Source organism: Lissotriton helveticus, assembly GCF_964261635.1.
Source record: "Lissotriton helveticus chromosome 1_1 unlocalized genomic scaffold, aLisHel1.1 SUPER_1_unloc_9, whole genome shotgun sequence".
Taxonomy (NCBI): domain Eukaryota; kingdom Metazoa; phylum Chordata; class Amphibia; order Caudata; family Salamandridae; genus Lissotriton; species Lissotriton helveticus.
Genome location: NW_027611736.1, coordinates 1,225,899 through 1,370,077, shown reverse-complemented (window position 1 = coordinate 1,370,077; position 144,179 = coordinate 1,225,899). Strand labels below are relative to the sequence as shown.

At 46.6% G+C, this 144,179-nt stretch overlaps 1 protein-coding gene and 1 long non-coding RNA gene across 2 annotated transcripts; both read left to right on the top strand.

Annotated features, from left to right (window-relative positions):
- Positions 1-33,179: 33,179 nt before the first annotated feature.
- On the top strand, positions 33,180-112,830 carry LOC144806592 (uncharacterized). Its single transcript, XR_013605839.1, has 5 exons — positions 33,180-33,378; positions 75,919-75,988; positions 89,441-89,510; positions 111,276-111,437; positions 111,533-112,830. It is a non-coding gene; the product is annotated as an uncharacterized LOC144806592 (long non-coding RNA).
- Positions 112,831-112,903: 73 nt separating this feature from the next.
- Positions 112,904-114,355, top strand: LOC144806606 (uncharacterized). The gene is made up of 3 exons (XM_078672935.1): positions 112,904-113,381; positions 113,469-113,717; positions 113,805-114,355. Exons 1-3 carry the CDS (start codon positions 112,904-112,906, stop codon positions 114,353-114,355), a joined length of 1,278 nt encoding a protein of 425 aa, XP_078529061.1.
- The last annotated feature ends 29,824 nt before the right edge of the window (positions 114,356-144,179 follow it).

The following is a 144,179-nucleotide window of genomic DNA, read 5'->3' as shown; positions in this document are numbered from 1 at the left end:
TCTCAATCCCCGGTGTACAGCTTCGAGGGTCACTCGTGGGCTGCACGGTCAGCGTCTCGTGGTCAATTCAAGATGGCGTGCCCCACGCTTCCGGTCGCCTCCACGGGTCTCAGCTTTGCAGGGACTGTGGATCGGGCTGTTGGAAGGCAGGCAGGCTTGATCTCGTTGATCTCAGTCGCTCGAGTTCCGGCGGGAACTGCAACTAAGTAGACGTCGAGGGCTGGATGGTGCCTGCTGCTGCAGGGTGGTCACTCCTTGACCACAAGGGAGATTCTTCGGGCTTCCACGTTGAGATGGAGGGCGAAGGGTCCAGAATTTCGTTTCAAATGTTTCTTCCAGGAAATCTGAGGTGCATTGGCACTGCTCCCACTCTTATTCGAATCTGGGGGGCGTGATTACCTGCTAGGTCCCCCCCTATGGGTGGGACCCAGGAAGTGGGTGGATACACCCCCTTCCTTTGATCCAGGCCGCCCTGGCACGAGGGCTGGAGTGCCCCAGAACCGGTTTGGCCGGATTATGCAAGGGGCAGCCTTGTGCGCCCCAAGCAGTGTCTGGTTTCTTTCAAACCTCCCTGCTACAATCCACTATCTCCTGTCTGGAGGGCGGTGACACCCTCCTGTGACAGGAAACCCTTTGTCCAGGACCCCTTTGGCTGAGTTTCGGTCAGCTGCAGGGGTCCAGACATTTGTCTGTGGCAGAGGCATCCATTTTGTGGATCTAAGGTCTTTGGAGAAATCAACCGCATTTAGGCAAAGTAACATGTCTTACCCCTTCTAGAGGGGTGGAATGCTATCCCCGTCGCCAGAACTGGCGAGGGGATAGTATTCCAAATCGTATGACACCTTACACGACATGTTTTGATAAAGCCAAACCAAAGTTGCTATATAACCGCGAGGATTATAAGGCACTTAAGAGTATATGGTATGGCATTATCCTGAAACAGCTTAGGGAGTTGTTCCCGACAGCTGCAGACAGGCTCAGCTCATGCTAGAGCTCCATCTCACATGAAACCACGCACTCTGCCTCCAGGATTGATGAGGCCTTCCATAGGAGTGGCTCACAGGTTAATATGTGTCCAGATATAGGTTTAGATATAGATATACTATATCTAAGCAAGGGGTGATTACACCACCTTACCCCAGCTGAGTGATCAGCCAGTTGTGTCAATTTAAGAACCAGCCAGGGGTGGCAAAAGATATGCTGCAGCCCCTGGTAGGCCTTGGTGGCCCCTATGCCCTGGGCACCTATAGTGCATTATACAGGGGCTGACAAGGAGTCCATTTCCAATTGTGGTATGTACCTAGGGTACATGGAATCCATTTTACAGAGAGAGCAGATGGCCTGGGGCCCTGATTAGCAGGGAACCAGGTCAACTAAGTCAAAAACCAGCTAAACACAGGCAAAAAATCCGGGGTAACCATAGTCAGGTAGCCACCTTCCTACACCTGTCCAGGGGGCAGAGGAGGAGATGCCTGTCCAGGGGTCAGAGGAGGAGAGGCCTGTCCAGGGGGCAGAGGAGATAAGGCCTGTCCAGGAGTGCAGAGGAGGAGAGGCCTGTACAGGGAGCAGAGGAAGAGAGGCCTGTCCAGGGGTGCAGAGGAAGAGAGGCCTGTCCAGGTGACAGAGGAGGCGAGGCATGTCCAGGGGGCAGAGGAGGTGAGGCCTTTTCAGGGGCAGAGGAGGTGAGGCCTGTCCAGGGGGGCAGAGGAGGTGAGGCCTGTCCAGGGAGCAGAAGAGAGGAGGCCTGTCCAGGGGCAGAGGAGGTGAGGCTTGTCCAGGGGGTGAAGAGGAGGTGAGGCCTGTCCAGGGGTGCAGAGGAGGGGAGGCCTGTCCAGGGGTGCATAGGAGGTGAGGCCTGTCCAGGGGGCAGTGGAGGTGAAGCATGTCCAGGGGTGCAGAGGAGGTGAGTGTGACAAGTTGGCCTGGCATATGCTGTCCACTGGTTATAGTGGGAACTATGCACCAGTCCAAACAACCCTTATTGATGATAGATTAAAGAAAACCTTTATTGAAAGCTGTCCTAGTGGTAGCTATGGAAAGCAGCCTTCAGGCTAAGTCTTGAAGGAATATAAAGCAGCTTGTTTTACCAGTCTATAATCTCTTGAATGACCAAATGAGAACTACACCAGGTATATATATAAAATACATGTATTTATTCTAAAACACATATGTATAGTGTACTTCCCCACGGACCTTTATCCCAGCATAATACTTCCCAGACCTGGCTTGCATCGCCAGTGCCTCAATTGCCAATGCAAACAGAAGCAGAGATAGCAGGCGGCCCGTCGCGTCCCTCGTCCCATTGAACAGGGCACTGTTACCGTGCCCCCTGTCAAAACCCGGGCCGTCGCTGAATCATACAAGATTCGGGTCCACCTCACAAACGTTCGCCCAATCCCACTTTGCGCATTACCTGAAAAAGTAATGGCCATTCCAGGCTATCAAATGCCTTCTCTATATCCACCGATAAAATCAAGGCCTTCATTGTCGGCTCCTGGCAGTCTTCCATGATTCACAATAAGCGCCTGACATTGATAGCCGTGCTGCGTTTAGGGATAAACCCTGATTCATCCCGGTGCACTAATTGCGTCATGTTCGGGAGTAGGCGTGTCGCCAGGATCCTACTCAGGATTTTGTAGTCGGTCGCCAACATTTTTTTTTTTTTTTTTTTTTTATTCCTCATATACCAATAGTGGGTATTCTAGATGGGGAACCTCCTCCTCTCCTTTTAAACTCAACGTCATGATGTTCCAGCGTCGAGAATTTGGTCCCAAATGAGAGAGGAGAAGGGAAACCCCTCTAGGCTTAGCTGTTTGCTTTATCCACTCCAAACCTTTTAAACTGGGAAGCCCTTGGTTAGGTTGGAGACAAGCACCAACAGTACCCAGGTGAAATCATCGGAATACTCTCCTCTGTTCCGCCAGGCCACAAGGGCAGCCCAGATCTTGGCTAGAGCTATCACAAGCTATATCAGACTCACTAGTGTATATAATATATATCAGGCAATCAAGGAATGTAGGGGCATTTTCTGGCTTCCAGGCCTTGCATATTTCCCGCCTAGCTAAGATCATTACGTAAAAATGAATTTGGTCCTCATATCATTGAGATGATACTCTACATCTAAGCCAAAAAGAATCATCCTCGGTGTAATCACAAGATGTATGCCCAAAACTTCTACTATAAATTCTTCAATTTTAGACCAAAAGGGTATAAGTCTTGGGCACTCTACAAACATGTGCAAATCATCGGCGGCGGGAGATTTGCACCGTGGACAACAATATTCAAGGCTTGTGATCTTTACCAGTTTTTTCGGAGACAAATAATCTCTATACAGAGTGAATAGGTGGTTCCGTTTTAGGGGAGCGGACTTCACTACTGTATTTAGCATACTAAAGGAATCCCCCCATAGGACCGATAAGTTATTGCATTGCAGACCTTCTGCTCCCCCCACACAGCTTATTGAGTTCTAGTTCTGTAACTTTATCTTTCTCAATTAAGGCCTCATACCAAAAGGAGATCTCTTTTTTCCATCTCCCCTTTCTATTTACCAAGTCAAACTTAGGGTTAGATGTAAAATCCCATGATGTGGTAGCCCACCAGCCAGATAGCTGGTAGTATTTAAACCTGGTAAGAGTTCCATCTGTCAGCCTGGAAAGGGAATCCCACCCCAATAGCTGTGAGTTATCAAGTAAATCCTGCTACTGCATAATACCAGCTGCTTTGAGGGGAAGCGAGAGTTGGTCCTTGAGACATTCTATGGACGCTAACATTGAAAGTGGACGGTAGGCCTTCGCATCCGCTGCTTCCCTACCCGGCTTCAGGAGGGAAATGATAATCGCCTCCCTAGTGGTCCCAGGCAGCCTCCTCACTGCGAGTGCCTCCTTATAGACTACTTGCAGTCGCAGGAACAGAGAGTCCAAGTATTTGGAATAAAAGTCAATAAGCAGGCCATCCACCCCAGGTGTCTTATTGCGGGCCATATGCCTGATCGCGCATCTGATCTCGCCCACCGTGATCTCACCACCCCGCGAATCTCACTGCTCAAACTCGGCATCGCAAGCCCTTCAAGATAATTCCCTCTGCATACACGGCCAGCTGAGTGCGGTATAAATCGGCATGATACTCTAGGAACCACCCATTAATCCCTACCTGCGTGTGCATCAACTCCCCTGAGGCCGCCCTCAAGCCTAAGATCGGTTCACCCCTTGGTAGTGGGTTGGCCGCCCACGCCAGTAGAGCGCCCGATTTGTCCCCCTCTGCGTGTATCCATGTCCTAATTTCTTGTAATCGAATGAGCGTAACCTCTTCATCTGCACCGCAACACCTTCTTCGGCTTTCTCGCACCTCAGTGCCTGCCCCGGGTCTCCCCGGTCTGTCCCTCGCCGCTCCCCTCAGTCTGCCTTCCGCTGATTCCAGGTCTGCCAGTAACGTTTTCCTGACCCCTGCCACCTTGTTAATGCAAACGCCCCTATCCACAACCTTAAATGCATCCCATTCTATTACCGCCGATGTCGCCGTCCCCTCGTTCTCCTCAAAATATCGGGCAATGCCCACCACCAACTCTTCACTAAAGACTGGATCTTCCAGCGCCTCCGGGCGGAGCTCCCAGGTCTGTATACGTGATCTCTCTCGGCTCCATCGTATCCGCACTAACAACGGATTATGGTCAGAGATTGTTCTCGCTAAGTACTCACTATCTGTCACCTTAACATGGACGCCAGGGGTGCACAATATGGCGTCCAGTCGCACATGCATGTCATGGATGCTAGAGTAATAAGAGTATTTTAGAGGAACAGTGGTCCTTAGATAGGAAGTGCCAAAGAGACAAGACCATATAGACCTTAATAGGTCCTATAGTTGCAATTGGTCAGTAATAGTTCACATAAGGAACAACACAACACAATGTAAAAAAGGAACGCAATCCTGCATCCAATGTAGGAGAAAGCAAGACAAAACGCATACAACACGAAGGGTTTCAGGCAACAAAAGAGCAATGGCTGCTTGGAATAATCATAGATTCAAGCAAGCTAGCCAAAACAGTGACCACATTCTTCATATAAATTGCTAAACAATGGTACTGTTTTTAAAAATGTCGCCGACGTTTCGATCCCTATCTCTTAACAAACAAGGATCATCATCAGGACTAAAGAAATTATTGCCTGGTATTTTTACACAATGCCTTGTAAAAGCGGAGATGCCATCCATAGGGTGAAGGATGACAATCCTGCCGTGATGGATATACTGGGGTAGTCAATAAGGCATTTAGAGTGGAGGAAAGGCTGTAACGGCTTTACTTTGGGATTCGAATCATGTATTGGGCCGTGGTATTGGCAAAGTTGGAGCGATCGCGAGGAGTTCACGCATCAGCTGCTACGATGAGCGTGGCACATTGACGCCTCTCAGCCATTGAGCGATAAGGATTTTGCCCATCGTAGCAGCTGACGCATGAACTCCTCGCGATCGCTCCAACTATGGCAATAGTGCAGGATCAATAATGAAGGTCATGGAGCTGCAGCTGTGGGATAGCCAGGTTGCGTACCTCACTTGAGAATAGTTCAGGATCAATAATGAAGGCCACGGAGCTGCAGCCATGTGATTGCCAGGCCGAGCACAAGGTGTCTGTTCAGCAGATACAAATGAATAATGAAAAGTCTCCGACCCACATGCTGTTTGATAGCCAGGTTGAGCACGCGGCTTCACTCCAGGAGCGTGAAGAATCATTTATAAATGTCAATGAGCCGCATGTTGTGTGATATTCAGGTTGAGCACAACAGTACGGACTCATTAACAAAAGTCACAGAGCCTCACACTGTTTGATAGCCAGGCAAAATCACCATTTTACATTCTTGGACAACAATTCCTAGATGGCTAATGGAGACAAATTTTGAAATGATTGTTCTACAAAAGAAATGAAAAACAAAAAGATTGATTGCACAAAAATAATATATAGCTAGAACCAATCACGATGCTATAAAATGTACACAATAATTACTAGCTTTTACATGTTAAAAAGAAATGCATGTTTTTTGATATGTAATAGAATTAAAAAAAATGATTTGGATTTTGGCATTTGACTGCTGATTGTAAAGAAATGAGATTGCTCCCCTAAACTCAAGATAATTTGTGCTGTCAGCAGGGAGTCTGATAGAAGAGGTAATAGCAGGGGGTTCTGTCTCGACAGTGTGACTGCTGTCAGCAAGGAATCTGGCAGAGGTGGCATTAGAAGGGGGTCCCGTCTCGACAGTGTAACTGCTGTCAGCAGAGAGTCTGGTGGCAGTAGAAGGGGGTCCCGTCTCGACAGTGTGACTGCTGTCAGCAAGGAATCTGGCAGAGGTGGCATTAGAAGGGGGTCCCGTCTCGACAGTGTGACTTCTGTCAGCAGGGAGTCTGGCACAATGAAGAGACAACGCTTGAAATGAATGTCTAGAGTCTTCCTCATCGCGAGTTGTGAGGGGCTCGATGTGACAAAGTCAAATCTTCAAGGGGAGGTCACAGATACTCAAAGCCAATGGATTTCAATGTTGAGCCTGTTTATCGCCACTTAATCATCCACACTGATCGTAATAAGTGATTGGATCAGGCCCTCTCCTACCAAATTGTATTAGTATTGTTTTTATCTATGATTTTCTACTGTACCATTCTGCACAGTGATGTTAACTACGATCCCATTGCACTTGTTACTTTGTTATATGACTAGTTGATGTTTGTCCTTCCGTATATATCCTTGTATGTCTTTCTATGTTTTACTGCATGTAATTTTGTCTGGAAACAACCAATAAAAACTTGTTTGAAATCATAAACCACTAGGACAGCAGCTGATGTCAAACTCTTGAAGGGGGTAGAGTCGCGTTCCCTAAACCGCTGCAGTTGGAGCTGACCCTAGGAAACCACCCAAACTTCAGACAACTTGGCCTCCACTGGTTCTTTTGGTCGGGCACCGCCAGAACCTCCTTTAGGCTTACTTCAGGAAGTAGTGGGTTTGAAACTCTGTAACTTGGATTACAGCCCGTCTTTGCGTAAGTAGCCATAAAGTTGTGGGGTGCTTCATAGGGTTAGCATTAGAGTTGGAATAGGAATGTCCCCTGCCTTTTTTTCGGATCTTTTTTTGCTTTACAGATGGACAAATTCATTTTTGTTAGGCACAGGGATATTGAATGTTTTGCCCAGAATCACAGGATGTCTCACGTGACGGATCTGAGTGCCATGTATGAAAGTATAGAACTGGGAATTTTCAAGATTATTACGTCGCCAACAGATAGTTGGAACGGTGCACTAATATACCGTCCCCCAGAAACTAAGACCAATTTCACGGACCAACTGATAGATCTAATTGCTATACATGTGCTCTCCTCAAATAAATTTCTTTTGTTGGAGGTTTTTAATTTTCATGGTGAAAATCATACGAACCCTGAGGTTAATAAACTCCTCTCTACTCTTGACATGATTGAACTCACCCAAAGAGTTACGGGCCCAACTCATCCTGCTGGCCACTCGCTAGACCTAATCTTTTCTAATATTGATCATCTAACCTGTAACCTCCCAGACTCTCTCACGTGGACCGATCATTCAATGATTAGGTTCTCTATCCAACAGCCATGCCCTAAGAGCTCAGACTTAAGTGCAGGGAAAAAACAAGTGGCGCAAGACCTTGGCGAAATCTTTCTGTAGAAGCCTTTAATGAGGATGTTCTCCTGGAATCACCAAAGAAGGATAAGGATGCTCCTACGACGTTGGAAGAACTTAATACCGCCTTTGTGACAGTTTTGGATTCTCCCCAATGTCTACCATCAGCCCCCTGGTGCACTTCGGAGCTAAAGATTGAAAAATCCAAATGCAAGAGATTGGAGAGACTTTGGCGAGTTAGTAAAGACCCACAAAACAAACTACGGTTTAAACAATTCTTGTCTAGCTGTAATCTGAATTTAAAATCAGCCAGACGTCTATTTATTATTAACCAAATTGAACGTGCCAGTAACGTCCCAAAGGCCCTTTTTAATATAGTAAAAGACTTCGTATCTCTTCATGTCTGTAGACAATTGCCTATGGAAACAGAAGCTTTTTGTAATTCGTTAGCAATCTATTTTCAAGAAAAGATAATTGATATTTATGCTAACTTTTCATCGATCACCTCTCAAGACCTTGAAGCCTCTACTAGAACAGAGGGCTTAGAAAAAATGGCAGCTAGCACCTTAGATTGTTTCGAGTTAACCACGCTTGAGGTTTCCAATGCTCTCTCCTTCTCAAAATGTGGCTCACCCCAAGATCTTTGTCCTCCAAAGACAATGGCCCTATTAGCCACTCGTTGCGTGCCAGCAATTCTAAATATCAATAATTATTCAATACAATCAGGTACCATTCCAATAACATGGAAGGAAGCATTCGTGCGTCCAATATTGCAGAAACCGACTGCGGATCCCCAAGAACTAAGCAACTACCACCCTATTTCTTTGCTACCCTTATTCGGCAAGCTGCTGGAAAGTATAATTAACAAGCAACTAAGTCTATGCCTGGCGTCCAAGGAAATTCTGGATCAATCACAATCCGGGTTTCAACCGGGCTTCAGTACCGAGACTGCCATGCTCGCTGTAACTTCCTCGCTCAGACAGAAAATAGACATTGGAGGTTCGGTAGTACTGATCCTTCTAGATCTCTCTGCGGCTCTTGATACCATCTCACATTTAGTGCTCGCGGAGAGACTAGCTTCCTGTGGCATTCAAGGGGCAGCCTTGAAGTGGTTGCAGAACTTTGTCAGACAGAACACAAACTATTATGCTAGGGCCATATCTGTTAGAAAAATTTGTAGAACAGTTAGGTTTTGAGATAATTTCATATGCTGATGATACTCAGCTTATATTTACTATTGGCCCAAAGATAGAAGCAGAGAAATTGCGGTTCTCCAGCAGAATGCTTGTAATCTCTAGCTGTATGACACAGAACTGCCTCCAGTTGAATCCTGGAAAAACCGAGGTCATGCTAACGGGGAAAGCCTCAGCTAGCTGGTCTGATGAATGGTGGCCCTCACAATTGGGACCAGCTCCTGTTCCTAAACAATGTGTTAAAAATCTAGGCCTAAAATGAGATCAGTCATTAACCATGAAAGACCACATTGATGCCACTACTAGCTCCTGCTACAATAGTATGTGATTTCACAAGATGCCGAGCGAGGAGAGTTACAGGTTGCCCCTACTGCAGGGACCTGAGGATCTAGGCGGAAGGATTGGTTCCGCATTTTCGTAATTTCTCTAATATATGGATAGAATCGGAGCAATGTCAATGTACGAGATGAGTAATTAAACCTTGGGAGACAAACTGGAGAAATATTTTAAGCGGACTGTTTGATTTAATCAGCGGATTTACATGGTGAAAAATCGGATATTCAAAAAAGTTTTTAAAGTAGGAAAGGGACTCTTACCCTGGGAAAGACAACCTACTTCTTGCAACTGCGAGGGACAGTAATCTGGAGTTTACAGGATACATAAGCCCTGAGGAAGTCATGCGTACACACCCAATGACTACGAAACGCGTTGGCATAAGGGAGTGGAAGACTTTGATCAAGTGAAAAGAAATAAAAACACAAGACAAGCACAATAATTTGGAGATCAATCTGTATATTCTTTTGTATTGTCAATTTATATGTTATTTGGCTTGTGCTTCGGAAAACTGTTAAAATTGCATTCAATCTTCTGATTGATTTAATAGGAGGGATTGGGTGTACACTCTCCTTTTCTGAAGGCACAGCGATACATAGCAAATGTCAGGATACTATGGGCTCATAACAAATTGTGTGTAAATTTTACATGTATGTAAATGTAAATGTAAATGTATTGTGATTTATATAGCGCACGTATCACCCGAAGGCATCAAGGCGCTTGCCTTGGGAACCCGTCCTGGCTTTTTCCCTGTGGGATAACCCATACTGGGCATCCCCAAGGTGAAAGCCAGGCATCCCGCAGCGGGGTGGGCCCCCGTAGTGGAGATTAAGCAAGCTATTGCCCAGAGTTGCAGCGTGGGACCCCATGATTAGAATAGACACCGAGACGAGAATTGTCGAGTCCGTGGACATTTTTGGGCTCAGGACCCTGCCGCGTCGGGAATTGAACCCTGGTCCCGGGCCAGACCTCTGCATCAGGGTCTGCCTCCTCTAATCAGTGAGCCACACTCCTCCACTTCAAGGCTGTCCCTTGAATGCCACAGGAAGCTAGTCTCTCCGCGAGCACTAAATGTGAGATGGTATCAAAAGCCGCGGAGAGATCTAGAAGGATCAGTATCCTCCAATGTCTATTTTCTGTCTGAGCGAGGAAGTTAGAGCAAGCATGGCAGTCTCGGTATTGAAGCCCGGTTGAAACCTGGATTGTGATTGATCCAGAATTTAGTTGTCTCCAGGCATAGACTTAGTTGCTTGTTAATTATACTTTCCAGCAGCTTGCCCAATAAGGGTAGTAAAGAAATAGGGTGGTAGTTGCTGAGTTCTTGGGGATCCGCAGTTGGTTTCTTCAATATTGGACGTACGAATGCTTCCTTCCATGTTATTGGAATGGTAGAAACTGAAAATTGGGTGTCTAAAGAGATTCGGGGCGCCCCGAATATTCAATACGGAGACTGCCATGCTCGCTGTAACTTCCTCGCTCAGACAGAAAATAGACATTGGAGGATACTGATCCTTCTAGATCTCTCCGCGGCTTTTGATACCATCTCACATTTAATGCTCGCGGAGAGACTAGCTTCCTGTGGCATTCAAGGGACAGCCTTGAAGTGGTTGCAGAACTTTGTCAGACAGAACGCAAACTATCAAGCTAGGGCCATATCTGTTATAAAAATTTGTAGAACAGCTAGGTTTTGACATATTTTCATATGCTGATGATACTCAGCTTATGTTTACTATTGGCCCAAAGATAGAAGCAGAGAAATTGCGGTTCTCCAGCAGAATGCTTGTAATCTCTAGCTGGATGACACAGAACTGCCTCCAGTTGAATCCTGGAAAATCTGAGGTCATGCTAACGGGGAAAGCCTCAGCTAGCTGGTCTGATGAATGGTGGCCCTCACAATTGGGACCAGCTCCTGTTCCTAAAAAATTTGTTAAAAATCTAGGCCTAAAATTAGATCAGTCATTCACCATGAAAGACCACATTGCTGCCACTACTAGCTCCTGCTACTATAGTATGCGTTTACTCTGAAAAATTCTTCCCTACTTGCCCACTAATCACAGCAGAACCTTAGTTCATGCCATGGTCATCAGCCGATTAGACTATGGTAATGCTCTGTTGGCGGAAGTGGGAGAGACCCTGCTTACTAAATTACAAGTGATTCAGAACACAGCGGCAAGAATGTTACTGAACTGCCCTGCTGGCTCCCCTTCTGCTCCCTTGCTGAGAGAGCTGCATTGGTTACCTGTAAGGAAGAGATCCTTTTTCAAAATCTGTTGTCTCACTTACAATGCGCTGAATGGCAGAGGCCCTTACTATCTACAGAAGAAACTCACCTGACATATACCGAACAGAAATCTCAGATCCAGTACTCTAGGCCTTCTACAGGTTCCTCGTATACGTTTCAGTCAGACTGGTGGAAAAGCTTTTTCGTATCTGGCCCCAAGATACTGGAATAAACTACTGCTGTCCCGAAACAAAATTTCCATATACAGCACCTTTAGGAAACAACTAAAAGCATTCCTGTTCTAACTCTGTTCTGACTTTCAGTCCTCGGGCCAAATTTCTAGGTGAGCGCTGAGGTGCCCCCGGGTGAGTCATGCGCTATAGAAATTAACTTAACATAACAACATACATAACATGCCTGAATGTAGCTAAACCAGAACCCCTAAATGTGCGCAGCCAGCTTTGCTCAGTTTGACTTCTAAATATTATATCCGCGCTCCAGCACTTGACAGCTCAGGAAGCCATTAAAATGTGTGTCTTTGCATTTCAATACGGTGATGCGGACCACCACATTGAAATGTGTTACTCTAACCCCTGATGCATGGTACTAGGCAGGCCTGCTCCCCTCAATGCAGGCCCCCTTGCAGTATGGTGCAAGGCTGCCTGCATTGGCGCTAGGCAGCTAAATTCAGCACCAGCACAGGGAGAAATGCAGGGCTGCACCGTATTTTTGTAAATACGGTGTAGTCCTGCATTTCAGAAGTGGAGAGAGTGACGTTAAGCCAAGGAGGCCAACGCCGTGCTCCACCACTTCCTTGTAAATATGCCCCTTAATGTCAACAGCCTGGCCTATTTTATCAAGAGCTTAATTACAAATAGAGACAGGTCTCTTTTTAATGTTGTCAAAACATTTCATTTTTTAGATCAGAATAATAAAGCCCTGAGGAGAGTTTGGCGATTCATTTTCCGGACTCGAAACGCGTCGGCACAAGCCTCGTAGTAAAACAAGGCGTATTGATTTGTTTCCATTTCAAATTGACAAACTGGTCTTTTTGTTTAAAACAACTTTATTGTTCATAATGTACTAAATGGTACAAAAGTGATATATGCATTGTTGGATTCATCATTTTGCATATTGTTTTGACAAGCACTATTATTTTCACTGTATATAAATTACACATTGTTTAATTTTTCACTGTATGAAAATCACTTGTCTTCTTATAGACATAATTTATTAATTGTGGTATGTGAGTAGAAGTTGAAAAGCCAATTGTTATCTTTTTTCACATACAAATATGCTTAAAAATGAAAATCATGAATGGAATGATAAATAAATTTCTATGATAAATAGAAGAAACGTGTTTATCATTGTTGCTTAAGTAACTGAAAAACTTAAATTATATGAAGGGTAGGCAAATCTCTTGTGTTTAGCTATTTTATCAAGAGGCAGAAAATCCTCTCATTTCAGAAGATGCACGGCCTTGATGTAGCATTGCTCCAGGAAACACACCTGTCACCTAGTGAACATGATACATTCAGAAGGGATTGGATGAGTACGGTACTACATGCCAGCAGGATCCTGACTACCCTTACACAGCCATCTACTCCTTTGGAACATAGGCAGAGTGGGTTGGATATCTTATTCCACAAACTCCTGGAGGTTTCCATACTGCAGACATGGCGGGACCCCACTGGTCAGATATATTTTTTCCAAGGTTCAGATTCTCAATGAGTCTTTGTGTTTGGGCTCTAGCTATGCCCCGGCGGCTGACCAAACTCCTGCTCTCCTTTGGACAGCCAGGGTATTCATGAGGGGGGTGCTGGAATATGGCACATTGACAAGTCCAGAAACCAAACGACCAGGCAGCCCCGAGACCGGTTCATCTTCTCTGACATTATTGATGATCATGCCTTGATGGATCCATGGTGGTTGACGCACCTGAGGGACGCAGACTATACTTTCCCCTCCTGCGTCCATTGTAAACATTTACGCCTTGATCATCCCAAACAGTACCTCTGATCATGATCTTCTGCAACTCGACCATAATCTTCGACTGTTGTAAACCCTTCAGGTCCATTGGAGAATGTATACAGCATGGTATAAAGCCCCTGAAAACAAACACAGACAGTTCCAATATCTGAGCCAGTATTTGGAGGAGAACGCCGGGTCCATCTCCTCTGCACAGGTGCTGTGAGCGGGCAGGAAGGCCGATGAAAGATTTGGCTGCCTATAAGTGCCACTGTGAGGCACAACAGCGTTGGTTGACTGACCTCGAGTTTCACTTGGCTCAGACGTATAACACATTGCTGACCCCTGCTCTTCTCAAGGAGCTGCTTGGGGCCAAGTATGATCTGAAGTCCCATTACACCATGGAGGACCAAAGGGATACGCTCTGTGGACGATATAGTAGGGGACGGTGAGTTGGCCCCCTTTGCTACACTCATGCGTGATTATGGGCTGCCACAGTCGCATCACGGACGGTACCGACAGCTCATGCAGAGCCTGCGACACATGCTGGGTGCTCCCCCTTATGATATAGAGACTGACCTAATGCTGAAATATATCCTGATGTGGAAAGGATTCAAGGACACTATGGTGGGATTGTATGTTACCACTATGGACAGCCTTTTTTCAAGCACCACTGCCCACACTTTCTGCTGTGTGTTGGAGCAGAGGCTGTGCCTCTCACTCTCTGAGCAGGACGGGCACGACCTTTGGAAAGACCATGGCAGTTTCTTCCAGGAGGTCAGGTTGAAATTCAGTCATTTCAAGTTCCTACACCACTGGCACTGGACGCCGGAGTGGATCTATAAAGCACATACGGCAGACGATTCCAAGTGCTGGAGGTGCTGAAGGTGTGGTGCACTCGCCTGTGACATTTTACATTTCCTGGGGACTGTACAGTGCTTTGTGCTACTGGGCCTTCGTTTGGGATACCTTGATGACCAACCTAGGGGTGGCACCGCAATTGATGGCCCGTCTGACTTTGCTTCACAAAATGTCAGCCTTCCAGGATTTAACCCACCACTGTAAGAGTTAGCTGGCTATGGCCTTCATAGTGGGAGTTGGCTTTTTGGGGGCGACCATGGGGCTTGGCACCCTGACATTTTTTTTTCCTGTTCCCATGTCCCTTCCCCTCGTGTTCTCCCTCATCCTCCTTCCCTGATCATCTGGGGGATTTTCTGAGCCACATCACCTCTATCTAGAGGGGTTATTTCATTTATTGTTTTTCCTGTTTTCAATATCTTCTCACAAGTTCTAGTTTACACAGTATCTTGGACTCTGCTGGATCGATAAACTTCCATCCCTGTAATATGCTCATTGTTTATGAAAAATCAATAGAGAATTGAGGTATTTAAAAAAGACACAGGGAGTGGTGTCATTTAACATTTGACTTTGACAATTCCAAAGGAAGAGACATTACTGAGTTTATAGACATAATCAGCACACATGTAAAGTGATAATATTGACAACCAAGTCTCACTAAAATAGACATTCAATTTAACATTCTACTGAACTGTGTGCAGTACTCATGGTGAAATATGAGTAAAGTTTTGCCACCAAAATGTGGGACAGACGGTCTACTCTGTGCCGAACAGTCATGTGTGAAGTTCTAGATAATCCCCATAGTTTGGAAGAATGAGCCAGGTTTGAGTCAGACCTCAGCACGACCACCAAATGTGTTAGTGTCACTCGTGATGAGTGAGGCTTGAGGGCTCCGATATATGCACGTCCAAACTAATGTCGTTGTCGAGGCACTCAAGGTTGCTTGCATGACAATGCTACAAAGAGATGATGCACTCACTAATCAGCGGTGTATTGATGACGAGCGTACTTTGATATAGGGGCCTATGTGAAGGAGTACAATATTTTAGAGTATTGAAATGCCCCTTCCCTGTTCCTCAGACCAGTAACACCCACTCATTTGTATGATACAATGCAAACTGTGTGAGGAATTTCTGGTTCATACTTGGTTGCCCTATCTTAGGAATTAATTGTTTCAAAGATAAATTGCTTCAATTTTTGTCAGTGAATCTTTGTTGAGAGAGGATGGTGGTTACTGTAAACAAAACAACAAAGCCTGGAAGCGGCCGCTATCTTAATATTTTAGGAGACAGTTGTGCTCTTAAACCAGAAACTCAAATTCTAATTAGAACCTACAATTCAGTCTTGTTTGAGGATATAAAACAAAATTCAATATAAGGAATAAGCCACAGACACAGGAAAATTATAAATAAGCTGTTCCTTCAATTGTCGCTTTGACACATGACCTATGGGAGAGGTGTGGCGCCGCGGCCAGGGCGACTGACGTTGGAATCTGGGGACCACGGTTCGATCCCCGGCTCCGGCGGCAGGTTAGCCCAGCACCATGTGACTCTGGGCAATAGCTCGCTTAATCTTCCCGACAGCCCCCAGCGCCTAGAGACCCTTACGGGTGATTATGCGCTTTACAAAATGTGGACTTTATGCCTCATTGTCACTTATCTGGTGTTTAAAACTCCATGGTATTTACCTCTGTTTACTTTGCTATCTAGGACGTTGTGGATTTGAAAAACTGCTAATAAATTATTTAAAAGAATAAATAAGCTGCCCAGTTTAATTGGAAAACTGACTGATATTCTGATATATTAATTGAAATACAGATATATTCATTGAAATACAGACCGTCACTTCCAGTTGTCACCTTTCTGAAAATACTCTTTAGTCCTTTACGTCAGTGTTTGGAAGATGCTCATCTGAAGAGAAGCTATAAATACTTTTCTACAGGAGCAAAGTGTGAGGCCCTGCACTTGAACTGTCTGACCCTTAAAAACATTCACATCTGTGACATCTGAAATCCCAGGTCTTTACAGGCACCAATGCTTGTTTGTGTGAGCCTGGAGGCAGTGGTTCCGTCAGCGGCCACCAGAGGGCGATCCTCGCCTGCTGATGAAACCCACTGAACTGCATGTTGTATGAAAGGGAGAAGGGTTTCCTCTTCCGGGTCAGCGACGGCAGAGACAGCACCAGCAGCGTTGGTGACATCACTTCCTGTCTCTCCTCATGTTCAGCCTGCTGCAGAGGAGAAGGGAGCCCTGTCTGGTGGGCAGATACCTTCATCTTCAGACCCTCACAGACCCCAGATCTGCCCCTCCAGGAGGAGGAGAGAGCCTGGACAGTTTTCTGCTCAGGTAGGGGAGCTGCTGACTCACTTGGTTGCAATTTATTAATACATGGATCAGATTACTCCCCCCACCCCTGCTGATGAGCCTGAGTGGGGTGCAGAGGAGGAGAGGCGTGTCCAGGGGTGCAGAGGAGAAGAGGCCTGTCCAGGGGTGCAGAGGAGGTGAGGCCTATCCAGGGGTGCAGAGGAACAGTGGCCTGTCCAGGGGTGCAGAGGAGGTGAGGCCTATCCAGGGGTGCAGAGGAGGAGAGGCCTGTCCAGGAGGTGCAGAGGAGGCGAGGCCTGTCCAGGGGTATAGAGTAGGTGAGGCCTGTCCAGGGGCAGAAGAGGTGAGGCCTGTCCAGGGGTGCAGAGGAGGTGGGGCCTGTCCAGGGGTGCAGAGGAAGTGAGGCCTGTCCAGGGGTGCAGAGGAGGGGAGGCCTGTCCAGGGGTGCAGAGGAGGAGAGGCCTGTCCATAGGAGGGGCAGAGGAGGAGAGGCCTGTCCAGAGGTACAGAGGAGTCGAGGCCTGTCCAGGGGGTGCAGAGGAGTGAGGCCTGTCCAGGGGTGCAGAGGAGGTGAGGCCTGTCCAGGGGCGCAGAGGAGGTGAGGCCTGTCCAGTGGTGCAGAGGAGGTGAGGCCTGTCCAGAGGTGCAGAGGAGGCGAGGCCTGTCCAGGGGAGCAGAGTAGGTGAGGCCTGTCCAGGGGTGCAGTGGAGGAGAGGCCTGTCCAGGGGTGCAGAGGAGGCGAGGCCTGTCCAGGGGTGCAGAGGAGGTGAGGCCTGTCCAGGGGTATAGAGGAGGTGAGTCCTGTCCAGGGGTGCAGAGGAGGTGAGGCCTGTCCAGGGGTATAGAGGAGGTGAGGCCTGTCCAGGGGTGCAGAGGAGGTGAGGCCTGTCCAGGGGTGCAGAGGAGGAGAGGCCTGTCCAGGGGTGCAGAGCAGGCGAGGCCTGTCCAGAGGTGCAGAGGAGGTGAGGCCTGTCCAGGGTGCAGAGGAGGTGAGGCCTGTCCAGGGGTGCAGAGGAGGCGAGGCCTGTCCAGGGGTGCAGAGGAGGTGAGACCTGTCCAGGGGTATAGAGGAGGTGATGCCTGTCCAGGGGAGCAGAGGGGGTGAGGCCTGTCCACGGGGCGAAGAGGAGGAGAGGCCTGTCCAGGGGTGCAGAGGAGGTGAGGCCTGTCCAGGGGCGCAGAGGAGTTGAGGCCTGTCCAGGGGTGCAGAGGAGGTGAGGCCTGTCCAGGGGGTGAAGAGGAGGAGAGGCCTGTCCAGGGGTGCAGAAGAGGAGAGGCCTGTCCAAGGGGGGGGGCAGAGGAGGAGAGGCATGTCCAGGGGTGCAGAGGAGGAGAGGCCTGTCCAGGGGTGCAGAGGAGGCGAGGCCTGTCCAGGGGTGCAGAGGAGGTGAGGCCTGTCCAGGGTGCAGAGGAGGTGAGGCCTGTCCAGGGGTGCAGAGGTGGCGAGGCCTGTCCAGGGGTGCAGAGGAGGTGATGCCTGTCCAGGGGAGCAGAGGGGGTGAGGCCTGTCCAGGGGTGCAGCAGAGGAGATGCCTGTCTAGGGGTGTAGAGGATGCGAGGCCTGTCCAGGGGTGCAGAAGAGGTGAGGTCTGTCCAGAGGAGGAGAGGAGGAGAGGCCTGACCAGAGAAGCAGAGGAGGTGAGGCCTGTCCAGGAGTGCGGAGGAGGTGAGACCTGTCCAGAGGGTGCAGAGAAGAGGCCTGTCCAGGGGTGCAGAGGATGTGAGACCTGTCCAGTGGTGCAGAGGAGGCGAGGCCTGTCAAGGGGTGCAGAGGAGGTGAGACCTGTCCAGTGGTATAGAGGAGGTGATGCCTGTCCAGGGGTGCAGAGGAGGTGAGGCCTGTCCCAGGGCATGCAGAGGAGGTGAGGCCTGTCCCGGGGTGCAGAGGAGGTGAGGCTTGTCCTGAGGGGTGCAGGGGAGATGCTTGTGCAGGGGGAGGAGAGGAGGTGAGGCCTGTCCATGTGTTCAGAGGTGATGAGGCCTGCGAAGCGGGTGCAGAAGAGTTGAGGCCTGTTCCGTTGGGGTGCAGAGGAGGTGTGCCCTGTCCAGGGGTGCAGAGGAAGTGATGCCTGTCTTGAGGGGTGCAGAGGAGATGCCTGTCCAGGGGGAGCAGAAGAGGTGATGCCTGTCCTGAGGGGTGCAGAGGAGAGGCCTGTCCAGGGGTGCAGAGAAGGTGAGGCCAGTCCCGGGGTGTGCAGATGAGGTGAGGCCTGTCCAGGGGTGCAGAGGAGGTGAGGCCTGTCCAGGGGTGCAGAGGAGGTGAGGTCTATCCAGGGGTGCAGAGGAAGAGTGGTCTGTCCAGGGGTGCAGAGGAGGCGAGGCCTGTCCAGGGGTGCAGAGGAGGTGAGACCTGTCCAGGGGTATAGAGGAGGTGATGCCTGTCCAGGGTACAGAGGAGGTGAAGCTTGTCCAAAGGGTGCAAAGGAGGTGAGGCATGTCCTTTTCAGAGGGGGGTTGCAAAGAAGGTAACACCTGTCAAGAGGTGCAGAGGAGGTGATGCCTCCCCAGGGGGAGGAGAGGAGGTGAGGCCTGTCCATGGGTGCAGAGGTGATGAGGCCTGCGAAGCTGGTACAGAAGAGGTGAGGCCTGTTCCGTGGGGGTACAGAGGAGGAGAGGCCTGTCCACGGGTGCAGAGGAGGAGAGGCCTATCCAGAGGTGCAGAGTAGGAGAGGTATGTCCAGGGGAGGTGAAGCCTGTCCAGGGGTGCAGAGGAGGGGAGGCCTGTCCTGAGGGGTGCAGAGGAGATGCCTGTCCAGGGGGAGCAGAGGAGGCGAGGCCTGTCCAGGGTGCAGAGGAGGTGAAGCATGTCCTGTCCTTGGAGTTAGGTGCAGATGAGGCCTGTCCAGGAGTGCAGAGGAGGTGAGGCCCGTCCAGAGATGCAGAGGATGAGAGGCCTGTCCAGGGGTGCAGAGGAGGAGAGGTCTGTCCAGGGGTGCAGGGGAGGTGAAGCCTGTCCAGGGGTGCAGAAGAGGTGAGGCCTGTCCTGAGGGGTGCAGGGGAGATGCCTGTACAGGGGGAGCCGAGGAGGCGAGGCCTGTCCGGGGTGCAGAGGAGGTGAAGCATGTCCTGTTAAATCTGGTAGTAAATATTTGGCACACTCCGAGATGCAAGTAACGCTGAATGGCAAGTCCCACACGAAATACTGACTGGGCACGGAGTTTGCACCGCGTGGAATGGGATCGTCCACTTGTAAAATCGATATGTAACAAGGATTTTGACTTCAGCGTGTAAATATAGCTCCCTGGAATTCTGTGCTACATGTACACGCATGCAGTGGGTGGTGACAGGACTTGTGAAAAGATATTATACCCATTGAATAATTTGTTAAAAACGTAAGTGCCAGGGATCTCGTCAGGAGGCATGTTAAGTACAGCACATACCAACATTATAATTAAAACAAGAAGCGCGAGCAACAAGCGGGAGTTGTGATGCCTGTCCAGGGGAGCAGAGGGGGTGAGGCCTGTCCAGGGGTGCAGAGGAGGAGAGACCTTCCAGGAGGGTATAGAGGAGGTGAGGCTTGTCCAAAGGGTGCAAAGGAGGTGAGGCATGTCCTTTTCAGGGGGGGGGGGGGTTGCAAAGAAGGTAATACCTGTCAAGAGGTGCAGAGGAGGTGATGCCTCCCCAGGGGGCGGAGAGGAGGTGAGGCCTGTCCATGGGTGCAGAGGTGATGAGGCCTGCAAAGCTGGTGCAGAAGAGTTAAGGCCTGTTCCGTGGGGGTACAGAGGAGGAGAGGCCTGTCCACGGGTGCAGAGGAGGAGAGGCCTATCCAGAGGTGAAGAGTAGGAGAGGTATGTCCAGGGGAGGTGAAGCCTGTCCAGGGGTGCAGAGAAGGTGAGGCCTGTCCTGAGGGGTGCAGGGGAGATGCCTGTCCAGGGGGAGCAGAGGAGGCGAGGCCTGTCCAGGGTGCAGAGGAGGTGAAGCATGTCCTGTCCTTGGAGTTAGGTGCAGATGAGGCCTGTCCAGGAGTGCAGAGGAGGTGAGGCCCATCCAGAGATCCAGAGGATGAGAGGCCTGTCCAGGGGTGCAGAGGAGGAGAGGTCTGTCCAGGGGTACAGGGGAGGTGAAGCCTGTCCAGGGGTGCAGAAGAGGTGAGGCCTGCCCTGAGGGGTGCAGGGGAGATGCCTGTCCAGGGGGAGCCAAAGAGGCGAGGCCTGTCCGGGGTGCAGAGGAGGTGAAGCATGTCCTGTTAAATCTGGTAGTAAATATTTGGCACACTCCGAGATGCAAGTAACGCTGAATGGCAAGTCCCACACGAAATACTGACTGGGCACGGAGTTTGCACCGCGTGGAACGGGATCGTCCACTTGTAAAACCGATATGTAACACGGATTTTGACTTCAGCGTGTAAATATAGCTCCCTGGAATTCTGTGCTACATGTACACGCATGCAGTGGGTGGTGACAGGACTTGTGAAAAGATATTATACCCATTGAATAATTTGTTAAAAACGTAAGTGCCAGGGATCTCGTCAGGAGGCATGTTAAGTACAGCACATACCAACATTATAATTAAAACAAGAAGCGCGAGCAACAAGCCGGGAGTTGTGCTCGCACACGTGCAAAAAAAACACACGAGTGGTGCGCGCGAAAGAAGGAGAGGCCAGGGCGCTGAAAGCTGGTGGCTGCGCGCGTGATCGCAAGCGCTAGGCCGTGTGGCAGCACTTTTAAAAGCCGTAACAAAATGTCTCGCAGAGCAGCGCATGCGCTGGCTCATGCAAGACCTAAAAAGGGAAAGTTAACTAATGGCATGCGGGGAGAAATTATCCCGCAATAGGCGGAGTATCCCCAAGCATATAGATTACTAGATGTCTTGGAGAGACAGCGCATGCACGAGGCCTAGGCGAGACCTAAAAATCACCAACTGAAACAAATGAAAATGATGATGAGACACCAACAAACAGCCTAATTATTCTAGTAAAAAAAATTACATTTCATTTTTACGTCGAGCCTTGGTTGACTAATAGTAAAGGGCATCTCGAAAGGGCTACCCAGGATTTCATGGCTTCCTACAAGCTTGAGTGCACGTGCGTGTGCACGCGCAGAACAGCCATCTGTCTCCTCCGTCACGGGTCATTAATTGCTGTCCTCTGCCTCCGTCCGATCACTTTAACTTTCGCTTTCCTGGCTTGGCTTGTTTATACTGGTGGGGTGATGCAAAGCTCCTTATTTGTGTCCTTTGAAAAGCTTGCTATGTCCTTGTTTCCCTTGCCTTGGCAAAGTTTGTTTGCATTTTGAAATAACTGTTATTTTATTGCGAAATAATGTCCCCTCAGCCAAACTTTCGTCCCCTTTTCCCCTCTTTTTTGAAAGGAAAAATAGCTGCCATGTCCACCACCACCCCCACATCCACCACTAGCACGTCCACCACCACCACATCCACCACCACCATGTCCACCACCACGTCCACCACCACCACCACGTCCACCACCACATCCACCACCACGTCCACCACCACATCCACCACCACATCCACCACCACCACCACCACATCCACCACCACCCCCACCACGTCCACCACTAGCATGTCCACCACCACCACCACCACATCCACCACCACCACCATGTCCACCACCACGTCGACCACCACCACCAGATCCACCAATACCACATCCACTACCACTACCACCACCACCACTACCACCACAAATACTACCACCACCACATCCACCACATCCATCACCACCACATCCACCAGCACCCCCACCACCACCATGTCCACCAGCACCCCCACCACCACCATGTCCACCTCTAACACATCACCCACCACCATGTCCACCACCACCATGTTCACCAACACCACATCCACCACCACATCCCCCACCACCACCACATCCACCAACACAACGTCCACCACCACCACCACATCCACCACCACCATGTCCACCACCACCATGTCCACCACATCCACCACCATGTCCACCACCATCACCACGTCCACCACCACCACATCCACCACCACCATGTCTATAACCACCACGTCCATCCCCACCATGTCCACAACCACCACGTCCACCATGTCCACCACCACGTCCACCACCACCACACCCACCACCACATCCACCACCACAACGTCCACCACCACCATGTCCACCACCACCGCATCCACCACCACCAGCATCTACCTCCACCACCACTACGTCCACCACCATCACCACTACCACCACCACCACCACCAGGTCCACCACCACCCCATCCACCACCACCACCTCCACCACTGCGTCCACCACCACTGCTTCCATTCCCACCGCATCCAACACCACCGTGTCCATCACCACCACATCCACCACCACCATATCCACCACCATGTCCACCACCGCCATGTCCACCACCTCCTCCACCACCACCACATCCAACACCACTACATCCACCACCTCCATGTCTACCACATCCACCACCACCATGTCCACCATCACCACGTCCACCACCACATCTACCACCACTACGTCCACCACCACCATGTCTACCACCACCACGCCCACCACCACCACCCTCCACCACCACCATGTCCACCAACATCACGTCCACCACCACCATATCCATGTCCTCCACCACTACATCCACCACTACCATGTCCACCACCAACACCACCCCATCCACCACCATATCCACCACCACCACATCTACCACCACCACCACGTCCACCACCACGTCCACCACCACCATGTCCACCACCACCACATCCAGCACCACCACGTCCACCACCACGTCCATCACTACCACATCTACCACCACCCCGTCCACCACCACCACCGCTTCCACCACCACCTTCACATCCACCACCACCATGTCCACCACCACCACCACATGCACCACCACCACATCCACCACATTCACCACCACCATGTCCACCAACACCACACCCACCTCCACCACCACCACGTACACCACCACCACACCCTCCACCACCACGTCCACCACCACTACGTCCACCACCATCATATCCACTACCACCACCACGTCCACCACCATGTCCAGCACCACCATGTCTACTACTACCACGTCCACCACCACCACGTCCACCACCATCACGTCCACCACCACCACGTCCACCACTACCACGTCCACCACCACCATGTCCACCACCACATCCACCACCACTAGGTCCACCATCATTGCTTCCACCACGTCCACCACCACCGCGTCCACCACCATAATCACATCTACCACTACCACGTCCACCACCACCATGTCCACCACATCCACCACCACCATGTCCACCACCACCACCATGTCCGCCACCACCACGTCCACCACCACCATGTCCACCACAACCACATCCACTAACATCATGTCCACCACCATGTCCACCACCACGTCCACCACTACATCCACCACTACATCCACCACCACCACATCCACCACCACGTCCACCACCACCACCACGTCCACCACCACCACATCCCCCACCACTATGTCCACCACCACCACACCCACCACCACATCCACCACCACAACGTCCACCACCACCATGTCCACCACCACCGCATCCACCACCACCAGCATCTACCTCCACCACCACTACGTCCACCACCATCACCACTACCACCACCACCACCACCAGGTCCACCACCACCCCATCCACCACCACCACGTCCACCACTGCGTCCACCACCACTGCTTCCATTCCCACCGCATCCAACACCACTGTGTCCATCACCACCACCATATCCACCACCACCATGTCCACCACCTCCTCCACCACCACCACATCCACCACCACTACATCCACCACCTCCATGTCTACCACATCCACCACCACCATGTCCACCACCACCACGTCCACCACCACATCTACCACCACTACGTCCACCACCACCATGTCTACCACCACCACGCCCACCACCACCACCCTCCACCACCACCATGTCCAACAACATCACGTCCACCACCACCACATCCATGTCCTCCACCACTACATCCACCACTACCATGTCCACCACCAACACCACCCCATCCACCACCATATCCACCACCACCACATCTACCACCACCACCACGTCCACCACCACGTCCACCACCACCACATCCACCACCACCACGTCCACCACCACGTCCATCACTACCACATCTACCACCACCCCGTCCACCACCACCACCGCTTCCACCACCACCTTCACATCCACCACCAGCATGTCCACCACCACCACCACATGCACCACCACCACATCCACCACATTCACCACCACCATGTCCACCAACACCACACCCACCTCCACCACCACCACGTACACCACCACCACACCCTCCACCACCACGTCCACCACCACTACGTCCACCACCATCATATCCACTACCACCACCACGTCCACCACCATGTCCACCACCACCATGTCCACTACTACCACGTCCACCACCACCACGTCCACCACCATCATGTCCACCACCACCAAGTCCACCACTACCACGTCCACCACCACCATGTCCACCACCACGTCCACCACCACTAGGTCCACCATCATTGCTTCCACCACGTCCACCACCACCGCGTCCACCACCATAATCACATCTACCACTACCACGTCCACCACCACCATGTCCACCACATCCACCACCACCATGTCCACCACCACCACCATGTCCGCCACCACCACGTCCACCACCACCACGTCCACCACTACCACGTCCACCACCACCATGTCCACCACCACATCCACCACCACTAGGTCCACCATCATTGCTTCCACCACGTCCACCACCACCGCGTCCACCACCATAATCACATCTACCACTACCACGTCCACCACCACCATGTCCACCACATCCACCACCACCATGTCCACCACCACCACCATGTCCGCCACCACCACGTCCACCACCACCATGTCCACCACAACCACATCCACTAACATCATGTCCACCACCACGTCCACCACCACATCCACCACTACATCCACCACTACATCCACCACCACCACATCCACCACCACGTCCACCACCACCACCACGTCCACCACCACCACATCCCCCACCACTACGTCCACCACCACCACACCCACCACCACATCCACCACCACAACGTCCACCACCACCATGTCCACCACCACCGCATCCACCACCACCAGCATCTACCTCCACCACCACTACGTCCACCACCATCACCACTACCACCACCACCACCACCAGGTCCACCACCACCCCATCCACCACCACCACGTCCACCACTGCGTCCACCACCACTGCTTCCATTCCCACCGCATCCAACACCACTGTGTCCATCACCACCACATCCACCACCACCATATCCACCACCATGTCCACCACCACCATGTCCACCACCTCCTCCACCACCACCACATCCACCACCACTACATCCACCACCTCCATGTCTACCACATCCACCACCACCATGTCCACCACCACCACGTCCACCACCACATCTACCACCACTACGTCCACCACCACCATGTCTACCACCACCACGCCCACCACCACCACCCTCCACCACCACCATGTCCACCAACATCACGTCCACCACCACCACATCCATGTCCTCCACCACTACATCCACCACTACCATGTCCACCACCAACACCACCCCATCCACCACCATATCCACCACCACCACATCTACCACCACCACCACGTCCACCACCACGTCCACCACCACCATGTCCACCACCACCACATCCACCACCACCACGTCCACCACCACGTCCATCACTACCACATCTACCACCACCCCGTCCACCACCACCACCGCTTCCACCACCACCTTCACATCCACCACCACCATGTCCACCACCACCACCACATGCACCACCACCACATCCACCACATTCACCACCACCATGTCCACCAACACCACACCCACCTCCACCACCACCACGTACACCACCACCACACCCTCCACCACCACGTCCACCACCACTACGTCCACCACCATCATATCCACTACCACCACCACGTCCACCACCATGTCCACCACCACCATGTCCACTACTACCACGTCCACCACCACCACGTCCACCACCATCACGTCCACCACCACCACGTCCACCACTACCACGTCCACCACCACCATGTCCACCACCACGTCCACCACCACTAGGTCCACCATCATTGCTTCCACCACGTCCACCACCACCGCGTCCACCACCATAATCACATCTACCACTACCACGTCCACCACCACCATGTCCACCACATCCACCACCACCATGTCCACCACCACCACCATGTCCGCCACCACCACGTCCACCACCACCATGTCCACCACAACCACATCCACTAACATCATGTCCACCACCACGTCCACCACCACGTCCACCACTACATCCACCACTACATCCACCACCACCACATCCACCACCACCTCCACCACCACGTCCACCACCACCACATCCCCCACCACTACGTCCACCACCACCATGTCCACCACATCCACCACCACGTCCACCACAACCACCTCATCAATTACCACCATGTCCACAACCACCACGTCCACCACCACCATGTCCACCACCACCATGTCCACCACAATGTCCACCACCACCCCCACCACCACCATGTCCACCACCACCATATCCACCACCACCACATCCACCACCACCACGTCCACCACCACCATGTCCACTACCACAATGTCCACCACCACAACCATGTCCACCACCTCAACCATGTCCACCACCACCGCATCCACCACCATGTCCACCACCATAATTTCCTATGCAATGAATAACGTTAACAGATTTTTCAGTGGCGCATCTGCAGAAAAATCCTCTTCCTGTTGGAAATTAAGAGAAACTTAACCCCTCACCCAAACAATACATTTACGAAAAAAATGGACTGAATGAGAGCCGTGGCCTGCGACCTTAGTGCTCCAGTAATATTACACCTGGCGGCCAAGAAACCAAGCGCGTAGAAGTCCTGCCGCAGACGCACGCACCGCGGCGGCCATCTGTGGGTTCTGCCCCGGTAGCTTGCGTGGTTTAATGTAACAGGCGATTGGCTTTGAATAGATCCCACGGGCTTCCCAGGGGCGGGATACACTTACAGGGACAGATTTAATCTTCCATGAAAAATCTGTGGGATGCCAGTGAAGCATGGGACAAAGAGGCTCGAGCGGTTTATAGCCGCTGCCAAAGCTACCACTGGACATGACTTCTTTAAACAGTATCTGTCCATCTTCACCTTTGACCCAGTAATGCACACCAGAACCGGAGTCCTCAAGGACATCTGTGGCAATCAAACCACACACACAGGTATCTAGGTAATCCATAGGATTGGTTCTGTTGTGTGGTGGGATGGGGGAATTCCATAAATCTAATGCCATTTGAATATAATTAAATTGGGGACATTACTATAAGGACAATCGTACTTCAAAGAAGTAAGCAGGCACCGAGGCATTTATGCCACACACATGTTTATTTGTTGACAGGAAAATACACTATGCAAAATGTTTCAGTAACAGATAGCTTTTGGTTAAACCTGGGCAGAATCAGTCAAATTCAAACTTTGTTGACAAGGGATTAGAAATTTATGGTTGTGTGTACTGTGCTCTTGGCCATAAGGGCCCACACAAAAGCTTCAAATTTAAGTTTTCTAATGTTACTAAAAAGACCATGAGATGGAAGATAACAAGCATTAGCAAAGCAACAGGTTGCGCATTTACACAAGTTTAAGCTATTGGGATTGTAAATGACAAAGCATTTTATTTATGTGTTGAAAACCAAAACATAAATAAAAGGCATTGTCATTTATAATGCCAATAGCTCAAACTTGCGTAAATGCGAGACAAATTGCTTTGCAAATGCTTGTTCCAGTTTGTTGTGAGTCCAAACGCCCATTTGGTAGCTAGTAGCAGGTATACCCCAACTGCCTGGTATTTAGTGAATATCAAATGAATCGCTAGTGGGCTGCCAACTATCAGAGTCGCACTGAGATAAAGAATATTTACCGGCACCAAAATAAAAATGCTCACCATTAGTGAATTAAATAGCTGAAGAAGTGGCATCTATAAGCTAACAGTAATGCACAGCTATCATGCAAAAGGAAAATAATAATAGACTACTGCATAGAATATCTGTGCAATGCAGTAAAAAAAAGTACATAGATATGCAAGTCAGATTCAGAGAGCACTATATTCATTCTATATCATGCATTACAATATTTTAGCTTTCTCCCACTGGAAACTTGCTCTGCCCAATGAAAGTCAATGTTAACATGTTCCCCGACGTTTCATTAAAACTCTCCCACATTGTTGTACCAAAATACATTTAAGACTTCTTTATTCATGTACATGAGGGTATACGCTGCTCATGTGCGTGCTTATATTACGTGAATGCCGGTTCATTACCATTAAAGAGAGGCATTATAGATTTGCAATGTCCCTCTCTGTGACATTACTGCACACTGCCTATGCTAATTAACAAACCCTGCCCCTCTGAAACCTGTTTTTTGTTTTGTTTAGGGCTCGTGCCCCCTGTACTTTTCATTTTTGTACTTGCGGTTTGCTGTTTTCAGTATCTGTAGGGACTTAAATATACAAAAGTGATGTTATTACAATCCTTAAAATAGCAAATGTGTCACAAATTGTGGCTTACGTGAGGACGGAGGGACAGGAGATTGATTAGTTAAGTGGTGAATAAATACACCAGCCTCGTCACACTCACACTTCCTTGAAGACTTGACAAGCCTGTCTGCTCAACTGCGACCCCTCTTTGAAGAACATGGAAATACACATGTAGCTGGGGCGGTCGCCGGGAGGATCTAGATCAGTGATACTCAAAGTACGGCCCGGGGGCCGCATAAGGCCCTCCAGGTCTTTACATGCGGATCCCTGGGCAGCACCAGCACTGGGCTGCCGTTTACTCGACTCAGAACTAACATGAAAAAGAAACGTACGTATACAGCAAACACTTATTTACAGGTTAATTGCAGTTAGGAAAATTAAGTAACAAGGCCTTTAACTTTAGGAACACCTTCATTCTTGAAGGCAGCCCCTAGATATACATGCTTTGTTTCCCCATCCCAGACTTTACACCCCGCTGGCATCAGTGCCGCCCTCGGTCACACCACAGACCAAACTTTGCGGCCCCCGGGAAAATGTTTTGTGAGTACCCATGACCTAGATCAACAAAATGCGGGAGTAGTTAGACAGGAGGATGAAACAGAAGCTTGCATCTCTAAAAGGCACAAACAGGAACCAATGAAAACAAGCATTGGCATAGCCAATAGGTCTTGTATTTGGGACCTTATAAGTGTTTAACCATGCAACAGTTGACGTTGTTGCACCACGGATATTGTGCTGGATAACTAAACACTTATAAGGTCCCAAAGGCACGACCTAGTGACTATGCCAATGCTTGCTTACCTGATGGGCATTGGTTGACCGCTACCTGGTTACTGAGGCCCCAGTGAGGTTGAGTCATATTTGGGGGAGTTTTAGCCTCATCAGATGATGCTGTGCAGGCCCAGCCTAGGTGCAATGAGGCGCAGTCCGTGCTGCCTGGGAGTGCGTTCTTTCACTTTCAGTTGACGGGGCTGCCCCCCTTTACTCTGGTGAAAGCCACAAACGGGATTCAAGTCGATCTTCTCATCACAGACTTTTCAGGTGGAAAAAATGTCAAATGTTTGCTGAGGCCTTGAAAAGAGCGACCCAACTCCAGCAGTGAGGGCCAATGAGCATTGTTGAGACAAAATAATCCTGTCTGAGGATCAATGCAGACAACAACAACAACAACAACAGATGAATCCCGGAGAGCAGGCTCGAGACCCTCCAGCCCCAGACAGTGTTTGTATCTCTTGACCTCACCTGGGGTTTAATGTGGTGCTGTGGGTCCTGGGCTCCCTGCTGTGGTCCTGGGCTCCCTGCTGTGGGGCCTGGGCTCCCTGCTGTGGGCCCTGGGCTCCCTGCTGTGGGTCTGGCTCCCTGCTGTTGGTCCTGGGCTCCCTGCTGTGGGTGCTGGGCTCCCTGCTGTGGGGCCTGGGCTCCCTGCTGTGGGGCCTGGGCTCCCTGCTGTGGGGCCTGGGCTCCCTGCTGTGGGGCCTGGTCTCCCTGCTGTGGGCCCTGCTGTGGAGCCTGGGCTCCCTGCTGTGGGCCCTGGGCTCCCTGCTGTGGGTCTGGCTCCCTGCTGTTGGTCCTGGGCTCCCTGCTGTGGGTGCTGGGCTCCCTGCTGTGGGGCCTGGGCTCCCTGGTGTGGGGCCTGGGCTCCCTGCTGTGGGTGCTGGGCTCCCTGCTGTGGGTGCTGGGCTCCCTGCTGTGGTGCCTGGGCTCCCTGCTGTGGGGCCTGGGCTCCCTGCTGTGGGGCCTGGGCACCCTGCTGTGGGGCCTGGGCACCCTGCTGTGGGCCCTGGGCTCCCTGCTGTGGGTGCTGGGCTCCCTGCTGTGGGGCCTGGGCTCCCTGCTGTGGGGCCTGGGCTCCCTGCTGTGGTCCTGGGCTCCCTGCTGTGGGGCCTGGGCTCCCTGCTGTGGGGCCTGGGCTCCCTGCTGTGGTCCTGGGCTCCCTGCTGTGGTCCTGGGCTCCCTGCTGTGGGGCCTGTGCTCCCTGCTGTGGGGCCTGGGCTCCCTGCTGTGGGGCCTGGGCTCCCTGCTGTGGGTCCTGGGCTCCCTGCTGTTGGTGCTGGGCTCCCTGCTGTGGGTGCTGGGCTCCCTGCTGTGGTCCTGGGCTCCCTGCTGTGGTGCCTGGGCTCCCTGCTGTGGGGCCTGGGCTCCCTGGTGTGGGGCCTGGGCTCCCTGCTGTGGGGCCTGGGCTCCCTGCTGTGGGGCCTGGGCTCCCTGCTGTGGGCCCTGGGCTCCCTGCTGTGGGCCCTGAGCTCCCTGCTGTGGGTGCTGGGCTCCCTGCTGTGGGTCCTGGGCTCCCTGCTGTGGGGCCTGGGCTCCCTGCTGTGGGTCCTGGGCTCCCTGCTGTGGGCCCTGGGCTCCCTGCTGTGGGTCTGGCTCCCTGCTGTGGGTCCTGGGCTCCCTGCTGTGGGTCCTTAGCTCCCTTCTGTGGGTCCTGGGCTCTCTGCTGTGGGTCCTGGGCTCCCTGCTGTGGGTCCTGGGCTCCCTGCTGTGGTTCTGGGCTCCCTGCTGTGGGTCCTGGGCTCCCTGCTGTGGGTCCTGGGCTCCCTGCTGTGGGACCTGTGCTCCCTGCTGTGGTCCTGGGCTCCCTGCTGTGGTCCCTGGGCTCCCTGCTGTGGGGCCTGGGCTCCCTGCTGTGGTCGTGGGCTCCCTGCTGTGGGGCCTGTGCTCCCTGCTGTGGGGCCTGGGCTCCCTGCTGTGGGTCCTGGGCTCCCTGCTGTGGTCCTGGGCTCCCTGCTGTGGGGCCTGGGCTCCCTGCTGTGGGTCCTGGGCTCCCTGCTGTGGGGCCTGGGCTCCCTGGTGTGGGTCCTTAGCTCCCTTCTGTGGGTCATGGGCTCTCTGCTGTGGGGCCTGGGCTCCCTGGTGTGGGTCCTGGGCTCCCTGCTGTGGGTGCTGGGCTCCCTGCTGTGGTCCCTGGGCTCCCTGCTGTGGGGCCTGGGCTCCCTGCTGTGGTCGTGGGCTCCCTGCTGTGGGGCCTGTGCTCCCTGCTGTGGGGCCTGTGCTCCCTGCTGTGGGGCCTGGGCTCCCTGCTGTGGGTCCTGGGCTCCCTGCTGTGGGTCCTTAGCTCCCTTCTGTGGGTCCTGGGCTCTCTGCTGTGGGTCCTGGGCTCCCTGCTGTGGGTCCTGGGCTCCCTGCTGTGGTTCTGGGCTCCCTGCTGTGGGTCCTGGGCTCCCTGCTGTGGGTCCTGGGCTCCCTGCTGTGGGACCTGTGCTCCCTGCTGTGGTCCTGGGCTCCCTGCTGTGGTCCCTGGGCTCCCTGCTGTGGGGCCTGGGCTCCCTGCTGTGGTCGTGGGCTCCCTGCTGTGGGGCCTGTGCTCCCTGCTGTGGGGCCTGGGCTCCCTGCTGTGGGTCCTGGGCTCCCTGCTGTGGTCCTGGGCTCCCTGCTGTGGGGCCTGGGCTCCCTGCTGTGGGTCCTGGGCTCCCTGCTGTGGGTCCTGGGCTCCCTGCTGTGGGTCCTGGGCTTCCTGCTGTGGGTCCGGCTCCCTGCTGTGGGTCGTGTTGAGCTTTGTAAGGTCTTTGTGTAACCCCAGGACTGAACCATGAGCGGGGAGAAGAGGCTGTTTATGGACAACTGCGCATGCGCTGGGGACAGACACTGCTTCCCATAGCGCGGGTGAAAGAGGCCTTGGATTAACTGCGCATGCGCTGAGGACAGACACCGCTGTGAAGGTAGTAATCCAACTCCAGAAGTCGTTGAAAGAAAGATTCACAGCACGGGGCGCAGCACGGAGCGCAGCACAGGCCCCGACAGCACGGAGCGCAGCACAGGCCCCGACAGCACGGAGCGCAGTAAAGGGCCACACCTCAGAGCCAGCACAGGTAGGACGGGGTCCGATCAGGGACATAAAGAAGCCCAACAATGACGGTGTCCGCTCGGGGACACAATGAGTGAGAAGCAACAGCTGCCCCCCGCCGCGGAGCCACAGCACAGGGTGAGATGTCTTTCTGTGCAGAGCTTCTCTAGGGGGAGGTGGTCTTTGCTCTGCGCATGCGCACTGAGGCTGCGTGTCCTCTATCTACGGCAGGTCATAGGCTGCGCGCCGTGCAAGGTCCTCACTCGGTGATGGAGTGTAGTGTCTTCGCCCCGCACGTGCGCAGCTGTGACGAGCGATCCTGCGTGTGCGCGGCCGCGAGACGCCATGTTTGTTCTCGCGCGCGATGGTGGCTCACTCCTGGGGGGAATAACACACCGGGCCCCCCTCCTCACAGGCGGCCGGGCCCCCGGGGTGCCCCCCACAGGCCCCGCAGCCCCCACGGACCGGAGCACGAGGAGAGGGGAGGGAGGCCTCTGACCCCGCAGGTCCACACGTTTAATGACGAGCATCCGAGGGGGTCTGTTTTATGAGACACAATATCTGGTATTTAGCTTACAAAGCTGCTCCATTGTGCTTTTATATTTATTTATTTATTTATTTATTTATACCTAATAGTCAACCTTGTTAAGAAATTCTCAGGGTATTTTATCTCGATCGCTAAAAAGCAATGACTGTTGGAAAGAACAGAGAGGCCTCGTTCCAGAATGATCCAGGGGTCTGGAAAGAGAGATGGACACTTGTACACTTTATGTTTAATGATCTCTCTTCTGCATTTTCTATTTTAAGAGAAAAGCTCTGCCTTTCCTGTTCACATAGATCACTAGAGGTGACAAGATATATTTGCCACAAAAAGCGCCTGAGCCTAGCGCGAGGGATCCTAATGTTGAAGGCCTCGGTGAATGTGGAAACTACACACACCAGGGATAGACAAGAAGATAACTATGGAGATAACCACACAGGACTCAACTTTCTTAATATTTGTATCTAAGAGTCCATACACATTACCAGTATACGTTTGACTATCGGTCCACAGGTGATGACCTTTTATCAATATATTCTCCGAAATATATATTGACCGAAAAGCATGGTGTGCTCAGTATTGATATCTCTGAGCCTATACTCTTTACCTGTGTCCGCTTAAAAATCAGTGTCTTATCGGAGATGCTTCTACCTGTATACGCTTCACAGTCAGTCCACAGGTGATGACCTTTTATCGATATATTCTCTGTCTGCAGTACACTGCACATTACAAAGATAAATCAAGGGTTGATCGAAAAGTATGGTGTACTCAACATTGATATCTCGGATCCTATACTCTTTACCTGTGTGCGCTTAAAAATCAGTCCCTTATCGGAGATGCTTCTACCTGTACACACTTGACAGTCAGTCCACAGGTGATGACCTTTTATCGATATATTCTCTGTCTGCAGTACACTGCACATTACAAAAATAAATCAAGGGGTATCTATGTCGTTGACCGAAAAGCATGGTGTACTCAATATTGATATGTCTGAGCCTATACTCATTACCTGTGTCCGCTTAAAAATCAGTCCCTTATCAAGAGATGCTTCTACAGTAGATGGATGGCTGTTGTCCCTTGTGATGATAGCATGGACCACTACTATGTAAACAAAATGCGAGACAACTCTTTAAGTATCCTCAGCATCCAATCTATTGATACAATGTGACGCACTGATCTGTGACTACCCAAAGATGTCACACTGTAGTCGATGGTAATAAACTATGTGTTTGTGTTTCTTAGTTTGGCCTGAGTATATCATACAGCCATTACCAATACCGAGAAAACAATCGAAGTGTCCCTATCAACGCTGAACTAGAGGGAAAAAGGAACTTGAATATCCCTTGTAACCGAGAACTTCTTTATCTATATGTTATTTTGCGGCTGAATTAGATTCAACCCTCGGTCAAATATCGCTTAGAGGACATACTAGACATTAGTATAGGCAATTGTTAATGCCCGAAATGCTACGGTTTGGCCCAAGTGGCCAAGGGACCAACGTGGGTGAGAAAAGACTATACAGTGTTTGCCAAACACAAAAGTTGCCGTCTGCCAACCTAGATATATTTATATGGTCGTTTAAATATGGTATCTACGGACGTTAAGGGCAAGGGTATGACAACACCCTCCCTACCGACAGAGTAGAAGGGTGCCTTGGGTCCCAGCCTTGAAAGTGGCACCGTAGCAAATGCATGCATGTGGGATGGTGTCTGCTGCGTTAAATGTATGCATGTGGGATGGTGTCTGCTGTGTCAAATGTATGCATGTGGGATGGTGTCTGCTGCGTTAAATGTATGCATGTGGGATGGTGTCTGCTGTGTCAAATGTATGCATGTGGGATGGTGTCTGCTGCGTCAAATGTATGCATGTGGGATGGTGTCTGCTGTGTGAAATGTATGCATGTGAGATGGTGTCTGCTGTGTCAAATGTATGCATGTGGGATGGTGTCTGCTGTGTTAAATGTATGCATGTGGGATGGTGTCTGCTGTGTCAAATGTATGCATGTGAGATGGTGTCTGCTGTGTCAAATGTATGCATGTGGGATGGCGTCTGCTGTGTTAAATGTATGCATGTGGGATGGTGTCTGCTGTCTTAAATGTATGCATGTGGGATGGTGTCTGCTGTGTCAAATGTATGCATGTGGGACAGTGTCTGCTGTGTCAAATGTATGCATGTGGGATGGTGTCTGCTGTGTCAAATGTATGCATGTGGGATGGTGTCTGCTGTGTTAAATTTATGCCTGTGGGGTGGTGTCTGCTGTGTCAAATGTATGCATGTGGGATGGCGTCTGCTGTGTTAAATGTATGCATGTGGGATGGTGTCTGCTGTGTCAAATGTATGCATGTGGGATGGTGTCTGCTGTGTCAAATGTATGCATGTGGGATGGTGTCTGCTGTGTCAAATGTATGCATGTGAGATGGTGTCTGCTGTGTTAAATGTATGCCTGTGGGGTGGTGTCTGCTGTGTCAAATGTATGCATGTGGGATGGTGTCTGCTGTGTCAAATGTATGCATGTGGGATGGTGTCTGCTGTGCCAAATGTATGCATGTGGGGTGGTGTCTGCTGTGTCAAATGTATGCATGTGGGATGGTGTCTGCTGTGTCAAATGTATGCATGTGAGATGGTGTCGGCTGTGTTAAATGTATGCATGTGGGATGGTGTCTGCTGTGGTAAATGTATGCATGTGGGATGGTGTCTGCTGTGTCAAATGTATGCACGTGGGATGGTGTCTGCTGTGTCAAATGTATGCATGTGGGATGGTGTCTGCTGCGTTAAATGTATGCATGTGGAATGGTGTCTGCTGTGTTAAATGTATGCATGTGGGGTGGTGTCTGCTGTGTCAAATGTATGCATGTGGGATGGTGTCTGCTGTGTTAAATGTATGCATGTGGGATGGTGTCTGCTGTGTCAAATGTATGCATGTGGGATGGTGTCTGCTGCGTTAAATGTATGCATGTGGGATGGTGTCTGCTGTGTTAAATGTATGCATGTGGGGTGGTGTCTGCTGTGTCAAATGTATGCATGTGGGATGGTGTCTGCTGCGTTAAATGTATGCATGTGGGATGGTGTCTGCTGTGTTAAATGTATGCATGTGGGGTGGTGTCTGCTGTGTCAAATGTATGCATGTGGGATGGTGTCTGCTGTGTCAAATGTATGCATGTGGGACAGTGTCTGCTGTGTTAAATGTATGCATGTGGGATGGTGTCTGCTGTGTCAAATGTATGCATGTGGGATGGTGTCTGCTGTGTTAAATGTATGCATGTGGGATGGTGTCTGCTGTGTCAAACGTATGCATGTGGGATGGTGTATGCTGTGTTAAATGTATGCCTGTGGGGTGGTGTCTGCTGTGTCAAATGTATGCATGTGGGATGGTGTCTGCTGTGGCAAATGTATGCATGTGGGGTGGTGTCTGCTGTGTCAAATGTATGCATGTGGGATGGTGTCTGCTGTGTCAAATGTATGCATGTGGGATGGTGTCTGCTGTGTTAAATGTATGCCTGTGGGGTGGTGTCTGCTGTGTCAAATGTATGCATGTGGGATGGCGTCTGCTGTGTTAAATGTATGCATGTGGGATGGTGTCTGCTGTGTCAAATGTATGCATGTGAGATGGTGTCTGCTGTGTCAAATGTATGCATGTGGGGTGGTGTCTGTTGTGTCAAATGTATGCATGTGGGATGGCGTCTGCTGTGTTAAATGTATGCATGTGAGATGGTGTCTGCTGTGTTAAATGTATGCCTGTGGGGTGGTGTCTGCTGTGTCAAATGTATGCATGTGGGATGGCGTCTGCTGTGTTAAATGTATGCATTGGGATGGTGTCTGCTGTGTTAAATGTATGCATGTGGGATGGTGTCTGCTGTGTCAAATGTATGCATGTGAGATGGTGTCTGCTGTGTCAAATGTATGCATTGGGATGGTGTCTGCTGTGTCAAATGTATGCATGTGAGATGGTGTCTGCTGTGTCAAATGTATGCATGTGGGATGGTGTCTGCTGTGTCAAATGTATGCATGTGGGATGGCGTCTGCTGTGTTAAATGTATGCATGTGGGATGGTGTCTGCTGTGTCAAATGTATGCATGTGGGATGGCGTCTGCTGTGTTAAATGTATGCATGTGGGATGGTGTCTGCTGTGTCAAATGTATGCATGTGGGATGGCGTCTGCTGTGTTAAATGTATGCATGTGGGATGGTGTCTGCTGTGTCAAATGTATGCATGTGGGATGGTGTCTGCTGTGTCAAATGTATGCATGTGGGATGGTGTCTGCTGTGTCAAATGTATGCATGTGAGATGGTGTCTGCTGTGTCAAATGTATGCATGTGAGATGGTGTCTGCTGTGTCAAATGTATGCATGTGGGATGGTGTCTGCTGTGTCAAATGTATGCATGTGGGATGGTGTCTGCTGTGTCAAATGTATGCATGTGAGATGGTGTCTGCTGTGTCAAATGTATGCATGTGAGATGGTGTCGGCTGTGTTAAATGTATGCATGTGGAATGGTGTCTGCTGTGTCAAATGTATGCATGTGGGATGGTGTCTGCTGTGTTAAATGTATGCATGTGGGATGGTGTCTGCTGTGTCAAATGTATGCATGTGGGACAGTGTCTGCTGTGTTAAATGTATGCCTGTGGGGTGGTGTCTGCTGTGTCAAATGTATGCATGTGGGATGGTGTCTGCTGTGGCAAATGTATGCATGTGGGGTGGTGTCTGCTGTGTCAAATGTATGCATGTGGGATGGTGTCTGCTGTGTCAAATGTATGCATGTGGGATGGTGTCTGCTGTGTTAAATGTATTCCTGTGGGGTGGTGTCTGCTGTGTCAAATGTATGCATGTGGGATGGCGTCTGCTGTGTTAAATGTATGCATGTGGGATGGTGTCTGCTGTGTCAAATGTATGCATGTGAGATGGTGTCTGCTGTGTCAAATGTATGCATGTGGGGTGGTGTCTGTTGTGTCAAATGTATGCATGTGGGATGGCGTCTGCTGTGTTAAATGTATGCATGTGGGATGGCGTCTGCTGTGTCAAATTTATGCATGTGGGATGGTGTCTGCTGTGTTAAATGTATGCATTTGGGATGGTGTCTGCTGTGTTAAATGTATGCATGCGGGATGGTGTCTGCTGTGTCAAATGTATGCATGTGGGATGGTGTCTGCTGTGTTAAATGTATGCATTGGGATGGTGTCTGCTGTGTTAAATGTATGCATGTGGGATGGTGTCTGCTGTGTTAAATGTATGCATTGGGATGGTGTCTGCTGTGTTAAATGTATGCATGTGGGATGGTGTCTGCTGTGTTAAATGTATGCATTTGGGATGGTGTCTGCTGTGTTAAATGTTCAGCGTGTTCTTTAGTCAGTCCTCGAACAGAAATGAAAAACAAAGTTAGTTTGTCATTCAGTTTGGCCTGTCTCGGAGAGGCCTGATTTATGGTATAATCTCCAAATTGCACTTGCTATGCTATGAACTTTGTTTTTAGGCTACCATGCTGTCATGAATGTTCAAATCAATTAGATCTTCTGAGCAGCTGCAGTGCCTGCTTGCCTTACGTTACTGAGAACTGCAGTCACGCAGTCTGTCTCTGGGTAGTGCCCTTCCATTTCTGGTGCTTTGTAGTAGTTTTAAGATCTTTTTACAGGTTCCCTTTACTCAATTGAGTGTAATTTCTGATTTTTATAAGTTTTCCTCATGATTTTGCTCATGATAAAGTGTCACTCATACATGTTGAAATGTCACTCATAATTACAATGAAATTTTGAAAATGTCACACATTGCAACCTGAAACCTTGGCAGCGATGTGTGTGATAGCTGTATTGGATGAACATGGACTTTGAGACTGTCCCCCGGGATATAAACGTTCTTCTGGGGTTACCTCTTTGCCCAGGGATGTGGGGATGGTTCTGTAAGCCTTGGTAGAGCTGGAGACCAGGTCACTTAGAAGCGGGTGATGGTACACATGGAGTGAAGCAAGAACCCATGGACATAGAATGTGTACACATGGAGTGAAGCAAGAACCCATGGACATAGAATGTGTACACATTGAGTGAAGCAAGAACCCATGGACATAGAATGTGTACACATTGAGTGAAGCAAGAACCCATGGACATAGAATGTGTACACATGGAGTGAAGCAAGAACCCATGGACATAGAATGTGTACACATAGAGTGAAGCAAGAACCCATGTACATAGAATGTGTACACATGGAGTGAAGCAAGAACCCATGGACATAGAATGTGTACACATGGAGTGAAGCAAGAACATATGGACATAGAATGTGTACACATGGAGTGAAGCAAGAACCCATGGACATAGAATGTGTACACATGGAGTGAAGCAAGAACCCATGGACATAGAATGTGTACACATGGAGTGAAGCAAGAACCTATGGACATAGACTGTGTAGACATGGAGTGAAGCAAGAACCCATGGACATAGAATGTGTATACATGGAGTGAAGCAAGAACCCATGGACATAGAATGTGTACACATGGAGTGAAGCAAGAACCTATGGACGTAGGAGACATGGAGTGAAGCAAGAACCCATGGACATAGAATGTGTACACATGGAGTGAAGCAAGAACCCATGGACATAGAATGTGTACACATGGAGTGAAGCAAGAACCCATGGACATAGAATGTGTACACATGGAGTGAAGCAAGAACCCATGGACATAGAATGTGTACACATGGAGTGAAGCAAGAACCCATGGACATAGAATGTGTACACATGGAGTGAAGGAAGAACCCAGGGACATAGAATGTGTACACATGGAGTGCAGCAAGAACCCATGGACATAGAATGTGTACACATTGAGTGAAGCGAGTGAAGCAAGAGCCCATGGACATAGAATGTGTACACATTGATACACATGGAGTGAAGCAAGAACCCATGTACATAGAATGTGTACACATGGAGTGAAGCAAGAACCCATGGACATAGAATGTGTACACATGGAGTGAAGCAAGAACCCATGGACATAGAATGTGTACACATGGAGTGAAGCAATAACCCATGGACATAGAATGTGTACACATGGAGTGAAGCAAGAACTCATGGACATAGAATGTGTACACATTGAGTGAAGCAAGAGCCCATGGACATAGAATGTGTACACATGGAGTGAAGCAAGAACCCATGTACATAGAATGTGTACACATGGAGTGAAGCAAGAACCCATGGACATAGAATGTGTACACATGGAGTGAAGCAAGAACCCATGGACATAGAATGTGTTCACATTGATACACATGGAGTGAAGCAAGAACCCATGGACATAGAATGTGTACACATGGAGTGAAGCAAGAACCCATGGACATAGAATGTGTTCACATTGATACACATGGAGTGAAGCAAGAACCCATGTACATAGAATGTGTACACATGGAGTGAAGCAAGAGCCCATGGACATAGAATGTGTACACATGGAGTGAAGCAAGAGCCCATGGACATAGAATGTGTATACATGGAGTGAAGCAAGAACCCATGTACATAGAATGTGTACACATGGAGTGAAGCAAGAACCCATGTACATAGAATGTGTACACATGGAGTGAAGCAAGAACCCATGGACATAGAATGTGTACACATTGAGTGAAGCAAGAGCCCATGGACATAGAATGAGTACACATGGAGTGAAGCAAGAACCCATGTACATAGAATGTGTACACATGGAGTGAAGCAAGAACCCATGGACATAGAATGTGTACACATGGAGTGAAGCAAGAACCCATGGACATAGAATGTGTACACATGGAGTGAAGCAAGAACCCATGGACATAGAATGTGTACACATTGAGTGAAGCAAGAACCCATGGACATAGAATTTGTAGCTCTGGCCAGTTGCGCTTAACTCCAAATAACAACAACAACCTGTGGCTGCTTCAGGGAGACTGAGGAGGCAAAGGTTTGATTCAAAGCAGAGAGCGCTCGAGACACACGCACGAGACAACAGAGGCCGCAAGAAGCCTCTGGGCAGGAGGGTTATTAATAATAGGATTGCAGCATTTGTGGCCGTGAGCTCAGCCTAGTGGCAGAAAGGATGCTCTGCAGCCACAGTGTGCGTCACAAGGTTACAAGTCGATGGGTTTAAAGCAGAGATTCAGGGCAAGCATTCATTTCATTTGATGTAAGCACCGTGAAGAATGATGCTTTGTGTTTATTAGCAGGTAAACATACGCACTTTCTACAGAGGAATAGTATTTGTATCTGTTCACACGCTTCTTTCATAGTGTCATACGCAGGGCTTTAAGTGGGCCGGGTCTCTATTACAGTCTCATCATTTCAGAAATGATGCTTTGTGTTTATTAGCAGGTAAACATGCGTACTTTCTACAGAGGAATAGTATTTGTATCTGTTCGCAGGCTTCTGTCATAGTGTCATACGCAGGCCTTTAAGTGGGACGGGTATCTAGCAGGACCACCCTTCACTATGTATGTCAATTCAAAGAGACTCCTTATAGTTCTTTCACAGTCTCATCGTTTCAGAAATGATGCTTTGTGTTTATTAGCAGGTAAACATGCGCACTTTCACCAGAGGAATAGTATTTGTATCTGTTCACAGGCTTCTTTCATATTGTCATACGCAGGGCTTTAAGTGGGACGGGTATCTAGCAGGACCACCCTTCACTATGTATGTCAATTCAAAGAGACTCCTTATAGTTCTTTCACAGTCTCATCATTTCAAAAATGATGCTTGGTGTTTATTAGCAGGTAAACATGCGTACTTTCTACAGAGGAATAGTGTTTGTATCTGTTCACAGGCTTCTTTCATATTGTCATACGCAGGGCTTTAAGTGGGACGGGTCTCTCTCTAGCAGGACCACCCTTCACTATGTATGTCAATTCAAAGAGACTCCTTATAGTTCTTTCACAGTCTCATCGTTTCAGAAATGATGCTTTGTGTTTCTTAGCAGGTAAACATGCGTACTTTCACCAGAGGAATAGTATTTGTATCTGTTCACAGGCTTCTTTCATAGTGTCACCCGCAGGGCTTTAAGTGGGATGGATCTCTATCTAGCAGGACCACCCTTCACTCTTTATGTCAATTCAAAGAGACTCCTTATAGTTCTTTCACAGTCTCTGCATTTCAGAAATGATGCTGTGTGTTTATTAGCAGGTAAACATACGTACTTTCTACAGAGGAATAGTATTTGTATCTGTTCACAGGCTTCTTTCATATTGTCATACACGGGGCTTTAAGTGGGACGGGACTCTATCTAGCAGGACCACCCTTCACTCTTTATGTCAATTCAAAGAGACTCCTTATAGTTCTTTCACAGTCTCTGCATTTCAGAAATGATGCTTTGTGTTTATTAGCAGGTAAACATGCGCACTTTCACCAGAGGAATAGTATTTGTGTCTGTTCACAGGCTTCTTTCATATTGTCATACGCGGGGCTTTAAGTGGGACGGGTCTCTCTCTAGCAGGACCACCCTTCACTATGTATCAATTCAAAGAGACTCCTTATAGTTCTTTCACAGTCTCATCATTTCAGAAGTGATGCTTTGTGTTTATTAGCAGGTAAACATGCGTACTTTCTACAGAGGAATAGTATTTGTATCTGTTCACAGGCTTCTTTCATATTGTCCTACGCAGGGCTTTAAGTGGGACGGGTATCTAGCAGGACCACCCTTCACTATGTATGTCAATTCAAAGAGACTCCTTATAGTTCTTTCACAGTCTCTGCATTTCAGAAATGATGCTTTGTGTTTATTAGCAGGTAAACATGCGCACTTTCACCAGAGGAATAGTATTTGTATCAGTTCACAGGCTTCTTTCATATTGTCCTACGTGGGGCTTTAAGTGGGACGGGTCTCTCTCTAGCAGGACCACCCTTCACTCTTTGTGTCAATTCAAAGAGACTCCTGATAGTTCTTTCACAGTCTCATCATTTCAGAAATGATGCTTTGTGTTTATTAGCAGGTAAACATGCGTACTTTCTACAGAGGAATAGTATTTGTATCTGTGCACAGGCTTCTTTCATATTGTCCTACGTGGGGCTTTAAGTGGGACGGGTTTCTATCTAGCCGGACCACCCTTCACTATGTATGTCAATTCAAAGAGACTCCTTATAGTCCTTTCACAGTCTCATCATTTCAGAAATGATGCTTTGTGTTTATTATGTGGTAAATAAATAAATAATACCCTATTTTTTTTTGAATGTATAATTGAATAACAGATAGCTCAATAAAATAAGAGTCAAGATTCGAGGTAGTAGGAGTTTGCAGGTTTATTACAGCGTAAAGGACAGGAACAGGACAACCTGCATAGTAATAGGATGACAGGGCCCAGCAGCGCTGCTGGTGTCAGGATCGGGACAAGGGAAAGGAAGGGATAACTTTTTTAATAACAGTGCATGAGCATATATACATAACGCAAACACATAGCATTACATTGCAATAGGCGTAGCAGTGGGTGGAGCAGAAGGCGTGACGCGTAGCAGTCGCGAAAGATAAGGGGGAAAAGAGGTGTAACAGGGCGTATACATAGACATGTGATGTAAACGTAACAGAATATGTCATGAATGGGGCGAAAACCATGGAGGGGGCTACCTAAGGAGCCGGGACCTCTAACCTAGTGGTGCGCGCAAACTTGCAATGACGTATCACTAGGAGAAGCTGGGGGCTATGAACTCTGTGCTAGGAGCAGAGACTGAAGTCTGGAGAGTCAGGGCGACATGTACCTAAACAGTATCTAGTATCTGATGTTTAGAGAACATGTTGATATAAACTAGAAGTCAGGAGGGGAAAGGATAACAGACACTAAGACTGGAGCATGCATTATTCTACATGTAGTGCGTGATGAGGAATACTAAATGACCATTAATACAGTATTTCTCTTACATGGAGACGAAAAGGCTAGACAATGACGGAAACTATTGATGCAGTTCAGTAGCTTAGGAATGCAGGGAAGGAGGACTGAACTGATAACAGGAACTATAACATACTTTTGGCAGACTCAGAGGCAGAGCCAAGCTGAACCGGGCACTGCGTGGCAGGAAGTAAGTGAAGGGTCGAGGATACAGGTGGGGGCTGTATCGCTCCTCAGCGAGGCTTCAGGAGACAGGAGCTGAATCTGGTGTCCAGGCCCTTTTGAGGCCTAGAAACGGGAACTTTACAATGAAATAACGTGCACACTGGGAAACGTGGCAACGTAGCTTTACATAGGCCAGATATTCGTAGTATTCACGAGGACTGGAAACTGGCATACTAGAGGTGGACACAACTGTAATTGCGTCATTAATCAAACATAGGGAATACATATGCATATTAATCATGCACACATAACATATGGTGGATGACACGTGGTGACACAGAACATGGCAAAATTTACTTTTCCACATTCCCTCCTTGTCACTACGTTTCCATCAGGAAACATCAATTTTCATGACACCGTCTATCATTTCATACAGTATCATTTGCTCGTCTCGAATTATCCTGGAACGGGATTTAGAACGGGGCTTGGGACTAGGAATACAAGAGGTAGCACAAATGCCGCAAATCGCAGGGCCACATTGTATACAGAGACAGCAGCTGAATATGATCGCTACTGCAATACCTAGGAAGGACAAGACTTTCCATCCCCATGCGGAAATTATATTCCAGAACCAACCGGACCATGTCCAGGTGCCTGGATCTTGGTGTATCAGATGGGCAATTTTATGAAGTCTGGTTATAGCTGAATAAACAGACGGCGCGTTATTTGGAATGAAAATGCAGCAACTAGATCCGATGACTCTACAGGCCCCGCCCCTATCGGCCAGTATGACGTCAAGGACGAGACGATTCTGTAAAACGACAAATCTCATAGCAGATTGCTCTTCGGTTAAGTTACCTAGAGCAGAGGCAGTCTCATTTACTACAGCTTCGAGAGTTCTGGTTAACCTACGGATTAGCTTACTATTCTGGATAGGTCCTATAAAGAAGAAGAAACCTCTATTGAAATCTGTATACTGTTCTAGAGCAGTTTCAGTATAATCGACAATTGGGGACTCCCTTCTATGTCTAATGTGTACTAGATGTGTATTCCTGTGATAATCAGATGGGGCTAGAAAAACAGGTGGCAGTAGGAAGGCAATGTAACAGGTTCCCTCCCAATCGAGGGGCAGACGAACATATGCAGTTTGACCACAAATAAAATAAGAATGACGTGAAGCTTTGAAAATAGATTTCCCACTGTCACTATACTTGACAATGGTAGTACAATCACTATGTCCTACATGTACGGAACCATTATTTCGGACACATAATTCGCCTTTAACTGGTAGTACTGAAATAGCAGGTAAGTCTGGAGTGGAATCAGACTGAACATTCAGGACCATGAAATTCGACGAATAATTACCTAAATTATACACTTCATTTTCTAGATCTAACCCGGTTCTGTGGGGGAGATCTTGCTTGTCTGGAAAACATGTACTGTTAAGAAAAGACATATCTGTTGAGGATGACGTTAACGTGGACCATGCTCCACACGAACCATTATGTGAAAATGGATAAGGAAAAAGTGGCAGAACTCCCTTCGGGGTCTGGAAAGGGGGGAGTCGACCACACACCCAACAATTAGTGGCATTGCTGGTCTGGTGTGAGTAATGTAACATGCGGATGAATGAGTTGTTTCGCATAGCGAGGCGGTAAGAGAGTTCATGAGGAGGCAGATCACTAAACATGTGCTCTACTGTAGCATTAGCAGACTTATTTACATGAAGAACTGGGAAATACAAGAAAAATGCATAACTGGTGCAGGAAATCATAATGCTGAGAAATAAAATGAAACTTAGAAAAACGATACATCGGATTGAGGTTTGACTAACTCTCTCACTATGGGGGTCTATTTTATACATGTCAGAAACAGTCTAACCGTTTCACCTAGGGGAGGACTTAGACAATCAAACTGGCTGACTTATTTTACTAGACCGGAGTTTGAGTTTATACTCCTGTTGCGGAGTTTTCTCTAACAGGGGAGGGTTTGTAGCAATGTCTTTTGCGGGACAGTCCTTGAGAACAATATTTTGGCAATCCTTCAAATCCTGGGAAATGTTCTTTAAGACGGGTTTCAATCCATTAAATTGTTTTATATGAGAAAGGTGCACCCAGCCTTTGCGTCCTTCCAACTTCACGGCTGTACGGGTGGTGAGGAGGACCTGTCGGGGCTCTTTCCAACGAGGCTCCAGCGGACTTGATCTGTCAAAATTGCGGACCATCACCATGGATCCTGGAACGATTTCATGCGGTGCCACCTCGGTATTGTCTGGAAATGCAGCGGCAACCTGTGAACGACATGAGTTGAGGGCAAACATCAAGGAAGCTAGGTAATCTGTCAACATATTACTTGAAACATCGGTAATACTTCGGGGTCTAGGAGTACCCCACATATTTGGGGGGCGGCCGAAAACGACCTCATACGGGGACAGACCTGATCTGGAATGTGCGACCATGCGCATATAAAACAAAGCAACTGGCAGAGCTACTAGCCAGTCCACACCTTTCTCTTTACACACTTTGGCGATTCGGATTTTCAGAGTCTGATTATGTCTCTCTACGAGACCGGCTGCTTCAGGATGGCGTACACAATGGAACTTCCACTGGTACCCTAACAGAAGGGAAACATGCTTCATGAGTTCAGATGAGAATGGCTGGCCGCTGTCAGAATATACGACTCTAGGGAGTCCATAACGAGGAAAGAACTCACGAACCAGCTGCTTGGCAGTGGTCGCGGCTGTGTAATCTGGGACTGGATATGCTTCTGTCCACCTGGACAAAGCGCATACAACTACAAGGACATACTTGAAACCTCGACATCGCTCCATCTGAATATAATCCATCTGGAGGACTTCAAAAGGGTGGTCAGGGGGCTGGAATCCACCTTGTTCCACCGGAACACTTTTACCTGGATTAAACTGACAACATATCATACAGGTATGGACTTTCTGCTTGGCTGCAGCTCGTAAATGCTTGTTGAACCAAATGTTCTGGATACTGTCTAACATAGCTTTTTCTCCTAGATGTGCTGGACTATGTGCGGTATTAATAATGACTTGAACCATAGAGTCGGGGAGAAACCATGTGGCTCTACCCTTCGTTAACCATCCTTGGTCTGTCTGGACCCCTCCTTGTTCAGACCATTTCTTGATTTCATCGGGAGTAGCATGTAACTGGATATCTATGACATCTTGTGTAGGGTCCTTAACTGTCATACATGTAATCGGATCTGGAATATGTGTCATGTTGACTGGAATGTCTAGAGTCTGTGCTGTAAGCTTGGCTGTGCGATCTGCTAGATCATTACCTTGGGAAATAATGTCAGTAACTTTCGTATGTGCTTTACATTTCATGATAGCAATAGATGTCGGTAAATGTATGGCATCTAACAGAGCTTGAATAAGGAGACCATGCTGAATCTTGGTTCCATGAGAAGTCATGAAACCTCTCTCCTGCCAGAGCACTCCGAAGTCGTGTACAACTCCAAATGCGTAGCGTGAATCTGTGTAAACATTAACTTTCAAGTTCTTGGCGTGTATACAGGCTTGTGTCAGAGCAACTAGCTCTGCTGCTTGAGCGGACAGAGTGTCAATACGGTGTGTCTCTATAACTTCAGTGTCAGTAGTCACTGCATACGCAGCGACTAGTTCTCCTGTACTTGTTCTCATACATGAACCATCCACATAAAGTGTCAGGTCGGGATCTGGTAACGGAATATCTGTCAGATCTTGTCTTGGCTTTGTCGTAATGTTAACTACTTCCACACAGTCATGTGTTGCAGAATTCGGAGTAACTGATGGTAACAGTGTAGCAGGGTTTAGAATGTTGCAGCGTCTAATTTCTATGTGTGGCTGGAACAGTGTCAATTCATAACCTGTTAAACGTGCTATTGTCAAGTGCTAAGTCTGTGTTCGGTTTAAAAGAACTTCCACGGAGTGTGGAACTTGTACTGTCAGGGTGTGTCCTAAAACTATGGAATCACTTTGTCTGATAGCTAGTGCTGTGGCTGCAACTGACTTGAGGCACGCAGGCAGAGCCTGGGCTACAGGATCTAATGTGCTCGAAAAATAAGCACAGGGCTTGTATTGTCCTGCTTGATCTTGTGTGAGAACAGATAATGCTGTACCTTCACGTTCAGTAACGAAAAGTGTAAAAGGCTTACTGTAGTTCGGTGTAGCTAGAACTGGAGCTTGGCATAAAGCTTTCTTTAACTCAATGAAACTAAGTGTATGTTCAGATGTCCAAGGGAGGACAGTCGATACGGCTGCCTCCTGTGTAGTTAACTGTATCAGTGGCTTGGCTAGAAATGCATACTGAGGAATCCATTGTCTACAATAAGAAGTAAGGCCGATAAAAGCACGTACCTCCTTCTGGGTCTTGGGCTGAGGAAGACTCGCTATTAACTGGATACGGTCTGGTGTCAACTGCCTACCCCTCTTGGACAGTAAGTGTCCTAAGTAGACCACTTGCTGGACACAGAATTGAAGCTTAGAAGGGGACACCTTGTGCCCCATCTCGGCTAGGAAGTACAAGACTGTAAGGGATGCTCGCTCGCAAGCACGTTCAGAACGGGCTGTGATCAGTAGATCATCGACATACTGGAGCAGGGCAGTGTCAGTTGGCATGTGAATGTTGTCTAGTTGTCTTTTAAGTGCTTGACTGTAAATACTAGGACTTTCTGTGAAACCTTGAGGAGCTCGTGTAAACATATAGCTCCTTCCATTTAAACAAAATCCGAAAAGGAACTGGCTGTCTGGATGAATAGGAACACTGAAAAACGCGTTCTTGAGGTCGATTACAGTAAAGAACGTGGCTTCGGAATCAATGGCTGTTAATAGGGAAGAGATGTCTGGGACAACTGGGTACTGAGGAACAATACATTTATTAAGCTCTCGTAAGTCAATCACTAATCGATATACTGGGGGTGCATTTGGATCAGTACGTTTCATGACTGGAATGATCGGAGAATTACATACATTGGAGTCAGTTTCTACAACTACTCCTTGAGCCATGAGCTCGTCAATAATTTTGGATAAGGCTGCTACAGTCTCAGGTGGCAATCTGTACTGCCTGATTCGTGGTAACACTACACCTGGCTTGAGAGTCACACGATAGGGTGTGATTTGCATATAACCAACATCAGTTGGGCCTTGCGCCCATAGATGCTGCAGGACATTAGACAGTCTTGAATCAAAATCTCGTAATACATAGTGACCCTTAAAGTCACGTAGGAACAATCGTATTCCCTCTGGGGAACAGCATATAACTGCACCTAACTCTTTCAGTGTTTTAATACCTAACAGATTTTCTGGACATGACTTAGTAAGTAACAGATCAGTAGTACGGGACAATGGACCTACTTCTAGGGTAACTGGCTTTGAAATTTCATTTACGATAGGTTTTCCTGAAAATCCAAGGGAAACATTTCTTGAGCCTGAGAGCGGAGCCCCTGGAACTTCGGCGTGACTAATTGTGGTCCTACTTGCCCCTGTATCAATCAAAAACTTTCTGTCTTTCCCTAATACTTGACTATGAACATAGGGACCTTCTTGATCTACAGGTATCTCGATGAGAGGCAAGCCTACCTCCCTCTCTAGGCTGTTTCATGAATACTGCTGGTACTCTGGATACTCAGACTGTGCATACTGGTACATCTGCGATGTGACATGCTGTGTTGCAGCAATAGGCTGCGGTGCTGTAACTGTCTGTGGTGCATTCTGTGGCTGAAGAATCTGTGAAACTTGTTCTTGTCTAGGCGGACGTGGTCTTTCTTTAGTCTTACCGGTAGCTATGTTGTGTTTCAGAACTGCACACTCGTTTATAAAATGGCCTGGCTGTTTACAATAATTGCAGTTCCCTTTAACGGGAGCTGCAGGATGACTGGCTTGATTTGGACCCCTCTTCTGACTGTCTTGAGGAACAGATTGTGCAACTAGTACTTTCATTTTCGTGTCTTTCATACGTTTTCTCTCGTGTTCTTGCTCTTCCCTGATCCTATTCTGGTGGTATTGGAGCATTTGCAACATCTGGGACGGGGTATTAGCTTGCCAGGTACTTTCGACTTTCAAAACTCGATTTTTAATTGATGGACTTGAATTCTCGACTAATTTGGTAACAAAAAGGTGAGGGTATGACTCACTACTTGTCTTGAGGCCACTGTTGATGCTAAAACATTTTTCAAATCTAGAATAAAAATCACTAATATCTTCGTCTTGTTTCTGTTTACAGGCTGAGATTGCATCCCAGTCTTCTTTTCTAGTTGTCAATAATCTGGGTAAAACTTGAATCAATAATTCCGGTAATTCTTTACATTTATCTCCAAGACCGGTACCTGGTACTCGTGCCTTGTCTTCAGCTTCTAGAACTGCCCAATCGATCTTTTTCTCTCCCACCTCCCATTCTTTTTCCTTGAGCTTTTCATACACCCCTGCGGGCAGCAGAACTTTTAACATTTTAATTATATCTGGATACGTGTATTCTCCCATACGGAGCATGTCTTTTAATTCTCTATGGAACCCTGCTGGATCTTTATCATGACAGGGAATTAATTTCTTCATCTCAAGAAGTTCCATCTTTGTGATTGGAGTGTATACAAACACTCGTTGCATTTCGCCACCCGTTCCTCTAACTGGGTGGACCTCTCGTAACGGATTCTGTCTGTCTATGTAAAATGGTTTACTTTCTGGGGGTGATGCATGAACAAAATGCGGGTTCAGAAACGTTCTATATTTGTGGCGCTGTTCTAGAATGACACTAATTAAATCGGTACCTAGACCTCTCCATCTATACTGGAGTAACTCGTTCAGGATATCATGTAACGGGCCTGGATCAGAGTGTTGACCCTCATACAATGTAATGAGGTGCTGGATCATATACATACCCACCAGTCGTTGCTCGGCTGGGGGCATTTTCAGAAACATTTGTGCCACTATTTCGTCTGGAAAAGTGGTAGAATCAGTAATCCATCGGACTGCTGATCGGGCTAATTCTTGTTCATGCATGGTGCTTAACTCACTGTAACCGATTCGTGATTTCAGAATGTGATCGGTAGCTTGAAACACTTGTTCTAGTGAACCTTGTTCTGGTGCTGGAGAATGAAAAATAGACTTGTGTTCTAGGCGTAAATGGCGATCTGGAAATCTAGATTTTCCTACATACGCTATTCTGTCAGGATTCTCGTCCTCTACCTCTTCAGTATCAGAGTTACTTTCTTTCTCGCTTACTTGTGCTGCTTTACGTTGATCGTGTAATTTTATTATTTCTTTACGGATTTTCTTGTACATACTCTCCATAGCACCGACGGTCTTGTGCTTACCCTCGGCTATATTATCACTCCACCTTGTCAGGGTTCTCATTTCAGCCGGATCTTTAGACGGGTAATCTTGTTCTCTTATTAGACAGTTAATCAGAAACTTTAATATCATTAGTTGGATCTCGGCTTTCCTTTGAGACATGGCCTCGCTAATACTTTCTGGATCATCCCCTGTACGGATGAAACGATATATTCTGTCTAGATCTTCTTTCATATTCGGTAAGGTGACTAGATACTCGGCCACCTTTCTTACGCGGAATGAATATAGAACCATACTATCCTCGCCTGGGACTGGATCATAGCCGCATTCGGCAAGGGATTTTCTTATTTCTGCTACAGACTGATGTCTTGGCGTACGCTGTGACGCTTGTGCATGTAATTCGGCTGTCGTTAAACGCTTGTGTGGCGGCGGGGTTCGAGGAGGACCTCCCCCTGCGGCCCCTAAACTAGAGTCGTCTACTGAGGCTCTTCGTCCTGGCAGAGTGGGAAATGGAAATGTAGGCTGGACTTGTATGGCGGGCTGGACCGGGGGTACCGTAACAGGTACTCCGGTGTCTGGAGGAGCGGGAAGTGCCTGATTTACAGGGACTGGCGGAGCGCGAACAGGATTTGCATATTCTGGGACTGTGTCGTCCAAATAGGACGAAATAAAAATATCAGCTGCGGTCTGTTTGTGACGTAACTTGGTCGGAACTAATGGTGGCGGGAAATTACTGGATGCCTCTGGGGTCGCTTTTGGCAAGCCCTCGGCAAGGAGAGGATACATACCCCTAATAAGGGCATGCCTCTGTCTGTCTGACTGTTCGGTTTTGACTTGTTCACCTATCTCGATTAATTCTTTTTCTTGTGCTCGTTCTAAGGATTCTCTACTTAATTCTGACTTTCTGATTTCTTTTTCGGTTCTTTTATGGGCTTCTTTGCGCCATAACTCGATGGCATCTTTCTGTGACTGTCTGGCTTTCTTTTTCCATAATGCTTCTTCTACTCGCATGATGCACTCGGCATCCCATGTACCCGATACGGGCCATCTATACTTTTCTTCTAACTGTTTGGTATACTCTACCCATAAATCTAGATATAATATGGCGCTTATGCCATGCTTCTGATACATAAAATGACCTGGACTGTCCCTAGGCGGAACAGGAACTGCTGCTTCCAGCAGACCCTTTCTAGTTTTTAACTGACGCAACTTCGAAAAGAGTGGCATGACTGGACTGTAATCTAGACACAATACAATACACAATGAACACGATACTTATTCCTCATTCATACCACGACATTAAAATACATGAAAAACATTTAGAAATAACAGTTCGAACAGAATACTACCTGGAATACGGACTCAGAAAAACAGAATGCATGAATTTTCTCGAGAACAGAACTGACTAGAACAGAAACTAGATGTACTGCTGAAACAGTACGAAACTTACCGGTCTCATAAAGAGACACGTCAGGACCCGCATCCACCGAAGTGGACACTTCGTTTGTGGGACTGTGTACCACCAACCCACGGACCAGAGTCAATTTAATTGACCCTGTCTAGATACTACCCCAGTAACGGTACTCACCGGGCAGCAAGAACGGAAAGCCTCGGACTGGACTGGACTGCTTCGACGACGGACGACGAACTTCGGACTTCAGTTACGGGTGGACCTCCGGATACCTCGGACCTTGGGCTCTTGGCTTGGGCTCTGGTCGGGACTCGCCGCGTTCCTCCACCGCCTCGTCTGGATGCTGGACCACCTCCTCCGTCTCCTCCGTGGGCCTGAGGGATACTTGAAGCAGAAATATCTGCCGGTGCACGGTATGGTTCCGTCACGGCTGCAGAGGGTCAGGGGGCCGGCGTGGCTTCACCGGCGCGTGGGGAAAGGGCAAGTCCCTGTTCGGGCGCCATTATGTGGTAAATAAATAAATAATACCCTATTTTTTTTTGAATGTATAATTGAATAACAGATAGCTCAATGAAATAAGAGTCAAGATTCGAGGTAGTAGGAGTTTGCAGGTTTATTACAGCGTAAAGGACAGGAACAGGACAACCTGCATAGTAATAGGATGACAGGGCCCAGCAGCGCTGCTGGTGTCAGGATCGGGACAAGGGAAAGGAAGGGATAACTTTTTTAATAACAGTGCATGAGCATATATACATAACGCAAACACATAGCATTACATTGCAATAGGCGTAGCAGTGGGTGGAGCAGAAGGCGTGACGCGTAGCAGTCGCGAAAGATAAGGGGGAAAAGAGGTGTAACAGGGCGTATACATAGACATGTGATGTAAACGTAACAGAATATGTCATGAATGGGGCGGAAACCATGGAGGGGGCTACCTAAGGAGCCGGGACCTCTAACCTAGTGGTGCGCGCAAACTTGCAATGACGTATCACTAGGAGAAGCTGGGGGCTATGAACTCTGTGCTAGGAGCAGAGACTGAAGTCTGGAGAGTCAGGGCGACATGTACCTAAACAGTATCTAGTATCTGATGTTTAGAGAACATGTTGATATAAACTAGAAGTCAGGAGGGGAAAGGATAACAGACACTAAGACTGGAGCATGCATTATTCTACATGTAGTGCGTGATGAGGAATACTAAATGACCATTAATACAGTATTTCTCTTACATGGAGACGAAAAGGCTAGACAATGACGGAAACTATTGATGCAGTTCAGTAGCTTAGGAATGCAGGGAAGGAGGACTGAACTGATAACAGGAACTATAACATACTTTTGGCAGACTCAGAGGCAGAGCCAAGCTGAACCGGGCACTGCGTGGCAGGAAGTAAGTGAAGGGTCGAGGATACAGGTGGGGGCTGTATCGCTCCTCAGCGAGGCTTCAGGAGACAGGAGCTGAATCTGGTGTCCAGGCCCTTTTGAGGCCTAGAAACGGGAACTTTACAATGAAATAACGTGCACACTGGGAAACGTGGCAACGTAGCTTTACATAGGCCTGATATTCGTAGTATTCACGAGGACTGGAAACTGGCATACTAGAGGTGGACACAACTGTAATTGCGTCATTAATCAAACATAGGGAATACATATGCATATTAATCATGCACACATAACATATGGTGGATGACACGTGGTGACACAGAACATGCCAAAATTTACTTTTCCACATTTATTATGTGGTAAATAAATAAATAATACCCTATTTTTTTGAATGTATAATTGAATAACAGATAGCTCAATAAAATAAGAGTCAAGATTCGAGGTAGTAGGAGTTTGCAGGTTTATTACAGCGTAAAGGACAGGAACAGGACAACCTGCATAGTAATAGGATGACAGGGCCCAGCAGCGCTGCTGGTGTCAGGATCGGGACAAGGGAAAGGAAGGGATAACTTTTTTAATAACAGTGCATGAGCATATATACATAACGCAAACACATAGCATTACATTGCAATAGGCGTAGCAGTGGGTGGAGCAGAAGGCGTGACGCGTAGCAGTCGCGAAAGATAAGGGGGAAAAGAGGTGTAACAGGGCGTATACATAGACATGTGATGTAAACGTAACAGAATATGTCATGAATGGGGCGGAAACCATGGAGGGGGCTACCTAAGGAGCCGGGACCTCTAACCTAGTGGTGCGCGCAAACTTGCAATGACGTATCACTAGGAGAAGCTGGGGGCTATGAACTCTGTGCTAGGAGCAGAGACTGAAGTCTGGAGAGTCAGGGCGACATGTACCTAAACAGTATCTAGTATCTGATGTTTAGAGAACATGTTGATATAAACTAGAAGTCAGGAGGGGAAAGGATAACAGACACTAAGACTGGAGCATGCATTATTCTACATGTAGTGCGTGATGAGGAATACTAAATGACCATTAATACAGTATTTCTCTTACATGGAGACGAAAAGGCTAGACAATGACGGAAACTATTGATGCAGTTCAGTAGCTTAGGAATGCAGGGAAGGAGGACTGAACTGATAACAGGAACTATAACATACTTTTGGCAGACTCAGAGGCAGAGCCAAGCTGAACCGGGCACTGCGTGGCAGGAAGTAAGTGAAGGGTCGAGGATACAGGTGGGGGCTGTATCGCTCCTCAGCGAGGCTTCAGGAGACAGGAGCTGAATCTGGTGTCCAGGCCCTTTTGAGGCCTAGAAACGGGAACTTTACAATGAAATAACGTGCACACTGGGAAACGTGGCAACGTAGCTTTATATAGGCCTGATATTCGTAGTATTCACGAGGACTGGAAACTGGCATACTAGAGGTGGACACAACTGTAATTGCGTCATTAATCAAACATAGGGAATACATATGCATATTAATCATGCACACATAACATATGGTGGATGACACGTGGTGACACAGAACATGCCAAAATTTACTTTTCCACAATTAGCAGGTAAACATGCGTACTTTCTACGGAGGAATAGTATTTGTATCTGTTCACAGGCTTCTTTCATATTGTCACACTCGGGCTTTAAGTGGGACGGGTTTCTATCTAGCCGGACCACCCTTCACTCTTTGTGTCAATTCAAAGAGACTCCTTATAATTCTTTCACAGTCTCTGCATTTCAGAAATGATGCTTTGTGTTTATTAGCAGGTAAACATGCGCACTTTCACCAGAGGAATAGTATTTGTATCAGTTCACAGGCTTCTTTCATATTGTCCTACGCAGGGCTTTAAGTGGGACGGGACTCTATCTAGCAGGACCACCCTTCACTATGTATGTCAATTCAAAGAGACTCCTTATAATTCTTTCACAGTCTCTGCATTTCAGAAATGATGCTTTGTGTTTATTAGCAGGTAAACATGCGCACTTTCACCAGAGGAATAGTATTTGTATCAGTTCACAGGCTTCTTTCATATTGTCCTGCGCAGGGCTTTAAGTAGGACGGGTCTCTCTCTAGCAGGACCACCCTTCACTCTTTGTGTCAATTCAAAGAGACTCCTGATAGTTCTTTCACAGTCTCATCATTTCAGAAATGATGCTTTGTGTTTATTAGCAGGTAAACATGCGTACTTTCTACAGAGGAATAGTATTTGTATCTGTCCACAGGCTTCTTTCATATTGTCATAGGCGGGGCTTTAAGTGGGACGGATCTCTATCTAGCAGGACCCCCCTTCACTATGTATGTCAATTCAAAGAGACTCCTTATAGTTCTTTCACAGTCTCATCATTTCAGAAATGATGCTTTGTGTTTATTAGCAGGTAAACATGCGTACTTTCTACAGAGGAATAGTATTTGTATCTGTCCACAGGCTTCTTTCATATTGTCATAGGCGGGGCTTTAAGTGGGACGGATCTCTATCTAGCAGGACCCCCCTTCACTATGTATGTCAATTCCAAGAGACTCCTTATAGTTCTTTCACAGTCTCATCATTTCAGAAATGATGCTTTGTGTTTATTAGCAGGTAAACATGCGTACTTTCTACAGAGGAATAGTATTTGTATCTGTCCACAGGCTTCTTTCATATTGTCATAGGCGGGGCTTTAAGTGGGACGGATCTCTATCTAGCAGGACCCCCCTTCACTATGTATGTCAATTCCAAGAGACTCCTTATAGTTCTTTCACAGTCTCATCATTTCAGAAATGATGCTTTGTGTTTTTTAGCAGGTAAACATGCGTACTTTCTACAGAGGAATAGTATTTGTATCTGTCCACAGGCTTCTTTCATATTGTCATACGCAGGGCTTTAAGTGGGACGGGACTCTATCTAGCAGGACCACCCTTCACTCTTTATGCCAATTCAAAGAGACTCCTTATAGTTCTTTCACAGTCTCATCATTTCAGGAATGATGCTTTGTGTTTATTAGGAGGGAAACATGCGTACTTTCACCAGAGGAATAGTATTTGTATCTGTATCTGTTCACAGGCTTCTTTCATATTGTCATACGCAGGGCTTTAAGTGGGACGGGTCTCTATCGAGCAGGACCACCCTTCACTCTTTGTGTCAATTCAAAGAGACTCCTTATAGTTCTTTCACAGTCTCATCATTTCAGGAATGATGCTTTGTGTTTATTAGCAGGTAAACATGCGCACTTTCACCAGAGGAATAGTATTTGTATCAGTTCACAGGCTTCTTTCATATTGTCCTACGCGGGGCTTTAAGTGGGACGGGACTCTATCTAGCAGGACCACCCTTCACTATGTATGTCAATTCAAAGAGACTCCTTATAGTTCTTTCACAGTCTCATCATTTCAGAAATGATGCTTTGTGTTTATTAGCAGGTAAACATGCGTACTTTCTACAGAGGAATAGTATTTGTGTCTGTTCACAGGCTTCTTTCATATTGTCCTACGCGGGGCTTTAAGTGGGACGGGTTTCTATCTAGCCGGACCACCCTTCACTATGTATGTCAATTCAAAGAGACTCCTTATAATTCTTTCACAGTCTCTGCATTTCAGAAATGATGCTTTGTGTTTATTAGCAGGTAAACATGCGCACTTTCACCAGAGGAATAGTATTTGTATCAATTCACAGGCTTCTTTCATATTGTCCTACGCGGGGCTTTAAGTGGGACGGGACTCTATCTAGCAGGACCACCCTTCACTATGTATGTCAATTCAAAGAGACTCCTTATAATTCTTTCACAGTCTCTGCATTTCAGAAATGATGCTTTGTGTTTATTAGCAGGTAAACATGCGCACTTTCACCAGAGGAATAGTATTTGTATCAGTTCACAGGCTTCTTTCATATTGTCCTACGCAGGGCTTTAAGTGGGACGGGTCTCTCTCTAGCAGGACCACCCTTCACTCTTTGTGTCAATTCAAAGAGACTCCTGATAGTTCTTTCACAGTCTCATCATTTCAGAAATGATGCTTTGTGTTTATTAGCAGGTAAACATGCGTACTTTCACCAGAGGAATAGTATTTGTATCAGTTCACAGGCTTCTTTCATATTGTCCTACGCGGGGCTTTAAGTGGGACGGATCTCTATCTAGCAGGACCCCCCTTCACTATGTATGTCAATTCAAAGAGACTCCTTATAATTCTTTCACAGTCTCATCATTTCAGGAATGATGCTTTGTGTTTATTAGCAGGTAAACATGCGCACTTTCACCAGAGGAATAGTATTTGTATCAGTTCACAGGCTTCTTTCATATTGTCCTACGCGGGGCTTTAAGTGGGACGGGACTCTATCTAGCAGGACCACCCTTCACTATGTATGTCAATTCAAAGAGACTCCTTATAGTTCTTTCACAGTCTCATCATTTCAGAAATGATGCTTTGTGTTTATTAGCAGGTAAACATGCGTACTTTCTACAGAGGAATAGTATTTGTGTCTGTTCACAGGCTTCTTTCATATTGTCCTACGCGGGGCTTTAAGTGGGACGGGTTTCTATCTAGCCGGACCACCCTTCACTATGTATGTCAATTCAAAGAGACTCCTTATAATTCTTTCACAGTCTCTGCATTTCAGAAATGATGCTTTGTGTTTATTAGCAGGTAAACATGCGCACTTTCACCAGAGGAATAGTATTTGTATCAATTCACAGGCTTCTTTCATATTGTCCTACGCGGGGCTTTAAGTGGGACGGGACTCTATCTAGCAGGACCACCCTTCACTATGTATGTCAATTCAAAGAGACTCCTTATAATTCTTTCACAGTCTCTGCATTTCAGAAATGATGCTTTGTGTTTATTAGCAGGTAAACATGCGCACTTTCACCAGAGGAATAGTATTTGTATCAGTTCACAGGCTTCTTTCATATTGTCCTACGCAGGGCTTTAAGTGGGACGGGTCTCTCTCTAGCAGGACCACCCTTCACTCTTTGTGTCAATTCAAAGAGACTCCTGATAGTTCTTTCACAGTCTCATCATTTCAGAAATGATGCTTTGTGTTTATTAGCAGGTAAACATGCGTACTTTCACCAGAGGAATAGTATTTGTATCAGTTCACAGGCTTCTTTCATATTGTCCTACGCGGGGCTTTAAGTGGGACGGATCTCTATCTAGCAGGACCCCCCTTCACTATGTCAATTCAAAGAGACTCCTTATAGTTCTTTCACAGTCTCATCATTTCAGAAATGATGCTTTGTGTTTATTAGCAGGTAAACATGCGTACTTTCTACAGAGGAATAGTATTTGTATCTGTTCACAGGCTTCTTTCATAGTGTCACCCGCAGGGCTTTAAGTGGGACGGATCTCTATCTAGCAGGACCACCCTTCACTCTGTATGTCAATTCAAAGAGACTCCTGATAGTTCTTTCACAGTCTCATCATTTCAGAAATGATGCTTTGTGTTTATTAGCAGGTAAACATGCGTACTTTCACCAGAGGAATAGTATTTGTATCAGTTCACAGGCTTCTTTCATATTGTCCTACGCGGGGCTTTAAGTGGGACGGGTTTCTATCTAGCCGGACCACCCTTCACTATGTATGTCAATTCAAAGAGACTCCTTATAATTCTTTCACAGTGTCTGCATTTCGGATATGATGCTTTGTGTTTATTAGCAGGTAAACATGCGCACTTTCACCAGAGGAATAGTATTTGTATCAGTTCACAGGCTTCTTTCATATTGTCCTACGCGGGGCTTTAAGTGGGACGGGACTCTATGTAGCAGGACCACCCTTCACTATGTATGTCAATTCAAAGAGACTCCTTATAATTCTTTCACAGTCTCTGCATTTCAGAAATGATGCTTTGTGTTTATTAGCAGGTAAACATGCGCACTTTCGACAGAGGAATAGTATTTGTGTCTGTTCACAGGCTTCTTTCATAGTGTCATACGGGGGGCTTTAAGTGGGACGAGTCTCTATCTAGCAGTACCACCCTTCACTATGTATGTCAATTCAAAGACACTCCTTATAGTTCTTTCACAGTCTCATCATTTCAGAAGTGATGCTTTGTGTTTATTAGCAGGTAAACATGCGTACTTTCTACAGAGGAATAGTATTTGTGTCTGTTCACAAGGTTCTTTCATATTGTCATACGCAGGGCTTTAAGTGGGACGGATCTCTCTAGCAGGAGCACCCTTCACTATGTATGTCAATTCAAAGAGACTCCTTATAGTTCTTTCACAGTCTCATCATTTCAGAAGTGAATCATTTTAAATATTCTAAACAACGAAGCCATGGTCGTTGCTTTTTTATCTGATGCATCTAGGGTGACTCACCAGCATGGGTGCATATTCAGAACACTGAGGGTAAACATTCAGGGCAGGGGCTGCAGTGGTTTCCAGACTCTGAACTGTTTCATACATTTGTGACTTAAGAAAAGAAAGTGCATTCAAATCGGATCCGTACAGTCCCCGCAGCGCCATAGTGCACTCTCAATGATCTGGGAAAGTGAAGCCTGCCAGAAATGAATGACGTCACACAAGACATACAGACACTTAGCAGTTTCACATTCTTCTGCTCGTGTTCTCTTCTTTGTAACTTACACCGCTGATAACTAGTCTTCTTCCCTGCATAGAACTGCACACGTTACCTTTCATTATTTGCCTTTCTCAAACAAGTCATAACGCTTTTTCAAAGTTCCTTTAAATTATATTGCAGAACAGCTCACCAAGTTAAAACTTTTTTTTTTTAATTACTAATCAGATAGGAGTAACCTAATGCATTTACCAATGCTTGTTTACATTGTACTACAGTTAATTAGATATTCAACATACATTAACAAGCATTGGCATATCCAATAGGTCTCGCCTTTGGGACCTTAATGTTGTTGCACCAAGGATATTGTGCTGCATAACTAAATGCCTATAAGGTCCCAAAAGTGAGACCTATTGGCTATGCCAAGGCTTGTTTTGCATTTGTCACCTCGTGTGGGCCAGGTATGCCCAGATGTGGGTCCCACACTATCCATGCCACTGGAGTCCAGCTGTCCTGGCTGATGAGGGCTGAAAGCCCGAAACCGTTCCTAGGATGCTTGTTTCCAGTTCAGGGAGGGCCTGGCCTGGCAGTTCGGGCTGGACTGTTCCCATTGGGTGCAGGGTCAAGATTGATTTGCATATGGCTGGGTACAAACTGGAATAATACAATTAAAAATGTCAGTATGTTTTTAGGTCTCGCTGAGTCAGCGCGTATGCGCTGCTCGGAGATACTTTAGTAAGTTAGTTTTGAAAATGGTACAGGCTGGCTACAGCCTTGAGTTCACGCGAGCGTGCACACGCTGCAGCCGCCATCTGTCTCCTCAGTCATGGGTCATTAAGTAGCTTGTTCCTTTCTTTCATGGCTCAGTAAGCCTTACATCATGCTCCTCTACCCCCTCCCACGCAGCCCTCCTCCTCTGTTCGAACCCCCTTCGCTGCCCAGCCTTTCGTCACAACCAACACATAAACATTCAACACACAGACCCTCATACCCACACACAGCCACACAAACACACAACCACACACAATCACACCCACAACCACACACACCCAACCACACACAACCACACACACTCACACACAACCACACACACTACCTCACACAACCATACCCACACACAACCACACCCACAACCTTACATAACGACAACCACACACACAACCACACACACACAACCACACCCATAACCACACACACAACCACACACACAACCACACAAACAACCACACACACACACAACCACATCCACACACAACCACACCCACAACCTTACACAATCACAACCATGCACACAAACACACACAACTACACACACACACAACCACAGCCACACCCAACCACACTCACAACCACACACACACACACAACCACACACAACCACACCCACAACCACAACCACACCCACACACAACCACAAATGCACACACACAACCACATACAACCACATCCACACACAACCACACTCAACCACACTCAACCACACACACCCAACCACACCCACACACAACCACACACACAACCACAAATACACACACAACCACACACACACACACACAAAACCACACACAACCACACCCAACCACAGTGGTGCTGTAGTGTGGTGCTGCACAGTGGTGCTGTACAGTGGTGCTGTACAGTGGTGTGTACAGTGGTGCTGCAGAGTGGTGGTTTATATTGGTACTGTAGAGTGGTGCTGCAGAGTGGTGCTGTACAGTGGTGCTGCAGAGTGGTGGTTTAGATTGGTGCTGCAGAGTGGTGGTTTAGATTGGTGTTGTAAAGGAGTACTGCAGAGTGGTGCTGCAGAGTGGTGCTGCAGAGTGGTGCTGTACAATGGTGCTGCAGAGTGCTGCTGTACAGTGGTGCTGCAGAGTGCTGCTGTGGGTAAGGAGCTTGAAGGTGATCCTCTTGTTGACTGGGAGCCAGTGCAGGTTTCTCAGGTGGGCGGTGATGTGGCTGTTGCGAGTTAGTCCGATGATGAGGCGTGCAGAGGCGTTTTGTAGGCAATGGAGTCTCTTCTGGAGTGTGGCCGTGGTTCCTGCGTAGAGGGCGTTGCCGTAGTCCAGCTTGCTGCTGACGATTGCTTGGGTGACCGTCCTTCTGATTTTGGTGGGGATCCATCTGTAGATCTTTCAGAGCATGCGGAGGGTGTTGAAGCAGGAAGAGGAAACAGCATTACCTTGCTGGGCCATAGAGAGCGTGGAGTCCACAATGAACCCCAGGTTGCATGTGATGTTGGTGGGTATCAGGGCAGCTCCCAGCATAGCCGGCCACCAGGAGTCGTCCCATGCGCAGCGGGTGGATCTGAGGATGAGGACCTCCCGTCTTGTCCGAGTTCAGTTTCAGCCGGCTAGTCTTCATCTAGTCTGCAACAGCCTTCATTCCCTTTTGGAGGTTGGATTTGGTGGTGGCCAGGTCCTTGGTGAGGTAGTGGATCCGCTGGGTATCGTCGGTGTACAAGATGATGTTCAGGTGGTGTGCTCGATGATGTTGGCGAGCGGTGCCATGTAGATATTGAAAAGGGTAGGGCTGAGGGATGGTACTTGGGGTACACCGCAGGTGATCGTGGTGGCTTTGGATCGGAAAGGGGGAGGCGGACTCTCTGGGTTCTACCGGTGAGGAAAGAGGTGATAGAAGTAATTAGCAGTATAAGCACATTGAACAAAATAAATAGTTCCACCATCTTTCTAAAACAATGTACATATGCCAGCATATAAAAACTGTATCGGGCGTTTTCCTACGATGCTTTCCTGTGTGTGTGTGTGTGTGTGTGTGTGTGTGTGTGTGTGTGTGTGTGTGTGGTTGTCTCTTACTCCCATTCCCTGGAGGGAGAGTTTGTAGCTCCCCATTGTAGAAGAGTCGGCTGAGAAGGAGCTCACTGCATTGAATAATTTCTTGGTATACACTTTTTATTAGTATTGCAGGAAATCACAATGATTGATTGTCTCTTTTGTATTCTTCTTTCCCACAGGGTCTTCTACTTCAGTCCCTTAGGTGAGCCTAGGCCGCTGTCATCCCTTGGACAGAAGGAAAAGGCTCAGGTAAGTGTTTTTGCTTTATGATTTAGTCAAGGGAGGATGTGAGGAATAAATAATAGCTATGCATAAATGTGAAGGGAGGGGCTAGAGGTTGGAGTAACCAAAAGAAAAAGAGTAGTCGATGATTTCTGCTTTTGTCTTTCTTTTCCGTCTCACTTATTTCCTTTACCCTGGGTCCCTTTCACCCCTCTGCCTCTCCGCCCGTCCCTCTCTGACTCAGCCTCTTTCCAAAAGCCCCGTAGACGCCCATGCACCTGGAAGAGCAAAGTCCCTCCGGGGCCGTGGCGTGGTGACGAGTTCAAATTTCGAGATGGCATTGATTGATCGGAAGTCTATAGAAAAACGGATGGAACCATCCGGTTTCAGAACTATGACATTGGGGGAGGACCAGTTACTGCTGGAAGGTTTTATGACTCCTAGTTGTAACATGCTCTCTATTGCGGCAGGAACCGCGTCCCGCCTAGCGCATGGTATTCTGTAGGGGCGTTGTTTTATTACTTCATTTGGTGGGGTAACAATGGCATGCTCGACGATTGTTGTTTTTCCCGGGAGGTCGGAAAAGATGGAGGAGAAGGACTCTAAGAGGGTCTGAAGAGACACTTTTTGTTCCTCTGTTAGATGTTCGTTTATGAGCAATTGAGTCAATGTTGAAGGAATGGGTTTTTAGTCAGACAAAATTGTAATGGGTGTCTTTGGGGAGGGGTCCCAACAATTTCTTTAGTAGATTTATGTGGTATATCTGGGTTTTGGTTGAGGAAAGGCGTAACCGGTAAGTAGTGAGGCCTATCCTTTCAACAACTACATATGGTCCCTTCAATTCTGCCCTTTTTTGGCGTATAGAGGAAGGTAGGAGTAGGAACACCTAGTCATGGACTTGTAACTGCTGTCACCTCTTTCCTTTATTGCAAGACATCTGCTAGCTTCTTTGAGCTTTTTCTAGGTTGTCATGAGCAAAATCTCGCCGTTTCTGTATGCGGTTTCTTAGGCTTTGGGTGTATTCTAGAGGGTGTTGTGTGTCTTCTTGTTTCTCTTGTTCCCAGTGGCAACAACATGTCCCATTCTTTACCTTCGGTGGTTAGCATTTTCTTCATGGTTAGATTGAAGGTGGCATTATATCGCTTGCACAGACCCTCTGTCTGAGGGCAATAAGCCGATGTTCTTATTTGGGTAATTTTCAAGGTTTTATAGACTTGTTTCATTAAACAAGAAACAAAGGGGGAACCCTGGTCTGTCAAAATCTCTGTGGGAAATCCTACCCTCGAAAACAGTTCTAGTAACTTTTCACTGATGTTTTTTTCGTGCTTGGTGTTCGTAGGGGAAATGCTTCTGGGTATCGAGTTGCGTAATCCACAATAACCAGTATATAGATATATAATTTTTTCGATTTTGGGAGAGGACCCAGTAAATCCATACTTATCCTCTCAAAGGGGTTATCAATGATTGGTAGAGGATGTAAGGGGTTTTTTGGGGTCCTTCTTCTGACATATTTCACACTCCCTGCAGTATTTATGTACATTGGCGAATATCCCTGGCCAATAAAAAATATCTCAACACAGTCTGGAATAACACACCGGACCCCACTCCTCACAGGCGGCCGGTGCCCCCTGGATCCCCCCCGGGCCCTGCAGCCCCCACGGACCGGAGCACGAGCAGAGGGGAGGGAGGCCTCTGACCCCGCGGGTCCACACGTTTAATGAAGAGTATTTATTTATTTATTTATATCTAAGTCAACCTTGTTAAGAAATTCTCAGGGTATTTTATCTCGAACACTAAGAAACAATGACTGCTAGAAAGAACAAAGATACCTGGCTCTAGAATGATCCAGGGGTCTGGACAGAGAGACGGACACTTGGACACTTTATGTTTTATTATCTCTCTTCTGCATTTTCTATTTTAAGAGCAAAGCTCTGCCTTTCCTGTTCACATAGATCACTAGAGGTGACAAGATATATTTGCCACAAAAAGCCCCTGAGCCTAGCGCGAGGGATCCTAATGCTGAATGTATGCATTTGGGGTGGTGTCTGCTGTGTCAAATGTATGCATGTGGGATGGTGTCTGCTGTGTCAAATGTATGCATTGGGATGGTGTCTGATGTGTTAAATGTATGCATGTGGGATGGTGTCTGCTGTGTCAAATCTATGCATGTGTCAAATGTATGCATTTGGGGTGGTGTCTGCTGTGTCAAATGTATGCATGTGGGATGGTGTCTGCTGTGTCAAATGTATGCATTGGGATGGTGTCTGCTGTGTGAAATGTATGCATGTGGGATGGTGTCTGCTGTGTCAAATGTATGCATGTGGGATGGTGTCTGCTGTGTCAAATGTATGCATGTGGGATGGTGTCTGCTGTGTCAAATGTATGCATGTGGGATGGTGTCCGCTGTGTCAAATGTATGCATGTGGGATGGTGTCTGCTGTGTCAAATGTATGCATGTGGGATGGTGTCTGCTGTGTCAAATGTATGCATGTGGGATGGTGTCTGCTGGGTTAAATGTATGCATTTGGGGTGGTGTCTGCTGTGCCAAATGTATGCATGTGGGATGGTGTCTGCTGTGTCAAAGCTATGCATGTGGGATGGTGTCTGCTGTGTCAAATGTATGCATGTGGGATGGTGTCTGCTGTGTCAAATGTATGCATGTGGGATGGTGTCTGCTGTGTCAAATGTATGCATGTGGGATGGTGTCTGCTGTGTCAAATGTATGCATGTGGGATGGTGTCTGCTGTGTCAAATGTATGCATGTGGAATGGTGTCTGCTGTGTCAAATGTATGCATGTGGGATGGTGTCTGCTGTGTCAAATGTATGCATGTGGGATGGTGTCTGCTGTGTCAAATGTATGCATGTGGGATGGTGTCTGCTCTGTCAAATGTATGCATGTGGGATGGTGTCTGCTGTGTTAAATGTATGCCTGTGGGGTGGTGTCTGCTGTGTCAAATGTATGCATGTGAGATGGTGTCTGCTGTGTTAAATGTATGCATGTGAGATGGTGTCTGCTGTGTTAAATGTATGCCTGTGGGATGGTGTCTGCTGCGTTAAATGTATGCATGTGGGATGGTGTCCGCTGTGTTAAATGTATGCATGTAAGATGGTGTCTGCTGTGTTAAATGTATGCATGTGGGATGGCGTCTGCTGTGTTAAATGTATGCATGTGGCATGGTGTCTGCTGTGTCAAATGTATGCATGTGGGATGGTGTCTGCTGCGTTAAATGTATGCATTGGGATGGTGTCTGCTGTGTTAAATGTTTGCATTTGGGATGGTGTCTGCTGTGTTAAATGTTCAGCGTGTTCTTTAGTCAGTCCTCGAACAGAAAAGAAAACCAAAGTTAGTTTGTCATTCAGTTTGGCCGGTCTCGGAGAGGCCTGATTTATGGTATAATCTCCAAATTGCACTTGCTATGAACTTTGTTTTTAGGCTACCATGCTGTCATGAATGTTCAAATCAATTAGATCTTCTGAGCAGCTGCAGTGCCTGCTTGCCTTACGTTACTGAGAACTGCAGTCACGCAGTCTGTCTCTGGGTAGTGCCCTTCCATTTCTGGTGCTTTGTAGTAGTTTTAAGATCTTTTTACAGGTTCCCATTACTCAATTGAGTGTAATTTCTGATTTTTATAAGTTTTCCTCATGATTTTGCTCATGATAAAGTGTCACTCATAATTACAATGAAATTTTGAAAATGTCACACATTGCAATCTGAAAACTTGGCAGCAATGTGTGTGATAGCTGTATTGGATGAACATGGACTTTGAGACTGTCCCCCGGGATATAAACGTTCTTCTGGGGTTACCTCTTTGCCCAGGGATGTGGGGATGGTTCTGTAAGCCTTGGTAGAGCTGGAGACCAGGTCACTTAGAAGCGGGTGATAGTACACATGGAGTGAAGCAAGAACCCATGGACATAGAATGTATACACATGGAGTGAAGCAAGAACCCATGGACATAGAATGTGTACACATTGAGTGAAGCAAGAACCCATGGACATAGAATGTGTACACATGGAGTGAAGCAAGAACCCATGGACATAGAATGTGTACACATGGAGTGAAGCAAGAACCCATGGACATAGAATGTGTACACATAGAGTGAAGCAAGAACCCATGTACATAGAATGTGTACACATGGAGTGAAGCAAGAACCCATGGACATAGAATGTGTACACATGGAGTGAAGCAAGAACCCATGGACATAGAATGTGTACACATGGAGTGAAGCAAGAACCCATGGACATAGAATGTGTACACATGGAGTGAAGCAAGAACCCATGGACATAGAATGTGTACACATGGAGTGAAGCAAGAGCCCATGGACATAGAATGTGTACACATGGAGTGAAGCAAGAACCCATGGACATAGAATGTGTACACATGGAGTGAAGCAAGAACCCATGGACATAGAATGTGTACACATGGAGTGAAGCAAGAACACATGGACATAGAATGTGTACACATGGAGTGAAGCAAGAACCCATGGACATAGAATGTGTAAACATGGAGTGAAGCAAGAACCCATGGACATAGAATGTGTACACATGGAGTGAAGCAAGAGCCCATGGACATAGAATGTGTACACATGGAGTGAAGCAAGAACCCATGGACATAGAATGTGTACACATGGAGTGAAGCAATAACCCATGGACATAGAATGTGTACACATGGAGTGAAGCAAGAACCCATGGACATAGAATGTGTACACATGGAGTGAAGCAAGAATCCATGGACATAGACTGTGTACACATGGAGTGAAGCAAGAGCCCATGGACATAGAATGTGTACACATGGCGTGAAGCAAGAACCCATGGACATAGAATGTGTACACATGGAGTGAAGCAAGAACCTATGGACGTAGGAGACATGGAGTGAAGCAAGAACCCATGGACATAGAATGTGTACACATGGAGTGAAGCAAGAACCCATGGACATAGAATGTGTACACATGGAGTGAAGCAAGAACCCATGGACATAGAATGTGTACACATGGAGTGAAGGAAGAACCCAGGGACATAGAATGTGTACACATGGAGTGAAGCAAGAACCCATGGACATAGAATGTGTACACATTGAATGAAGCGAGTGAAGCAAGAGCCCATGGACATAGAATGTGTACACATTGATACACATGGAGTGAAGCAAGAACCCATGTACATAGAATGTGTACACATGGAGTGAAGCAAGAACCCATGGACATAGAATGTGTACACATGGAGTGAAGCAAGAACCTATGGACGTAGGAGACATGGAGTGAAGCAAGAACCCATGGACATAGAATGTGTACACATGGAGTGAAGCAAGAACCCATGGACATAGAATGTGTACACATGGAGTGAAGCAAGAACCCATGGACATAGAATGTGTACACATGGAGTGAAGCAAGAACCCAGGGACATAGAATGTGTACACATGGAGTGAAGGAAGAACCCAGGGACATAGAATGTGTACACATAGAGTGAAGCAAGAACCCATGGACATAGAATGTGTACACATTGAGTGAAGCGAGTGAAGCAAGAGCCCATGGACATAGAATGTGTACACATTGATACACATGGAGTGAAGCAAGAACCCATGTACATAGAATGTGTACACATGGAGTGAAGCAAGAACCCATGGACATAGAATGTGTACACATGGAGTGAAGCAATAACCCATGGACATAGAATGTGTACACATTGAGTGAAGCAAGAGCCCATGGACATAGAATGTGTACACATGGAGTGAAGCAAGAACCCATGGACATAGAATGTGTACACATGGACTGAAGCAAGAACCCATGGACATGGAATGTGTACACATGGAGTGAAGCAAGAACCCATGGACATAGAATGTGTACACATGGAATGAAGCAAGAACCCATGGACATAGAATGTGTACACATGGAGTGAAGCAAGAACCTATGGACATAGAATGTGTACACATGGAGTGAAGCAAGAACCCATGGACATAGAATGTGTACACATGGACTGAAGCAAGAACCCATGTACATAGAATGTGTACACATGGAGTGAAGCAAGAACCCATGGACATAGAATGTGTACACATGGAGTGAAGCAAGAACCCATGTACATAGAATGTGTACACATGGAGTGCATCAAGAACCCATGGACATAGATTGTGTTCACATTGATACACATGGAGTGAAGCAAGAACCCATGTACATAGAATGTGTACACATGGAGTGAAGCAAGAGCCCATGGACATAGAATGTGTACACATGGAGTGAAGCAAGAGCCCATGGACATAGAATGTGTACACATGGATTGAAGCAAGAACCCATGTACATAGAATGTGTACACATGGAGTGAAGCAAGAACCCATGGACATAGAATGTGTACACATTGATACACATGGAGTGAAGCAAGAACCCATGTACATATGGAGTGAAGCAAGAACCCATGTACATAGAATGTGTACACATGGAGTGAAGCAAGAACCCATGGACATAGAATGTGTACACATTGAGTGAAGCAAGAACCCATGGACATAGAATTTGTAGCTCTGGCCAGTTGCGGTTTGACTAACCTGCAGCTTTGAGCTCTTTTTGTCAAGAGCCTCTGGAAGCTGTGGGTTCAATGCAGTGGACAAAACATGGGGGTGCGCTCGTTGCTAAAATGGAGCTAGTGAAAGTTGAAAATTAGGCACCCACAGACCAAGTGGACTATTCCCTGTTGGTGAGTGTCACATGTCATGAAAGATTACAGTGAACTGCATATACCATAATGCACTGGGAGTTATGGGGCTAACATTCTGGTAGTTTTAATAATTTGTGTTTTTCCGCTGGTGAAAGGCAAAATGGACTTTCCTCTTCCGGGTCAGTGACGGCAGGTTCATTCATTCATTCATTCATTCAGCTGCATTGCTGTGGTTGTATTTATACCTGTCGTAGCCTGCTCTTAGGGAAGTGGTCCTCCGCCGCCTTCTTTTTAAATAAATCTTGTAAATAGTACCAATGTAATGACGTCGTCAGGCATGGGCACATTTCTCGGGTGGGTTTTGTGTCTCGTTGCAGGTTTTTCTGTGGGGGTTTCCACACTAATACTGTACGTCCCACGGTAAGCAAAGGGCACCTCAAGGTCGTCTGTGGGGGGGCCTCTGGATGATCCGAGCTCCTCAAAGCCGCTGCGGTTTGGGCGCAATAAACCTGCATTGCATGGCGAGGTGGGGGAAAGAATGAATAGTTTAACTGCCCTCCAGGGTAGAGGGTGTCAGCCCTGAATCAGCTGCGCTTAACTCCAAATAACAACAACAGCCTGTGGCTGCTTCAGGGAGACTGAAGGCAGTGACATCAGAGGAGGCAAAGGTTTGATTCAAAGCAGAGAGCGCTCGAGACACACGCACGAGACAACAGAGGCCGCACGGAGCCTCTGGGCAGGAGGGTTATTAATAATAGGATTGCAGCATTTGTGGCCGTGAGCTCAGCCTGGTGGCAGAAAGGATGCTCTGCAGCCACAGTGTGCGTCACAAGTTTACAAGTCGATGGGTTTAAAGCCGAGATTCAGGGCAAGCATTCATTTCATTTGATGTAAACACCGTGAAGAAATGATGCTTTGTGTTTATTAGCATGTAAACATGCGCACTTTCTACAGAGGAATAGTATTTGTATCTGTTCACAGGCTTCTTTCATATTGTCACACTCGGGCTTTAAGTGGGCCGGGTCTCTATCTAGCAGGACCACCCTTCACTCTTTATGTCAATTCAAAGAGACTCCTTATAGTCCTTTCACAGTCTCATCATTTCAGAAATGATGCTTTGTGTTTATTAGCAGGTAAACATGCGTACTTTCTACAGAGGAATAGTATTTGTGTCTGTTCACAGGCTTCTTTCATATTGTCCTACGCAGGGCTTTAAGTGGGACGGATCTCTCTCTAGCAGGACCACCCTTCACTATGTATGTCAATTCAAAGAGACTCCTTATAGTTCTTTCACAGTCTCATCATTTCAGAAATGATGCTTTGTGTTTATTAGCAGGTAAACATGCGTACTTTCTACAGAGGAATAGTATTTGTGTCTGTTCACAGGCTTCTTTCATATTGTCCTACGCAGGGCTTTAAGTGGGACGGATCTCTCTCTAGCAGGACCACCCTTCACTATGTATGTCAATTCAAAGAGACTCCTTATAGTTCTTTCACAGTCTCATCATTTCAGAAATGATGCTTTGTGTTTATTAGCAGGTAAACATGCGCACTTTCTACAGAGGAATAGTATTTGTATCTGTTCACAGGCTTCTTTCATATTGTCCTACGCAGGGCTTTAAGTGGGATGGATCTCTCTCTAGCAGGACCACCTTTCACTATGTATGTCAATTCAAAGAGACTCCTTATAGTTCTTTCACAGTCTCATCATTTCAGAAATGATGCTTTGTGTTTATTAGCAGGTAAACATGCGTACTTTCTACAGAGGAATAGTATTTGTATCTGTGCACAGGCTTCTTTCATATTGTCATACGCAGGGCTTTAAGTGGGACGGGTCTCTCTCTAGCAGGCCCCCCCTTCACTCTTTATGTCAATTCAAAGAAACTCCTTATAGTTCTTTCACAGTCTCATCATTTCAGAAATTATGCTTTGTGTTTATTAGCAGGTAAACATGCGTACTTTCACCAGAGGAATAGTATTTGTTTCTGTTCACAGGCTTCTTTCATATTGTCATACGCGGGGCTTTAAGTGGGACGAGTCTCTATCTAGCAGGACCACCCTTCACTATGTGTCAATTCAAAGAGACTCCTTATAGTTCTTTCACAGTCTCATCATTTCAGAAATGATGCTTTGTGGTTATTTGCAGGTAAACATGTGCACTTTCTACAGAGGAATAGTATTTGTATCTGTTCACAAGGTTCTTTCATATTGTCACACTCGGGCTTTAAGTGGGACGAGTCTCTATCTAGCAGTACCACCCTTCACTATGTATGTCAATTCAAAGACACTCCTTATAGTTCTTTCACAGTCTCATCATTTCAGAAGTGATGCTTTGTGTTTATTAGCAGGTAAACATGCGTACTTTCTACAGAGGAATAGTATTTGTATCTGTTCACAGGCTTCTTTCATATTGTCATACGTGGGGCTTTAAGTGGGACGGGGCTCTATCTAGCAGGACCCCCCTTCACTCTTTATGTCAATTCAAAGAGACTCCTTATAGTTCTTTCACAGTCTCATCATTTCAGAAATGATGCTTTGTGGTTATTAGCAGGTAAACATGCGCACTTTCTACAGAGGAATAGTATTTGTATCTGTTCACAAGGTTCTTTCATATCGTCATACGCAGGGCTTTAAGTGGGACGGATCTCTCTAGCAGGAGCACCCTTCACTATGTATGTCAATTCAAAGAGACTCCTTATAGTTCTTTCACAGTCTCATCATTTCAGAAGTGAATCATTTTAAATATTCTAAACAACGAAGCCATGGTCGTTGCTTTTTTATCTGATGCATCTAGGGTGACTCACCAGCATGGGTGCATATTCAGAACACTGAGGGTAAACATTCAGGGCAGGGGCTGCAGTGGTTTCCAGACTCTGAACTGTTTCATACATTTGTGACTTAAGAAAAGAAAGTGCATTCAAATCGGATCCGTACAGTCCCCGCAGCGCCATAGTGCACTCTCAATGATCTGGGAAAGTGAAGCCTGCCAGAAATGAATGACGTCACACAAGACATACAGACACTTAGCAGTTTCACATTCTTCTGCTCGTGTTCTCTTCTTTGTAACTTACACCGCTGATAACTAGTCTTCTTCCCTGCATAGAACTGCACACGTTACCTTTCATTATTTGCCTTTCTCAAACAAGTCATAACGCTTTTTCAAAGTTCCTTTAAATTATATTGCAGAACAGCTCACCAAGTTAAAACTTTTTTTTTTAATTACTAATCAGATAGGAGTAACCTAATGCATTTACCAATGCTTGTTTACATTGTACTACAGTTAATTAGATATTCAACATACATTAACAAGCATTGGCATAGCCAATAGGTCTCGCCTTTGGGATCTTAATGTTGTTGCACCAAGGATATTGTGCTGCATAACTAAATGCCTATAAGGTCCCAAAAGTGAGACCTATTGGCTATGCCAAGGCTTGTTTTGCATTTGTCACCTCGTGTGGGCCAGGTATGCCCAGATGTGGGTCCCACACTATCCATGCCACTGGAGTCCAGCTGTCCTGGCTGATGAGGGCTGAAAGCCCGAAACCGTTCCTAGGATGCTTGTTTCCAGTTCAGGGAGGGCCTGGCCTGGCAGTTCGGGCTGGACTGTTCCCATTGGGTGCAGGGTCAAGATTGATTTGCATATGGCTGGGTACAAACTGGAATAATACAATTAAAAATGTCAGTATGTTTTTAGGTCTCGCTGAGTCAGCGCGTATGCGCTGCTCGGAGATACTTTAGTAAGTGAGTTTTGAAAATGGTACAGGCTGGCTACAGCCTTGAGTTCACGCGAGCGTGCACACGCTGCAGCCGCCATCTGTCTCCTCAGTCATGGGTCATTAAGTAGCTTGTTCCTTTCTTTCATGGCTCAGTAAGCCTTACAGCATGCTCCTCCACCCCTCCCACGCAGCCCTCCTCCTCTGTTCGAACCCCCTTCGCTGCCTAGCCTTTCGTCACAACCAACACATAAACATTCAACACACACACCCTCATACCCACACACAGCCACACAAACACACAACCACACACAATCACACCCACAACCACACACACCCAACCACACACAACCACACACACACTCACACACAACCACACACACTACCTCACACAACCATACCCACACACAACCACACCCAGTGGTGCTGCAGAGTGGTGGTTTAGATTGGTGCTGTAAAGGAGTACTGTAGAGTGGTGCTGCAGAGTGGTGCTGCAGAGTGCTGCTGTACAATGGTGCTGCAGAGTGCTGCTGTACAGTGGTGCTGCAGAGTGCTGTTGCACAGTGGGTAAGGAGCTTGAAGGTGATCCTCTTGTTGACTGGGAGCTAGTGCAGGTTTCTCAGGTGGGCGGTGATGTGGCTGTTGCGAGTTAGTCCGATGATGAGGCGTGCAGAGGCGTTTTGTAGGCAATGGAGTCTCTTCTGGAGTGTGGCCGTGGTTCCTGCGTAGAGGGCGTTGCCGTAGTCCAGCTTGCTGCTGACGATTGCTTGGGTGACCGTCCTTCTGATTTTGGTGGGGATCCATCTGTAGATCTTTCAGAGCATGCGGAGGGTGTTGAAGCAGGAAGAGGAAACAGCATTACCTTGCTGGGCCATAGAGAGCGTGGAGTCCACAATGAACCCCAGGTTGCATGTGATGTTGGTGGGTATCAGGGCAGCTCCCAGCATAGCCGGCCACCAGGAGTCGTCCCATGCGCAGCGGGTGGATCTGAGGATGAGGACCTCCCGTCTTGTCCGAGTTCAGTTTCAGCCGGCTAGTCTTCATCTAGTCTGCAACAGCCTTCATTCCCTTTTGGAGGTTGGATTTGGTGGTGGCCAGGTCATTGGTGAGGGAGTGGATCCGCTGGGTATCGTCGGTGTACAAGATGATGTTCAGGTGGTGTGCTCGGATGATGTTGGCGAGCGGTGCCATGTAGATATTGAAAAGGGTAGGGCTGAGGGATGATACTTGGGGTACACCGCAGGTGATCGTGGTGGCTTTGGATCGGAAAGGGGGAGGCGGACTCTCTGGGTTCTACCGGTGAGGAAAGAGGTGATAGAAGTAATTAGCAGTATAAGCACATTGAACAAAATAAATAGTTCCACCATCTTTCTAAAACAATGTACATATGCCAGCATATAAAAACTGTATCAGGCGTTTTCCTACGATGCTTTCCTGTGTGTGTGTGTGTGTGTGTGTGTGTGTGTGTGTGTGTGTGTGTGTGTGGTTGTCTCTTACTCCCATTCCCTGGAGGGAGAGTTTGTAGCTCCCCATTGTAGAAGAGTCGGCTGAGAAGGCGCTCACTGCATTGAATAATTTCTTGGTATGCACTTTTTATTAGTATTGCAGGAAATCACAATGATTGATTGTCTCTTTTGTATTCTTCTTTCCCACAGGGTCTTCCACTTCAGTCCCTTAGGTGAGCCTAGGCCGCTGTCATCCCTTGGACAGAAGGAAAAGGCTCAGGTAAGTGTTTTTGCTTCATGGTTTAGTCAAGGGAGGATGTGAGGAATAAATAATAGCTATGCATAAATGTGAAGGGAGGGGCTAGAGGTTGGAGTAACCAAAAGAAAAAGAGTAGTCGATGATTTCTGCTTTTGTCTTTCTTTTCCGTCTCACTTATTTCCTTTACCCTGGGTCCCTTTCACCCCTCTGCCTCTCCGCCCGTCCCTCTCTTACTCAGCCCCTTTCCAAAAGCCCCGTAGACGCCCATGCACCTGGAAGAGCAAAGTCCCTCCGGGGCCGTGGCGTGGTGACGAGTTCAAATTTCGAGATGGCATTGATTGATCGGAAGTCTATAGAAAAACGGATGGAACCATCCGGTTTCAGAACTATGACATTGGGGGAGGACCAGTTACTGCTGGAAGGTTTTATGACTGCTAGTTGTAACATGCTCTCTATTGCGGCAGGAACCGCGTCCCGCCTAGCGCATGGTATTCTGTAGGGGCGTTGTTTTATTACTTCATTTGGTGGGGCAACAATGGCATGCTCGACGATTGTTGTTTTTCCCGGGAGGTCGGAAAAGATGGAGGAGAAGGACTCTAAGAGGGTCTGAAGAGACTCTTTTTGTTCCTCTGTTAGATGTTCGTTTATGAGCAATTGAGTCAATATTGAAGGAATGGGTTTTTAGTCAGACAAAACGTAATAAGTGTCTTTGGGGAGGGGTCCCAACAATTTCTTTAGTAGATTTATGTGGTATATCTGGGTTTTGGTTGAGGAAAGGCGTAACCGGTAAGTAGTGAGGCCTATCCTTTCAACAACTACATATGGTCCCTTCAATTCTGCCCTTTTTTGGCGTATAGAGGAAGGTAGGAGTAGGAACACCTAGTCATGGACTTGTAACTGCTGTCACCTCTTTCCTTTATTGCAAGACATCTGCTAGCTTCTTTGAGCTTTTTCTAGGTTGTCATGAGCAAAATCTCTCCATTTCTGTATGCGGTTTCTTAGGCTTTGGGTGTATTCTAGAGGGTGTTGTGTGTCTTCTTGTTTCTCTTGTTCCCAGTGGCAACAACATGTCCCATTCTTTACCTTCGGTGGTTAGCATTTTCTTCATGGTTAGATTGAAGGTGGCATTATATCGCTTGCACAGACCCTCTGTCTGAGGGCAATAAGCCGATGTTCTTATTTGGGTAATTTTCAAGGTTTTATAGACTTGTTTCATTAAACAAGAAACAAAGGGGGTACCCTGGTCTGTCAAAATCTCTGTGGGAAATGCTACCCTCAAACAGTTCTAGTAACTTTTCACTGATGTTTTTTTCGTGCTTGGTGTTCGTAGGGGAAATGCTTCTGGGTATCGAGTTGCGTAATCCACAATAACCAGTATATAGATATATAATTTTTTCGATTTTGGGAGAGGACCCAGTAAATCCATACTTATCCTCTCAAAGGGGTTATCAATGATTGGTAGAGGATGTAAGGGGTTTTTTGGGGTCCTTCTTCTGACATATTTCACACTCCCTGCAGTATTTATGTACATTGGCGAATATCCCTGGCCAATAAAAAATATCTCAACACAGTCTGGGTTGTTGTTTCAGGCACACTGTGACCTGCTAGAATGTGTGACTGGGCAAAAAATAATATTTGATAGCGAAATCTCTTGAGAACCACTAACTGTGGGGGATCGTGTTGTTTTCCTATCCTGTATATTAAATTGTTTTTGAGGATGAATGAGGGGATTGAGGACGGTATCACTGGGTTTTGCGCTTGTTGCCAGGCATTCTGGCAGGTGGGGTCTTTGAATTGAGCATACTGAAATGACCAGAGCAGCGTACAAGGGGGTGTAGGAGTCTCCCTCAGTGTGCATTTGAGCAACAAGATGAATTCTCGATAGTCTGTGTCCAAACTGAGTTGTTCGGGTAGGTTGTCCAATACTCCTACCCTGACCAGTAGAGTACTGTTATTGGGTAACTTGATGGGAATTTCGGGTATTGGATAGGTTCTGATGTCTCCATGAACGGAGCAGATGAGTGTATTTTTCTCCATGCCAGTGCTTAATTTGTGCCGGTGCTTTCAGGTGCTAAGCACAAGCACCTATTTCTCAGGGCCGGGTCTATAAGAATTGAGAGCCATGGGTATGCTCCAAAGCCTGAGGAGTGTTGCAGGTGCTGACTTTTTCATGGTGAAGCTTCGTTCATTGTTTGAGGCTCGATCGGAGTCGGTCAGCTACAGAGCAAATAATGAAGCGGTGAGGGGGGCTGTGGTTGGAGGCAGCTTCAAGACTCTTCAGGGACAGGGCAGGCCTCAATGCAGATGGAACAGGCACAAATCGACTTCCGGGGCACTCCTGGCAGTGTGAGACCTGGTTGCTTCTCCCCATCCAATCCCCCGGGTCTGGCCACGAAGGAATCCTCTGGAAAAGAGAAGGAACAGTTGAGTTTGATGAGAGGACATGGAGCAAGCGGAGGAAGTGGCAGAGGGAACAGTTGGGAATCCCCTAACAACTTCTGGCAGCACTGGGTAAAATGTCAGATCAGTTGGAGGTGAGAGATTTAAGACAAGTACCAGAAATGGATACACCCTAAAAACAAAAAAAAAATATGATGATCAGTCTTCTTTGTAAAATAGGGTCCATGTTAAATACATTTTCAGTTTTTCCCAAGGTGACACATTGAAACTTCTTTTCTAACAAAAGTGCAGATTCCTGCTGGGGCTTATTTAGGGTAGAAATATAAACAACTGTGATTAGCAGAAAGTCAAATGCCATATTTTGTGTACGCATTAGGAAAAAATGTTGCATAGAGGCAGGGACGGAAAGAGTGCTTGGGAGCTAGGGGGGTGTGTTTTCTTGAGCAAAAGGGATAAAATAAGTCCTCTTGCCAGATCTTAACTAATAATGAAGTTGTCTCTTCCAAGAGCCTGGTGTTCCCTCAAAAGATCTGTTTCTGAATTTTATAAAAGGAAAAAGGCGCACACAGACCAGTCCAAGCCCAGCGTTTCTAACCGCCACCCCCAGCTAGTCATTCCAGTCGTTCTCCGAAGGGGCAGTTTGCCCTTAGGCACAATGTGCTGCGTGCTCTGTCAGAGATGGTGCTCGGCGCTGGCAAATGTTGTGTGCAGAGGACTCCAGTCTACCTTTCACTATCGCTTATACTCTGTGCACACGGGGGCGCTGCAGGACCCGGGCTTCACAGGACAGTGCCATGAGTGCACGGCCAGTCATTCATGCTGCAATGATGAGCATTATTAACACACCACCATGGCCACCACAGGAATGTGCATCCCACAGAGAGAAGTGTTAAACTCTGGAACAAGCTCCACACAGGCACAGCCCACCCTCTCAATCACACTCTTACCTCCTAGGTCCAGCGACTCCTCAGCGAGGAGCTCGTACAGAGCTATGATTCTGTTGTGGTGACACGGAGGGATGAGAGTATTTATTTAGGATTTTACTTGCAGGGGCTGATCTTAGGACTACTTTCTTGGTTTCGAATTAACCAGGAACGTTGTTTCCATTGATGCAGCAGGTGCAGTAGCACTGAGGCTCATTCAGTTGGCCTACTGCTATTGTTTACAATCCAAACAGCAGCTAGGAGTGGGGTGTGGGTAGGGGCATTTTCTGCTTTACACTAGGCCCCATGACACACTGGCTACGCTATTGGAACAAAATGTTCTAAAATCAAATCTTGGCTTCCCATTCCAAAAAGATAGTACCCTGATCAAGCTACTCAACCTCTGTGTCCCACTTCTGTTTGCCATGGTCAGGAGTCATACACTTTGCTCTCCTGCTGTACCATTTTGCACCGACATTTGCACTTCTGCCTGATATGCAAAAACAGCTATTTACTGAATGATGTGTGAAAATTGAAGTTTGCAATGGTTAACAGGTTCAAAAGGTATTGATTACACTGTGGGCAATCTATAGACATGGTAGAGGAAAACTCTATAGCATCAGTACCAAACTGCGTAATTTGGACACAAGAACAGAAGAATGACCAATCATGGCAATAGAAAAAAAGTTAATCTCACAGACGTTGATTTTTTTGAAACCTTATCAGCTATGTTCCTTTAAAAAATACACAATGCGGGGGCAAGATGGCCGCTGAGGGGTTGAGCTGAGCAGTCGCATCACTTTCCTCTCCTGCCCAGAATGACTCTACAGGTTAGGGCGTCGGGCTCCCCCTGAAGTTTTATGGTGGCAAGGTGGAGTGAAAAGAATGAGAGAGCATTGCCAACTCAGATTGCAGCTCCGATTTAGAAGTGCAGCAGTAAACTGGGTGAAAGCGTGCATCTGTAACCTGGTGAGTGCGATTAAAGCACTAAAAAGCGGAAAGGATCTAGCTATCGTGATGCCTCCCAGACCCCCGCCGCGACAGGATAAGCCCAGAGAGGTGGCAGACAGGGAAATGAAAGGAGCGGGGAAGGCCGAGACACCGACGGGGAAGGACCTCGGGGCAATCTGTAAGGTACCTGCTATTCCTACTATGCCGCCGAAAAGGAAAACAGAAGTCCGCGGTAAGGCTGTGGTGCTCCCAAAGAAGATACCGGAGAATCACACAGCTTTGAGAAAGATAAATGCGACTACAGTGGAACAAACCTCAAAAGAAGACAGAGCGTGTAAAAATAAACCCAAAGACAGCGGGATGCGCCAGCCTACCCTAACAGAGGTTTTCTCCATGACAGCTCCTGAACAGCCGGGCGGTTCGCTGGAGGCGCAGATACCGGGGGAGAGCGTCCGCGAGGACGCAGCGGAGGAGATCGACGCCGCTGGGAGCCCGGTTGCCATGCAACTAATCCAGAGCGCTGAGGCGGCAGCTGCGGGTCGGGCAGCTAGCTTGGCCGATGAGAGCAAAGTAACAGAAGCAGCAATGGAGGATGCTGCTGGAGCGCTTAGACAGCCAAACCTGTCAATGGCAACGACAAATGATTCCACAGTGAAGCGGATGGCGGAGTCTGTAGGTATGACGCTGGTAAAAATGACAAGGGAAATAGACACGGGGGGGTCCCTGGGAAGCGCCGATATGTTGGGGGCCTTGATGCTGGTAGAGGCAGAGATGAAAGAAGGGAATAAAACAGCCCAACAACAGAGAATCAAATCCTGGGGTAGCGTGGAAGCCATGGCAGATGATAATGAACAGGGGGAGAGCAATAAGAATAAGCAACTAACAGAAAAGGTAGAAAGGGGCTCCATAGAAGGCGAGGACTTTTACTCAGTAAACGAGGACACAGAATCGATAATCTCCTCTGAGAGCCAAGAAGAGGAAGTTGAGGATGAGGCAACAGACTCTGGTTCCAGTACTACGGGTAAAGCGTCTACACAAAGAAAAAAACTCTCTAAAATAAGGAGGCGCACCTCAGAGTCCCCCCCCCCATCAAGACAGTCAATTATTGTGGGATTATTCAGCTACATCCCAGGTCTACCAGGACAGCGGTAGTGGTAGTGGAGGAGGTGGGGGCCCTACTCTGGACACTGGACCCCAGCAAAACTCTCTCAAAGCATTATTTGATACCTTAAAGGAGATGCAAGCAGAGGCAAAAACTGAGAGTCGGAGAGCGAGACAAGACTCAAAAAAAATCCAGGGCTCACTGAGAAAAAAATAAGGAAGTAGAGGTGAGAGTCACCGAAGTAGAAGAACGCACGGGCAGACTGGAGGACAATGTGGGGAATTGGCAGGCCTTCAAGACTGAACAAGAGAAACTGACAGAAGACATGAGCTGGAAGATGGAAGACTTTGAAAACAGGCAGAGGCGAAATAATGTTAGACTCTTGGGTGTGGCAGAGGGGGCGGAAGGGCAGGATGTCAGGCAATTTGTAGTTAATCTGTTGAAAGGAGCCTTTCCAGAGTCCCAGTGGCAGTGGGACAGGGAAGTACAGAGGGCACACAGGTTCCCTTTTACAATAAGGAAGCCACGAGGTATGGGAGGTACAGGAGGTGAGACTCAGGGGAATTTACCCAGGGCAATCTTGGTAAATATAGGGAACTTTTTACTGAGAGAGGAGATAATTGGCAAGGCAAGACCGGATAGTAGAAGAACTTTTGAAGGTGTTACTTTTTTTGCCAGGCCTGACTTCTGCCACGTCACCATAGAGAGGAGGTGGAGGCTTAGACAGATGATTGCCCCATTTCAGGCCCTAGGCTGTGAAGCGTATCTCCTCTTTCCCGCAAGGCTTAAGGTGATCGTAAGGGGGAAGGCCCAGATGTTCTCTTCAGAGATCAAAGCTCAGCAGTTTTTAGAAGAGACAAAGAAACAGAAAGGCGGATAACATGAGGAGGTATAGACTCTTGCTATATAGAGCTCACTCCACAAACTTTTTGAATATAAGCACAAGAAGGGGAGGGTAAACGACACATCAAAGAGAAAAGCAGGAGAGGGATGCGAACAGCACAACTCAAGGCGGGCACGCATAGGTCGGCTGACCTATTTGCCTGTAAAGGGGAAGGGAGGGTTCAGGGGAGGGGGGGCGCTGGGATGGAAGGGGGTGGTTGGGGGCGGGGCAGGGTGGGAGATGGGGGGAGAAAAAGGACATTTTGGATTGTTTTTGTTTTGGTAACTCACACTTGTGGAGAAAATGTGATAAAAGTCATACAACATGAAAATAGCAATGCAGCAGAATCAGAATGTATACAGTACAAGAGGGAGATTGCATGGAGTCAGCAAAAGTGGAATTTTCTTAAACACTTTGTAGGTTTTTTGAAAGGACAAGGGGTGCTTCGAGATGACGTGTAGAATTGCCACGATAAATGTTTGCGGGCTGAATGAAATAAATAAAAGGCAAAGAGTAGCAGCATTCCTTAAAACATTGCGCTTGGATTTAGTATGCCTACAGGAGACTCACATAGAGGGTGTTAAAGGCTACTTACTGGAACAATTGGGGTTTTCACTACTAGCGAACTCTAAGCAAGGGACTAAGACCAGAGGAGTGGCGGTTTTAGGGAGAAAGAGGGATGTAACAGTGCGAAGAAAGAAAGAAGATCAGTGGGGGAGATGGGCTATACTGGAAGTAGTTTTTAAAGGGGATACCTTCACGTTGGTCACAATCTATGGGTCAACAGAGGATGACCCAGATGTTTTTCAGTATTTGGATGTTGAGTTAGCTCAATGGCCCGAGCCCATTGTTTGCTGCGGGGATCTCAATATACATGATCTTAGTAGCTCATTTGTACAACCTGGGGGACAATATATAGGGAGGAAAAAAAGGGTCTATAGAGCACTTTCAGATATGGTGTTTCATAACTTCCTGGAGGACCCCTGGATAAGGTGGCACCCATACTTAGACGGTAGTACATTCTACTCAGCCCCACACAAGGTGCTGGTTTGTTTGGACTACTTTCTAATCTCTAAGAACTTGATCACTGATTCAAAAATTGAGAAACATCCACGACTAGTCTCAGACCATAGTCCACTGGTAGTAACACTTATGCTAGGCCAGAGTCTAAAAAGAGAGGTTTCATGGACCTTTGAACGGGCATTATTACAAGGCCAGGCATATCGGGATTATATGAACACATGGATAAAGGACTTTTGGGACATAAATAGAGGGACAGCACCCTCGGGAGTTGTTTGGGACTCATTTAAAGCAGGGGTAAGGGGGGAGACACTGAGCTTCGTGTTATTTAATAAAAAAAAGAGAAACTAAGAGCTGAGGAAACTCGACAAAATCTTTTAAAACTTGAAGCAGACTTAGCAGCTGCTATAGTGCAGAACTCCCCACTCGACCAGTTACTGCTTAGGATTGCTGTAACAAGAGCAGAAGCCTTGGAAGGAATGGCTAAAAAGGTGGTATCTGACTCAAAGGGAGAAGGCATACGAGTTTAGCGAAAGGGTGGGGCACATCCTAGCGGCACGGAGTAGACAAAGGGCAGCAAACTCGGATGTCAAGCAAATCGTTGACCCACAGGGTAATTCATTTACAGAGGCTGGGCAGGTAAGGGAAGTTTTCAGACAGTTTTACGCCGATCTTTACTCCTCTGACAACATAGGAGGTGAGGAAGAGATAGAGAGATATCTGAGGAGTGTCTCTCCCCCTGAAATTGAGACACAGGATAAAGAGGAATTAGAAGCCACATTCCAATTGGAAGAATTTTTCATGGCCCTTGGGAGTCTACCCTCCGGGAAGGCAGCGGGCCCGGACCTAATCCCACTGGAATTCTTTAAAGTATTTCAGACGGTATTAGCAGCTGACATGTTTAATATTATGATACTGGCCCAGAAGGGGGAGTCAATACCTGACTCGTGGGGGGCTGCAGACATCATAGTGATAGCCAAAAAGGGTAAACCTGCAACGGCCCCAGGTTCATATAGACCCATCACTTTAATGAATGCTGATGTAAAGGTGTTTTCTAAAATACTGGCTAAAAGATTGTCAAGGGTTATTGAGAGATTGGTTAGTCCCTTCCAGCATGGGTTTATCCCAGGAAAGGGTACAACGCAACATGTCAGGCAAGTAATCACTATGTTCGATGCAGCAGGTACTTCAGGAGACCCTATGGCAGCACTATTCCTAGATGCTGAAAAAGCATTCGATAGGGTCTCCTGGAGCTATCTATGGGCTATCATGAAATGGAGTGGCATAGGGGATGGGTTTATAAAGGCTATACAAACTCTTTATAAGGATCCAAAAGCTATGATCAGGGTTGACAGAGGGCACTCAGACTGGGTTAAAATTAGTAGGGGGACCCGACAGGGATGACCCTCCTCCCCATTATTATTTGCGCTATATCTGGATCCTTTTCTCCGACAATTAGAACAGAATCCAAAGATACCGGCAATGCGGATGAAAGGTGGATCGATAAAATCTCTGGCGTATGCAGATGATGTGGCCATTATGACACCCAACCCGGTAGGGGCTATTAGGGAGGTGGAGCTGGAAGCCAGAAAGTTTGGTTGGATATCGGGGTATAGTTTAAACGCCGTAAAAACGCAAATTGTAAAGAATAGGTATGTAGATTGCAATGATGAGAGGGTGGTTGATTCTGCAGTATATTTGGGAATTGCGATCTCTGCGAATCTAGGAAATATAATCAAGAACAACATGGATCCCTTAATGGCTCAGGTAAAAGTAGACTTGGACAGATTAAACAATCTACATTTGTCACTAGTCGGATGTACTAATATAATTAAGATGTTGATACTCCCTAAGTTTCTTTTTCTTTTTAGGTCTATCCCATTAATGTTTGAAACAAATTGGTTTAATGCACTAGAGGCATTGATGAATAGATTTATATGGGCACAAGGGAAGACACGTAGGGCGTATAGGTTTATCTCCCTCCCGAGAGAGAAGGGAGGGTGGGGAGCACCAGATTTTAGACTGTATTACATGGCTGTAGCCTTACAATATATGCAGGGTTTAATTGGAGGGGCAAATCTTGATAGAAGGGTATCTAGCTTCTCTACAGAGGTATATGCAACAATACTTGGGGCAGAAGCGGGAAATTATTTGTTAAATAGCGTTGATCTTGGATATTTTAAAAGGACAACATTTAAAACAATAGCTGCTGCAGTGAATATTTGGAGTGCCTTTTTGAAAAAATATAAATTAGGTAGATACAACAGATATGTTATGTTGTATAAAAACAAATCGTTTCCCCCAGAGGTATTCTCAGATATAGTAATGGCAGACTGGGAGTCAAGGGGGATCACACAGATCGGTGATGTTATTAATTCTGATGGAATGATGCAGTTTAGTGATATGAGATATAAATACGGCTTAAGCAATAGGGCATTTTTTAAATATCTTCAAATTAGGAGTTTTTTAGGTAACAAGCAGGGGGGAGCATCTGGCTTCAGCAGAAATGATATCTTAGAGAAAATAAAGACGTCAGGGGATTGTACAATACGATCCTTTTATGCTATCCTTGTAAAAAGTAAGAATGATGATATGGAAAAACACAGTAATAAGTGGATTGTGAAACTGGGTGGCGACCAGGGTTGGTTTCAGGAATCTCTGGAACTGGGACGAACAATTTTGTGCTCATCCCCTTTGCAATCGCAACACTATAAAACCCTTTTCTCTCTATATTTTACGCCAGCAAGGATTGCAAAGTGGGGTGGTACTGCGGGTATTTGTTGTCCTAGATGTAACTCCCTAGAGGCAGATAGTGTCCATATATTCGCCACTTGCCCTCAACTGCATACATTAGTGAGGGATATAGAGATGTTTTTACATAGATCACTAGGAATACAAATTGTGCTCACCCCATCTTGGATACTTTTAGGGGTTGGTGCATATGGGGAGGAAACACCACGGAATTTTTTGTTTGTAGCTATGGCAGTGTACAGGATAACTATAGCCAGGGCATGGCTTGATAAGAATCCCCCGGGAATGCAATCTTGGCTAGCCAATTTATTATCAGTATATAATTTGGAAAAGAATATTTATGCCCGGAAGGGCAAGAGGAAAAAGGCCTTGGGTTTAAAAATATGGGATCCAGTAAACAAGTGAAAAGTAAGAATGAGTAATTACTAAATACGTGGTGTTGTTTTTATTAAAACCGATAAAAGGTTAATATTTTCTTTTGATTATGTATTGTATGTATGTATAATTTGAGTAAGTACTGTATACAGACATGTTGAATTGTATAAGTAAAAGTGTGTATAATTTGGAAAATAAAATGTAATAAAAAAATAAATAAAAAAAATACACAATGCATTTGCAAAAGAAAGTGAAAAGGACGGAGTACAGTTTGTGCGTATTAGGCAAAACCTAAGTTGACATTCTGGCCATTTCAATAAATAAACACTTAGGCGTGACTTCACACCTGGCTTGACACACAAAATCATAATCACTAGCTTTTTGTAATCACTAAGACCGCAACTCAGCACTTAAAAAAAAATATCTTTAAGAAACTGAGTATAGAAGTTAATAAGAATGGTGCCAAAACTGAGGTGCTCGTGGTGGGGGGCGACCCGTCTGTGTGGTCATCGGCGTGGTGGCCGGCATGCCTAGACAACACTCTTGTACCCTGTCAGCAGGCTAAAAATCTTGGGGTAATGTTTGACTCAGACCTTTCATTCACTCCCCAGATTGGTCGTGTGGTTGGGACGTGTGTTGGCGTTCTCAAAAACCTGCGGAAGACTCTGGATTTGCTTCCGGTTGGTGCAAGACGAACGCTGGTGCACGCACTGGTGACTTCACGGCTAGACTATGCCAACCTTCTCTATCTGGGGACCACGGTTAAAGTTCTGAGTCGCCTGCAGGTGTTACAGAATGCCGCAGCACGGCTGGTACTGAGGCTCCCTAAAAGAGCAGCCTCCAAAGCCGCCTTGAAGGCTTTCCACTGGCTTCCTGTCAGGGAGAGGATTGCTTTTAAGGCGCTATGCATATGTCATCGCATTATTGGGGGCAAGGCACCCGCCCCCTTGCTGGGCCTCATCACACCGTACAAACCTAGTTGGGTACTTCGATCCACCGGTGTTGGCTTACTAGCTGTTCCCAAAATTAAGAAAGCGCGAATGGGAGGCAGATCTTTTAGACATCTTGCAGCTAAGAGCTGGAACAGGCTCCCTATGGAACTGCGTCTGGAACCTTCGGAGGCTAAGTTTCGGAGAGCTCTTAAAACCCATTTATTTTGTTCTACACTAGATTAATGGCTTACTGTCCTGTTCACTTGTCTCTCACCACAGCGCGGGGACACGCCGGTGCGCGTAACCAGGCGCTTTAGAAATCTCCATAATAATAATAATAATAATAATAATAATATTTCATCAATAAAAGCATAGGTGCAATATCTTGGCTTTAATATTTGCTAATTGTTAGCGTGTTTCAAGAAAGGTACACAACAGGTTTTGTGTTTACATCCTGGCAGCCACGCCAGCCTCCATCACCGCTGAAGAGTCCTTGGCGGTAGGTTGGCGGTCACTTATCCATCAAACAATCTTCCCACACAACTCAACCTTCGGTTATACACAGAACCAGGCGCACTGCAGCCTCGTTCGCATATAATAATATTATGTTATATTGATTTGCATAGTGTATTAATCACTCAAGAGGGTATCCAGGCGCTTGGACAGGTGTGTAGGTGTGAGGCCCCCCAAGGTGCTTATGTTAAGAGCCAGGGTTTCAGCTTCTTACGGAACTCAAGAGGTGAGGAGGCGGCTCTGATGTGTTGAGGCTTATGGGTGTGGGTGGAGCTAATACATGAAGTGGGTGGGGCCACTGAGGAAAGGGCGGGGCAGGGGGGGGGTCTCCTAAAAAAATGTGAGTACCTGCACCTAATATTTTACAAATTAAGCACTACTCCGGGCATATCTGAAAGTCTTTCACCAGTGTGCTCTGTACGACGGACTGCCTACAACCCGAATCCAGTAAGGCTGTCACATTTTTTCCATTGAGTGTAAGACTTACGTAGAAGCCAGAACCCATTTCTTCTGTATATACGATGGTTTTGGGTATACAACTGACATCCATCGGTTCTTCCGTTGACTTTTTTGGCGGACAGGTCCTGGCTAGATACCCACACTCCCCACACTCGTAGCATTTGGGTCCCTGGAACGGAGCGTCATCCCCTCTAGAGGGTTTGCCTTTCAGAGGCTCCTAGGGTGGCCTGACGGTTTTCTTCTCATTTTGCATGCATCCTGTGGCATACCGTGAGGACCTATCAGGTTCAAAAGCTAGTGTCTTTGGTTGGGCCCGAGCAAAGGACATTGCCATCTCCACAGCTTGATCCACAGAGAGATGTGGCTGTTGACATAGCCACCTCTAGGTGGGTGTTGGTAAGGCATCAAGAAACTGCTCCAGATAAATGACCACCAATATGTGTTCCTTGCTGTTCTCTTGGGGTCTTAACCATTTATCCGCAGTCGCCTTTAACTTTAAAAATATTGTCTTTGGGGTATCTCCAGGGTTACCTCGTTCCTTTCTGAATCTTGACCGATATGCTTAGGAATCCATTCCCAAATGGTCCAATATGACAGTCTTAATGTCCTTTTAAGGAGTGTTTCCTGTGAGGTTAGCCACTTGGTACCCAGCCTGGGCCTCCCCTGTCAATAGCGGTGCTAAAAAGAAAGCCCACTTCCCTTCCGGCCATCCACAGCTTGGGCAGCCCTTTCGAAATTCGTAAGGAAGGCATCCGGGTCCTCTCCCGGTTGATATTTCTAGAGGGATATGTTGGGGTGCCCTGCATGTACCCCTTGGTGGCTCTGTTGACTGATGGTTTAGGGTGTTTGACCGTCAGCAACCTTATGTATGCATTGAACCTGCTGGGTGAGCGAAGCCGTGAACATTTCCCTGTCGGCTTGGGCCGTCGCCATCTGTCTCTCAATGGCCCATTCCAATTTTTCTTGACCACAAATTAGTTGTTGTATTAGGCTTTCCATTTTATCGGACTAATGGAATTATGCCCACATTCTACACCAAGTATTTAAAAGAGTCGGTCAAGAAGGAGCTGTCTGCATTGAATAATTTCTTGGTATGCACTTTTTATTAGTATTACAGGAAATCACAATGATTGATTGTCTCTTTTTTATACTTCTTTTCCACAGGGTCTTTCACTTCAGTCCCTTAGGTGAGCCTCGGCCGCCGTCGTCCCTCGGACAGAAGGAAAAGACTCAGGTAAGTGTTTTTGCTTCATGATTTAGACAAGGGAGGATGTGAGGGATAAATAATATCTATGCATTCATGTGAAGGGAGGGGGTAGAGGTTGGAGTAACAAAAAATAAAAAGAGTAGCCAATGATTTCTGCTCTTGCCTTTCTTTTCCGTCTCACTTATTTCCTTTTCCCTGGGTCCCTTTCACCCCTCCACCTCACCTCCCGTCCCTCTCTGACTCAGCCCCTTTCCAAAACCCCTTCAGATGCCATGTAGCTGTAAGTGCCACGTCCCTCCGGGCCCGTGGCGTAGTGACTATGCGTCCTTCATTGATGTCTGGTCTCCTTCTTCGGCTTTTCCTCCTCCGCCGGGTTCTGGTGTTCTGTTTGCGGACAAGCTGTGACCTCCCCTGGGCTCCGGTTCTCTCTCTCGGAAGGCTGTTAGGTCTTCTCCGTCTGGTTTCTCCACCTCGCGCTCCCTTGCTGCGTGTAGCTGGACCAACTACTGACCAACCTGACGTGCTCTCCGTCCCGCCTTCTTGAATCGTGTATCGTGTGACGTCTGTCCTCATTACCGGCTTAAAGGGGCCTCCTGCCGATTCCCCTCTCTCCACTTGTGAATATAGGAGGGGAGAAATATATGAAGAGATGGCATGGCACTCCTTATCCTCTAGCCCATTGTGTACTACAGGGGCTTCCTGACACCCGTCTTGCTCACAGGTTGGACATCCCTCCTCGCAGAGTGATTGGCAAGCAGCTGAGTTGAGGTTTTAGCAGGGAGTGACCTTGCAATGATAGCAAGTGCTCCTCTGCCCCAACCCAGAAATGCTTGTTTATTTATAGCAAAAAGCATTCTTGTTTCCAGGCTGAGACCTTAGTCAGGCCGCCCTTGTTCATGATCTATTGATAGATGCTTCGCCTCATGGACGAATAACAAACCGTCCCATCTGCACAATGTATGTTCAGACCTTATGAGTTGGTCAAGGTGTAGTGATAGTGTTCTTACGAAGTGGAATTCGTAAGCAAAGTAGTTTCATGGAAACTAATCCTTCACTTTCACAGATGCAAATGCTTCAAAAGTCATCATGTGAAAGAAAAGCCAACTTTCGTCGAACGTGTCCATGTTAAAACTGCAGCGTTTCTCCCTGGGCCTAACTGAGCCATGTGACAAACCGTCACAAGTAAGATTTTGATAAGGGATAATACAATAGCAGTTTTGAAGCAGTGAATAGATATTAGTTAAGCTGGAGAGATTTAGTAGTGCGGTTCAGCCGCGAAATGTATCCAAAAAGGTGTTTAACATTCATGCCCATGAAGAGGTCAGATTGTGTGGAAGATGGATTGGCTGATTTTAAAATTGAAATGGGTTCTATGCAGGCTAGGTGAAAAAAAAAAGAATTAAAGTGAGAGTGTTTAGCAAAGAGATTAAAGAGAGGCAGTAAGTGAAGTAGCAGGGTGTTCCCAAAAGTGGTGATCTTAGAGAAAAGTATGACGTAAGGTCAGTGGTAGAAAGTGTGGAGTGTATGATATCCCTACAAGCTCAGCAAATTTGGGATAGGGTGATTCAACATCAGATCACTTTAACAGCAGTCCAAGTTCCGGGAGTGTCCAACCTTCTAGCGGACTCCCTGAGCAGGTCGGTCTCATCAAACCACGAGTGGGAACTTCATCAGCCGACGCTGGACCGCATCTTTCAGCTTTGCAGACGCCCCAATCTGGATTTATTTGCGACCAACCTGAAGCGCAAATGCACATTCTATGCAAGTTGGCTTCCCCACCCAGAATCGTGCGGGAATGCATTTTTTATGAACTGGTCAAAAATGTATACTTACGCTTTTCCACCGACTCCTTTTGTCCCAAGGGTACTTTGGAAAATGCAAAAGAACCCTGCCGCATTCGTCTCATAGCCCCCAGATGGCCTCGCCAGTTCTGGTTTACAGAGCTCCTCCTCCTGTCGGAGTGCAATCCAATTTGGCTGCGCCCAATTTCGAATTTTCTTACTATGAACCACGGCCTGATCTGCCATCTGGATCCAACTTCTCTGCGATTGGCAGCCTGGTGCCTGAACACTATGAGTTTGCCGATTGGATTATTCCTCCGACTGCAGGGTGGTCATCACTAACTCTAGAGCACCCTCCACTATCAAAACCTACAAACTCAAGTGGAAACGGTTGTCTTTGATGCAAAGCTTCAAATGTTCACCCTGTTCACTCTATGCCAGAGCAGCTTCTGCCTTTTTTCTTACAATGAGCAAAATCTGGCCTCGCTCACTCTACCCTGAAGTTTTTCAGGCCGCAATCTACAGATTCCGGCAGGATGGCTCCAATTCTCTTTATTCTTCAAGAATTATTCAACAATTTTTCAAAGGCTTATTTCGGATGTTCCCCCCAATTTGACGCCCGCCTTCAGATGCTCCTCCTTGGCATCTGAACATTGTGTTGGCACAACTCATGAAGTCCCCATTTGAGCCCATTCGTAGGGCTGATCTTAAATTCATCTCCCTTTCCCCGACAACAAGGTCTATCTATTCTGGATGCCTTGGAGGCTCTCCTTTCTTCCTTTCCCCCCACGCACCATAAAATCATGGGGCAGACTTCAACTGCCACTTTGAGCCTCTCTCTGGGATTCCCCCAGTTACTTCTAAGGAGGATGAGTTGTGGCACATCCCTGAAAGCTCCACGTATCCAGTAAACCGTCTGACGCCGTTGGCACTTGCCATTAATAATTTGCTCATAGCTTTTTCCCTAAGGCCCAGATATACCAGGCGCACGCACTTATAACCGACTGGGGAAAAGCACGACAATAGATTATATTTTGACCAACGTGGAATTCTGGGCCCAATTAAAATTGTTCGCTGTATTGCCAAGAATCGACAGCGACCACAACTTACTGTCACCTGAGTTACTCAGTCACCTGGGGAACCTGACTACCCAGGATGCACCTGGGACTTCCACCAATCGGCATCTACTCTTATCAGGGGGAGGCAGGCGGGTCAGGTGGGAGAGGGTGGCTCAGGCACCGGATAAGTTGGCAGAAATCTACAACAACGTAGCAGGGGCCTTAGTTGAGGTCAGTGACCTGAGGAATGGGAATTCTGGGCTTTCGTATCTCCCGGCCATCCAGTCCATCCATAATGAGCTCTTCACCTCCTTGGCTGACCTCTTTACAGCTCCCGAGCCCGGTAGGGGGAGACCCTATAAGAGTGAGAATTGGTACAACAAAAAATGTAGGGAGGCAAAAGCAACCCTCATAAAGGAGGTGAAATTGGGAACCCAGTTGTCGATTAGAAATGCACGTCAAATTTATACTAGCATGACCCAAGCCACCAAAGCGGAGTGGTAAGTCGACAGATGGGAGAAAACTAAAGCAGCCCTAGAAGCCCACGACTTTAGGGCTTTTTGGAACCTGGTTCGGGGAGGGCCGGCCACGGGGACGCATGCAGTTGTTTCCAACCTGTGTGAAGAGGTTTGGCTTGCACATTTCAAGCCCTTCTATTCCCTCGACCCTGAGCGTCCCCTAGTGGAATCATCGGAAGTAGATAGTCTGTCTGACCCAACCTGCGTTGAGGGAGGTGCCTCAGACCGTTATCCCTGCACGATCTTGAAAGTCAAGGCGGCCATAAGGAGTTTGATTCCGGGTAAGGCACCTGGCCTTGATAGGATCCCTGGGGACCTTTATCGGTCTGAACAAGGGGTGTGGGCACCTTATATCTGTACCTTCTTCAATGCCATCATGCAGGATTTGGTTATCCCCTCGAGCTGGTTGGGAGCTGTAGTCATACCCATCCATAAGAAGGCTTCTCCCCTGGACCGGGCCAACTACCGCCCCATAAGCCTGATTGACGTCCTCCAGAAACTCTTCGCCCGAGTCCTCCTAACCAGGTTGCAGTGTTGGATGGACGACAACCACATCCTAACCTCCCTGCAGGCGGGGTTTCGGGCAGGGGTTTCTACAACCGACCAGCTGTTCAGGCTACAACTTGTGTACTGGAGGACGGTCACTTTGGGAGCGGGTAGCCTGTATTTAATATTCGTGGACCTCCGATCCGCATTTGACCTGGTCCAGAGGGACATGGGAGTGCCGGCCTATCTGTGTGACCTCTTCAAACGGATGCACAAGGGCACGTAAGCTAGGGTGAGGTACGGGAGGGAAGGCGCTCTTTCAACCTCATTTCCGGTGGAACGCGGAGTAAGGCAGGGGTGCGTCCTAGCACCCACGCTATTCTCCCTATTCCTCAACGGTTTGATCGCCTTTCTCTTGGGAGCAAAAAATCTAGACTCACCAATACTAGCGGGACGGAAAATACCGGCACTAATGTTCGCAGATGATACCCTTCTATTGTCGAAATCATCGGGGGCATTCAGCGCACATTGGAGGCCTTTGCCAGGTTCTGCAAGGAGAGGAACCTGGAAATCAATTTCACCAAAACCAAGTACATGGTATTTAATCTGAAACGCCCCAATTGACCTCATCCGCATTTGGATGGCCTGGCTCTGGATCGTGTGTCGATCTTTGAGTACCTGGGGGTCACCTTAACTGATAGGATGGATTGGGGGCCGCAGATTGCTAAAGTCAACCTGAGGCTTGCCCAATCAACGGGTGGCATTTTAAAAGTTTTTAATGAATCTCCTCTTAAACAGGTGGGACCCCCCGTTGAAGTATACAGAGCTCAGGCGAGAGGGGGCGCACTTTATGGTGCGGACTTGTGGGGACACCTAAGTGCGGTGCCCCTCTCCATTACTGAGAACAGTTTTATGAGGCGTATCCTGAGGTTACCCCTCATACCTCTAAAGTTGGACCTGGGTTTGGTTCGTATACAGGACGTCGCCTTGAATCGTCCACTGTTATTCTGGAGACGACTCTGGGCCACCCCTGAATTGGAGAGCTATAGGGAGGACCTACGGGACCTGTTAGCTAGTAGGGGCGCGGGGAAAATATCCTGGCTAAGGCACATTCGGTGCCTCTCCAAGGCATTAGGTAGGGAGGACTTATGGTCCTCTCCTGAGGTGACCTGTGCCGCTTTACCCAGAAAAAGTCTGCAAAAAAATGGGGAGGCCCCCCTTTTGATACTGCAACTTGATACAGCACTTATGGGACTTGTTATAGCATTTTCGAGATTTTTATTCTTGTACTGTATGGTGATTCTATGATGCTTTTTAACGTTTTTACAACCATGTATAAATAGCACTGTATGTAATATGCCTTTTTATGGTTTCTAACCGAAATAAAAGTATTTGACTGACAAATTTGTCTCCTGGAAGACATTGCTGCTTTTAGCTCTTACTTCGAGTCAGCGAGATACAAGCTTTTACTATCAAACCACCTTTTCTTCAATTCACCAAATACCCTGTGGTGCTCCGCACTAATCCGGCCTTTATTCCTAAAATTCCATCTGATTTCCACCTGAATGAGCCTGTCATCTTAAAGACTTTTCTCCCTAATCCACAGTCGCCAGCGGAAAAGACTTAACATTCTCTAGATGAGATGGTTGAAATTATATTTGCAAAGAACGACCAGTATCCAGAAAACTGATCAGCTCTTTATAGTCGAAGTAGGATGCGTAAAGAACCTCCAGTTGCTAAACAGACTATTGCATGTTGGATATCTAGTGCAATTTCCTTTTGCCATCAGCAAGCAGGCAAGACACTTCATGTAACGATTAAAGCGCACTCTACTAGAGCAGTCTCCTCTTCTACTGCTCTAGTGCTCTGCTCTGCTTCATCAGATTTGCAGAGCTGCGACCAAGCACTACTGTCCTGAAGCTGCCAACAATGCTGACACAGCTGTGGGGCAAGCGGTGCTACGTAATCTTTTTAAGTAAGGTGAGCCTCTGTTTTTTACCTCCTCCTGCACACATTGCATATATGTATATATTTCTGCTTTTGCAGATGTGCCCATGTTACTGCTATACTGTAATATACATATATGTATTCTCTCGTACTCTGTTTACGATTTACTTATGGTTTACCATGCACAGTTCTCGAATTACTGCTATCTACTCTGATTCAAGCATGTGACTCTATGCAAGATACCCCAATACTGGAGAAGAACATAAGTTACTTACCTGAAAACTGTGCTTCTCCAGTATTGATATCTTTCATAGATTCACATGCGACCCACCCACCTCCCCTCAGAGGCTCCCCTCTTCTCCTTGGCTCTTATGCTACACTTGTGCTTGAAAATCTGAGAGCCTGAGCCTCTGAGGAGAAAGTTCCAGAAGGTACTGTCACCTGATTGGCTGGAGTCTGGACCATATCTAATGACTTGGACAAGTTATTAAAGTGACAAGTTTTTTCCTATTAACTTCTATGTTAAAATACTTCCTATTGCTCTTTCAGCTATGCATTCCGCTATGCTATTGCTATATTGCTATTCTATGTACCGTGAGACTCACACTTCGACGACTGGGAATGATTCAAGCATGTGAATCTATCAAAGATACCAAGGCTGGAGAACCACATTTTACAGGTAAGTAACTTATGTTCATCTACCTGATCTGGCAATAATACCTGGGTCTAGACCCCAGACTGGTCGCCCTACACTCTCTAGGAAAGCTAAGAATTTGGGAGTCATGGTGGATAACAAACTCACCATGGGGGACCAGTGTGTGTTGTAACTTTATTGTTTAGGTTAATTAAAACCATTACAAAAAATACATTAAAACAATCTCTACAAGTAGAATTAAAAGAGAAAATGTAAAAGCAAGAAATTTTAGTTAAAAAGTAACATTACTAAAATCAATAAACGTGAGTGGAAAATTGTTCATAGCAGCTGGTCACACCCGAAATTTCCTCTTTAGCCGATTGCCTGGCATGGTAGTTTCCGTTCTGCTAGTATCAGAAAGTTCGAGGCATGTGGGCTGCTAAATTCATATCTTAGCATTAGATCGCCGCCTAGTGTTGGGCTCGGATGATTGCACATTGTTGTCCTGGAAGAGTCTTCGAAGTATCCTGAGATAGGTGGCTCCTCCCCTGGACTACAGTGCGCATGGGCATCGGCTCCATCCCCAGATTGTTTTTTTCCGCCATTGGGTTCGGATGTGGTCTCGACGTCTTACTGTCGGAACCAAGAAAAACTAACTTTTAGCGGCCAAAAGGCCTCGATTTTCTTGCGTCGGTATTGTCTGCGCACGGTCTCGAGTCTTCCGTCTCTTGGAGCCGGAATAAGCGGAGTTTTCTTCGCTCTCGGAACTTTGAGGCCTTCTCATCGCGACACGACTGCAAGCCTTTTCGGACATGGAGCGGAGCCCGTTTAAGTACTGCCCGCTCTGTGGGTCCAAGTACCCACACATCGATCTACACCCCGTGTGTAACAAATGCCTTTCGCCTGACCACGACGACGGCAAGTGCAAGTTGTGTGCACAGTTCCGCTCGAAGAAGACTCTCAAGCTTCGGCGCGCGATGCGCATGGAAGCTAAACAAGCGGCCCCGGATCCGGAGAACATCTTCGGCGACCAAGACGAAGAGGACCAGGGTCATCATCTCCAAATCTCCCCACCCGAGACGGAGGTCGAGGCGGATCCGGGAGACGACGACGGAGTCGCGGGTCAAGGCCTTGAATACGTCGACGAGGTAGGAGACGTCGATGAGATTTATGGGGCCGCGGCGGATAGCTCAGCGGACGAGCTCTGCCCCGAAGGTTACGAGGATACCGACCGGGACACGGGATCGCCTGTCGGCCTTACCCAAGACCCGTTGCCGCAAGCCACAGCCCCGCCTTCGGGCCCGGCCACGGACTTACTTGCTGGGCAGACTGTTTCGAAACCGAAACCATCGGGATCGACAACACCTAAAATGGCCGACCCGAAAACGAAACCGAAAGTTAAGGACTCGAGTGTCCCTAAGATGGCTGCCGTGCCGGTGAAACCGACGGTGCCCGCTACCCCATCGACTCCGTCGACCTCCGGTCCGCAGAAGTCGAAGAAGTCCGTCGATTCCGATGCTGCGAAATCGAAACCGACGCCAGAGGAGGGGTCCTCCAAGAAAGATGGTCGGCACGGGACAGCGGCTACGACGCCGTCAAAACCCGCCAAAGTCGGCTCCAAGGAGGCTACGCAGGCACACGGAAAGAAGTCTGTGCCCCGAACGCAGGAATCGGAGGCGGTAAAGACAGGATCCGCGCCCAAAACGCACAAGGCCCACAAGGACGTCGGATCCGAGGGGAAAATCAGACCATCCTCGTCAGCGCCGACACAAACTGTGAGTGTGCCGTCCCCCATAGCCGAATCACTGAAAAGAATCAGGGAAAAGGCCTTTGCCCCGTCGGCTCCGATACCATCAACGCAGCCGCGAAAAGACACTCCAGAGAAGCCGTCTGGGAAACTTCTCTTTATTTTGCCGCCGAAGGAGGCGCCAAAAGCATTTTCAACCAAATCGGCACCGAAACAGGTGATTTCTTCACCGACTGGCCCACTTCCACGTCAGGTACTCGAATCCGAGTACGATTCGGAGCATTTCATCGACGCTGACACGGGCAAACTGACCCTCTATAAGAGGAAAATCACTTCGGAGCCAGTGGACCCCTATGTCATCCCACTAAAGAAGAAGAGGGTGCCCCTTGACGCCTCAGGCCTCACGGAACCCATCCAGCCTCCTCCGAGACGGAGCCCTACTCCCTCCCCAGAACACTCTGCGGGTGAGGGGTATGATGAGGACGAGCAGTACAATTTCCCAATCAATGAACCTGATGTGCAACCGGATTCATATGATGACACTGGTGACCAGAACACCCAAGGTGCGGGGCAGGACCCGCAGCCTTTTAATGCACGGGCATCCCCGACTGAGGATTCAGCAGGTTTTCATGCCCTACTCGAAAGGGCGGCAGCCAATCACGATGTGGACATGCATGCCGACCCTGTTGAGGAAGACTTCCTTTTCGACACTTTTTCGGTCTCTGAAAGGACAGTAAAGACACTGCCTATGCTTAAAGGAGTCCTCAAGCATGTTGGGGACATATTTAAGGAGCCTACGAGAGCGAGAGTGGTCAACCCTCGCATTGAAAAAAAGTACAGACCTGCACCTGCAGACCCCGCATACATTCGGGGACAATTGCCACTGGACTCTCTTGTGGTCGCCAATGCCAGGAAACGTGCCAACTCCCAGACTACGGGTGAAGCTCCTCCCCCGGATAAGGAATCCAAAGTGCTAGAGGCAGGGGGCAAAAGAGTAGCTGCACAGGCATCAAACTTTTGGCGCATCGCCAATACACAGGCGCTCTTGGCGCGTTATGATAGGGCGCACTACGACACCCTAGAACAGATTGTACAACACCTGCCTCCACAGTTCCAAGAGGGCACCAAACTGCTTATTGAGGAAGGGAAGCTAATCTCAAACGCAGCCATCAAGTGTGCACTTGACGCTGCGGACACAGCTGCTAGAGCTATCAACACTAGCGTTATGCTGAGACGACAAGCGTGGCTCCGCATCTCAGGGTTTAAACCGGATATTCAGACAACAATTCTTAATCAGCCAGTCAATCCTGATAGTCTGTTTGGTCCGGATGTTGACACCACCCTAGAGAAAATAAAGAAAGACACAGAAACTGCTAAGTCTATGGGGGCCCTACAGTCACAACAGTTTCGTGGCAGCAATTTTCGTCGCTCAGGTGCACGTGGAGTCACCAGAGGACAAATGGGTCAACAATCCCAGTTCGCAAAAGGTGGGGCACAATCCTCGTTCACTAAACAGAACAAGGGAGGTTACAGGAATAACAGCAACAGAGGTCGCGGCAGAGGAAACAACAGCTCCCGCACCTCTACTCCCAGCAAACAGTGACTCTCTGTCACTGCCCCCCGACCACCTAACACCTGTCGGGGGGAGACTGCAGCAGTTCCTGCCCGTCTGGAGAAACATCACCACAGACAGGTGGGTGCGACAACTAGTCCAGTATGGTTATTGCCTAGAGTTGAAGTCCACTCCACCCAACATCCCGCCAAGGCAACGGCCTATGTCCGCAGAGCACTTGCTCTTATTGCAGCAGGAAGTAGTGGTGATGCTGCAAAAGGGAGCAATCGAGCTCGTGCCGGTGGGGGAGGAAGGCACGGGGGTATATTCCCTGTACTTCCTTATTCCAAAGAAGGACGGATCTCTCAGGCCCATTCTAGATCTACGTCCCCTCAACCTGTACATACTATCAGAACATTTCCACATGCTTACGCTGCAACAGATTCTTCCCGTGCTAAACCAGGGAGACTTCTTAGCAACCTTAGATCTCAAGGATGCTTATTTCCACATTCCACTACACCCGTCACACAGGAAATACCTCAGGTTCACTATTCAAGGCAGGCACTACCAGTTCAAAGTCCTACCCTTCGGTGTCACAACAGCCCCGAGGGTGTTCACCAAGTGTCTGGCGACAGTAGCGGCGCACCTCAGGAGGCAGAACATCCATGTCTACCCCTACCTAGACGACTGGCTCGTGCAAGCCAAGTCAGAGCAACAGTGCGCCGCAGACATGTCGACTACAATTCACCTTCTTCACGATCTGGGTTTCTCCCTGAACTACCCAAAATCGCATCTTCAGCCGGCGCATGTCCGGCAGTTCCTAGGTGCAACGATCAACACCCTGACGGCCATGGCTCAGCCAAACCAAGTCAGGATAGACAGCATGCAGGCTCTGATCCAAAAGTTCAGGCCACAACACTCGCTTCCAGCGAGAGTGTTCATGCAATTGATAGGCATGATGGCCTCCTGCATCTTCATAGTCCCTCACGCACGGCTACATATGCGCCCGCTCCAGGAGTGCTTAGCGAATCAGTGGACACAGGCTCGTGGGCAATTGACAGACCTAGTGTTGGTTACCAGTCGGGCATACGACTCTCTGCATTGGTGGACTCCACACAACCTTTGCAAGGGCCGACTGTTCCAAGAGCCCGTGCCGCAGATTGTCCTGACAACGGACGCATCTCTCCAGGGATGGGGAGCTCATGTGCTCACTTACACAGTGCAGGGACTATGGACGACGCAGCAACAAAAGATGCACATCAACTATCTGGAGCTGATGGCAATCTTCATGGCGCTCAAGTCCTTCATTGTACATCTGTGCAACAAAGTCGTGCTAGTCCGGACGGACAACATGACCGCGATGTACTACATTCAAAAGCAGGGAGGCACCCACTCGCCACAGCTGTCTCATCTGGCTCAGAGCATGTGGAAGTGGGCCATTCAGAGGAACATTTTCCTCATGGCAGAACACCTCCCAGGAAAGGACAATCAGATGGCGGATCTGCTCAGCAGATACAGCCATCAAATGCACGAGTGGGAGATACACCCATCTGTTCTCCACCCGTACTTCCAGCAGTGGGGTCATCCGGAGATATACCTGTTTGCCACAGCAGAGAACGCAAAATGCCAACTCTTTGCCGCCAGGTTCCCTCACCCACAGTCGCAGGGGAATGCGATATGGATGAACTGGTCAGGCAAATTTGCGTACGCTTTTCCGCCAGCCCCTCTAATACCGCTGGTCGCAAGAAAGCTAAGGCAGCACGAGATGACTCTCATCCTGGTTGCTCCAACGTGGGCGCGCCAGCCTTGGTACACCACGTTCCTCGAACTCTCAGTGGTGCCGCATCAAAGACTGCGCCTCACGCCCAGTCTTTTGACGCAGAACCATGGAGACATTCAGCATCCAGATCCACAACAGCTCAACCTGGCGATCTGGCTCCTGAAGTCCTAGAGTTTGGATACCTTAACCTACCTCCGGAGTGCATGCACATCATCAAGGAGGCGAGGAAACCAACTACTAGAGCATGCTATGCTGCAAAGTGGAAGCGTTTTGTCATTTACTGTACAGCCAATGACATCAACCCGCTAGATGCATCTATCCCCAACATCATCTGCTATCTGTTGCATCTTTACAAGTGCAATCTAGCGTACACTTCCATTCGGATACATCTATCCGCCATAGCGGCTTATCTCCAGAACAGGCAGCACCTCTCTGTCTTCAGGGTGCCTGCCATTAAAGCCTTCCTTGAAGGTCTGAAACGAGTCATTCCCCCAAGAACACCGCCAGCTCCGGTGTGGAACCTCAATGTCGTTCTCACCAGACTGATGGGACCGCCATTTGAGCCACTGCACTCGTGTGAACTCCAGTTCCTTACGTGGAAAGTAGCTTTCCTTGTAGCTATTACGTCTCTGAGGCGTGTCAGTGAGCTGCAGGCGCTCACAATCCAAGAGCCATTCATTCAAATCCATCCAAATAGGGTAGTGCTACGCACTAACCCCAAATTCCTTCCGAAGGTGGTGTCACAGTTTCATCTAAACCAAACTATTGACTTACCAGCATTCTTTCAAAACCCGCAAACGGTGGCGGAAAGAATGCTCCATACCTTGGATGTACGGAGGGCGTTGATGTACTACATAGACAGAACACAACCCTTTAGAAAAACAAAACAACTCTTTGTTGCCTTCGCACCACAACACAAAGGCAACCCGATTTCCAAAGCAGGGATAGCCAGATGGATTGTTAAATGCATCCAGATATGTTATCAAAAAGCAAAGCGCACTTTAACAATACCCCCCAGAGCGCACTCCACACGCAAACTGGGGGCATCCATGGCTTTCCTAGGGAACATTCCTTTAGAGGATATTTGCAGAGCAGCCACGTGGGTTACACCACACACCTTTACTAAACACTACTGTGTTGATGTGCATTCCAAGCAGCAAGCTGCTGTAGGACAGGCTGTTCTGAAGACACTTTTTCAGGTTTCTGCAGCTGGCACGGGCAACCGCCGCTGATGGAGGGACTGCTATGTATTCTATGCTAAGATATGAATTTAGCAGCCCACATGCCTCGAACTGAATATGCTACTTACCAGTATGCATCTGTTCTTGGCATGTAGGGCTGCTAACATTCATATCGCCCGCCCTCCTCCCCGGTGCCTGTCGCAGCTGCAGATATACTATTGTATTTATTCATTAGCATGGACATCCTTTACACTTTTCACTCCATCTTCTGCCACAATGGCGAAAAACAATCTGGGGATGGAGCCGATGCCCATGCGCACTGTAGTCCAGGGGAGGAGCCACCTATCTCAGGATACTTCGAAGACTCTTCCAGGACAACAATGTGCAATCATCCGAGCCCAACACTAGGCGGCGATCTAATGCTAAGATATGAATGTTAGCAGCCCTACATGCCAAGAACAGATGCATACTGGTAAGTAGCATATTCATTTCACCAGCTTCCCATTTAGCGGTGGAAGACCAGGATCAAAACAAGCAAGGACTGCTTGTCTGCGTGAGCGGATACTTAGTTCGTTAAAGGCTGTTTTTAACAGGGCTGCTCTCTCCTCGTTCAGCCTCGAGCAAGTGCATAGTAAATGTTCTAAGTCTTCGACTCCTATTCCGCACAGCCGGCATCTAGTCCCATAGTTCGTTCTCAGCCACGGTGGTAGATATGGAATGGCAGGTAGGATCCCCAACCTATGTTTTAAAAAGGCTTCTTTTGTTTTCCAGCCATATCCCAGACCAAAATATGCTTGGAGCCCCGGTGTTTTGTATGTCCACAGAGTCATCCAGGCATGACGCCGGTGAGAAAAGGTGGCTTTGTCCTCCACATGAGAATCTCACCATGGGGGACCAAGTGAATCAGGTAACTTCAGCAAAAAAATCAAGTTCTTCCTATCGGCAGACAACCTAAAGACGGTTGTCACTGCACTCCTTATGTCCCGTCTGGACTATTGCAACAGCCTCTATCTTAATGTTCAGAAACAACATATGAACAAGTTGCAACTGGGCCAGAACGCGGCAGCAAGAATGCTGACGGGAACTCGTAGGTTTGCTTCGGTCAAAGGAGAACTTAAGAAACTGCTTTGGCTCCCAGTTCCACTTAGATCACGCTTTAAGGCACTTTGTGTCGTCTTTAAGGCGGTTAATGGGATTGGTCCGGAGTTTCTTAAAACCAAACTTACCTGGTATGTTCCTGCGTTCCTCCGGATCCAAATTAGTCCAAACATCCACCTTTAAGAAAACTAACTGGGGAGGCAGAAGTTTTCTCCACTGTGCCTCCAAAGCATGGAATGAACTTCCGTTCCATCTCAGAAATGCGCCAAACCTTTTTTCTTTTCGCAAGGGTTTGAAAACATGATTCTTCTCCCACTAAACAGCCGATACACCCCAGGTCACCAGTACTCAGCGCCAGGACACCCTAGGGTAGCAGTGCGCTTTACAAGTACAAATAACATAACATAACATAGACACACAGACACACACACACTCTCTCACTCACACACATTCTCACACATACCCACTGTACCTCACATAAGAAACATATATTTAACTTCTAAATGACACCTTCAACTAGGACCATTAGTAAACAGGTTCATGCAGAATTCAAAAGATCTTCTTGTAAGGATATCTGTGCAGTCATCCCCATGACAGGAAAGAAGAAATGCCGCTTGAATGAATAAAATGCTTTAGGATGCTAAGCATTCTTAAATTAAGAAATGAATGAAAGCTAAGCCAGGAATAGAGAGAAACAGAAAAAGAAATAAGAAAGAGGACAAAAAAAGTAAAATCTATCTATATAAATAAAAATGTAACTGTTCGTTTGTTCAAAATCTCAAATCTCCGAAAGTTCTCCACCGATTGCTCTGAAATTTTGACACAATGTTGGATTCTAAAACATGTGTGCTTTTATATACATAATGTTGGATTCGAATATGCACGTGTCGAATATGTGCGTGTTTTTAAGGATTTTAGGATGCTAAGCATTCTTAAATTAAGAAATGAATGAAAGCTAAGCCAGGAATAGAGAGAAACAGAAAAAGAAATAAGAAAGAGGACAAAAAAAGTAAAATCTATCTATATAAATAAAAATGTAAAGTGTTCGTTTGTTCAAAATCTTAAATCTCCAAAAGTTCTTCACTGATTGCTTTAAAATTTTGACACAATGTTGGATTTGAATACGCGCATGTTGTTATATACACAACGTTGGATTCAGAAACGCGCGTGTCGCATACGCACGTGTTTTTAATCGAAAGCCCGAACAGACTATTGATTTGGTTGATGCGCAACAACTACAAGGTACGCATAGAGACAATAGTCTACATGTATTAGGATGGACAGTTGGTGTCAGGATGGCAGACCGTGAAGTGGGTGGAGGAAGGGGGGAGGAGTTGGTTCAGTTTGCAACATAATTTAAAAGAACACGATGCAACCGCGACCTGCGGTTCTATTACATGTTATATATTAAGGATGCGTCCAAAAGCTACCATCTGTACTGATTGTTTCTGTTATATTAACTGATGTGATGTGATTTAAATATGTATCAAATTGATATTGGTAAAAACTGGATAACAAGCAGCAAAAACAAAAAAACATGAGTACTTACTATGATCCATGTACTACAAACTGTGGTTTTCAATACAGTTTGTTTAAAAAAAAAAGCTCAGGGCCAATCTTTAGAATTGTGCGGTTTAGATCTGGACACTGATTGCTTCTCACAGGGACAATTATATGTTGCGTGTTCTAGATTCAGCAAACCAGAGAATCTCTACATCTGCACAGACAATGGAACAACAAAAATATTGTATACCCACAAGCATTGTGAAATTAAACATATTAGAAACATGTGCTTACTCTTTTCTTTCTTTTCCCTTTAACCAGACTGAGCCACAGCAACGCGAGGCCGGGTACAGCTAGTAAAGATAATAAAAACAAGAGAAATAGAAAGTACAAAAGAAAGAAATGAGGCTCCCATATATTATATTCAGTGGTGCAGTGGTGCTTGTAATACGGCGGCCAGGATATCCGTCACGTTTGTGTCTGACTAACCCTGCCAGCGAACTCTAAATCAGGCTCTTGACACTTTGCAATGTTGCTTCTGTTAACTGTGCACCATTACTTCTTCAGAAGTCACGGGCAAGAGACACCTGGCAGCCTGTAACATACTTTTTATAATTACAAGGGTGTGATAACACTGCATAAACCACAAGGGCATATTAAATCGCAGGGTTCAAATAAACCCACACACACACCGTAAGATTAAACTGTACTAAACACACAAGCCTCAAAAAATCTGCAAAAAAGGAAATGCAGAACACCTTGTACTCCCTATATAAGGATGAGCGGGAGACGGTAAAGGTCAGGAAAACAACTGTGCGCAACTACATGGCTATTGAACGGTACAGTTATCCGCTTCATATGTATTTGTCTTTACCAATGAGCCGTTGGAAGACAAGCTTACTGTTCCGTCTAAGAGCTGGTACAGTTTGATTCTCACTTTGCTTCCCACTTGGCCACAGCCTAACTTCGAATTTTAACTTGTGTTCTTGTGATGGGAGGAGTGAGCAAACTATTATGCACTTTATATTTTTCTGCAAATACTATATCAAATATTTTAAACAGTTTTTATGTCCCTATTTTAATAAAAGAAGACCAATTACTTTGGAGGTAGCATATCGATTAATAGTAGAATTAGATGATGTTGAACTTATATTTCGCACTAGCACTTTCTTAAAAAACGCAATAAGGGCGCGGAGATCCATGATGGACCCTTGATACTGCTTAACATAAACTGTGATGTGTTCCTTTTTTAACAATTACATATACTGATATGATGTACAGTTTTGCACAAGTCACTTTCTGAAACCTGTATATTTTATTTTAGTCCTTTGCATTCATTATTGGGATGTATTGTCTTGTGTGTTTTTATGGGTACTGTCGTATCCGAATAAAGTTGAACTGACTGACTGACTGACTGACAAGCCTCAATAACAGGTAGCTAATACAAAGACTGATGGACATAATGAAGCAGAACTAGAGATACATGCATAGCACAGACAAGATAAAGGTCTTGATTATGAGTTTGGTGAGCAGGGTACTCCTTCACAAGCGTGGTGGAGTATCCTGTCCAACAAACGGATGGTCTGCCTGACCTAATGCAAGTCAGCTGGATTGTCATGTGTCCAGCCTTACTTGAGTGGCATCTGTGTAATACATCAAACGGCCCTTCCTCTCTAGATCAGGCTGTCTGACGTATTTTTCTCTTATTCGGGACCACCAGGGAATACCTGGCAGTCGTGATGAGAATTTGTTTTTAAATGAATCCCACTTCCTGGGAGAAAATTAATCAGGGAGAAAGTTCCAAGGGTGTGAGGGTGATTAGTTATTGTTTTTTAAAAAGCAACTCCAGCTTTGGAAGCTTGTTTTTTGAAAAACACAAAAGTTGGTGAATGGCCGCCTGAAACATCCCCAAGGGATCCAGAGAATTGTAGATCAACTTCCAATAGATGGTTGAGATTGCTTTTTCAGTCAGGGGATTAGTTAGCAGCTGGTCCTCCAGTGGGGATGCATCAGGCAACTTCCCCCTTCCCAGATGTGACCTTGCAGAGCGTGACCCACCTGCAAATGTCAGAACTGTCTTTAGTCACCTAATATACCTTTGTTGTAGGATTGTGAAGGACACAAGCGCCTGTCCCCTCCACACATCGCCTGGCCGTTCTAAGCAAATCAATCCCCATTTTTTGAAGCCCTGCAATACTCCCGCTGCACTTAAGAGAACACCATCATACAGTGGAGTAATTTCAGTCAGCTTACCTTCTCAGCCTAAACACTTGGTAGCCTCTTTCCACACCCGTACCACTGTTTAGGTATGAGTAGGTAGGGCGCACTCATACTTTCTTCGATACAGCACCGGGGTGGGGTAACCTCTCTTGCCCATGGCCAAACTATCTACCCGGTAAGCAGGATCCTCACGGGCCCACAAAAACCCAGTTGTTGACTGCCACCAGCTGCGTGGCCCAGTAATACTTGCGAATGCTCCGGACCACCAGTCCTCCTTAAACTCCCCTCTGCACCTTATTGAGCTTGATAGCCACCATCCCACAACAGGAGCCGAAGTTCTCAGTCTTCCTTTTGAAAGAAAATGTCTTGTGGGATGTTAAAGGACGGTTTTTGCACGATGTACAGGAGACCCTGGAGGGTCATCACTTTAAATAGGGCCACTCGTCCAAGTAAGGAGAGCGGGAGCGCCCGCAAGTGTAGGGCATCCTAGCGAAGCCGGTCTAATTTCGGGAGTATGTTCCTGCCTGTGGCTCTCTTGTAATAAACACGCCCAAATATTTAAAGCCATGTAGTTCCACCCGAACTGTGCACCTAGAGTCCAGCCGCAGGGTCCCTGCCACCAGCAGGAATATTAAGGACTTCTTCCAATTGATCTTATATCCGTAATAATCTCCAAATATGTGAAAAATGTGTAGGATTTGTTCACTCGAAAAGGCTGATTACGTGTCCTACAGCAAAACGTCAGCGTAGAGGGAGATTCTCTCATCCCAGTCCTGATCAACTGGAATACCCCATATGAGAGGTCCTGGCGAACCTACGCACGTGTGAAGAGCATAGGAGACAAGGAACATCCCTGTTGGACGGCAAATACTCGGGTGACTGTGTTATTGACGTGCATGCACTCTAGAGGGGCTGCATTCAAGAGCTTGACAGCAGTGCCACTGGTTGAGCAAAGGAATCCCCTGTTGCGTGTGGTACTCCATTAAGGTGTCAGAGATTTAAGCGCGTTCCCTGGTGTGGCATGAAGCTACTGTCCGCAGGCAGATCGCCGGGGCCTATTCAAAGACCTTAGTCTCAAAATTAAGCAGGGAGATAAGTCGATAAGACCCACACTCAGTTGCTGGTTCGTCCTTTTTGGGAAGACCGCCACCTCAGACGTTCTTTGGTCCTCTGGGAGGCACCCTTATTTTCAGGCAGTCTGAAACATACTCTGGAGGTACTCCCTGATTTTATCCATCATGCCTTTATATAATTCTAACGGGAGCCTTGTTGTCAGTGTCCTCAAGGATCCAGTTCCGTCCTTTGTCTTGTCTCTAACCATGTAAGCAACTCATTGGCTTTATCACCGACATCATAGAGACAATGCTGGGTAGCCAGCGCATGAGTGCACGCTATTTTCCATTAGTGCTCTTAATGTGTGTTGCTTCAGTTGATGGTGTAATGGGAGAGAAACTGATTCCCCACTTGCCAGGCGTGCCTCCAGGAAAGCATATTCCCTGTCCTGAGCCTCGCACTTCAATTTACGTTCCTTTGGCATTCTCCCAATCAAGGCTGTGTGTGGCCTCGAATCACTGTCTTGAATTCATCCTATAGCACACAAGCTGATTCAACAGGCCGCCCGTTCTCCTTAAAATAGAAGTCTGCTCCATCTCTCATACGAGCTTTGAACGTCTTGTCTTAAAAATATCACGGATCAACCCTTGGGGGTAGCATGAATTCCACAACCGGACCATCGAGTTGCACCTCCACCAGCGAATGGTCTGAGATTCCCCCTGCTATGTGCATAGCAGCTCTAAAATCAACTTTATGGACAGTCTGCGTGAAAGGATGGTGCAGGCATGTCAGACTACCATGTGCTGCAGACAGGTGCGTCCGGTTCTGATACCCTCTTCCCCTCTAGGGGCATTTAGGAGTATCATGAATATAGTATAGGGTCAGTTCTGTCACTCCAGTCACCCCAATGCGTGTATGCTCTGTCGTAAGCGTCTTACCCTTTCACAGGATGAGTCAGTCTTGTCTGGGTCTCTTTCCTGTTTCCCGGCACTTGAATGGCACGCCCGAACACTCGAGAGAGCAGTGACCCACCAGCAGGCTTTTGTGGAGAGCTTTTGTCCTGGATGTAGGGCTGCATACAGTAGGGCACCCACTCTGTCTTTTCTTTGCCTTTGCCTGAAGATCAGCAGTCCCAAGGTAGCAGCCACACCTGGCCTGTCGGGAAGTGCAGCCCCTCTGGAGGCCTGACCGTCAGCAATTGACCCCACACTGTGGCCGGCTGGACCACAGGCGTAAGCTCAGACAGGGTGTTCGACATTGGAGTAGTTGTAGTCCCTCATGGGCCTCTGACACAGAGTAGTCAGACATTCAGCAGCTAAAAGCCCAACGCATGCTCTCCAGGAAGCCAGTAGATTCAGACCCTGTTGTGTTAGGAATTTGGCAAATGCAACCTTGAACGGGCTGTTGGCAGCACACAATCGTCCAACTGGGCCTCAACAATCTCGTTGTTGTAGAGTTTTATTTTCTGCCTTGAACTGTTGGGAGAGTCTTGGCGGGGGAGGAGGGGGCCACTCATACTAGCTGGTCCTGCTGGATGGCTTTCCGGCCCGCCCTACAGATAACGAGGATGTGTCGGACCTTGCTTCTTCCAGGACAGCCTTGTCCTCCTGCTGGATAGTCAAACTCCCTTCCCTTTCTTACCAGACAGGCAGGCTTCTAGGCAGACTTCTAGGCTCTTCAGGACAGGTACACAGCTTCTCCATTAAGTAATTCAGCCTGCAGGTGATGTCCCTTCAACTTAGATAGACTGTCAGCCTGACACCATCCTTGGTGGCACAGCAGGCACCTAAGTACTTTGTAGAGCACTTTATTCCTTGGTAACAGAGGACTTTGAACTAGGGTATAAAAAAGGGATAGATGGTCCCACTTGTATACACAACTGGCAGGCAGGAGATGCAGTTTACTCTGTTGCACTCTCACATTGCTTTTATGCTATGCACACCAACACCCTAAACACGCACTTGATGTTAGTGCAAAGTCTGTGCACAGGCATAGAAATGGAGCATTACATAGGTGTGTCAGCAGGACGCCACTTCACTGACCATGATGCAAAGATCACATCAGGCTATTGATCCTTACAGCAGGGTGCATTGCCACCACCGCTCTAGCTGTTAAACCCATGACAGTACTCTGCCTTAAATAAGGGTACACTTGGTGTGACCCTCCAGGTCACAGGACCGGTCCAAGACCTCTCATAGTCCCTTGTTAGAAGTTGCATAGTACTGGGGTGGCAGAAAAATCTCGTGTAATTGTTTTTTTTTAACTTTGTGATATATTTACCCCAGTAACGTGCAGTCACAAGTTTGATGCCATGGACAGGGGAGTTGCCACGAGGAACAGATTCTTCTGCTTGCTTGTCAATCCACCTGCCATTCACTATTTCATAGTGTGTTTCTGCTTTTATTTACCACTAGTTTTAAGCAGGTGGTAGATAAATGCATGTGGTTGGTTGAGGGGGGGCGATGGGTGAAGCAGGGGAGGGAAGGGTAAAGAAATGTCTAACAAAGGGAAGAATTGTGCGTTTGCCCCAGTTAGTAAAAAAACAGCATAAGTCTTGGCTGCTTCTGCTGCACCCAGAGTCTTGTGCGTCTTTTCAGTCTAATTTTCCTGTCTGGAAAAAAATGGTGTCCTGTTTTTCTGCACCCGGTACATCCAGGTGCAGAAAAACCTAACAACTGATAATCAGGTGGAATAAAATGAGCACATGAAAGTACGCCTTAACTTAATTGCCCTTGATTCATACTCTGGACCATAGTCGAGGGATAGGTCTAGGCATAGTCCTCGCAGCACACAATAGATTTGCTTGAGGCAGAGGCCAAAACTCAAAAGTCAGGATACCAGATACAAGTAGGTGGTAACCTCAGGGCAGGGGAAAACGCCTGCTGTCCATGGAGGGGAAATTCCCGTCCCAGAAATCTACATTAAAAATTAATTAATAGTATCCTTTTTTAAATATCTGTTTGGTGCTAGTGAATATGACTTTAATTTCTGCATTTGGGATTCTATGTTAAAACTCCATAGGGTGCATGTATCCTTTGTGAGCTTAATAAAATGTCGAAAATTCTATAAATCCTCCCTCCTACATCCAAGTACTCTCAGGGTACAATTCTACACTCTGCTCTGTCTGAAAAACAGCTCAACATTTTCAAAATTCTGCAACTCTGCATTGATTTGGCTTGTAAATTATATTTTTGGAAATTTTCATGTATTAACTATTTATTTTTAATACTATAGGTGATTGAAATTACTGACGAAGAAAGCAAGATTTAGCACCAGAAGTCAGTGCCATAAGAAGGATTATTTTGAAAAACTGAAGGACATCCAGCATTCTACGTTTAAACAATTTCCAAAATCTTGGTGTGGCGAGGAAGTGGGAGCTGAGGAAAGTACTATACTGTAAGTGAAGTCTCTAATTTAGCATTTCATTAACCCAGAGCAAAGCCATATCTGTGTACAGAATAACCTTCATCTAAAACATCATGTAATTCCAGAGAGGAAGCACACACTGCATAAAAAGAAAGTTATAACAAAAGGTTTCTTCTGCATACCATCAAAGAAAAGACGCTGAGAGAAGACTTCGGAAGCTGACACGTTAACAACCAAAAGATTGGAAAATCACCTTTGTTTAACAACCGTTTTTAACCAGTTACACAAGTTTGAGACTATCTGCCTGTGGGTAGAAAACCACGACCCAGTCTGCTTACTCTTGCGAAAACCTTAAAAATTCACCACTTTATTGTATTCATAACCATCTCAGATTGTTTCCTTTTTATTGAATACTGTTCTGTAATTCTATGTAAATCGCCTCACCATTATCTGCTGTGCGTGAGTGATATGTAAAACTGTTAAATATAAAAATGGAATAAATGAGCACAGTTGCGCTATAGGTAATGTAAATAAATCCTCGTCTTCAGAACTACAAACCTTAACCTTACACCAAACAAAGAAAGGGTCAAAGGAACTGATGTTCTGCGACTGGTGATCCACAATAGTACTGTGCACGCTCTAATGCCCTCAGTTACTACCATTACGTCAGTGCAAAAAGGTACTTATCAGTTTAATTATTAAATATCAGACTAAGACCTTATCACTGCATTGCTAAGAACCTATACAAATAGATTTGAGAAAATCTTCAGTCACAAAATAAGTTGCTGCCGGATAGGCTATAACCTGAAGACTATTATCTGCTAATAACATTTTGACAGGTGTTACAGGGCTGCTTCCAGACATATTTTGCTCAATTCAAGTGTTAAGAAGATTACACACAATTTCTTTTAGAGATAAATTCTGAACATTATCTAAATAAGCCCAACTCTAAAATCGGGTTCATTCTTACTGTGGCATATAAGCAAGAGAAAACTAAATGTAGAGCTACTATCTCTAGGAATACACCTTATAAAAACACAGACTTTGAGAACAAATTCAGTGTTCAAACCCGCCTCAATCAAGGCAAAATAACCGAAGTTGGGGAAAAAAGTTACCTGTGCCAAAAAAGATACAGCCATAAATCTCATCTCACAGAACTTGACAGAATGCACACTGGGGGAAACCACTCTCAGTGCAATGTATGCCAAAAAAGTTTCAGGCGTAAATCTTATCTCACTGAACATATGAGAATCCACACTGGGGAAAACAACTCTCCATGCAAAGTATGCCAAAAAAGTTTCAGGCGTAAATCTTATCTCACTGAACATATGAGAATCCACACTGGGGAAAAACCTTATCAGTGCTCTGAATGCCAGAAAAGGTTTAGTATCAAAGCGAGTCTAGATCTACATGCATTAACCCACTCTGTGGAAAAACCATACCAGTGTGCTGAATGCCAAAAAAGTTTCGTCCGTAAATCTTATTTCACTGAACATATGAGAATCCACTCTGGGGAAAACCCTTATCAGTGCTCTGAATGCCAGGAAAGGTTTTGCAACAAACTGAGCCTATCTCGCCATGCATTAACCCACTCTGTGGAAAAACCTTATCAGTGCGCTGAATGCCAGAATTGTTTCAGTGACAAAAGAGGACTTACTATACATACAAGGACCCACACTGGGGAAAAACCTTACCAGTGCTCTGAATGCCAGAAATGTTTCATTGACAAAAACAGGCTCGCTCGGCATATAACAACCCACACTGGGTATAAACCTTATCAGTGCTCTGAATGCCAGAAATGTTTCAGTTACAAAATCCGACTCACTGAACATATAAGAATCCACACAGGGGAAAACCCTTATCAGTGCTCTGAATGCCCAAAACATTTCAAACTTAAATCACTTCTTACTGCACATTTGAGATTCCACACTGGGGAAAAACCTTATCAGTGCTCTGAATGCCAGGAAAGGTTTTGTGACAAACAAAGTCTTTCTCGACATGCAATAACACATTCTGTGGAACAACCTTATCATTGCTCTGAATGCCAGAAATGTTTCAGAGACAAACTCAGTCTCACTCGGCATATAAGAACCCACACTGGGGAACAACCTTATCAGTGCTCTGAATGCCAGAAATGTTTCAGTATAAAAAGTAGTCTCACACGGCACATAAGAATCCACACTGGGGAAAAACGTTATCAGTGCTCTGAATGCCACAAATGTTACAGTGAAAAAAACGGTCTCAATCGGCATAGAAGAACCCACACTGGGGAAAAACCGTATCAGTGCTCTGAATGCCAGAAATGTTTCAGTGAAAAACGCTTTCTCACGGTGCATATAAAAACCCACACTGGGGAAAAACCTTTTCAGTGCTCTGAATGCCAGAAAATTTTCCGAGACAGAAGACGTCTTTCTCAACATACAATAACCCACACAGGAGAACAACCTTATCAGTGCTCTGAATGTCAGAAATGTTTCACAAACAAATTCAGTCTCAATCAGCATATAAGAACCCACACTGGGGAAAAACCTTATCAGTGCTCTGAATGCCCAAAAGATTTCAGACTTAAATCACTTCTAACTGCACATGTGAGATTCCACACTGGGGAAAAACCTTATCAGTGCTCTGAATGCCAGAAATGTTTCAGTGACAAAATGAGACTCACTAAACATACAAGGACCCACTCTTGGGTAAAACGTTATCGGTGCACTGAATGCGACAAATGTTTCAGTGAAAAAAGCAGTCTCACTCAGCATATAAGAACCCACACTGGGGAAAAACCTTATCAGTGCTCTGAATGCCACAAATGTTTCAGTCAAAAATGCAGTCTCACTCAGCATATAAGAATCCACACTGGGGAAAAACCTTATCAGTGCTCCGAATGCCAAAAATGTTTCAGCCAAAAATCTCATCTCACTGAGCATGTGAGAATCCACACTGGTGAATAAAATTATCAGTGCTCTAAATGTCAGAAAAGATTCAGAGGTAGAGATGGTTACAAGCGCCATAAAAAAACACACCAACAAAATAATTCAGTTCTCCGAATGCCAGAAAAGCATCAATTTTAAACTCAATCTCACTCTACATGAGCAGACGCACACAGGGGAAAAACATTACCAATTTCTGTGAATGCCAGAAATTCCTATTTGATAGGCACAGCCTCACTAACCATAGGCGACTCCATACTGATGAAACACCTTATGAGTGCTCTGAATGCCAGAAAAGCTGCAGAGAAAAATGCTATTTCACCATGAGAAACTCCACACTGGAGAAAATCCTTATGCCATAAAAGGTTGAATCTGAAAGACAGAGTTATGCTTCATGAGAGATCCCACTCTGGGGAAACACCTTATGAGTGCTCGAAATGCAAGCAAAGTTTTGGTTACAAATTACTTCTCACTTGACATGAGCGAACTCACACTGGGGAAAAAAGCCTTATGTGTGTTCTGAATGTCAGATAAGGTTTAGTCTTGAATACAATGTCATTTCACATGAGATAATTCACACTGGACTAAAGCCTTATACAGGAGGGGAAAGCCAGAAACATTATACTCAGAAAGGAGATCTCACTAAACATGAGAAATGCATCCACACCAGGTGAAAAGTAAGGCCTATCTTGAGTTGCAGAAAAGCTTCTAACAACCTGACTTTACACGAGAGAGCACATATTGTAGTTGCAATAGAATTCATCAAGAAACTCTAGCAGGATAACTTAGGCTACCCACATGCAACCTCCAAAGAAATTTCAGGCCTGGAAATATTTTTAATTGCAACAGAATCCACAATTTGAGTATCTGAAAGTTACAAAACTCTCAAGGTCTTTACTTTACACAGAGAAGTGTTAGTGCTTGCAAAAATCAACTAATTGCCCAAAAAAATCACAATAATAATGTCTTAAATTTTACTCCACCCAAAAGGTTTCTACTCACCCTTGTTTCTTAACATATGACTGATATCTATTTTTTCATGATACGATTAAGCCTTTGCTGGTGGTCTACGTTGAGTTCCGCAAGCAGCGGAGTGCGTAAGGGTCATATCGTTGGTGGTGATTTCATCCCATGTCGGAGGATCATTTGGCCCTTCTCTTCCAGGAAGTTATGGATCTCTTTGCCAAGGGAGCTATCAAACGCGTCCCTGTGCCAGAAGTAGGTCGGGGTTGCTACTCCCACTTCTTCTTGGTACCCAAGAAGGACAAAGGCCTGCAACCTATTTTAGTCCTCAGGGACATCAACCGCTTCCTCCGAAAGGAGAAGTTCAAGATGTTAACCTTGGCTCAGGTCTTGTCTGCCTTCGACCCTGGAGATTTGATGGTAGTGTTGTACTTGCAGGACACTTACTTTCACATCCCCGTCTTGCCTGCCCACCGGCATTACCTACGGTTCACGGTAGGCTACACACATTTTCAGTTTACCACGCTCCCCTTTGGCCTTACCAGCCCCCCCCCAGGTTTTCACGAAAGTGATGGCGGTGGTCGCAGCTCATCTGCCCAGATCAGGGGTTCCAGTCTTCCCCTATCTCGAAGACTGGCTGTTGAAGGTGAGCTCTCCCAGGCTGTCGTCTCCCACCTCCAGACTACAACGGACTTCCTGCATTTGCTGGGGTTCACAGTTAACGTGCTGAAGTCGCACCTGCTTCCCTCCGATAAGCTCCTTTTCATCAGAGCGGATCTGGACACAGCACAGTTTTGGGTCTATCCTCCCTACCAGCAAGTCCAGCATATTCGGGCTATGATACCGATGTTTCAGCCTCCATCCCGGTGTTCGGTGAGAATGACCCTGAGGCTGCTGGGCCTCATGGCCTCCTGCATCCTGCTGGTGCATCATGCCAGATGGCATATACGTGCTCTGCAGTGGGACCGGAAGTTCCAGTGGGCGCAGCACCAGGGGAATCTATCCAATGACGTTCAGATTTCGGAGGGGACTGCAAGTCAGTTGCAATGGTGGTTCACAAACCAGGATTGGGTCAACAGCAGATCCCTCTTCCTCCCCCAACCTGAGTTCACAGTAGTGACGGATGCGTCACTCCTGGGTTGGGGCAGCCATATGGGAATGGCGGAGATCAAAGACCTCTGGTCTCTGGCGAAGTCCAGGCACCACATCAACCCTCTGGAGCTCCGGGCGATTCATCTTGCACTGAAGGCATTCCTTCTTTCTGTCAAAGGAAGAGTGCTGCAGGTGTTCATGGACAACACCACCGCCATGTGGTACTGCAACAAACAGGGCAGGGTGGGGTTGTGGACCGTATGTCAAGAGGCTCTTCACCTTTGGACATGGCTGGAACATCAGGGCATATCTATGGTGGTTCAACACCTAACAGGTTCACTGAACACAAGGACGGACAAACTCAGGCGCCAGTGTATGATGGATCACAAATGGCATCTTCACTCGAAGGTCGTGCTAGGTCTCTTTCAGTAGTGGGGAGAGCCTTGGTTAGATCTATTCGCCACCGAAGAGAATGCTCAATGTCAGCAGTTCTGCGTGTTAGAGTTTCCAAAGCGGCTCTCGCTCGGCGGCCCTTTTCGTTGCGAGTGGAGTTGAGGCCTCCTGTACCACTTCTGCCAAGATTGCTGAAGAAGATCAAACGCGATCAGTCCCAAGTCTGGTACCCCGAGTTCTTGAGCATGGCCATCGATCCTATTGTTAACAGATTTCTGAAGTGCATTACTCATCTCTTTCCTCCTTCTCCTTTCGTAATGCCCTAGTGGGAGTTGACCTTACTTATCTTATGTGTGCTCCCTTTGAGCGCCTACATAATTGTCCTCTTCGCCTCCTTTGAAGACTGCTTTTTTGCTTGCCATCACCTCTGCTTGCAGGATGAGTGAGCTTCAGGCTTATCTTCCAGACCTCCCTTTCTTGCTGTCCATACGAACAAAGTAGTCCTCCGTATAAGCCCTCTTTTCTTCCCAAAGTGATTGTCTCTTTCCACATAGTTCTGACCATCAGATTACCTACCTTCTTCCCACCTCTGCTGTGTTTTACTCTGCCAGGCGCACAACATATAGACTGTTCACACACTTTCTGTAGTATGCTTCGTTATGGGCAGATAAACTCTAATCCCCACTCTACTTCTATCCTCGTGTTAGTGCAGCCCGATGTAAACAGTAATTGTAATGTATTGAGATTTACATACCACTTACTACCCCATAAGAACTTTGAAGCGCTTTTTCGGCGAGTAGCACGCTACTCCAGGATCCAAAAATGATTAGTGGTGAATTAGTATAGGGAAATATAAAATGTATATAAGAGGTGGACACGTTGGTCTGTTAGTTGGGTTAATAAAGATTGTGGGGGATAGAAGAGGTAAGGTTTTGCTTTTATATAGCGTTTGCTACCCCTGATGAAGTGTTGAAGTGCTTTTCGGCGAGTAGCATGCTACTCCAGATCCCAAAAAGATGAATAGACAGATCAATTATGGTGGGTAGGTTGTTTTATTTTATACACACAACTGTACACAAATTAATAAAATTCCGTTGTAAAGTTGTACCCAAGAGGCAAGTATAGTCTCTGATAATAATGTATACAATACTGATAAGTTTTAAGTTGGCTTGCCATCAAGACTGATGCCCCGTAATGTTGATGCAAAGTCATCTGTGCTGGAGTATCTTAGACTCTTGTTGAATTGTACCATCCACCTTGTAGGTACTGCTATTTGTATCAGGTCCACGTTGTAGGCAGACACAAATGCCTAATTTGTGCACTAATTATATTAGGCATAATAAGCATAATGTAAGTGAGCAGATGACAGTAAGCACTGTACAAGCTGTATTAGGTGCTTAGAAGTAGAGTGACATAGAGGGCAATAAACACTCACTAAATCTTTTTTATTATTAATAACAGTTCTCATAAGACCATACAATTCAATACGATGTACAAATAGCCCATTGTATCAAGTATCAATTTACATTGGGGAACAGTTCAGGCATCTTCTGGGGATTACACATCCGAGAAACAAAAGTGTCTTTCATGAATACAAATTGACTACTCCTCCAAGGACTGCACTGTATTATTGACACGGGCAAAAAGGCAAACGAGCAGTCAGGAGGCACACTGATTGTATACCCCCCACCTGACAGGATGGTGACAGACCCCAACCACCTGCAGGGGAAACGTGCCACCTCACTTAATAGCTGCCAGATGCTTTACTATGTAAGCAGACTGGTGGTTTACAACTGCGCCTACGTTGGGGCACCACATGTTTTTTCCAGCATAATCTGGTGCACCCCCCTGTTTGGGATGATAGCACCCACTGAAAACTGCACAGTTGTGTAGTCTGGGACAGTGCACCTTGCATGTAATTCTGAACTGGGCCTTTAAATACGGTACTATTTTGTGTGCCTATTTAATTCAGGTATACAAAGAATGTGGTACTACTTGTATACTAGGGTAGGACAAGGAAGATTGAATTTCTATGGTTGCAGAAATGTTTTTGTCAAAGTGCTTTATGCCCTAAATTCTCTCCCGTACCCTGAACATAATGAGATTACGTAGAATACACCTCTGCGTGCCTAATGCTGCCATTTGTATTTCAAGACCAGTGATTAATGTGGCTTTAGCCATTAGGCTTTTCCGACCTGACTGATACTTGCATATGGAAAAGATGGGTCATTTGGAACCTAAAGATAGATAAACATATTCATAGGTCACGATTTAAGTCTGCATCTAATATAAAACTGTAAATTAGGAGAGGTGATAAGTCAGAAGTTAAAGGCAGCCGCTAATCGAGCTGCATTTGTACATAGGCCTTCCTATATTATGATATTTATTCCTGCTTAAGTCTTTAATTGTAATGAATACTTTAATACCCAGGCATGAAGTCATCGTCGAGCTGTTTAGATAATCCACCTGTCTCGCCACTTCTTCCCCACTGCATCCTTAACCAGTGGCCTAGCCAGTGTGCCTTGGGCCCTAAGGCAAGAAAGGAAATGTGACCTCTGCCGTTCATTTGGACTGTGGAAAACAGCAATAGTCATTGTTCTGTGGGCCCCTCAGGCCTCTGTTTGAACTGTGACAAACAGCAGTTATCAGGGTTCAGTGGGCCTTTCGGGCATCTGGGACCTAGTGCCACTGCACCTGCTGCACCAATGGGAAGCTAAGCCCTTGCCCTTAACAGCTTCTATTCTAGCCCCAGTGGAGAACCGAAACAGCCAAGTACTGATCTGGCCATATATGCAGGCATGCAGCCGCCTCTTCCTCTGAAGGGATTTAATTCGCATGAAAGCAGCATGCGGGAAACAACCATTTTCTGAGGTAAAGTCAACCAACACCTCTTCTGTTCCAACCTGAATCCATTTAAAACCAGGGACGAAAAAACAGTTCATCGTTATCCCTTGCTTATCAGAAGGGTAAAACAGATTCATCTAACATTACAGTGTACCACATAACAAATTGTGATTCTGTTTACAAATTAAAACTCGCATGCATATAGAAAGGGCAGCCTTTGGCCAAAATAGCCATTTTCCCTACCCATACTTTTAACACATCTTATACAAAAAATGCTAATTACATTGTCATCCGGAAATAGTCATTAGCGCCTACTCATAACCAAATGCCACTTAGAATTGTCTTTCACTTCAAGCTGTCAAAGGTATATTAATATAAAAGCAGTATTGAATTTTTTGACGTTGTGTACTCTTACCAGAAACGTTTGATTAACCAGTTATAAAGTCACGTCTAGCTTAGTTACTTTACAGTCTTCTTTTTTTTTAATAGTAATTATTTCACATTGTTACTGAATATGCATGGTTAAACACTTATAAGGTCCCAAAGGCGAGACCTATTGGCTATGACAATGCTTGTTATTGATTGAGTACATTGAGCGGCAGAACTTTTGATTAAGTCCTGAAGAATGCCGCAAACACCTATTTGGAGGGTTAATAGGCTGAAACATGTTGACCTCCTATTGACTCTAACAGTGCATATATATTTCTCCCACAGTGTCCTATTTTTAATCCTGGCCCAGGGGTGTACAAATAATAGAAACCACATACCCTTTAGCAAGTTTTAACTTTCACTCTGCTGCCCCCACTACCCTGAGCTCATTATTGTGGTATTTAGTATATCTTTCTCTATAACAAAATATGCCTGAACTCCTCCCTCTCAGTGAGGGGGTTGTTTCATGGTGCAAGGAGATTCCCAATAAGGAAGCATGCCAACTATGGTGGGTGAGGGAAATCATCATTTTAAAGGGATATTTTATCTTAGCTAGGTCTTCATTTGAAACAGTAATCCTCAGAGACCCAGGGGTTTCTTGATTGTGATAGAAATGCATTTTTACCCCTTCATTGTACGTTCAAGCACAGACCATTGCTTGAAATGTTGTGATCTATGTAGGAAAAATACTCTGTGCACTGAGAAAATGTGTTAAAATAACAGAAAGTTGATAATCGCATTTAATACCTTCTCAAACCTGGATTTATCTAGAAGAGAAGTCTGTTAATTCTAGCTGATATTTGATACCACAAGGTATAAGTAATTAGGGGATCTTTATCTGATATCGTTATCAGTAAATTATCTGAAATTATTGAACATAAACTTTTGCAAGTATTATTTCTAAAGATAAAGGAAGTTCTATATTGGTCTTTTCTAAACTAACCCCAGTGCGTATGACTACAATAACCACCGCTCTCAAATCAATATTGTGCTTGTTTTAGTGATAAAGCTAAATGATCTAGGAGAAACCAGGAACTGCGCATCAGTATTATTCTTAGGAAGCTTCAAGTTAGAGAGTGAAAACACTTTTTAGAGTGCCCCAAAAATTGTGATAAAGATATTTCAATGCGAGACATTCCTAGGGTCTATCTTAGCATCTCACAGAGGGAAAATGCATACAAAGTTATGCCACAATGGTATTACACGCCCGCTCGACTGCACAAAATGTTCCCTGCAACGTCCCCCTTGTACTGGAGGTGTTCGAATGCATCTGGAGACTTCATTCACATTTGATGGGATTGTCTGCTCCTGACCATGCTCTGGAAGGAAGTCCTTAGTCATATTAAGGAAGTACTGGGCTTCCCCCTGCCTGAGTCCACAGCCATGATCCTTTTGGGCCTTAAACCTGATAACCTAAAAGCACTCACTTGCAGCGATTGGACTATAGCACTTCACATGCTTGGGGCGGCTAAACAACTTATAGCACTATATCGGAAAAAAGCAGAGACTACCCCAATTGCTGCTTGGTTCGTGCGTTTGTGGTATGTAATAACTATGGAACTTTTTACAGCGCGATTGCAAACACGAGACACCCGCTTCACCGCTGTTTGGCGACCCTTAGTTAAATACCTCTGTAAAATAGAACATGCTCGCTATTTACCCTGCAAGCTTAGAGCGCTGCGACTCTTTGAGGATGCTATACTCCTGCCAGATCCTAACAGGCTTCTCACATAATTAGAACAGTCGTGCACGCCAACCCCTTCAACAAGCATTAAGGCCTTCATTCTCCACACCTGAAACCGTCACACATCTATTCCCGTCCGTCCACCCAACCCCCTACTTTGCTGTATACCTCTCCTTTCTACTATGTCTTTTTTCGACCCTTTTCTGTCCATCTACCACTATCCACTTTATATGGGCCTCTAGCCCGTGTTCTCAATGTTATTGGTTTTAAACAGGTCCTGAGACTTCCCACAACACGCTAATATTGTGATATGTACTAGATCACGCGGCCGGCCTATGGGTTGTAGGGGACATGTTGTGTTCCAACTAGTTTATTAATGCCTTTTTCTATGCTGGGAAACACTTAAAAGCAACGCGGCCGGCCCTAAATGGGTTGTGGGCTTAAAGCTGTGCACATCTGGACCAATGTTCTACTCCTGATTTACAAAATAAAACAGATTTAAAAAAAAAAAGATATTTAAATATGTTTGACAAAAAGAATAGGTACATTTCATGACAATATTGAAATGGGAAATAACAGGAACAAATATTTACACTACATTACAGAAATATTAAAGACTACATTTTGGCAATATAGGAAATACTGAAGTTCATGTACTAATAATCCATTTGGTAAAAAGTGGTTGTTTGTAGAGTCAGCACACTACTGTGTCTGTGATTGTTTTTAAAAAAAGGCATTTTTTAATGCATCCCATTTTACTTTCAGATTCACAGATTCACAGATTCAGCTGGGGGGACAGCTGGTGGCCTCGTGAGTTAGGGCCGGCCCCTACACCAGTGATGGAACTCAGAAACCTGGGAGTGTGGTTAGATCACACCCTCTGCTTTACGACCCAGACTAAGAGAGTGGCGGCATGCTGTTTTGGTGTCGTGCGTGGGCTAAGGCCGGTGCTCAAATTTTTTGATGCTCCGACAAGACAGTTGGTCATTCAAGCGACGATTATCTCCCGGCTGGACTATGCCAGCTCGCTCCTACTGGGAGCAAACCAATCGGAGATCGTTCGCTTACAACGCGTACAGAACGCTGCTGCGAGAGCAGTGGTGTGTCTGCCAAGGTTCTGTCCCAGTTCTAATACTTTGCGGTCCCTACACTGGCTACCGATTAAAAGTCGAATTCATTAAGGCCCTTAGCCTTGCTTTCAAAATTTTAAAAGGGTCGGCACCTGAGATTCTTAATAATCTCGTATCCGCCTATGTCCCGACTCGCTCTCTTAGATCTCTCGGGCAATCCCTTGTGGTTGTCCCGCGTTTCAGGCTTAGCCGGATGGGCAGTCGTTCTTTTCGTGTGAGAGCTGCGACCCTCTGGAATGCTCTCCCTTTAGAAATCTGCCTGTTAGAGGACTTATTAGTATTTCGTAGGGCCCTGAAAACTCACTTGTTTTAAATTTCCTTATATTCACTTTCCTGTTCTTTTAGCGTTGTGTTATGTCCACCATTCCCTGCGCCAGGACGCTCCTTAGCTGGAGCATCTGTGCGCAAAATAAATGATATTAACATAACATAACATAACATAACAAATGTCCCCTTGGGTTACTACCTCCTGTTACTGTTTTTCAGCCCACGTATGGTTTCAAAGCTTAATACATACCTTAAGGATGTATTAAATATTCAGAAGGGAAACTATTAACATTTCCCTTCCAAATTCTGAATTGTTAAATGGGCTTAGTACATTTAAAAAAGGGGTTTAGCATTTACAAACTCTGTGAATTACCGAACAAGTGGAATTGTTTTAACAATAAAACCGGTGGTACATGAGGCCATTTTTCTCAATTCCCTTCAAATTAAGTTTGCTAATAATGTTAGTTGAATAATAAAAGGTGCATGTACATATTTAGGGTTAGTGTTCCTTCAGATCAAATAAAAACCATCACACATAACTCTTACACAATTCTTAAAGACAGAATTTCTGACATCCAGCTTTAATGTTTTGTTAAATATATTTGCAAATGTTGTCACTTAAACAGGAAAGCAGCTAAAGCAGTCTCTGGCCATAAAATAAGATGTAATCATAATCGTAAGATAAATTTTCTGAGTTTCAGGAACATTGTGTGTCTTCTGGGTTTCCTCTAAACCACTATAATAAACATATTCAATCCTTTTAGATTTGATCTGTTTGTACTGGTTTCTATTGTAGACAATAATCTAGATTTAGACCAAGGATCAATTCCAGCCATGACTTTTAAAATCTATTTTTCATTGATCTCTTTTAGCGTTATCTCAACTAACACTGTAATAGAACTGATCTGAGAGATGGACCTTCAAGTATTATGCTCAGTCAATGTATTGAACAAACTCTGGAGTTAAAATCTGAATAGTTTAGATCCACAGGCATTTTGCCTGACCACTGTATTTTACATCAATAGATTACATATCAGCACATTTTCTCTAAGTACAATTCAGTCATCTTCTATTTTTTGCGGAACTCGTCCAGGGTCTGTTTAAACTTTTAAAATATGACATTTAAATGTCCAAAAGTTCAGGAATTCTGGTTTCAAGCCTGGTCAAACCTTAATGAATGCTATACCGAAAGATGCCCTTCTGTTCTTACATTTTATTGTGCACCATGATTCAGAAATGGCATGTTTTTGCTTTCGGAAGTAAAATTCAAAACATAATTATTGTTGTTGCCATCCAAAAAATTATCACTAATTGGGAAGATAACAACAAGTGGTCCTGTGATGCTTGCTGGAATGGGCAGTGTTTAATTAGAAGGTGGATTGAATTAAAGTTTAGGTGACAATTTTACAAAAGTGTATGGGTGTTGTATATATTTAAAATTGCTGATCTCCAAAAAGGCCTACATCAATAAATTGAATTGAAATTCAAGTTTATCATTTGAATCCTATTGTTGGAAAAGATGTGATTTTGAACCCCATTAGGCGGTTCCTTTCCAGAAAGCAGTCAGGATGTAATCATGAGTCAAATAATGCGGAGGAGGTTAAAATAATCAAATTGAATTCAAATTACCCATGAAATGTTCATTGTTCAATATATTTCTTAGTATTTTAATGTGCGGACTTTATTGCTTAAGGAAAATAATTAGTATTTGTTTTTCTATATGTAGGAAGCATTACATTAATGACATCAATGTATCCCAACTTCTTTCCTTTCCTGTTCTTTATGAACGTTTCCATTGTTGAACTTTAAAGACTGCCCGAAATTAAGAATTGTGCTCTACATAACTTTGCTGTGTCACAGTATGTTGATTATTATGTACTACTTTTGTCTCTTATGTGTATGCCAACTGATGTTTTGTTTTGCTTTAATAATCAGCTTATGTTTATTAGGTTTTATTATTCAATAAAATGTTTCAAACACAACAAATGGTAGTTGATATGTATTTACAACTGCAGCATTTTTATTGTATAGGCACTTTCACAGGGGCCAAAAATATGGTCTGTGGGATGACGGAGGACCACATTGGCATCAGCAGGGGGAGGTTTGGGCAGGTGAATGGGGGTATATGTAAGGTTGGAAGTAGGGGGAACAAAGCATGTACATTGTGTGGACTGTGACTCCTGGAGTTATTGTGAGGGATACCATGCTACCCTGAAAATGAATCCCCTAGTGATTATTATCAACAAACTTTATTCAGTTTTATAAAAGAAAACCATAAAAGTCATACATAAAATGATAAAACATCTTCCAAGTTACAGATTGACAAACATAATATGTCCAAGTTAATCAGAACACAAGGTAAAAATTCATGAATTACAGTACAGAAGTTAATCGCAGCTTGACCTGAATCTAACAGCGAACCGTAAAAAGTAAAGCGTATGCAAAACAGTGTCATTAGAGAGCAGTTGTAAAAAGATAAAAGCTGGTCTCACCCGCCTAAAACGCGCTTTTTTGAGAATGGGAATAATAAATAACTTTCTAGGGACAGCATAAAAAATACAAAACATTAAAAAAGGGTATCATGTCCTGAGGAGACTCACCGTTGCAGCTGCAGGGCATGAGACACAGGCCTCTGTGGAGGACGCGAGGGTGTGCCATGAGGTAATAGAAGAGGTTGAGCCAAAACCGGGTCAATAGAAAACGATCATGGATGCTTTTAAGCCCTAGAAGTTAAGGTTCGGTGGTTGGTACAGTTTTTAACAAAATGTACTTACGCACACTAGGCTTACACAGCTCATTTCCCTCTCTATCACAGCAGCTCATTCTTTAAAAAACACTCTTTGACCAGAGAAAGATCCCTCTTACATATGCTCTCAGATTTAGCAAATAGTTCCTACTTACCCTGGAGAGGCCAACTCTTATGTAGTGGAGCCATCGGATGCTTGAGACATGGTCAAGTGAAAGGCCTTCCCGTAGGACGTCTTTGCTAAGTGTATTTTCTTAATTAGCCCAAATATTAAGCCACAATGCCAAGGGACGGAAAACCAGTACATCTGAGAGGAAAGACATCCGCAACTCTTTGTGCACGACATAAAATGGGGTGCTTTGTGGGACAGAAAGGGCCCATCGCAGGAAAGAGTTTTGTGCACTTTGCACTGCCCCTGCACTAATGTGGCCCCATATCTCACTTCCATAACTAACCTTTGAGATATATTTGTCTTCATATGTCTTCAAAAGAGCCCCTATTGGCTTCTCTCCCACTCTGCTGGCAAAGTTAAAAACAGCTGCAAAAGCTTTCACTAGATCCCATTTCTTCCAAGTATGCAAAGGGCACCAACTCAAGGAATCGTCAAACACAACTCCCAAATAGGAGAAATCATTGGTCTTCGGTATTGACGAAAGTCCAAATTTAAAAGTGAACTGCTTAGCTTTTACGAAGTCCCACCTGCATAATGAACGACTTGGAATGATTAAACGAAAGGTCCAAGTCCTTCATAAAAAGGGCAAAAGAATTCAGAACAAGTTGTAGGCACCAAGCTGTCCTCACCCAAGGACTGCGTCGTCTGCGTATAGGAGGACTGGCAGGCTACGCTTGCCTACCTGGGGACAATCAGCATTTGTGGCCAGAAGGGTCTTCTCTAAGCAATTAATATATAGGTTAAAAAGAAAGGATGCTAAAATGCACCCCTCTCTTGATGTCAAGCTGACTGAAAGTTTATATTTCCAAGACTAAAGGTTTGATTTTTAAGGGAAATATGTTTTATTCTCTGTTGTACGCTGTAGAATGCATAGATATTTCAAAATGCTACTTTTTAAATAAAATAGAATGACAATTTTAAGGAAAATATGTAATTTGAATACACTTCTGGCAGTACCAGCACTTAGACTAGAATTCAGGATAATGAATGGTTTTGTGTAAGGCCTGGCAGCGGTAGTGCGATAGGGGCACCGGCTGCAGATGAACAAAGAAAACATAATTAGATATCTTTCACATACAGAAAGTTTTGATATGAAAAAAGAAAAGTGTGCATTCTATAGAAATTTTAAATATGCAACAGATATGTTTGAGTCAAATTAGGAAACTCTTATCTCATGGTCAGTTTATCAGCCAAAACTATTTTTAAAGACATCCTTGGGTGCCCTTAGTTTAACTTTGGATTCTTAATTTTGTACAAATAAGGGAACATTTGATGTAATAATTTCATCCTTTTCTGTGACAAAGCCTCAAAAATATCTCTGGACTACAAAAGACAAAAAAGCACAACGCAGCAGACAAAGGTCAAGCACATTAAATACCACCACTTTCATATATTTTACACAAGTGCAACTGCTCCCGGCATCCGCTGCTGGGGGGTGTCAGTTATAGAGAAAGTCCACAAGAAAGGAAGGTGCCCTCTGATTGAAGTCAGCCAGGAGACATACGTTATCCAAAATTCTTCTCTTTATTAACGTATATGTGCCTTTTCTGTACGGTTGGTTTGGAGTAATAACCCTGGGTGGCTCTGGGATAACTACTTCTATTATTGGTGTTTGGTCACTGGAGAGGTCAGTTATAGAAGCCCATGAGATTTGTAAGATACTCGGGTCAGTCGGTGCAATTTCTAGATTTGGGGTCAGGGACAGTCGTCTCTCGGTCCGCTCTATTTTAGTTGCCACCGCTCCTAGAGACTTTTCTAGCATCCTGTCAATAGAGGTAGGTTTACTATTTGGTTTGGACAAGACCGGGCCTGTTTCTTCTCAAAGCATGCTCATCTCCCCATTCTGAAATATTTTTAAGATTAGACTCTCTTGTTAGTTATTAGGTTTAAATTTTAGGTGGACGCAAGAGGTTCCTCTTGAAAGCACCACTATGGTGCTCTATATGCACTATCTAAGACAAGCAGGGTAGGCACATACAACATTCTTCAGTGTTCTCAGTCGGAAGTCAATTGTGATACACACTGTGCCAATAAAAGAAAGGACAATTTCAAAAGTTTAGCAAGCTGGAGGACATAGCCACAGTACCTTAAATACGGGTCCCAGGGATTAGGGGTTGGAGAGCAGGCCCAGCCCAGCCTGCTCTGGCCTCGGACGGCCCCGCCCTTGATCCAAGTTTCGCCCAGCGCGCTCCCGCGCGCGTCCCTTTGGTGCGAGAGCCCTACTCTGAATTTCAAGCGCCTCCTGACACTTGCTGATTGCATCACAGACCGGCGCCACAGGGGAAATGCTGGGGATTGTGGTCCCCCCGGACTTCGCTGAGTGTTGGCGTGCAGCAGGAAAGACAGCTGGGACAGGGGAACAAAGGTAAACGTTGCGGTCTGTCTAGACCGTTTAGTGGACGTGTTGCCGTGTCCTCGGAATAGCGTTGGCGGAGCCAATGCAGGGCTTTCAAGGCAGGGGAGATGTGGTCTAGCGGTTTGATATACAAGAGTAGTCTGGCGGCCGAGTTCTGAATCTGTTGTAGTCTTTTCATGGTCGTTAAAGGTGATCCGGGGTAGAGGCTATTGGCGTATTCGAGTTTGGACAAAACAAGGGAGATGGTAGCTTGGACCTTGTGTGGAAATCTCAAATGGGGAAGATTTGAAGCAGAGTTGTTATAGTAACAAAGCTTGATCTTGCTAGTTTGTCCACTTGGGCATTCATCGATAGCTTGGAGTCCATGGTCAAACCAAGCTTTCTTACTTCCTTCGATACTTTAACTCCTTCTGTGCTCGTCATGAGGCACGGTTGAGCTGTGCTCATGACCAGCTGAGCTCGCCATGACCATTGGAACGTTCCCACACGGGGATAATTTCCCCGCTGTGCTGATCGTTCCAAAACGGGTGTGGTCATGACGAGCTCCACTCGTCATGAGCACAGCGACGCCGTGCAACGTGACGAGCTGAGCTCATCACAAGCACGGCAGCTCCGCGTGCTGCCCTCCTCCCCCCGCACAGCAGGTGAAAACACCCAGCAGCGAAGGGGTTAAGCAATTCAATTCAATTCAAATAGTGCTTTATTCGAGTGATTACTCATAAAAGCAGAATATACACAGAATTTTTAAAACAGAATTAAATTTACAGTCAAGAACAATGACACTGCACTAGTGAATTCATAAAAGACACATAATTTTAAAATTTCTCACAATGCTCATTGAATAGTTAAAAAGAGATAATTGCAGTTTAAAAAGATTTTAAAAAAGCAATGATGGCAATAATCGTAAAGACAATTAATACAGACAAAGAATAGTTAAATAACTAGCAATCTCTATCTAAATGCAAAACATACAATAATAACAAAGTCATAAAAGCAAGTTTTGCAGGCCGAGAATAGTTAACCAACTAGCAGTCTCCATTACAGACAGAGAATAGTTAACCAACTAGCAGTCTCCATTACAGACAGAGAATAGTTAACCAACTAGCAGTCTCCATTACAGACAGAGAATAGTTAACCAACTAGCAGTCTCCATAACCAACTAACTACTAGTAGTCTCCATTACAGACAGAGAATAGTTAAACAACTAGCAGTCTCCATTACAGACAGAGAATAGTTAACCAACTAGCAGTCTCCATTACAGACAGAGAATAGTTAAACAACTAGCAGTCTCCATTACAGACAGAGAATAGTTAAACAACTAGCAGTCTCTATCTACATACAAAACATTAATAATTTTGAAAAGCAATATAAACAGGATCTTTAAAAACACGTTTTGCTAGCAGAGAATAGTTAATTAACTAACAGTCTTTGCCTTATCGCCCATGCCCAACCTGTAAATTTAGCTATAGCTATTACTATCCATGTAGATGAACTTGAACATATAATACGAAGCGCAACAGAACTGCATGTAGTCCCAAGGTTCCTGCACATGGGTGCTAACCATACACGCCTTGGAGTACAATAGGCTTTACAAGAAAACAGGAAATGACCAAGTGTTTCCTTACCCATGCCACAGGCTGGGCACACGTCACTCCCCCCTGTACCCCATTTGGCAGTTAATGATTTTAATGGGAGGGCTCCAGCTCTCAGTTGGAATAAGAGCTTTCTGTCTCCTGGCTTCGTAATAATATCCCAATACAGCTCATACACGGGATACATTTTAGCCTCAAGAAAACTCAGGGACATAGACCCTATGTTAGATCGACTCAGGCTCCTGTTGGCAACGTACTCCCAATAGATGTTTTTTAGGACCAACTTGGTAGGGAATAGAGCACCAGCTGGATCTAACCAAATCGAGCTTAACCCTAGCTCATATAATATAGCTTTCAATGATTTTAACCAACTAATTTTGTGAAAACTATCCGCTTTTATAACGTCGCTAAAGCCTTCCGCATAATGCAAGAGCTCGGGGGTAGTCCACAATCTACGCCAATACAAAATAGGCCGTAAACTGGCCAAGTCCTTAATTTGTTTCCTACCAAGATCGTATGTTAAGGGCAATAGCGGAGTGCTTTTCGGTGTACCAGTGACTAGCCGTAAAAATTTGTTCTCTGAAATCTGCAAAGAATTCAAATTTTCAAAGCCCCACATCTCCGCTCCATAGAGTGCAGACCCGATTGCCTTTGCTTCATAGACCAGCAAAGCTGGCTTGACAGGTTTAGTTAAGGACTTCTTGTGTTCTGCATTGATGGCACCCGCTAATTGTTTGTGTCTCAGCGTAGCAATGTTTATGTGCTGACTCCACCTATTATTATCTGCAATATGGATACCTAAATAAGTAAATGAATTTACAACCTCAAGGGGCCTGCCACTCATAACAATTTTTGACTTGGAACTATGATGCGGCTTAAAGATCATGAGTTTAGTTTTACATGCATTCACCTCTAGTCCATGTTCCCCACAAAAATTTTCAAAAATTAACAGAGCACGCTGCAAACCACTAGGTGTTTTAGATAAAATTAGCGTGTCATCCGCAAACATCAATATTGGGATTTTTAGACCTGAAAGGGTGGGAGCATCTACTGGAGCTGGTACCATACGGGAGACAACACCATTTATAAACAACGTAAACAAGGTTGGAGCCATTGAGCACTCTTGTCGAACACCTCTCTCTACAGGGAAGTCATCTGTGACCATACCATAGCCACCCCACTGAATTTTAGCGTAAGTGGACTCGTGGAGGCGCATTATCAAGGTAAGCAGTTCCTCGGGTACACCCAAACTCTTTAGGACTTGCCACAATTTGGCCCGTGGCACCAGGTCGAAGGCGGCCCTCAGATCGACAAATGCCGCATAAAGACTGCCTCCACCCAGCACCACAGTTTTCCATTGCAGCAATTGAAAACGGAACACTTGGTCTACCGTGCTAGTTGCTCTTCGGAATCCTGCCTGATAGGGGGATAAAATATTATTATCCTCTGCCCAGTCAAGGAGCCTATTTACTACTACTCGACCAACAATTTTTTGCACAGTGTCTATTAGGCTTATTGGCCTGTAGTTACCTGGCTGGGCTCTGTCCCCCTTTTTGAACACAGGAATAATCACAGCACCTCTCCATGACGCCGGAACCTGTGCTCCCTTAGCAATGAAATTAGTAACTAAATGGATGTATTTACACCATCTACCTTTATCATTTACAAAAATATCAGCAGGGACGCCGTCTAACCCAGGGGCGCGCCCTCTGTTCACAACATGAATAGCAGACATAATTTCTTTGTAGGTAAAAAAATTCTCTTTGGAAAAGGACATAATAAACTCGTCCTCCCCTGTAATCTGATTATTAAGAGCATATTGTCTAGGGGTTAAGCGGTGATCCCAGTTCATCACGCCAAGCGGCAAGCGATCATAATGTTTCCAATCGCCACAGGTGAGTATTTCCGTTTTGGAAGTATTCAATTTGAGGTGGCTCCAAATCATCATTGATCCACGGCTCTGAAACAACTGAAAATTGGCGAGTTTCCAATGTCTCTGGGGCATTCCAGTTGAAGGAGTATTTGCGTGTCATCTGCATAATTATAGCATGTGAGGTGAAATTGATTGATCATGTAGATAGAGCCTTGAGGGACCCCTGCTTTTGTGGAGTATGGTTTGGACAAGAAAGGTGGGGGATGACAATAGTTCTGTTTCGCAGGTAGGACGAGATCCAGTCTAGAGCAGTTCCCTCTATGCCGGCTTTGTGGAGTCTTTGTGTTAGTGTTATGGTCAACCGTGTGAAAAGCAGCTGAGAGGTCCAAGAGGAGTGGGCAGCAACCATTTCGCAGCCAACTGTGTTCTTTTAGTACTGAGGTACCCAGGGCATAGGTACACCAGGGGTATCACTTGGGCTGCAGCATCTATTATGCCAACCATGAGAGACCAATCAAACTGTGTCTATTGGCCTGCCATTGCAGCCTGTGTAAGCTGGTGCTAGCACCACTTACTAAATATATAGGTTTCCTCTATTTAGTGTCACTGCACTTAAGACCTATAAGTCACCCTTATGGCAGGCCTTTGCAATCCTGGTAGCAGAGTGCTTGGTTCTAAGCGAGAGGGTGCCCCTGCATAAGCAGGACACCCCTGCAGCCTACGGAGTCCATTCTCCCGGGTTCCAAGTGTGAGAGTGCCTCTGCATGAGCAGAACCTTCGGAGTCCATTCTCCCGGATTGTAAGTGCATCAGCCATTACGATACATTGAGGGGCCATGTGTCATTATGCGATGACCATCTCTAAAGTGGCTGTAACGAACCCTGTCATGTTTGATATCAAACATGTTGGAATCATACCTCCCACACAGTAAACAGTGTGGGAGGTAGGATTCCAGGCAATGTAAAGGTCCTTCCTTCAGGAGGCCCTCAGTGCTGCCGGTACCTTCCGTCCAGAACCGGACAGCAAGCTTTGACTGCTGCTGGCCTGAGAAACGATTCTGACCTCCTGCTGCTGAGCCGAGCTCGAGCACAGGAAGGGAGACAATAGGTATCCTGTCACAGGGAGGTGTGACCACCTCCCAGACAGGGTTTAGTGTATTGGGACCGGGTGGGAGCGCTTGCCAGTGTAGTACTTAAAATTCTGGATTCGTGTAATAAACTTCGTCGTAACGTGACGATTTTGGTATCAAAAGACCGAGAATGACAAGTACACTATGCACAAGCATTTTCAAGTTCATAAGTCTTTATTTCGAATAAAATTCATAAAAGACCACAGTAAAAACATTTACAGAGTATCAACATTTGTTACGTAATCCAAGGAACCCCAAGTATAAAAAGATAGATAGCCCGTGGGCAACATACAAAAATTTAAAAACAGTATAAAAACAAGTTAATCAAAGCGGGGTTACACATTCTTTGCACGAATCAGCCACATCCACCCCAGAAATTTAGCAACACAAATCACAGTTTTTTCATTGCGCATGTCGCGTAATTTCAACAGGGCAGTGCGATTCTCCACACAATTTAAAGTTTTACAAATTGGTTGCAGCCATTTTAGTCGAGGCAATCGATATGCTGGGCAAGCAAAAAATATGTGGCCAATACTCTCAACCTGATCAGAGCAAAAAGGACACTTGGAGGTAGAAGACTTTGTCCATTTTGCAGTAAAGGAATTGATCGGCAACGTTCCCACCCGAAACTGAAAGTACAGCTTACGGTCAAGGGCTTTGCATATCAAATCCCAAAAAGGCTCAAGGGATGGTGTAATCTTATTTGTTAGGAATAATCCTGTTAGGCTATTTTCTGATGAGAGTAGAACCAGTACAGATTTCTTTGCAGCCCAAAATAGCTCTTTAAATTCCACTTTGGAAGGGAACCTAGCACGTTCCGGATGTGACCATAATTCAGAAAGGCCCATGGAGAGCAGAATCTGTTTGACCTCCCGCAACCAAGGGATTTTCATGGCACCCCACAATGATCTAATTTCGCACAATTCGTGGGCAAAGAGGCTAAGCTCTTGAGTCATCCAGAGTCGTCGCCAAAAAGCGACAAGCCGATACTGTGCCATCTCATCCAGGGGTGTACAACCTAGATCCAAAAGCAGTGGTTTTATGGGAGTTGATTGCGGAAGCCCAACTAGACTCCGAAGGAACCTATTCTGTGCTATGCTCAATGTTGTCAAGCTTTTGTAGCCCCAAATGTCCGCACCGTACAAAGTGGCTGCATTGACCTTGGCCTCATAGATTTTTAACGCTGGTGTAATGCGTTTTGTCAAGGTTTTTTTTGTTCCCTTAGCAAGCAGCCAGTAAGGCGGACAAATTTCAGAATTAAAACCTCCAACTGTGGATTCCAGTTTAGTTGATGGTCCAAAGTCACGCCTAGGTAGGTCATGACTTTGACCTGTTCAATGGGGACACCTCCTAATAAAAATGAACTTGTAATTTGTTTGTTTTTATTAAATACCATAAATTTGGTTTTATCAGCGTTGATCTGAAGGTCGTTTTCGGTGCAAAATACTGCAAATCTATTTAAAGCTGCCTGAAGGCCACTTCGAGTCCTAGAAAGGAGCAAGGTATCATCGGCAAATATAAGCATGGGGTACTTGGCTCCCCCCAGGGTGGGTGCATCAGTTTGTGTTTCATTAAAGAAAGCAACCACCCGATTAATAAACAGGAGGAACAGCGTGGGTGCCAACACACAACCCTGCCGAACCCCACGTTCGACAGGGAAGTTAGCTGTTACCTGGCCCTGCTTCCCCCATCTTACACGGGCAAAATTATCCTCGTGTAGACACCTAACCAGCTCTAAAAGTTCAGATGGAAAGCCCATAAGTCTAAGGGCATCCCATAACTTGGCCCTCGGAACCAAGTCGAAAGCCGACCTGAGATCAACAAAGGCGGCGTACATGACACCTCCGCCCAAAAGGACCACCTTCCAATATAACATTGTAAGGCGAAACACCTGATCTAAGGTGCTAGTACCAGATCTAAACCCTGCTTGCATAGGGGAGAGTATATTATTCTGCTCCATCCACCCCTGAATTCTAGCTAGGGCCATTCTTGAAACCACTTTCTGTATAGTGTCGATCAAACTAATGGGGCGATAGTTTTTCGGTGAAGATCGATCCCCTTTCTTGTGTACAGGAAGTATTTCGGCCCCCTTCCAGGATTGTGGCACCCTAGCTACCGCTGCAATAGAATTTGCTAAAATTGTTATATAGGGGACCCAAAGATCTAAGTTTGATTTAAAAAGGTCTGCAGGAACAGCATCTATGCCTGGGGCTTTCCCGGACTGGACTAAGCATAAAGCATGCTCAGTATCTGAGGTGCAGAAATTAAGGCCATCCCCGTAAACTACTGGTGAAGTCCCCACTACAGACTCTGCACCTAAATGAACAATATTAGGGTCCTTAAATTGAGAGGAAAAAAATTCCACCCAATCAGCAGAAGAAACATAATTTTCCGGAGTGAGTGAGTCAGAACCCCGACCCCACCTAACCAACTCCCAAAACTTAATCTGGTTAGACGATTCACAGGCTTTAAGAAGTTCCAGCCAATATGAATCGTCCCATTCCCTTTTGGCTTCCCAAATAATATGTTAATAAGCCTGTCGCGCTGTCCTAATTTCTAAGGTGTTTCTGGATTTGACAGCAGCGATTAGGATACTGTGTGCTTCTCTACAGTTTTTATTGTACCAACCTTTGGGTTGCTTCACTTTCTGTTTTCTGTATGGCCTAGTAAGCAGTTCTTTAATGGCCACGAAACATGCCTCGTGAAGATCAACAATAGTGGGCTTGGCCCTATCATCAGGTGAAGATGCAAGCATCTTGTCTCTGGTTTCGAGGACAAGTTTTTCTATTTGGCTGACAAGTTCCTGATTGACTATGACCCTCGGCCATTGGACCCGTCTTCTATTGTCACTCAAAACTAGTTCTGATGTAATGCAAGCTGTTTCTACCTGGGAGGGCACTAAACCCGGGACCTTAAAGACAAATAAGAGCGGATCATGGTCACTCTCTGGCCTAGTTTCAATTGACATGTCCACTACTGTGTCCCAGGAATCAATATTTACCAAAATATAGTCAATACGACTCACAAGCATTTTCGTCATATCCGAGTGACGATTTCACCCCGAAATCGTCATCTTCGTTCTGAACCCTAGGGTTCCATTTTGTGCACGGCAGCCATTTTGTGAGTTGCCCTCACATAGGCAGATGATTAAAGCCAAATTCGATTCCAAAGGACACGTACACCTTAACTGACTTCTCCGCGACCTGGGCAAGCTGAAACCATTGCCCCAGGCCGAACATGTTCGGTCAGTTCCTCTCCCAGTGGCCGAGCAAGATAGCATCAAGGCACAACATGCCAAAAACCTTTACATCGCACACACACCCTGCCTAATCTTACACACACCTGCCCCTGTTTCTTCTTCTACAACTTGCTTTACGATGAGGAGGTGCCCGTTTTTATTGGGGGTCCGTCGATATCTGATGAGAATACTGGGCCTTGCCGGATAATTTATTGTGGGCTGGACAAACTGAAACATGGGCTTGTCATCATGACTCTGCTTTTCCTTTGTAGTGAAAACATGTGAATGGTCTATTAAAATTTAAAGAATGTTTGCCTAAAGCACAATATTTCGTATAAGAAGAGAAGACTGGCTTTGTAATTTTGAGCAGTCTCCTGAGAATATACACTGTGTTGTACTTCTAGGACGCCTGTTACTTGGTTGCAGCCAATAAATTCGATCTTTGACTTTACCTAGAAGACTCTGAGTTTCTGTGTCTGAATCAGGAAGTACCCGAAGTCTTAGGGTGTACCCTGACATCGCTGGGTTCTGAAAAACCCAGTACTTCATCAGTGACACTTAGACAGCTTGAAGGGCACATTTGATGCCCTCATTGCATACTCCAGCTCAAACCAGTTCAAGGAACCATTGGGTCCCTGCTCTGGCGCAAATCTGGTCAAAGGACATTGGAGTAACCTCCCCACTGCCCAGCCCCTCCTCTGGGACGGGTCCCTGAATCATCCCAACCCTTTGCTTAGGGTACTTAAGGGCTTACCTGAGGGTGGGTCCCAAGATTCGTCGTGGGATTCAATTCAAATCAAAATCTGCATCCTCTTCAACCGTCTGGACAGCCTGACCGAGCCATGCAGACCGCGTCGGACTGACCTCAGCGGTCTTTTCCTTTAGGACTGAGACTGCAACTGGGAAGTCTCTGTCTGCTCCTATTCTCTTCGTTCTGAAAGCCCACTGCACCATTAGTGTCCGTGCTCCGTACAGGTCCCTTCCAGGTGCTGTGGACATCTAAAGACACCCGTAGGAATCTCCCTTGTAGTGTAGGGGTCACTCCCCTGCATACTCAGGCACCGCAACACAGCTGACCGATTGCTGATCTGGTCTTCCAATGGGTTGGTAACAGAGGTGATGGTCCTATAGCTTCCTCGAGGCCTGCAGACCAGTTTCCCTCACCGACACAACTGGAACCGACTCCCTGTGCACCACGTCGACTGGCCGTTGCTAAGTCTGGACGATTGGTGTCCCCAGAGATCTTTGGGCCTTCACAAAGGGTCTTATTCAACTCCAGTGGGCTCCCCTGCTTGCTCAGGGCCTACTCTGATTTACTTGCACATAGTGAGTCTCTTGGAATTTGCTGATCCCGACACTGCACCTGTTCCTCTTCTGCCATGTGTTGCCGTTCCCAAGGTCTGTTGATGCTCCCGCCAGACACCGACCCTCTGGATATCGACATCCGACGTGTGACAGCTAGTTCACCATTCCTGGTCGTCCTCAGTTTCACCTGGTCCACGTAGCTGCATAAACATAGGCACCATCAGCTTCTCTGCAGCCGCCGACATTGGTAAGCACATGACTCCCTAGGTCCTGGGTCACTCCTGGGTGACCTAGACTCTGTCCACTCTGCTTACAGGTTCTGCTCTTCTTGAATCCAGGCTTTTGTTTCACCGTACCCTTTTACCTTCTTTGGCAGTGGTATCTTCCTGAAATCCTCCACTAAGTTCCACAGCGATTCTGACGTCACTTCACACCTATGCACCCGGCATCCCTCGTGTAGGTATCCTGGTTCCTGGGTTGGCAGTTCGGGCTGGACTGTTCCCATGAGGCACAGGGTCAAGACTGATTTTCATATGGCCATGTCTGAACTGGGGTGGCTTGGTGAGCAAAATAAAGATGGATTAAACCCAGATCTGTGACTAGGGGTGAATATTTTGCCATTGTGCAACATTCCGTCCATCATCTTGTGTGTTTTGCTGTTCCCCATATGTGGGAAGGGTATGCCCAGTCGGGGTCCCGTGCTCACTACGCCACTGTAGTCAAGCTATCCTGGCTGAAGACGGCTGATAGCCAGAAACCGGTCCTAGGATGCTTGATTCCTGTCCAGGGAAGACATGGCATGGCAGTCCCTCCCTCTGACTCCCAAAGGCACTCTCTTGAATATCAGTTCATTTATACACATAATACAATGTCACCGCATAATTATAGGTAACTCAGGAATGGTGCAATGTGGAAGCCGTTAATCTTCTGCCCTTTATATTCTTTTATACAACACTCTTCTGGTTTCATTTTATAATTCTTTTTACCAGGAATGTGTTTCCCGGCTTTTTATTGACGTTTCCGTTCCGTCCTTGTGTCTTTGAACAGCAGTGCCTATGAGTGCTTGCTTGTGCCTATGAGTGCTTGTTTGTGCCTATGAGTGCTTTTTTGTGCCTATGAGTGTCTGTATGTGCCCATGAGTGCCTGTGCATGAATATGAGTGACTTTGTGTACCCGTGAGGGCCTGTGTGTGTCTACCAGTGCCTTTTTTGTCTCTTTGTATGCCTGTATATTCATATGTGTGTGCCTATGAGGGCTTGTGTGTGTGTATGAGTGTCCAAGGGTGTCTATATGCCTGTGAGTGTTGGACCTGTGTGAGCCTGTGAGTGCCTGTGTGTGCCTATGTGTTCCTGTACGTGCCTATGTGTGCATGTTTACACCTGTGAGTGCCTGTGTGTTTTGTACCTGTGTGTGTCTCTGTGTGCCTGTGTGTGCCTATGAGTGCCTGTATGTGCCCATGTGTGTTTGTATGTGCCTTTGAGTGCCTGTGAGTTTTGTACCTGTGTGTGCCTATGAGTGACTGTGTATGCCCATTTGTGCTTTCGGGTGCTTTTGAGTGCCTATGAGTGCCTGTTTGGTCCTCTGTGTGCCTATGAACATTTGTATGTATGTGTTACTGTGCGTGCCCGTGTCTTCTTGTGTGTGTCTATGACTGCTTGTGTGTGCCTATGTGTGACTTTGAGTGCCTGTGTGTGCCTATGTATGCCTATATGGACCGTGTGGTTCTATGAATGCCTGTGTGTGTGTGCCCTTTTGTGTGCTTTTGAGTGCCTGTGAGTGCTTGTGTGTGTCTACCAGTTCCTGTTTGTGTCTGTGTATGACTGTGCATTCTAGTGTGTGTGCTTGTGAGTGCCTGTGTTCATCTGTGTGCCTGTGTGTGCCTGTGCATGCATGTGAGTGCCTGTGTGTGTCTCTGTGTGCATGCCTATGAGTTCCTGTGTGTGCCTATGTGTGCCTCTATGTGCCCATGTGAGTTTGAATGCACTTTTGAGTGCCTGTGAGTTTTGTACCTGTGTGTGCCTGTGAGTGCCTGTGTGTGCTGGTGCATGCATGTGCCTGCATGAGAGTGCCTGTTTTTGTTTCTGTGTGCATGTGCATGCCTATGAGTTCCTTTGTGTGCCTATGTGTGCCTCTATGTGCCCATGAGTGTTTGTATGTGCCTTTGAGTGCCTGTGAGTGTTGGACCTGTGTGTGCCTGTGAGTGCCTGTGTGTGCCTATGTGTTCCTGTACGTGCCTATGTGTGCATGTTTACACCTGTGAGTGCCTGTGTGTTTTGTACCTGTGTGTGTCTCTGTGTGCCTGTGTGTGCCTATGAGTGCCTGTATGTGCCCATGTGTGTTTGTATGTGCCTTTGAGTGCCTGTGAGTTTTGTACCTGTGTGTGCCTATGAGTGCCTGTGTATCCCTGGAAACAAATGAACAGTGGCATTTGCAAGCTGCGTGAGAATTAATTCAAACACAGGATTCTGTATTTTAAAGATGTTCTGAGGCGGTGTTGACTGGATACAAACCATAACATTTGCTATTGAATGCACATTTGTCTGCTCTGCACTGCTATATAGTTTTCCCTGTCTGATGTCTGGTTGTCCCTGTCTGGTATGTGGGTGTCCCTGTCTGGTATGTGGCTGTTCCTGTCTGGTATGTGGTTGTCCCTGCCTGGTATGTGGTTGTCCCTGTCTGGCGTGTGGTTGTCACTTTCTGGCGTGTGGTTGTCCCTTTCTGGCGTGTGGTTGTCCTTGTCTGGTGTGTGGTTGTCCCTGTCTGGCGTGTGGCTGTCCCTGTCTGGCATGTGGCTGTCCCTGTCTGGTATGTGGTTGTCCCTGTCCGGAGTGTGGTTGTCCCTGTCCGGAGTGTGGTTGTCCCTGTCCGGAGTGTGGTTGTCCCTGTCTGGTATGTGGCTGTCCCTGTCTGGTATGTGGCTGTCCCTGTCTGGTATGTGGCTGTCCCTGTCTGGTATGTGGCTGTCCCTGTCTGGTGTGTGGTTGTCCCTGACTGGGATGTAGCTGTCCCTGTCTGGAGTGTGGCTGTCCCTATCTGGTGTCTGGTTGTCCCTGTCTGGAGTGTGGTTGTCCCTGTCTGGAGTGTGGTTGTCCCTGTCTGGTGTGTGGTTGTCCCTGTCTGGTGTGTGGTTGTCCCTGTCTGGTGTGTGGTTGTCCCTGTCTGGTGTGTGGTTGTCCCTGTCTGGTGTGTGGTTGTCCTTGTCTGGTGTGTGGTTGTCCCTTGGCTGGCATGGGGTTGTCCCTGTCTGGAGTGTGGTTGTGGAGGTGGTAAGGGGTGATTGTATGGTAACAATAATCCGTAGTTGATGGATCAACAAACCTAGCCATAGGAAATGGTTCACTTAATGAGTGGAAAACATTCCTGTCTTGAGAAAAGAAAATGTGTTTCTTGAGTCCCCTCACTCACCAAGGGTTACCCTTAACTGACATGCTTCATCATTGGGGCCATCCCAAACAGCTACTGTCTGGGGCGTGCTGCGACTTGCGAATTTACGTAGGAGCAGTTTTATGTTGACATGTGTGTAGTGCAGTGTAGGGGGAGCGGTGCAGGTGACGTTAAAAGTTACCTAGCTAGTGAGCCTATACTTTATTCTTGCTCCTAGTTGGTAAGGATTCAGAGGAGGGGTGCAGAGGAGGTGAGGTCACGTCATCCTTATCAGAAATTTACCCTAAAATAGCTTCATGTCAATGGCTCGCTAAAACTCGGAGCCGCCCACTTCACCACAGCAGGTCTTAAGGTCGCTCGGTGTGTTTACTTTATGTCACCACCAGGAAGATCTGCCGCTTTATTAACTTCCACTTTCCACATTGAGCTGCTTCTGTTCGGTTACTCTGCCTATTCCATATCACCCTGACTAGTGGCCACTGAAGCGAGATTTTCGGATCTGTTCTGTTTTGTCTTATTTTGGGGGGGGGGTTTTTGTTATCATTTTTTTAATTTGTCTTCTCATTTATTCAGCGTGCAGTCTGCGGCAGTCCACATCATTCTGGTGTTGGGTGCTGAGGGTCACCGCCTGGGTGTTCAACCCTTCACCCCGCCATGCCCACCTGCCACACGGACTGCCTGGAGCGGCCCCTCTCCAGGGTCTTCGGCCACCTGGGCGCACTGATCACCAGGCATCCCTGGTGGTTCCTGCTGGTGCCCGTGGTGCTGGCTGCAGGGCTGGGAGCCGGGTTCTACTTCTTGCCCAAGAGGCTGTCCAATGATATTGAGGAGCAATTCACTCCAGTCGGGGGGCCCGCCAAGAGCGAGAAGGCTGTTATAATAGACCACTTCCCTACCATCGACTCCGGGCTCTTCATGGCACAGAGGCTGTACCCTGAGGTCACTTACGCCTCCCTCACTGCGGTGACCAGAGACAACAATAATATCCTAACACCTGCCGCCTTCGAGGAGCTGCTGAGGCTGGACCGGATGGTAAGAGCTCTGCGTGCGACCAGCATGAACCTAACCTTCGAGCAACTCTGCGCCCGCAGCGGGGACTCCTGCATACCCCCAACCCGCTGCTGCATGAGGTGCAGGGCAACCCTGATGCCATCCTGAGCCTCAACATCACTAAAGTAAAATAACAAACTGAAAAGCATACACGATTTAAAAGACTGTTTTCATCACGTTGGGTAATTTTCAAATCACCTGTCGTTCACCCACGCTCACTCGAGTAAGGAAGGGACGAGATATTTGTAGTTAAACAGCGACAGTCTAGTAAGAGCGCTCACTTTACAGTACACATCGCTGCATATAACAACTGCCAGTACTCCTTTTCGGCTAACGAATTTTGCAACAAAGTGTGTCACAACACAAGCACACGCAGGTACGATATTTTCATATTCTCATACTGTTACTGTACAGTATTAAATCAGATTGCTTAAATCCTAGCTTAGTTGTCAAGTAGACGTTTGATCACATCACTGTCGCTCAGAAGGACACAGAGAAAGGCTATTTTCATGCAGCGTTTCAAACCACACATCTGCAGTTTCAAGGCGTTGTGAATCACAGCGCCTTAACTAATCTAACGGTACTGCGCCCAAATGGTAGATTTGTCTTGATTTCTCTAAAGAAAGCATCGCATTTCTGAACGCGACTGAAAACGATGATCTTCAAATGAGTCACTATACATTTACTATTATAAAAGCTTCAATTCTCTTGAGTGCCTTATTTTCCTTTTCATAGAGCTTAAGACCGCTGTTTATCTTTTCTGAGCGCTGCAAATAAAACAAGTGGGAGGGGTGGGGGGAGTGCGAGAGAACACACAGCTGATTCCCTTGCGGCAGCGAGCAAAGATATGTTGCCAAAGCTCGCTCCCGCAAGGGAATTTCCAAACGTGCCTACATTGCCATTGAAAGCAATGCAATGCGTGCACGTTTGTGGCTGAAAAGCCGAAATGATTTCAATAGGTCTTTTTCTACCAGCGCATGTGCGCTGCGTTGGCGAGACCTAAAAAAGGGGGTTAATGATAGGGAAAAAGTAACTGTTATGTGTTTAAGCGCCTAATATTTCGTGGACATGTTTCGAGGTGTCCCCTAAACCTCTTCTTCAGGACCACATGGGGACTAGTCCCATGTGTACCACTCTGTGACAAACTTATAATAAAGAATATTGTAATACAATCAATACAGAAGCACACTTAATACATGGGCATCAAATAAAATACTTACTGCTTAATTAGACTTGTAGTATTTTTTTTTAGGCAATAATGAGCCTCATGGTCAGCCAGGGTGGAGGGGCCTGTAGTAACCTTGACTCAGCAACCCTCTGTCGCTATGAACTGAACATTCCCAGGGTTCCCTGCCAGCCCTGCCCTGCCCAGCTCTGCCCTTTCAGTCCTGCCCTGCCAGCCCTCTCCTGCCCTGCCAGCCCTGCCCTGCCCAGCTCTGCCCTGTCAGCCCTGCCCAGCCCTGCCCTGCCCTGCCCAGCTCTACCCTGACAGTCATGCCCTTCCAGCCCTGCCCAGCTCTGCCATCAGTCCTGCACTGCCAGCCCTTTTCTGCCCTGCCAGGTCCTTCCAGCCCTGCCCTGCCCTGCCCAGCTCTGCCCTGTCAGTCCTGCCCTGCCAGCCCTTTCCTGCCCTGCAAGCCCTGCATAGCCCTGCCTTGCCAGCCCAGTCTGGTCTTTCCAGCCCAGCCCTACCTTGCCAGCCCTGCCCTGTCGGTCCTGCCTTGCCAGCCCTGCCCGGTCTTGCCATCCTTGCCCTGCCCTTCCCGTTCCTGCCCTGCCGCAGACGCTAGCGTTTGGAGCCAGGGCCGGTAGAGGGCAGACTTTTTAATATTATGGTCTGTTTTGGAACAATTGTTCCAGAGCTTGTTATGTTTAATTAACCGCTGTGCGCTGGGTTTTTAAAAAACCCATGTTACATGACGAGCTCAGCTCGTCATCAGCGTACGAGTGCCGTAGCTCGTCATGAGCGCCGAAGGGGTTAAGCTAAACCAGGCTATTGAGAGAGAAAACTTGTGTGAAGCAGAGTTGGTAAATTGTGACAAGTTGTTTGCGATAATTCTATAGCCTGCTGTTGTCCTGATTATTAATACCTGGGCATATTGTCTTTACGTTTGTGACATTTAGGAAGGGGCCTTGAAAAGCCACATGATGACGTGTAGTTGCATATTGTGACTTGGCACCAGTTGGAGATTCACCTT

What these genes read in the sequence shown, in the direction of transcription:
- LOC144806606 (XM_078672935.1), top strand. Translation starts at nt 112,904, where the DNA reads ATGAGAATCCACTCTGGGGAAAACCCTTATCAGTGCTCTGAATGCCAG. An exon ending in TGAATGCCAGGAAAGGTTTT is followed by an intron (nt 113,382 to 113,468) that starts GTGACAAACAAA and finishes AATGTTTCAGAG; the next exon opens with ACAAACTCAGTCTCACTCGG. An exon ending in TGAATGCCAGAAATGTTTCA is followed by an intron (nt 113,718 to 113,804) that starts GTGAAAAACGCT and finishes AAATTTTCCGAG; the next exon opens with ACAGAAGACGTCTTTCTCAA.